General features: G+C 48.1%; 11 protein-coding genes across 14 annotated transcripts in view; 6 read left to right on the top strand and 5 right to left on the bottom strand.

Moving 5' to 3' along the window:
• The window catches only part of heatr5a (HEAT repeat containing 5a), a 14,931-nt gene extending 6,594 nt beyond the window's left edge, over positions 1–8,337 (top strand). Inside the window, exons 20-41 of the mRNA XM_068751718.1 lie at positions 330–499; positions 2,414–2,440; positions 2,764–2,908; positions 2,977–3,159; positions 3,247–3,486; positions 3,558–3,736; positions 3,815–3,883; positions 3,955–4,134; positions 4,202–4,415; positions 4,511–4,615; positions 4,687–4,821; positions 4,914–5,041; positions 5,177–5,324; positions 5,436–5,609; positions 5,714–5,815; positions 5,935–6,018; positions 6,194–6,343; positions 6,439–6,584; positions 6,715–6,822; positions 6,943–7,045; positions 7,280–7,433; positions 7,565–8,337. Of these exons, the coding sequence (XP_068607819.1) occupies positions 330–499; positions 2,414–2,440; positions 2,764–2,908; positions 2,977–3,159; positions 3,247–3,486; positions 3,558–3,736; positions 3,815–3,883; positions 3,955–4,134; positions 4,202–4,415; positions 4,511–4,615; positions 4,687–4,821; positions 4,914–5,041; positions 5,177–5,324; positions 5,436–5,609; positions 5,714–5,815; positions 5,935–6,018; positions 6,194–6,343; positions 6,439–6,584; positions 6,715–6,822; positions 6,943–7,045; positions 7,280–7,433; positions 7,565–7,724 (3,104 nt within the window). The 3' untranslated portion in view covers positions 7,725–8,337. The remainder of the gene's footprint in view (positions 1–329; positions 500–2,413; positions 2,441–2,763; positions 2,909–2,976; positions 3,160–3,246; positions 3,487–3,557; positions 3,737–3,814; positions 3,884–3,954; positions 4,135–4,201; positions 4,416–4,510; positions 4,616–4,686; positions 4,822–4,913; positions 5,042–5,176; positions 5,325–5,435; positions 5,610–5,713; positions 5,816–5,934; positions 6,019–6,193; positions 6,344–6,438; positions 6,585–6,714; positions 6,823–6,942; positions 7,046–7,279; positions 7,434–7,564) is intronic.
• Positions 8,338–9,232: 895 nt separating this feature from the next.
• Positions 9,233–26,471, top strand: hectd1 (HECT domain containing 1). Of its 2 annotated transcripts, none has more exons than XM_068752332.1 (44): positions 9,233–9,389; positions 12,097–12,260; positions 12,445–12,594; positions 12,681–12,915; positions 13,039–13,266; positions 13,344–13,622; positions 13,696–13,966; positions 14,046–14,122; positions 14,219–14,317; positions 14,400–14,514; positions 14,737–14,911; positions 14,989–15,127; positions 15,210–15,380; positions 15,462–15,684; positions 15,796–16,059; positions 16,701–16,912; positions 17,001–17,147; positions 17,232–17,326; positions 17,505–17,610; positions 17,699–17,833; positions 17,920–18,059; positions 18,188–18,400; positions 18,476–18,586; positions 18,690–18,856; positions 18,984–19,160; positions 20,226–21,029; positions 21,414–21,635; positions 21,767–21,900; positions 21,994–22,150; positions 22,241–22,311; positions 22,394–22,545; positions 22,623–22,677; positions 22,769–22,997; positions 23,077–23,159; positions 23,242–23,369; positions 23,441–23,642; positions 23,732–23,869; positions 23,970–24,442; positions 24,531–24,689; positions 24,776–24,854; positions 24,952–25,045; positions 25,156–25,306; positions 25,391–25,535; positions 25,661–26,471. In XM_068752332.1, exons 3-44 carry the CDS (start codon positions 12,455–12,457, stop codon positions 25,796–25,798), a joined length of 7,533 nt encoding a protein of 2,510 aa, XP_068608433.1. In that variant the 5' UTR covers positions 9,233–9,389; positions 12,097–12,260; positions 12,445–12,454; the 3' UTR covers positions 25,799–26,471. The 2 variants fall into 2 exon arrangements, with proteins under 2 accessions (XP_068608433.1, XP_068608432.1); XM_068752331.1 differs by having other exon boundaries at positions 20,076–21,029.
• Positions 26,472–26,603: 132 nt separating this feature from the next.
• On the bottom strand, positions 26,604–27,422 carry ap4s1 (adaptor related protein complex 4 subunit sigma 1). The gene is made up of 5 exons (XM_068752334.1): positions 27,282–27,422; positions 27,112–27,198; positions 26,958–27,026; positions 26,858–26,869; positions 26,604–26,774 (listed from the first exon to the last, which is right to left on the bottom strand). Exons 1-5 carry the CDS (start codon positions 27,417–27,419, stop codon positions 26,649–26,651), a joined length of 432 nt encoding a protein of 143 aa, XP_068608435.1. The 5' UTR covers positions 27,420–27,422; the 3' UTR covers positions 26,604–26,648.
• Positions 27,423–28,330: 908 nt separating this feature from the next.
• On the top strand, positions 28,331–37,854 carry strn3 (striatin, calmodulin binding protein 3). The gene is made up of 16 exons (XM_068752333.1): positions 28,331–28,807; positions 32,178–32,281; positions 32,456–32,529; positions 32,775–32,853; positions 33,002–33,163; positions 33,249–33,387; positions 33,468–33,603; positions 33,668–33,807; positions 33,886–34,064; positions 34,341–34,388; positions 34,507–34,628; positions 34,724–34,891; positions 34,995–35,135; positions 35,260–35,367; positions 35,463–35,549; positions 35,653–37,854. The coding sequence occupies exons 1-16, from the start codon at positions 28,532–28,534 to the stop codon at positions 35,820–35,822; spliced, it is 2,133 nt and encodes a 710-aa protein (XP_068608434.1). The 5' UTR covers positions 28,331–28,531; the 3' UTR covers positions 35,823–37,854.
• A 446-nt stretch (positions 37,855–38,300) lies between these two features.
• On the bottom strand, positions 38,301–40,906 carry ccdc65 (coiled-coil domain containing 65). The gene is made up of 7 exons (XM_068752173.1): positions 40,772–40,906; positions 40,338–40,660; positions 39,979–40,129; positions 39,766–39,912; positions 38,797–39,015; positions 38,601–38,723; positions 38,301–38,507 (listed from the first exon to the last, which is right to left on the bottom strand). The coding sequence occupies exons 1-7, from the start codon at positions 40,904–40,906 to the stop codon at positions 38,301–38,303; spliced, it is 1,305 nt and encodes a 434-aa protein (XP_068608274.1).
• A 1,468-nt stretch (positions 40,907–42,374) lies between these two features.
• coch (coagulation factor C homolog, cochlin (Limulus polyphemus)) lies at positions 42,375–47,121 on the bottom strand. Its single transcript, XM_068752172.1, has 14 exons — positions 47,088–47,121; positions 46,819–46,863; positions 46,371–46,527; positions 45,654–45,787; positions 45,425–45,478; positions 44,925–44,981; positions 44,480–44,627; positions 44,272–44,375; positions 43,967–44,193; positions 43,768–43,882; positions 43,331–43,474; positions 43,102–43,258; positions 42,647–42,741; positions 42,375–42,549 (listed from the first exon to the last, which is right to left on the bottom strand). Exons 1-14 carry the CDS (start codon positions 47,119–47,121, stop codon positions 42,377–42,379), a joined length of 1,644 nt encoding a protein of 547 aa, XP_068608273.1. The 3' UTR covers positions 42,375–42,376.
• Positions 47,122–51,837: 4,716 nt separating this feature from the next.
• Positions 51,838–66,143, bottom strand: scfd1 (sec1 family domain containing 1). 2 transcript variants are annotated; one of them, XM_068751587.1, is made up of 25 exons: positions 66,099–66,143; positions 65,259–65,329; positions 64,931–65,019; positions 64,615–64,705; positions 64,350–64,472; positions 64,163–64,250; positions 63,968–64,057; positions 63,723–63,778; positions 63,541–63,626; positions 63,360–63,459; positions 61,635–61,774; positions 61,409–61,499; positions 60,833–60,906; positions 60,030–60,111; positions 59,628–59,724; positions 59,459–59,529; positions 56,919–56,998; positions 56,738–56,800; positions 56,074–56,149; positions 54,920–54,973; positions 53,241–53,293; positions 53,133–53,166; positions 52,894–52,959; positions 52,750–52,818; positions 51,838–52,001 (listed from the first exon to the last, which is right to left on the bottom strand). In XM_068751587.1, exons 1-25 carry the CDS (start codon positions 66,127–66,129, stop codon positions 51,978–51,980), a joined length of 1,899 nt encoding a protein of 632 aa, XP_068607688.1. In that variant the 5' UTR covers positions 66,130–66,143; the 3' UTR covers positions 51,838–51,977. The 2 variants fall into 2 exon arrangements, with proteins under 2 accessions (XP_068607688.1, XP_068607689.1); XM_068751588.1 differs by lacking the exon at positions 54,920–54,973.
• A 406-nt stretch (positions 66,144–66,549) lies between these two features.
• On the bottom strand, positions 66,550–71,687 carry g2e3 (G2/M-phase specific E3 ubiquitin protein ligase). Its single transcript, XM_068752224.1, has 16 exons — positions 71,630–71,687; positions 71,371–71,468; positions 71,070–71,171; positions 70,805–70,929; positions 70,389–70,557; positions 70,012–70,118; positions 69,779–69,895; positions 69,460–69,584; positions 69,249–69,339; positions 68,881–69,051; positions 68,647–68,801; positions 68,328–68,512; positions 68,043–68,215; positions 67,752–67,791; positions 67,488–67,659; positions 66,550–67,397 (listed from the first exon to the last, which is right to left on the bottom strand). The coding sequence occupies exons 1-16, from the start codon at positions 71,685–71,687 to the stop codon at positions 67,111–67,113; spliced, it is 2,175 nt and encodes a 724-aa protein (XP_068608325.1). The 3' UTR covers positions 66,550–67,110.
• A 6,422-nt stretch (positions 71,688–78,109) lies between these two features.
• Positions 78,110–87,456, top strand: ehd4 (EH-domain containing 4). 2 transcript variants are annotated; one of them, XM_068751653.1, is made up of 9 exons: positions 78,110–78,339; positions 80,323–80,499; positions 81,220–81,317; positions 83,643–83,809; positions 83,894–84,027; positions 84,114–84,225; positions 84,522–84,686; positions 85,448–85,950; positions 86,792–87,456. In XM_068751653.1, exons 1-9 carry the CDS (start codon positions 78,110–78,112, stop codon positions 86,859–86,861), a joined length of 1,656 nt encoding a protein of 551 aa, XP_068607754.1. In that variant the 3' UTR covers positions 86,862–87,456. The 2 variants fall into 2 exon arrangements, with proteins under 2 accessions (XP_068607754.1, XP_068607753.1); XM_068751652.1 differs by having other exon boundaries at positions 85,448–87,456.
• A 1,001-nt stretch (positions 87,457–88,457) lies between these two features.
• On the top strand, positions 88,458–119,222 carry sptbn5 (spectrin, beta, non-erythrocytic 5). The gene is made up of 79 exons (XM_068751900.1): positions 88,458–88,571; positions 88,743–88,910; positions 89,286–89,402; positions 89,593–89,750; positions 89,824–90,052; positions 91,412–91,498; positions 91,586–91,693; positions 91,784–91,868; positions 91,947–92,080; positions 92,222–92,442; positions 92,615–92,753; positions 92,826–92,960; positions 93,073–93,161; positions 93,253–93,406; positions 93,476–93,679; positions 93,846–94,052; positions 94,138–94,288; positions 94,645–94,781; positions 94,924–95,133; positions 95,238–95,390; positions 95,486–95,616; positions 95,711–95,962; positions 96,128–96,203; positions 96,311–96,522; positions 105,151–105,400; positions 105,476–105,615; positions 105,700–105,799; positions 105,870–106,040; positions 106,142–106,306; positions 106,496–106,585; positions 106,666–106,802; positions 106,903–107,089; positions 107,178–107,287; positions 107,392–107,482; positions 107,610–107,726; positions 107,877–108,034; positions 108,120–108,252; positions 108,365–108,510; positions 108,611–108,725; positions 108,817–108,927; positions 109,082–109,261; positions 109,343–109,546; positions 109,628–109,777; positions 109,852–109,956; positions 110,072–110,248; positions 110,317–110,472; positions 110,630–110,821; positions 110,894–110,989; positions 111,054–111,175; positions 111,238–111,352; positions 111,421–111,534; positions 111,649–111,770; positions 111,931–112,093; positions 112,285–112,473; positions 112,636–112,713; positions 112,804–112,976; positions 113,076–113,166; positions 113,236–113,382; positions 113,476–113,613; positions 113,759–113,926; positions 114,008–114,096; positions 114,184–114,370; positions 114,497–114,565; positions 114,649–114,792; positions 114,854–115,050; positions 115,160–115,364; positions 115,468–115,647; positions 115,721–115,870; positions 115,960–116,177; positions 116,259–116,448; positions 116,515–116,691; positions 116,801–116,908; positions 116,983–117,909; positions 117,993–118,061; positions 118,167–118,250; positions 118,470–118,561; positions 118,654–118,770; positions 118,834–119,042; positions 119,086–119,222. The coding sequence occupies exons 1-79, from the start codon at positions 88,458–88,460 to the stop codon at positions 119,220–119,222; spliced, it is 12,321 nt and encodes a 4,106-aa protein (XP_068608001.1).
• Positions 119,223–125,542: 6,320 nt separating this feature from the next.
• foxg1a (forkhead box G1a) lies at positions 125,543–127,104 on the top strand. Its single transcript, XM_068752231.1, has one exon. The coding sequence runs from the start codon at positions 125,788–125,790 to the stop codon at positions 127,102–127,104; it is 1,317 nt and encodes a 438-aa protein (XP_068608332.1). The 5' UTR covers positions 125,543–125,787.
• Positions 127,105–136,210: the final 9,106 nt, after the last annotated feature.

Genomic DNA, 136,210 nt, shown 5'->3' with positions numbered 1-136,210 from the left:
GTGTGTGTGTGTTTCAGGTGAAGGTGCAGCGGTGACGTGTGTGTCGTGTGTCGTGTGTGTGTGTTTCAGGTGAAGGTGCAGCGGTGACGTGTGTGTCGTGTGTCGTGTGTGTGTGTTTCAGGTGAAGGTGCAGCGGTGACGTGTGTGTCGTGTGTCGTGTGTGTGTGTTTCAGGTGAAGGTGCAGCGGTGACGTGTGTGTCGTGTGTCGTGTGTGTGTGTTTCAGGTGAAGGTGCAGCGGTGACGTGTGTGTCGTGTGTCGTGTGTGTGTGTTTCAGGTGAAGGTGCAGCGGTGACGTGTGTGTCGTGTGTCGTGTGTGTGTGTTTCAGGTGAAGGTGCAGCGGTGTCCGGGCTGCGCTCCAGCTGTCTGGTGGGGTGCGGGGCGATGCAGGCCGGTCCGGACTGCCTGGTTCAGGCCAAAGCCATTTCCTGTCTTCAGCAGCTGCACATGTTCTCGCCGCCGCACGTCAACCTGGCCGGTCTGGTTCCTGCACTCTGCGTGAGCTCACCTGTCCTCGCTATCTGTGTTTAGCATCACTCGTTAGGGTAAAGTCTGAAGCGCATACCTGATGAATATACTGGGTCCGTCTGCAAGTGATGCATATTCAGACCTTATCAAAAATCCAACAATGGAAAAAGAAAAACGATACAAAGATTATAAAAATCAATTAACAGTAATATTACGGAAGCAAAAAAAGGCCCATTATGATCTGCTATTGCAAAAATACAAAAATAATATTAAGGGTACGTGGATGGTGATAAACAAATTAATAGAAAATAAAAAAGAGATCACTTTTCCAACAAATACTGACAACAAAAAGGATATTGCCAATGCTTTTAATAAATTCTTTGTTGATGTGGGTCCCAATTTAGCTAAACAATTACCAAAAACAATAATATTAAGTTACATATAACCAATAATAGTAATACAATGTTTTTGCATGGAGTATGTGAAAGCGATGTGTTACAGGTAGTTTGTAAATTTAAAAACAAAAGGTCAGCAGATTGTCATGGAATAGACATGAGTCTCATTAAGGAAGTCATTCACTCTATTGTTGAACCACTAACTTATATTTGCAACAAATCATTTCTGAGTGGTATTGTTCCTGAGCAAATGAAAATAGCCAAAGTAATATACAAAAGTGGCAATAAACAATTAGTGTCCAACTACAGACCTATCTCACTTTTACCTCAGTTCTCAAAAATATTGGAAAAATTGTTCGAAATTAGACTTGATGCATTCATTGATAAGTACAATATTTTAAACGACCATCAACATGGGTTTAGGAGAAATCGCTCAACTTCATTGGCAGTAATGGAATATGTAGAAAATGTCGCAAAAGCCGTTGACCAAAAATTAAATACAGTGGCCGTGTTTGTTGACCTGAGCAAGGCATTTGATACAATCGATCATGATTATCTGTTAAAAAAATGTGAATATTATGGTCTTCGTGGTAAAACAAATCAATGGCTACAGAGTTATTTAAATAACAGACTTCAATATGTAACAGTTAATAATGTTGATTCTCAACTCGAGACAGTAGTTTGTGGAGTACCCCAAGGCTCAGTCCTGGGACCGAAACTATTTACCCTTTATCTAAATGATATTTTTTTGGTATCAACCCTGTTGAAAGTTATGTTTGCGGATGATACAAATTTTTTCTGTTCTGGAAAAGATTTGGTTGAATTATTGCAAGTGGTGGAAAAAGAATTTGTTTTGATTAAAAAGTGGTTTGAATGAAAACAAAACCAAATTCATGATTTTCTCAGGAAATAGAAATTCTGACATTGTAAAATTATATTTAAATGGAGTAGAAATTGAAAGAGTGTATGAAACAAAATTCCTAGGTGTAATAATAGACAGTAAACTCAGTTGGAAACCACATGTAGAATATATTAAACGCAAAGTGTCAAAATCTATCACCATACTTTACAAAACAAGAGACATATTAAACAAAACAGCTTTGTTCATGATATATTGTTCTTTGGTTGTACCCTACCTATCATATTGTGCAGAAATATGGGGGAGCGCACGTAAAACATTAATAGGTTCATTAGGAAAATTACAAAAAAAGGCTATTAGAATAATCAATAAAGTAGGATATTTTGAATCAACCAATAATTTATTTATACAAAATAAAACATTAAAATTAGTTGATATTGTGACAATTAAAATATTGGTGATTCTTCATAGAGTGAAAAATAACAATATCCCAAAGTGTATAAATGACTTCTTCAAATTAAGGGAAACCCGCTATAATCTAAGAGGTAAGTTGTATTTATTAATTTTTTTGTCTCAATCTGACAACCAAAATAAATAAATAAAAATAAATAAATCATCAAATCATCATCAAGACAAGGCTGAACATCTGGCAGGCAGTGTGTGATTTTGACCCAGTCTTATGTCTTGCAGGAGATCTTGTTGGATTATTCCACATTGGTACGTTCTCTGCCGCTTGTCTTCTCCTCGTCCGTCTCTTTCTCTGGTTTTCTGTTGGTGTGGAGCTTTATAACAGCTTCCTGTCACTAATCTGTGGCTTAATGCACTAAATCTAAACGTTTTAATTCGCTGTGGCAGACGGCTAGAAGACGGCGTTAGCATCACACTCCCATCCCTGCTGCCTGTCATTGTTGTGTTGACTCCTGATTGGCTCATCAGCATGTGATGGCAACACCTTTCAGACCACACTGAGGGATTTCCTTCTAACAGCATTAGCTAGCGACCCTTTGACCCTTTGCCCCCCCAATGTGTTTGGGCCCCAGGCGAACATCTGCAGTGCCTACCTGTGTCTGCGCCGTGCCGTGGTGGCGTGTTTGCGGCAGCTCGTCCAGCGGGAGGCCATGGAGGTGTCTCAACACGCCGTGACTCTGGTCAAAGAGCTGCCGAGACGGGACAACGCCCAGCTGGGTGAGACTCCATCGGTATCATCGTTGTCCAGATTCCAGTCGTGACTCCTCCCCTTCCGCGCTGTTCAGATGTCACCATTAAAGAAGTGGGTCTGGAAGGAGCTCTGTTCACTCTGCTGGATCGGGAGTCGGATCCGGGTCTGAGGAGGGACATCCAGGAGACTCTGGTGCACATGATGGCGTCCAGCGCCACCGGCAGGAAGCTGGGACACTGGCTCAAACTCTGCAAGGACGTCCTGTCTGCGACCACCGGTGGGTCGACCCCGGCGGACCTTTTCACGGTTTGTGATTGAAGTCGGTGAAGGTCTCCTTGAGCCCGATGACGTTTTGACTCTGCAGACTGTCTCGCGCCGGTCGAAGCGAGGCAGGAGGACGAAGACTCTGAATCCGCCCGAGAAGACGACTCCTCTGCCTTCAGAGCGCGGCCCGAGTCCGGTGGGCCCTTCACGGCGCTGCGCTGGTCCACACGCCGCTTTGCCATGGAGTGCGTGTGTCGCATCGTAGCTCAGTGCGAGACCGCGGACCCGGCTCACTTCAATATGGCGCTGGCTCAGGAGCGGCGCCTGCAGGAGTCGACCGGTAAGACCTCCTCGGTGGCCGCACGCGCTCATTTACCGGACCTCCCTGACGTGTCACCTGACCCTCCCCAGACTTCCTTGTCCTTCATCTGGCTGACCTGGTCCGCATGGCGTTCATGGCGGCGACGGACCACAGCGACCAGCTGCGGCTGGCGGGGCTCCAGACTCTGCTGGTGATCATCAGACACTTCTCAGAGATCCCTGAACCGGAGTTCCCCGGTCATGTGATCCTGGAGCAGTACCAGGCCAACGTAAGGAGCGGGAATATCGCCGTCCGTCCGTCCATCCGTCCGCCTGTCTGTGGTCTTAACCAGCGTGGATCCGTTTAGGTCGGGGCTGCTCTCAGACCAGCCTTCGCTGCCGACGCTCCTCCCGATGTCACCGCTAAGGCCTGCCAGGTGACCAATCAGCCGCCACGCAGTCGTCTCGCCGTGAGTATTGATCTCTAACCGTCCGGACTCGCCCCCAGGTGTGCAGCGCCTGGATAGCCAGCGGTGTCGTCAGTGACCTCCGCGATCTGCGTCGTGTTCATCAGCTCCTGGCCTCCTCATTGGCTAAAGTCCAGGCCGGGGGACACGCGTCCAGCCGGCTGTACAACGAGGCCATCGCTACCATGGAGACGCTGGCGGTTCTTAAAGCCTGGGCCGAGGTGGATGCACACGAGTCTCAGTGATTGGTATCTCTTGTGTTTTAAATCCCTGCTCCTCGTCTTCCAGGTCTACATCGTAGCTGTTCAGAGGAGCAAAGGGAAGGAGCTGTCGGCCTCCTCTCAGGTCGGCGACGACCCGGGCTCTGACTCCAGAGGCGCTGATCTCCTGCAGCTGGTCCAATCAGATCTGCCCAGGCTGAGCCGTCTGTGGTTGGCGGCGCTGCAGGACTACGGCGTGCTGACCCTCCCACAGGAATACGCAGCACAATTACCTGCAGCAGGTAGGAGTCGAGCAGGACGGAGGACAGACGGGGATCCTGGCTGTTTAATACTTGTTGATCTTCAGGGCAAGTTCGTCCTCCTCTTCCTCCTGCAGGAGGCTCTTTCTACACCGCGGAGACGGTGAAATGGGCCAGAGCTCATTACTCCTCCTCCTGGGCGCCCATCCTCCACGCCACCTCCCTTTGGCTCCACAGCGCCGGTCAGTGCTCCTCCTCCATTTGTAAGAAGTAGAGACGCACCGTGAGAGGCTGATGAGACTGGGTGTTGTAGGGTTTGTGATACCAGACGACGCACCTGCCAACCTGTCCAGACCGGCCACGCCCACCTCCATGGGACACACAGGTGGTGTGGGTGGAGCCAAGAGTCCAGAGGACATCAACACAGACAGGCTGCATCTCATACTAGGTAGGAAATACGTTTTGGTGCCGTTAAACCGTTAACATCTGTGATTTAATTTTTGGTCGTTTTGTTATATTTGTCCCGTATTCCTCCGTCAGGAATCAGCGTGGAGTTCCTGTGTTCTCCACACTCTCAGAACCAGATGGAGAACATCACTTCCTGTCTGCAGGCACTGCAGGTGCTGTTGGACGTCTCCTGGCCTCGGGCCAAGATCGGAAACGACCAGGTCAGACTCAGCTGGACCTCAAAGCAGACCCCGGTTCAGACCGGGTTCCAGGCCGGATATTCAAACCGGAGTCAGGCCACAATCTAATGAATCTGTTCTGCCTGCCTGCCTGCCTGCCTGTCTGTCTGCCTGCAGGCTCTGAGTGGGGAGCTGCTTAGCATTCTCCATAGGCTGATGGTGACCAGAGAGGCGGAGTCTGTTCAGCTCGCCGTCTTGGATTTACTACGACAGATTGTGTCGGCTGCTCAGGAGCACGTCAGGGAGAAACGCCACAGTGCTGAGGGTGAGCACGGGCACACACACACACACACACACACACACACACACGCTCAAGCTGTACTTTGTTGGGCAGAGCCAAAATACTTTATTGTCGTTAAACTTCGTTGTTCGACAGTGGATGACGGCGCAGCGGAGAAGGAGACACTACCAGAGTTCGGCGAGGGGCGGGACACCGGCGGTTTGATACCAGGACGCTCGCTGGTTTTCGGAGCGCTGGAGCTCATTCTCTGCGTTCTGGTCCGGAAACTCCCACAGCTCAGCCCCAAACTGGCCGGAACCAGCCCAACCGGTAAGGAGAGGGGAGACGGGGGGTACAGGGAGGGCTTCGAGGATGAGTTTATTTTTGAAAGGAAATGTTCTTTTGTGCGTGTGTGTGTGTGCGCGTGCGTTCAGGTCCTGGAGGTTCCGTCTGGAGTCTAACCGACAGCGACTGTCAGCTGGTGGGGTCCGCTCTGTTTGTCCTCTCTGAGCTGCCGTCCGTCTGTTCGCCCGAAGGTTAGCGCTTCAAAGCTTTGCGCGCTAAGGCCAATATTAACATGTTAGCACTAGCATTAGCAGGTTAGCGGATGGAATTTAAGTAGTACTCCGTGTATGACTGGTTGTCTGTCCTCCAGGCAGCGTGTCCATCCTCCCCACTGTCCTCTACCTGCTGCTCGGAGTTCTTCGAGAACTGGTCCACAAGCCCAGCACACACACTGGTACCAACAAAAACAAATGTCTGAAGCCATCAGAACAAATGCTCTTTTAAATGTAGTGAATTTAAAAATACGACCCTCTGAGGAGTACAGATAGAAATACTCTAGCAAAGCCTGCGAGTCCCAACTCACCCTTTTTTCCCAGGTGCCCCGGCAGCGGGCTCAGTGAACGCCGCAGGTCTGGCGTCGGTTCTCCAGGCGGCTCTTCACGCTCTGAAGTCCGTTGTGATGTCTCCGATGAGCCGGCAGGAGAAGAGCAGGGGAGGCTGGAACCTGCTGTTGAGATCGGCGCTGAATACCCTGCTGGGATTCTGGGACTCCGGTACCGGTCCATTTTCCTGAAGTCTCAGTTAATGTGACGAACCCGGTTCCTGAGGAAGAGGAGGAAGGGTATTTATTGGTTGATGTGAATGGCGTTTTCAGCGGATTGTGTCGTGGACCGGGCCAACCTGCTCACGGCTCTGACCGTCTTCCTGCTGTCCGCTGGGCCGGATGTTTGTACCGTGGAGCCGCTGCATTCGCTCTGCCTGCAGCGCTTCACCGCCAGCGTGGACGCCAAGGACCCGCTGGTCAGTCCCCGTTTAAAAAGCTAGAGGGAAGGGCGGAGAGTTGGACCCACAAACACACCGATGAGATGGTTGGAAGCTTTCATGCTTGGTAAACTGAAGGTTTCTTCAGCAACGCTTCTCTCTGTCGCAGGTCGTGAGTCGCTGTCTTCAGCTGCTGACGTCGGTGTTTCAGGCTCAGACCGCCGTGGCCGTCCCGTACATCCAGGCGCTCGGGCCGCCGCTCATTCGCTTCCTCCAGGTACTGAACTGTAAGGTTTTTGCCACTTAATAAACTGGTGACTGGTGAATTTAGGATCTAAATAAAATGCTAGACAGTAAAAGTCATTTCTTATTTTGAAACTTCTCTCTTCTTCCTCAGAAGGCTGAGCGGAGCGCTCCTCGGAGTCCAGAGGAGCTGGCGGGAGTCCTGGAGGGAGTCCGAGCCACGGAGGCTCTAATCCAGGCTGCAGACGAGTCACAGCGTGAGTCCAGTCAGCAGCTGCACCGAAGCAGACATTGGACGCTTCAATTCCTGTTTGTTTGTTGTTGTTTTTACATTTATATCATTATGATGCAATGTTATAGAGCGCTGATCAATAAATAACTAAAACACATTCAAACATCAATGATTTTAAAACATCCTTTCACTTCTGCTGCGTGTTATCGGAGTAGATGGCGCCGTTATGTCACGCTCGCTCTTTGTGAACGACCCTCAGGGCCTCTGCTGATGGCCGCCTTGTTGCCCCTCCTCATCTCCTTCCTCCTGGATGAAAATGCTCTGGGCTCAGCGCCCGCGGCGTCCCGCTCCCTCCACGAGGCGGCGCTGAAAGATCTGATGCGTCTTGGTCCTCAGCACTCGGCTGTCTTCAGGTAACGCATGCTGCACAGCTAGCATTAATAACCTGTTCATAAGGGTGTAATAAATGGTTAATAACAGTGAATTATTAGCAATTTATATTTGCTGAATCCTGTTTCTATATTTGTTTAAATGTCTTCATCAGGTCTCTCATCATGTCGTCTCCTCACCTGAAGGCTCGTCTGGAAGCTGCCGTCAAAGGAAACCAGGAGAGTCTGAGCAGCAAAGCTAGCAGCGCTAACGGCGCCGCCCGCGGCAGCGCCAAGTCCTCCCCCAGCATCACTCTGAAAACCAACTTCCTGTGAGATGACTCGCTACGACGGCGACGGAGGTGAACGCAACCGATACGACGCTGCTTTCACCGTCACCTGAGAAAAATGTGATTGGCTGCGCGTCACTAAATCTCCCATAATCAATAACCTGTCAATCAGAATGTGGACCTGAACAAAATGTCAGCTGTTGGCACAATGACGATCCATTTGTTCTTGTTTTATTGAAATAAGCTGAGCGCTTGTCTGTTTGTCTATATTTACGAGACTTTCGAACAAAATAAAAAATAAACAGAACAGATAAAAACATAGAAACTAAAATAAGTACAGTACAACTACCGTAACAGTGCTTAAGAAGTAAATTCAATATTTAAATTGCAGCAATAAATATATTTAACTGCAGTGAAACCTGTAGACGAAGCTGAAGCAATGTAATCTTGTACGGGTTTATACCCTCTAAAAGTCAATGTTCTTGTGAGGTTGAACAAAACGCGAAATATTTACCTGCAATAAAGTCTAATAAGCAGGTGAGCTGTGTGCTCGCAGCCGTTTCTCTCCTCACACACCCCGGCTACACCTGTGAGCTCACCTGGCCCGGAGCTCTGACGTGTACAGGTGTTACCTGAATGAGTGACTTAACATGTTTTATAATGAGTCAATAAAACTCTTTTCTTTAGCTTCAGTCTCCATTTTTATTGGTCTTCACTCCATGGGACTAAATGCTAACAAGCTAACGGGCTCAGAGGACAATGGTATAGAGATGCTAGTGAAAGTTTATTAGTCTTTATAAATATATCTATATATGATTTGTGTAATTAGTCATTCTAAATATGTACGTATTTGAGATGTCTTTTTTCCTCTGTATTGTTATAAGATGTGAATCATTTTGAACGGGAAGGAACATGCTTCCCATGACATCAGCTGCGTCACCCCCAAATACTACCTTTATTTGGGTTTAGAAGGGATGACGCGTGATTAAGTCGGTAATTTGATTCCAAAATATACTAGAATAATTCTAGAAGCTAGAATGTACCCGATAGTTCATATTCAAACTGAATGATGATCAGAAAAGTTGTTAGACATGTCTGCGTCACTGACTCACGAAATATACTTCTTAAAGTGAGTAAATCCTGTAAACATCATCATTGTGTATTTATATGTTCTAATGTATTTGCACTATTTGACATATTAATTTTAAAATGCTTGTAAAAATCTAATATTTGGCAACTCTGCTTGATTAATTATAACCAGGATTCCTTTATTTTTACTTTCAGATGAGACCGATATGTACATTTCTTAATTTTATGTCTAGAATTTATATTATATTCTACACCATTTCTACATGAATAGCACAAACAGGAATGTACAACTGGATTCACATGTAAAGCGTAAATAAAATGATGAGATGATATTAAAAATAAGAATGAGAAACAATTTATAAATAAAATAAAAGGTTGTGTAATTTTGTCCGAGCTCAGGTTTTGTTCCTGAACGCACTGGCAGCACTCGGATCAGCTCTCCATTTCAGTCCGGTCTGTAGTTTATTAGCACGCAGTTCAGTCTGACATTTCTGTTCTAAAGAAATGGGAACGCCTTGATCACCCGGCATCGATTATTGATACAATGATTCAATATTCAACGGGATCTTGAAGATTTTAAATCATACCTCTGATCATCGCCCCTGTGCCGATAATACAAAAGGTGAGTGGGTCATCCCTCAGGTAAAAGTGAGCACGTGACGGTGTCGCTCATGGTGTTTTCCCAAGGCTACGTCGCGGCCTTTCGGCTCGACCAGAACTCGAGTCCCCCGGTTCAAGTTGTAGTTCTAAGGCCGCAAATGCAGTATGCTCGCTAAACAGACATTGACGCAGCACTTGAAATAAACATGCCGGAGCAACTATTTGTTGCGTGTCCAGGTAGCTTAGCAGCGAACGTTTGTATCTGTATAAAAGCTGTTTATGACAGAAACCCGTGGTCGCCGCTGCTAAAGCTACCATTAGCCTTCAGCGTAGTTAGCACGGTGCTAGCCGGCCAATATTAACCGGGTATCGTGACTCGTAATCAGTTTCTGTGCTGGATAAATAAAAGAACACCTAACATTGTTTAAACGTGCTATGTGTTTAAGGGATTGTTATAAAGTTAGAGTTTGTTTCACAGGCTGACACCATCGCAGTTGCTAATTAGCGTTACGTTAGCAAATCTTCCACAAATGATGCTAACAGCTAACGCTTACTAATTGCTAGCAACCCAGTAACTTGACCACAAATCCCAGTGTACCCAGGATGAATTAGGGGGCTTAATGTCGCAATAGTGTCTCTGCTATATCCGTTTATGAAACGAGGCTCGTTATGGCAGGGCCAGATGATGAAACTCGGGGTCACACTGCTATCTTTGTCCGATGTGGTTGAACCAAGTCATTTCTAGTCACTCGTCAAAGCTGCCAGTGGCCGAGCTTTCGTCGTTCTTGAAGTTTGAAGACTCAAACAAAGGAGGTTTCTTCAAACTGGATGGTGAAGAAAAGAAATGTTGGGTGCCAGAACTGTGTATTATTATTATTATTAGCGTGTAACTTTATAAAGTTGGCTCCCTCGCCATATGGTCTATGCATTAGCTGAACATTCTCGAGCATTTTGTCATATTACAGTCTTGCTAAGCTGCTGAATTACACGTCATAATTGATCTGGATTTTAATACTGTTTTACATCAGTTTTATGTCGCTCAGGCAATCAAAGAGGGAATTCTGGGTGTTGGGAATGTGTTTGTTCTTTTAGATTATGTCAGTGTCTGAAAATTGTGTTAGATACTCAATTCTAAGTCTATGTTCTTAAAAATGAGTAACGGGCATAGGTTTACAGATGATTAAATCGGTAGAGATGCCAGCTCATCGCGGGGCCACATGGAAGACAAACACCCACTCACACCTACGTAAGGTGGGAGGAAGCCGGAGAACACGGAGAGAACATACAACCTCCACGCGGGAAGGAATCGAACCCGGAAGCTTCTTTCTGTGAGGCAACAGCGCTAACTGCTGTGCCACCGTTTCACCCCGAGTCCAGCTGTAAAGTCAGACTCCGAGGACTCGACCTCATTCACCTCTATTTGTATTGTGTATTTGCTGGCGTCTGACTTGAATTGTGTTGTTGTAGGACCACAGCTGCTCCTGCCTTCAGTACACTGTTAGAGGTGAAGAATAAACTAAGTGTGTGTCGTACTTATATTTGTTGGCACAGGACACTTTCAAGAGTTAAAGGAGGGGCAGTCTGGACACTGGCGAGTTGTGATGATTAATCTGTGAGGTTCTGTCCCACACAGCGTGTGTCCCTGTGGCTAGCAGACAGCTGACCACTCTATTCTAATCAGCTGGGCGTGGACCAGCTGATTAGAATAGAGTGATCATGCTGTATCCCTGCAGCCTGCGACACTACAGGGATACAAAGACACCCCTCAAGATCACCGCCAAACGGTTTCCTTGGAAAACTAGTTCTAATACCAAATATTACTCGCTTACTTTTCCGGGAGCTTCGATTAGATGATAGAGACTATATTTTAGAAATTTTGTGAATGGCTTAACAAGAATCTACAATTTCTGCAACGTCCAACCATTTTTCTATCCATCAAACTTTATTTTTAGAGGGAATACGAGAGACGCACCATCTGTGATGCTTCCTCAGTTTCGTAACTAACTGTACCTGTTTACATTTATAGATGATTACTTTATTGGGAATTCCAGGTAATTCAGCAGCTTTTACGTAGAGCGCGGGAGACAAAAACAAACAGGAAACGGGCAGGTTCTAGAAGAAAACACCCCTCCCTATAACACATAATTATAAAAAGATAAAATGCAGTGTCTCAAACAAAACGCTTCTGATTTCAGAGGATTGATTTGTGCTGCAGGTTTTAGGTTTGTAGGCTGCTGCTTTGATCTGTCTTTACCTCCATGCAAAGCTCTTCAGTGGTTTTATCTGGCCGCCGCCTCAGCGATCCTCCGGCCTCTGACTGTCAACTCGGGTTTTCATACCAACGTCTCTGATTTGCATGCTGGCTGATTTGATTCCACAGTAGAAGCGTTGCAGCTCAGAATGTCTCCCACCTGTCAGACTAAAGACAGGGCATAGAAGCTTTGTGGTTCAGACACGCTGCTGTGGTGGTTGAAGGGAAAGCCACGACAAGGTTAAGTCTCAGTGAATCGTGTTTGTCTGTGGTGGAATTAGCATTAGCCAGCTGGCATTGTGTGTTTTAGTGTTTTAGGCAGTCGAACCCAACCTCTGGTTACCTGTGCCAGTCAGGTACAGTTGGTTCAACGGTCTGCGCTTTGTTTACTTAATGGGAGCGCCACCGTGCTAATTATTTCATATTAAACCTCATGTCTGTAAAGTTAGTAAGTGTTGTTGTTGTTGTGTTGTTGTAGTAAGTGACTACATGTCCCAGCATCCCCTTTGAGAGCAAGAAACTTCCTCCTGGTCCGTGTCCCCCCCCCCGTCCATCTGGTTGGTTGGATGAGTTCCAAACAGCGACTCCACATTGAGCAGTGATTGGGCGCTGAGCCAGACCGGGCAGCCAACGGGGAGCCAGGTGAGAGGTCAAGCGATGTCAGACCATCACCTGCACACAGGATAGATCGGTGTAATACAGATAAACTGCGGTTGTGGCGCTCTGGACCGGATTCATTAGACGCTCAGATCCACGTCTGGAGTTTAGGAGCAGTACGTTCTCAAGCCACTGAAGCTAAATTCTGCCATGTTGTTCCTGTCTGTAGGCTAGCCATCATGGCGGATGTGGACCCAGACACCTTGCTGGAGTGGCTGCAGATGGGTCAGGGCGATGAACGCGACATGCAGCTCATTGCCCTGGAGCAGCTCTGCATGCTCCTTCTGATGTCCGACAACGTCGACCGGTGCTTTGAGACGTGAGTCTTGAGCTTCGTCGCTCATGGATGCTGAGCTTGACAAAGAAGGTTGTCCTGACTGTCTCCTCCTCGTGTCCTCCTTTCAGCTGTCCTCCTCGGACGTTCCTCCCAGCGCTCTGTAAGATCTTCCTGGATGAGAGCGCTCCCGATAATGTGCTGGAGGTCACAGCCAGAGCCATCACCTATTACCTGGATGTGTCGGCGGAATGCACCCGGAGGATTGTGGGGGTGGACGGAGCCATCAAGGCGCTGTGCAACCGCCTGGTGGTGGTGGAGCTCAACAACCGGGCCAGCAGAGACCTGGCTGAGCAGTGTGTCAAGGTAGGAGGCGGCGGCAGCTGACCTGAGATCTGCAGCAAATGCCACCTGATCCTGATTAAGTGTTCGATATGGAGTCTTATTTAGCATCTTTCAGTGTTTTCTACGGATGTGTTTGTCGTCCAGGTGCTGGAGCTGATCTGCACCAGGGAGTCCGGTGCTGTGTTCGAGGCCGGCGGTCTGAACTGTGTGCTGAGTTTCATCCGAGACAGCGGACATCTCGTTCATAAAGACACCCTGCACTCGGCGATGGCCGTCGTGTCCCGACTCTGCAGCAAGATGGAGCCTCAGGACTCGTCTTTAGAGACGTGCGTTGAGTCTCTGTCCAGCCTCCTCAAGCACGAAGACCACCAGGTAACCGCAGAGGAGTTGTCCCGCTGGTTTATCAGCAGTCCATTTCTCAGGAGGACTCACCGCTGTCTGTCCCTCAGGTCTCCGACGGTGCTCTACGCTGCTTCGCCTCATTGGCCGACAGGTTCACCCGCCGTGGCGTGGACCCGGCCCCTTTAGCTAAACACGGCCTGACAGAAGAGTTGCTGTCTCGCATGGCTGCCGCCGGCGGGACTGTTTCGGGCCCCGCCTCCTGCAAGCCTGGGCGGACCTCGACGGGCGGCGCCCCCTCAGCCCCGGACTCCAAAGTCAGTAACCAGGTGTCGACCATCGTCAGCCTGCTGTCCACGCTGTGCAGAGGCTCCCCGCTCGTCACGCATGTAGGTCGGCACGCCTGAAACGCAGCTCTCGTCCAAGTACAGTCCTGTCTGATTGGATCTCTCCCGCCTTTAGGACCTGTTGCGTTCGGCGCTGCCCGACTCGATGGAGTCTGCCCTGCGAGGAGACGAGCGCTGCGTGCTGGACACGATGCGGTTGGTTGACCTCCTCCTAGTGCTTCTGTTCGAGGGACGAAAGGCGCTGCCCAAATCCACCGCCGGTTCGACAGGCCGGATCCCCGGCCTGCGGCGCCTGGACAGTTCCGGGGAGAGGTCCCACCGACAGCTGATCGACTGTATCCGAAGCAAAGACACGGATGCATTGATCGACGCCATCGACACCGGCGGTGAGGGAAAGACCTGGACCTGCAGCCACAGAAGGCTTTAGAGTCCGAGTCTCTTCCAACTCGCTGCTTTCTGTTGTAGCTTTCGAGGTGAACTTCATGGATGATGTCGGACAGACGCTGCTCAACTGGGCTTCAGCTTTCGGCACGCAGGAAATGGTAAGAAATGGAGATCCTACTTTAGAACACGGAGTGAAACATGTCTGACGTCAGTTGTTAGTTCTGGTCAAGACTAACTGCTTGTCGTTGCTCCAGGTGGAGTTTTTATGTGAGAGGGGGGCGGACGTCAACAGAGGTCAAAGGTCATCTTCCCTACACTACGCTGCCTGTTTTGGACGCCCGCAAGTAGCCAAGGTAACGAGGCCGCTGAGCCAACAGCAAAGATATGCGTTTCTGTTTTCTTGGCTCTGGACTGAACATTTGTGCGTGTTTTTAGACTCTGCTGCGTCACGGAGCCAATCCTGACCTCCGAGATGAGGACGGGAAAACTCCTCTGGACAAAGCCAGGGAGAGGGGACACAGTGAGGTGGTGGCCATACTGCAGTCTCCTGGTAGGGACCCCATTGATGCCGAGGCTTCCCCATTTAAAACATCCCATTATTGTGAACTCGGCACATCTGTTTCTGATCTCTTATCATGGCGATCACCCCGATCAATAGCTCACTTTCACGGTGAATAAAGTCCGGGTGATCTGCCGAGAGGAAACGCTTGCACATAGAGAGGCCGTTTTCATGCTACTGCAGCTCGGACCCGTGTGTTTGTGTGTGCTGCAGGGGACTGGATGTGTCCTGTGAATAAAGGTGATGACAAGAAGAAGAAAGACGTGAACAAAGAGGAGGAGGAGGGCAGCGAGCCCAAAGGAGACCCGGAAATGGCCCCCATCTACCTGAGGAGACTCCTGCCTGTTTTTGCACAAACCTTTCAGCAAACCATGCTGCCTTCTATTCGGTAACAAAACAGACGAGATGAGACGGAACAACTGAAGGGTGTTACTTTCAGTGTTACTGAACGATTTGGGTTTTCAGGAAAGCCAGTCTGGCCCTGATCAGGAAGATGGTTCACTACAGCAGTGAAGTCCTGTTGAAGGAGGTGTGTGATAGTGAAACGGGGCACAACCTTCCCACTGTGCTGGTGGAGATCACCGCTACTGTGCTCGACCAGGAGGTACAAACGCACACATCCAGCAATCAGTGAAGCTTTCAGGCTCTTTGAAAAAATTAGAGTTTTACGTGACTCTTGGTCTCAGGACGACGACGACGGTCACCTCCTGGCTCTGCAGATCATCAGAGATCTGGTGGATAAAGGCGGCGACGTTTTCCTCGACCAGCTTGCTCGATTGGGAGTCATCAGCAAGGTATCCACTCTGGCCGGACCGGCGTCTGACGACGAGAACGAGGATGAAGCCAAACCTGAAAAGGTAAGGTCTCTGTTTGTACGAACCCGAGACGTTTAAGAAGCTCATTTCTGTCAGTAGTAGTCATCACGGTGCCGCTTGCAGGAGGAAGAGGTCCAGGAGGATGCGAGAGAGGTCCAGCAGGGGAAGCCCTACCACTGGAAGGACTGGTCCATCATCAGAGGGAGGGACTGTCTCTACATCTGGTCAGACGCTGCTGCGCTGGAGCTCTCCAACGGCTCCAACGGCTGGTTCCGGTTCATCCTGGATGGGAAGCTGGCCACCATGTATTCCAGCGGGAGTCCTGAGGGGGGGTCGGACAGCTCGGGTACAAATGATCTGCGGACATGCGGTATCTTTATTCATCCCTGGTTTCTCTCGTTGACCAGACTTGCGTGCTCTCCTGGTCCCTCCTACTGCCCCGCCCTCCCCCGTACAGAATCTCGCAGCGAGTTCCTGGAGAAGCTGCAACGAGCGCGGAGTCAGGTGAAACCTGTGACAGCCAGTCAGCCCATCCTGTCCAGCGTGGGCCCCACCAAGCTCACAGTGGGCAACTGGTCCCTCACCTGTTTGAAGGAGGGAGAGATTGCCATCCACAATTCAGACGGCCAGCAGGCCACCATCCTGAAAGAAGACCTCCCGGGCTTTGTGTTTGAGTCCAACCGCGGAACCAAGCACTCTTTCACCGCCGAGACCTCACTGGGTGTGTCTCAGTATCCGCCAGCAGCTCCACATCGCTTCTCGCTGCAGTTACAGCACATCAGCACAAACTCAGAAAACGATGGAAAGTTTAGTTTGAATTCACACCAGAAGTGGCGCCACAGCAGCACGCAAGCTACTGTCAGTTCACGTCATTTGTGTATGATCTGGCATGACGACACGGCACAACTGAACAGAGAAGTGCGTGTTCTAGCAACAAATGCACCGAGCTAAAGTTGGAGTAAAATAGAAATGAACATTTCTAGATCTGTTTCAGGGAAAGAAGAGAATCAGTTTGCGCACAAATTAAATTTCTAGCCTCTTTTCCTCCCTCCCTCCCTTTCTGCAGAGGAGTTGGAGAGGGAATGCGTGCACAAAGTTCTGTTTGTCCTTGTGAAATCCAGAAATCCATCTGAAAACAGCAATGGTTGGATAAGAGAGCGAACATGGCAGCATAAAACTAACTCACTGCAAGACAGAGAAACGGCATGTATCTGTTAACACAACCCAGCTGGAAGAAATCTGTTCTACCGTAACAGATCCTTAAGGAACCCCACAAGGCTTTCCCAAGACGGTCTCTGCAGAATTCAGACGGTAGTTCATCAGAACCGGTAGTCTGACGTTTGCTGTCATGTCGTTGTGTAGGCTCCGAGTTTGTGACGGGTTGGACGGGAAAGCGAGGCAGGAAGCTGAAATCGAAGCTGGAGAAGACGAAGCAGAAGGTGAAGAGCATGGCGAGGGAGCTGTACGACGATCACTTCAAAGCTGTGGAGAGCATGCCCAGGGGCGTGGTGGTCACCCTGAGGAACATCTCCACACAGCTGGAGTCCGCCTGGGAGCTGCACACACACCGGCAGGTATGTCGCGCGCACACGGACCAATCGGAGGCCTCACCTCTGGTGTGACTTTCTGGATGATGGATGATTTCTGCCTCGGTGTGCTCAGTGTATTGAAGGAGAGAACACATGGAGGGACCTGATGAAAACCGCTCTGGAGAACCTGATCGTCGTTTTGAAAGACGAAAACACAATTTCTCCGTACGAGATGTGCAGCAGTGGCCTGGTGCAGGCGTTGTTCACCGTCCTGAATAATGTGAGGGGTTGTTGTCCGGGTCACGATGAGACGCTTTTAAGATTCATTCTGAAGTCTGACGTTCTTCCTTCTGTCTGTCTGCAGAGTGTGGAACTGGACCTGACTCATGATTGTAAGCCTTTAATGGAGAGGATCAATGTCTTTAAGGCGGCTTTCAGTGAGAATGAAGACGATGAGAGGTAACGGCAAATCGTTTAAATGGGTGTTCAGTTCAGTCTGGCCACGCCCTCTTCACATGTGATTGGTCAGCTGTGATGCTGAAGCATAAATGACGCAATGAAATGTCTTCCACTGCGAACAAATGACTGACGGTGTGTGTGTGTGTGTGTGTGTGTGTGTGTGTGTGTGTGTCTGCAGCCGACCAGCTGTTGCCTTAATCCGTAAACTGATCGCTGTCCTGGAGTCAATCGAGCGTCTACCTCTGCACCTGTACGACACTCCAGGGTCCTCATACAACCTGCAGGCGAGTCGACGTGCCGTCAAGGCGGTGTCGCCGCGGTGTCGGTTTGCTCCGAGAGGCAGATTGGATGAAGTGCATTTATACCCATCAGATCTTGACAAGGAGGTTGCGGTTCCGTTTGGAGCGAGCGCCAGGTGAAACGGCGCTGATCGACAGGACGGGCCGCATGTTAAAGATGGAGCCGCTTGCTACTGTGGAGTCTCTGGAGCAGTATCTGCTGAAGATGGTGCGGGCACGCGGCGCACAAGCACCGCCTTCATTTAGCGTGAAGCGGAGATTGTTTTTAAGCTGCTCCCTCTCGTCGTACTCCAGGTGGCCAAGCAGTGGTACGACTTTGAGCGCTCGTCGTTCGTCTTTGTGAGGAAGCTGAGGGAAGGACAGACCTTCACGTTTAGACACCAACACAACTTTGATGAGAATGGAATCGTCTACTGGGTCGGAACCAATGCCAAGTAAGTTAAAGCGGATCAATTAAATTAGTCGGGTGAAGTTTGTTGTATTTTGGGATTAAGTATGTTTTGAATTGTTAGTTTAAAAGAGTATTTTGGATCAAATGTAATCAATTTTCTGCTTCACTCAGGACGGCCTATGAGTGGGTAAATCCTGCTGCCTATGGCCTGGTGGTGGTGACATCATCGGAGGGGCGGAACCTTCCATACGGGAGGTTGGAGGACATCCTGAGTCGGGATAGCTCCGCCCTCAACTGCCACACCAATGACGACAAGAACGCCTGCTTTGCTGTTGACCTCGGCCTCTGGGTCATTCCCTCAGCATACACGCTAAGACACGCCAGGTAGTGAAAACAAGCGCACCCAGGATACAAACAAATCAAATGCGCTGAATGAAACGAAATGTGTTTTCCTCTCAGGGGTTACGGTCGCTCCGCCTTGAGGAACTGGGTGTTTCAGGTGTCGAAGGACGGGCAGATCTGGACAACCCTCCACACCCACGTAGACGACTGCAGCCTTAACGAACCCGGGTACGACGCGGGGCCGTTAATTATCTGCACGAAGGGGCTGGCGTGAACTTTGACACGTACAGAAACCCGTTTAATGGATGACGTCTAACTCTGTGTCCTTCAGGTCGACGGCCACGTGGCCTCTGGACCCATCCAAAGACGAGAAGCAGGGGTGGAGACACATCAGGATCAAACAGATGGGGAAGAACGCCAGCGGTCAGACCCACTACTTGTCCCTGTCCGGACTTGAGCTGTACGGCACTGTCATCGCCGTTTGTGAGGACCAGCTGGGTAAGGCCGCCGTGGGACCTCTGATTACTCCGCTGGCGCCCAGAAGAACATTTCTACATTTTCTGACTTGTCTTTTTGTGCTTTGTCGACTTGGTTGAGTGATAAAATCCTTCATGTCCCTCCTCAGGTAGAGCTGTGAAGGAGGCGGAGGCGAACCTTCGTCGCCAGCGCCGCTTGTTTCGTTCCCAGGTGATGAAGTACATTGTCCCGGGGGCGCGGGTGGTCCGGGGCATTGACTGGAAATGGCGCGACCAGGATGGCAACCTGGCCGGAGAGGGAACCGTCACCGGCGAGGCCCACAACGGTGAGGAATGAGCAGTGATGAGATGTTTCTGGTTGATCCTCCAGCTTCAGTGGACGATGGACTGTTCTTTATGTCCCACTGGACTGTGGGAAGATGTTTCATTCCAAGATCTGGATGTGAGAAGCTGCATTTACCGACTTTGAAATGCTAAAATGTATTTTTCTCCACGCTAAAACACCCCAGTTGGTAAATTCTCTGAAGCGGAAGAGGTCATAAAGATAAAGATAGATAAAGGTTCCGATTTGTGTCCGCGTTCAGGTATTAACCAACGCCCCCCCCCCCCCCCCCCGCCTGCCTCTTGCTCGTCTTACTGTCCCTGCGTTTTAATCTAAGCCAGATGATTTGCCTTCGGGGCCGAATGCATGGAGGAGCTCTGTTGAATGGAGATTGTCATTGCGTCTCAGATGGGATCGTCCCTTCGTGCCCGTTTTCTGCTTCGATTGTCATTTTCTGTGATTCTGTATTTCTCTCTCTTGTCGCTCCGCCTGGACCGTAATATTTTATTATTACGTTAGAATCGGTCTTCAATATTTCGATTGCAATAATTTTGATATTGACTGTAAAAGTAACAGATTACTAAGTTCCAAGATTCTAAAGTACATTTCGGAACATGCAATATTATTGTAAGTATTAATTACTGCCATAGTATACTATATATATATATATATATATATATATATATATATATACTAGTTATTTATAGATTATTATAATGTATAGAAGCAGCATTTGTTGATTGCCAAGCCTTAGTTTTAATTGTTTAATTGTTGCTCCAGTTTGCACGCAGTGATCCGGTCCAGTGTGGAGCTGCTTCTCTGCTGTCTGTCTTCCTCTCTCTCTCTCTCTCTCTCTCTCTCTCTGCCGGGTCTCTGACATCCATCCGTCCGTCTCCCTCCTATCTTTCTGTCCATCCAGGCTGGATTGATGTAACCTGGGATGCTGGCGGCTCTAACTCTTACCGTATGGGTGCTGAAGGGAAGTTTGACCTCAAGCTTGCTCCAGGGTACGACCCTGAGTCGGCTGCCACAGCGCCGTCACCCAAACCTGTCTCATCCACTGTTTCAGGCCCCGCCTCTTCCACGGTGGGACCCTCTGTGATGCCAGCGGCCGGCAGCGGCACCACCTCCTCGTCCTCGTCCTCCTTGCAGCAGCAGTCGTGGAGCAGCCTGATGAAAAATAACTGTCCGGACAAGGGCGGGGCCATGTCGTTGGGAGGGGCCGGCTCCTCCAGCAGGAAGGGCAGCAGCAGCTCCGTCTGCAGCGCCGCCTCTTCCTCAGACATCAGCCTGAGCTCCTCCACCATGGGGCTGCGGCTGGAGAGGCGGGCCGAGGGGCTGCTGCTCGACCAGGGCTCCGGCGTGGGCGTAGTAACGGGGGGCGGGGTCGGCTCTGACGGACAGCAGCGGGAGCCGATTGTTGTGCTGTCTTCCGTGGTGGAGGGCGGGTCCGGCTCGGCGTCGAGCTCCGGCACGCTCACCGCCGGCCCCGGTGACGAAGCCAGGAACAAGGACTCGTCCACGGCGACCATCGATCCGGCCACGGCGGTCTCCATGGGGCTGGTGAGCGTGAGCTCCCCCGACGTTAGCTCGGTGTCGGAGTCCTCCAGCAAGGACACGCCTTCCCAGAGGCCCCTGTGCTCGGCGGCTAACGCCCGACTGTCCGTCAGCTCCCTGCTCGCCGCCGGCGCTCCCATGAGCTCCAGCGCCAGCGTGCCCAACCTGTCGTCCCGCGAGGCCAGCCTCATGGAGTCCTTCGTCCGCCGTGCGCCCAACATGTCACGGACCAACGCCACCAACAACATGAATCTCAGCCGCAGCAGCAGCGACAACAACACCAACACGTTGGGCCGGAACGTCCTGAGTACCGCCAGTGAGTAACGCAGTATTACTATATACTGATACTGCTGCAGCAGTAACGCAGCTCGATGAGAGTCCCCTCAGCAGGCTCCTGTGTCTGTGTAGATCCTCGCTCACAGGATCTTAGAGTCCGTTAGGGTTAGGGTTCTGCTACTTCACTCATCTGGAACCTGTTGGAGAACATTGACCTTTTTGTAGAGTCATGTTCCATGTTTGGTTCCTCTCCGCTTCTCATCTTCTGGCCGGTGTAGATATGGACCGATAGGCTGACTCAGAACATTCACACCGTTTTACTGTAACGTGCTGTCGGTGCAAAACATCCACAGTTCAACCAATCAGGAGCTTAACCAGCTTCACCCGCTCCAAACTAAACGGCCTTTTGTTTGTCTGTTTGCAGCTTCTCCTCTCATGGGCGCTCAGAGCTTTCCTAACCTCACCACCACCGGCACCACCTCCACCGTCACCATGTCAACCTCCATAGTAACCAGCAGCAACAACGTAGCAACGGCAACCACAGGTCTGTCCGTGGGACAGTTACTAAACAACACCCTGACGACCAGCCTGACGTCCACGTCCAGTGAGAGTGACACGGGTCAGGAGGCGGAGTTCTCTCTCTATGGTGATGTCACACACACACACTCGTGTCCGATCGTCTTTATTTCAGGTGTCCCCTCAGTGTGTAAAAGTATTTTTAAACCAGCTGCTGTATGAACGAACATTTACGTTACGTTTGCGCTCCGCATCCCGTAGACTTCCTGGACAGCTGCCGCGCCAACACGCTCTTGGCGGAGCTTGACGACGAGGAAGACCTCCCAGAGGCCGACGACGACGACGACGAGAATGAAGACGACAATCAGGAGGACCAGGAGTACGAGGAGGTCCTGGTAAGAGACGGGCTTACTGGCCGGTTAAATAATACCGGTGGTGAGAGTACCAGGAAGGGATGTCAAAGCGTGTGTGGCTGTTTGTGACTGCAGGAGGAGGAGGAGTACGAGACCAAAGGAGGACGCAGGAGGACCTGGGATGATGATTTTGTCTTGAAGAGACAGTTCTCTGCTCTGGTCCCCGCCTTTGACCCGCGACCGGGAAGAACTAACGTCCAGCAGACCACGGACCTGGAGATCCCTGCACCGGGTACGCACACACACACACGCGCACACACATACCCTGTGTGCTAGTGTTTCATTTCCAAAGTAATCTAAAGACTTTTATTTCTCCTGTCAGGAACTCCTCATTCGGAGGTTCAGGAGGAGGTGGAGTGCACGCCGTCCCCTCACCTCTCCCTCACCCTGAAGGTAGGAGGAACCCAACGAGGGTCTGAGATCATGGCGGCCGGGACGCTATTCTGCTGGTACCGAGCTGCTTGTGTGCGTTTAGGTGGCGGGGCTGGGTACGGCGCGGGAGGTGGAGCTTCCTCTGTCCAACTACAAGTCCACCATCTTCTACTACGTCCAGCGGCTGCTGCAGCTGTCCTGCAACGGCGCCGTGAAGACGGACAAGCTGCGACGCATCTGGGAGCCCACGTACACGTAAGGGGACAGCGGGCGTCTCCGTCCGATGCCATCCCGTCCTCGGATGCTTGACCTCTGGCCTTTCTGCCCCGCAGGATCATGTACAGAGAACTGAAGGACTCAGACAAAGAGAAGGAGAACGGGAAGACGGTGAGTCGCACCGGCGTCGCAGGAACACGCCTGAAGGACGCCGATTTAAATCTGCAACCCTCCTCTGACCTCCTTCACTCTCCTCCTCTAGGACTTGTGTGAACACAGCGTCGGTGTGGGGAGTCGGCCCGGCGGCCTGAGCCCGAGCTCGGTGTCAGCCAATCAGAGCAGCGAGATTCTGGGCGTAGCCAGGGAGGTGGCACAGGCGAAAGCAGGCTGCAGCCAGAGCGCCTGCGGGGTGGAGGACGTCCTGCAGCTGCTGCGCATCCTCTACATCATCGGAGGAGACTCCACCTCCAACGCACGCACTCTGCAGGAGGGTACGGCGACACACACACACACAGGTGACGCACACCCCGGCGGGGTCTTCCGTGCATCATTTGTGTTGCGTTTGTGCAGATTTTGACGAGCTGCAATTCAATGCGTCTCCAGAGGAGTTCACCAGCAAGAAGATCACAACGAAGATTCTGCAGCAGATCGAGGTCAGTTCTGTCCAGACGATCAATCGGCTGCTTGATCGGTTGTAGATCAGGAGAACGTGGCCTGACTTTCCGTGTTTTCCAGGAGCCTCTCGCGCTGGCTAGCGGCGCTCTGCCCGACTGGTGTGAACAGCTCACCTCCAAGTGTCCCTTCCTCATCCCCTTTGAGACGCGACAGCTCTACTTCACCTGCACGGCGTTCGGAGCGTCCAGGTGAGTCTGATGCCGACTCCACTCTGAGAGGACGCGAGACGAACCGATGCTCCTGACACCGGTGTCTCCAGGGCGATCGTGTGGCTCCAGAACCGGCGGGAGGCAACCATGGAACGCTCCAGGCCGTCCAACACGGTGCGGCGCGACGACCCTGGGGAGTTCAGAGTGGGCCGGCTCAAACACGAGCGAGTCAAAGTCCCCCGAGGAGAAGCCATGATGGAATGGGCGGAGTCGGTAATGCAGCTCCACTCTGACAGGAAGTCTGTGCTGGAGGTGAGAGACTGCCGTGATCTGTCCATCCTTCAGCGACAAGCTCTCGGAGCGTCTTTCTGAGATGTCTCTCTGTCTGTCTCTGTGTCCAGGTGGAGTTCCAGGGCGAGGAGGGGACTGGTCTCGGCCCGACTCTGGAGTTCTACGCTCTAGTGGCTGCAGAGTTTCAGAGGACGTCTCTGGGCATCTGGCTGTGTGACGACGACTTCCCCGACGACGAGTCCCGACAGGCGAGAGGCGAAACCTTCCCCTTCGGTCGATGTTTCTGTGCTTTTACGTTTAAGTCATTGATCGCTGTCCCGGGATCTTTCCCGGACCTCTGTGCTTCAGGTGGACCTGGGCGGCGGTCTGAAGCCTCCTGGTTTTTACGTGCAGCGCTCCTGCGGTCTGTTCCCGGCACCGTTCCCTCAGGACAGCGAGGAGCTGGAGCGCATCACCAAGCTCTTCCACTTCCTGGGCGTCTTCCTGGCCAAGTGCATCCAGGACAACCGTCTGGTGGACCTGCCCATCTCTCAGCCGGTCTTCAAGCTGCTCTGCATGGGGGACATCAAGTCCAACATGAGCAAACTGCTGTACCAGTCCCGCAGCTCGCCGCAGGGTCACGACCCCGAGCGGCCCCACCTGCAGCCCTTCCTCCTGTTGTCCGAGGCCTCCACCGAGGAGAGCCAGGAGACGTACTCCGTAGGCAGCTTCGATGAGGACTCCAAGTCTGAGTTCATCATGGACCCCCCGAAACCCAAACCACCGGCCTGGTATCACGGCATCCTCACCTGGGACGACTTCCAGCTGGTCAACCCACACAGGTAAACGGTCGGCGCCAACCCTGCGAACCATCAACACCTTTGTTTTTAGTGTAGCAGCTAAGATGTCGTTTCTGTCCTCCTCCTTCAGGGCTCGTTTCCTGAAGGAGGTGAAGGAGCTGGCGGTGAAGAGGAGGCACATCCTGGCCAGTAAGAGCTTCACCGAAGACGAGAAGAACACCCGGCTGCAGGATCTGATGCTGAGGAACCCGCTGGGCTCCGGACCCCCCCTCAGCATCGATGACCTCGGGTAAACTGGTCCCATTGTCCACATGCAAGCAGAAGTAGCCTGGCTGCCAATCGTCCGTCTGATCCACGCCTCCGTCTGTCCTCCAGGTTGAACTTCCAGTTCTGTCCGTCGTCGAAGGTTCACGGCTTCTCGGCGGTGGATCTCAAACCGAACGGAGATGACGAGGTCAAAACAACAAAACGCTGAGTCACTGAAAGCGTTTGTGTGTGCTCAGCTGGTCCAGATGATGGACGACTATGTGTGTGTGTGTGTGTGCGTTTAGATGGTGACGATGGAGAATGCAGAGGAGTACGTAGAGTTGATGTTTGACTTGTGCATGCACACCGGCATCCAGAAACAGATGGAGGCCTTCAGAGGTAAACACAGGAACATTTTCACACCCGTGATCTGAACACGAGCTGCAGCCAGAGGGCGCTAGAGCAGGAACCGTGCTGACCTCGCTCCTCCTCCTCTTCCTCCTCCTCAGAGGGTTTTAATCAAGTGTTTCCAATGGAGAAGTTGAGTTCTTTCAGCCACAAGGAGGTTCAGATGATCCTCTGTGGAAACCAATCACCTTCCTGGACTGCTGATGACATCGTCAGCTACACCGAACCAAAGCTGGGCTACACCAGAGACAGGTACGTAATGATGATGATGAAGACGGTATTCCTCCCGGTGATTTTCCCAGTTGGAACCACTCTGACATCTCGCCTCTCCCTCAGTCCCGGCTTCCTGCGCTTCGTCAGAGTTTTGTGCGGGATGTCGTCGGATGAGAGGAAAGCGTTCCTACAGTTCACCACCGGCTGCTCCACGCTGCCCCCCGGAGGCCTCGCCAACCTGCACCCCCGCCTCACCATAGTCAGGAAGGTAAACTCGCACCTTTTAAAGTGCATCCTCCTCCAGTCCTGTTAAAACCCTACGCTCCAGCCAAAAGGATGTTTTTGAATCATGAAAGGAATGTGTGAATCTGATTGGCTGCTGCCTCCCCTCAGGTGGACGCCACCGACTCCAGTTACCCGTCAGTCAACACCTGCGTTCACTACCTGAAGCTTCCTGAATATTCATCCGAGGACATCATGCGTGAGCGTCTGTTAGCTGCCACCATGGAGAAGGGCTTCCACCTCAACTGACCGCCGCCGCCACACTGAGCATGCTCCCCGAGTCCGTCTCACCGTGTGATTGACAGGTCAGCCAGCCCATCCGAACGGCCGACGGACGCGACTGACTGACTGACCGCTGGAGGATGTGGAAGATTAATGTTGCAGATTAAAGTAAAAGCTTGCATCCTTAACCTGCATCCTCCGTCGCTGTCTGGGAGGAGGTGTGTGTGTGTGTGTGTGTGTGTGTGTGTAGGGGAGGAGGAGGAGGAGGAGGAGGAGGAGGAGGTGGTGGTGTGTGTACAAACCCTCCTCCCATCTGTCCTCAGTTTAGTGCCTGGTTTGACTTGTAGCTTCTGCTTTCAGTTCCTCAGTCTTCAACATCACGCTTCTTCTCCTCTTCCTCCTCCCTCTTTATTTTAAATTGCTTTTTATTTTGTTTCTGTGTGCGCGAGCGACAGTTTTTGGGTTGTTTCTGGCCAGATGTTGCGGTCGGCGTGCATTTGGTGTTGCTTTACGAAGAAGCTGTCGAGACAGAAACACTGGTTGTGTGTAAGGCACGTCAGAAGCTCTGCTCCCTTGTATTTTCTTTGTATATTATAAACATTTATTTAACTCAAGTTGCAGTTTGAGGTAAACAGATATTTTGAAATGTGTATGCTCCCCCCAAAAAATTCATTAAAATGTTTGCAAAGTATGAAATAAATAGTCCTGTGGTTTGTGAGGAAACTGGACAGCAGCTCACTGTAGCTACATGCTAACGGCTATCATTCATGTCAGCAGTGATCCCGACAATTATGGGATGTTTGAATTCGTTTACACAATTCAGGTTCAACTTCCTCGTGTCAGTTCTTAAACGGTCTATGACATCACTTCCTGTATGTCAGTCAGTCATCTTATCAAGAGCGGTGAGCGGCGCTAGGACGCGGCTCTTGTTTGTCTCCACGATGTGGCCGTTCTGGATCATCTCGTCCAGGATGACGTGAACCCGGTCCAGGTTGAACATGATCTGATGGTGACGCGGGGGGGTCAAAGAAACTTCATCTACGTCAGACAGGAAGTACAGATGACGCCGGAGTGATTAAAGGATACGTCCAGTTCACTCTGTCGGGAGACAAACGGGAATCAGAATGAAAAATGACGTAATCTGATCAAGGGAATCAGTTTCAGGCTGAAGCTCTCCTGAACTCACCACTCGACTGAAGTATTTATCCAAAACCTCTACGAAGTTATGAACTAGTTCGTAGATGGAGAGCTCGTTCTGTGGAGACAACGCGAGGTTCAACTTCAGCTGTCGTACAACGCTCTGGAGCAGCTGAAACCTGCCGCTCAGGTGTGTCGCTCACCTCACTGTCTGTCACGCCGACCACGATGTAGAGAGCAGCGTACTGACGGTACACGAGTTTAAAGTCCTTATACTCCACAAAGGAACACTGGACACAAGTTGACAGCACAAACACTGGGTTTATAGTTTGAGATCGATTACCAAACTCTTGTCTTCTCCGGGAAGGGTCACCTGGTCCTTCTTGCGGCTCAGGCAGCAGCGGACCACGTCGGCCTCCAGCGCCGCTCTCCTGCTGAGCTCCACAGGTTGGTAATACCTGGACAGTCTGGTCTGGCCCTGCCGGTTCACCATCAGCAGGAACTTGATCATCCTCCGATCTGAGACGAGCAAGGCATGAACAAGACGGCCTGTCATCAGCACAAATATAATCAGCAAACGCCTGTCTGGCATCTACTCTTATTGCTTCAAAGACGTTCTTGCCTGAGGCAAAAGCAGGAGCTCAGAGGTTTTGTTTCATCTTGACATTTACTTCTGACACCTGTTTTGAGCCAATACAGGTGTACTGTATTATTTACAAGTAAGGATGCTAAATATATTGTGTGATGGCGGAAATACTCAAATATTTCAGTACCACAAGACAGTACATTCCTGCTGGATTACACTTGTGTATCTCATTTGAATACCCTTACGCACTCTCCATTGTTTACAACTTCAATTGCGGAATTTACAGTGTCTAAGGAGATCCTAAAGGCAGCACACTGTACGTACGTACACACGTCACAACTACGACCGTCAATTAACGATGTTTTAATAAATCATACGTCTTTTGTACGACAGGTATTTAAACGGCGCAAATGTTTCTTGAACTCACCGAGAACTGTTAGCTTGTAGCTAACTGAGCCCCATCGCATGATTGGCGCATGCTCAGTGATTCTGGTGCCTTAAAGTGCAAACCGGAAATAAGAATTTTAAAGACGCCCACATTTCAGATCGTTGTGGCGCTAATAGGATATCTGTATTTTGTTTTAAATGTTGTAGATGATGTTCTTATAGATTATATTAAACATTTTATTGTCATAATAAACAACATAGGTAATCATTTATTCATAGAATGAATATGAATGTGAATCATGAACCAAGACGGGGAATCTACATTTTCCGAGTGCCTAAAATGTTACATGATATACTGCGATGACAGGAAAACGAGGATTTATCTTTCCCGTCATGCAACGCGAATGCGTTCTCGCTCCATGAACATCGTATCCAGTGAGAAACAGAGGATAGTAATGGCGGCCGGGTAGCTCCACACGTAAACACCGCGTCTGCAATCATTCGCACTCACCGCAGCCCCGTAGGGGCAACCAGCGTCACATAGCGCGGCGGAGCTATAGACGGATTCAAGGGGGGCACGAGAATTATTCAGCGCAACGTTACTGTCTGGGACTTTCCTTCTACTTTTCTAAAAAAAAAAAAAAAAAAACATGGACGAGCGCCCCGGCGGAGGAGGGGTTGGAACGGGAGACCCACGACAGCCTCCGCCGCCGCAGCAGCAGCAGCAGCAGCAGCAGGGCAGCAACATCAGCGCTAATCCCCCGATCGGAGGTGGCGGTGGAGTCATGGTGCCCCACCAACAGGACGAACTTCCCCGGCCGCAGCAGCAGTACACTATCCCGGGTATTCTACACTACATCCAGCACGAATGGGCCAGGTTCGAGATGGAGAGGGCACACTGGGAAGTGGAGAGGGCCGAGCTCCAGGTTAGCCATTTAGCATTGCATTAAATACAGGCTAGCGCAAGCTAGGAAGCACAACAACCGGTGGACAGTCCAGTATAATTTAAACCAAGTTGTGGTTGTTAAACAAAACAAAAATGCCACGTACTATTTTCTCTGTGACGTTCCACTTGACAACTATCGTGGCCCGAATTGACGTTCACAGCCGAACAAATGTTTCTAACTTGGCTAGCTAAGCTGTAAAGCTAACAGGTCAGCGCTCGGTTGTTAGCTGTTAGCATCGCCGTGCTGTCAAAGGGGAACTCGGCATTTAGCATTCGCCGTTAGCTTCCCTCTGCTCGCATGCGACTCTGTAATTGAAGCCTCCGTCGCGGACGCTTCGTGAAGGAGTGGATCCAGGTGTAGCCGTGTTATTAGCCGATGTTGCCCACTCAACAGCCGGGCCCGAGCTGCTGAATGTCAAATAGAATAGAATAGCACTTTATTGTCATTACACACGGTGATGTAATGACATTAAACAGGATCTGCACTGTGCAAAAATCAAGTAAAGCTATCATTGTACGACATATGTTTATGTCTAGTTGTGGTTTTTAAAAATAAAATGACACTTAATCATATTAACAGTTAATGGGCTACTATTAAAATATTCTAGATCACGCCTGTGAACTAAACTGAAGCTCCCAGACTGCCTCAAAAACAAACACTCTATCATGTTTTTGTTATGATGATAAACTCATAAATCTTCTTAGACAACGTCAGAATTATTTTAACCTCATCATTTTGACAAACATAGTCGTCTCTGTCAGCCCCGATTGAGTAAAAACTAAACTTGTCATGTCTGGATGTTGTGGATTCCGGTTTTCGACACATGAAGAGAAAGATGATATTAAAACAAGTCGGTTTTACGTGGTGAGGCTCATCCGACTGTCCGGTGGACATTCGGCTGTAGTTTCTCTACGACTGTGTGAAGTACTTAAATGTGGGGCAGGTCACGTCTTTGTCATAACACACCCTGCAGCAGTGTGAGGCGAGGTCTAGGCGCACTCTGTGTTTGCTCTGACTTGTTGCGTTGTGACACTGGATGCCTGAAGCATGACGCTGGCAGATTCTGATGAGAGTCAAACGTACCAGCGGCTGCTGAATTGAGCCGACCAAAAGGGCAAATGTTTCAACGGTCCTCCCCGTGAACGTCTGTCATTCCCGGGAAACTCTGGAAGGGCTTCGATACGCCACCGAAACGCTGCCGTCCCGCCGACAGTTCTTGAACCAGTTTCTAACGTTCCTGAGTCCCTCAGGGAGAGCCCAGGAGCCGGCGATGCTTCACAGTAGAGCTCTCATCCGAAAATCAGGTTGTTTAACTGTATGAGAAGTTTAAGATCCGTCCTGTCGGAGCGCCGCAGGAAGCAGCAGCAGATGGGTTTTACAGTCCGGGCTTGTTAAACCAACCCGAGCCGTAAAATATTGATGCTGAATCTGTATTTGCTGCCATCGGGGAGAGCTGCAGGAGGAAGAGGTGCTGCTTACCTGGCTAGCTTAGCATGTCACCTGCGCTCATGCAATAATGTGGCTAAACAGAGTTTTACCAAAGGTCTGTACAACACCTGCAATGATGTGGTTCAAAGAGTATTTGACTGGGAAAACGCTGCAAACGGTGCGACTGTTTGGTTAAAGCTTTAATGGGAGGTGTGTCAGAGTGTGATTTGTTTCTTTTATCTTGTGTGTGCGTTTAGTTACGCCAAATCTTTACGAGTTGTTTTGTCTTTCAACATCTCGAATTTCCCACATTTTATTCTGCTTTCAAACAAAAAAATGTAAAAGATACACCTTGTGTTATGAAAGGCGATGAAATACCAGAACCCCCAGCGCTAAAAGGAAACCTCCCGGATGAACCGAATTGCTCTCCATGCCAACTAAATGATCCCAGGATCCAGAGATCAGCCTCTGACATCACTGGGGTGGAATTCTGCCCCCCCATTCATTGCAGATCTGATTTAGTGAGGCCACATGTTAGGGTTTGGGAGTGTGAACGGTTCTCCTTAGGTCCCACCCACAGCCTCTAAGTGGGGTTCTGATCCAGAACGCCACAGGACTTTAACGTTTCTCCTTTTGAGCTGAAAAGATCTCCAGATGTTAAACTGAGGTTGCATTGGAAGAGGTGCTGTGTTTCAATCCCTTGAACAACCAAAATCTAGATTTTAACCAGACCTGGAGCCGAGGGGGTCAAAGGTCACCGTGTTTACCTTGACAGGAGTCTGTCTGCCCTTGGGTCAGTGCTTGGGGGGGACTTCCTAACGGCGTCCTGGCCCACTGGGCCCTGCTCTGACAGCCCGATCCCAGCTGTACGCTAAAAGTAGACGGCCTGAAATAATTTCACACACACACACACACGCACACAGGCCGAGGTTCAACTGTCTGTCAGTCACAAAAATAAATAAGACAGGATTAAGCAACAAATCAATTTCATTATTGATTTACACCTACTGAGTGGTGTGTGTGTGTGTGTGTGTTGTTGATGAACCCCCACCCCTGAATCGGGCAGCCTTGTAAATCTGGGTCAGTGATCTCACTTCTTCATCGCCACCATCACTGCGCTCTGACCTCACTACAACTCCCCGAGGAGCGCTTGATTCCATTTCAGCAGGTGCTTTAGACGGGTGGGGAGGTGTGACTTCTGTCTTCCGTCCGTTGGCTTGGATGCCCTTTGGCTTTGAAGCTGTAGCGTGACCTGAAACGTAGCGCTCGTCCCGTGTTGTGTTAAAAAGACAGTGTAGCTCGTAGCATCTTTGTTGCTAGGCTAGGTTGTTATTAGCTGATTGGCCGGAGGTGCCTGTTAGCCCAGGGTAGCTCACAGGAGCTCGTATGACGTGTTTACCTTCACGTCAGAAATAGCTGACTCGCTGCTTCCTACTTACCAATCAGCCGAATCACCGTGGCAACGGAGCGGGACAAGAGGACTGCACAGAAAATGGGTGGAAACCGGTTCTTCTGCCGTTTTATCTGCCTCTCTGGGATGGACCTTTCGGATTCTGTGTCGTCACGGTGACCCGTACTAAAGGAACTCATGACCCCAGTTTGCCCATGAACCCCCCCCCCCCCCTGTTGCCATAGGCATCCTGACAGAGATTGTGTGTGTGTGTGTGTGTGTATAAATAGATGTCAGCCCTCATCAGTGTTGGGTTTCAGCAGCAGCTGCTCACAGACAAATGAGCATTGAGACAGGTGTGTGTCCCCCTTCCTGCCATTGGGGGAGGAGTGGGGGACACCAAGAAATGCACATCTGGAGATGAAGCACTTGGTTCATAAGTCGTGTGGTTGATGTGTGTCGGCGTCCCTCTTGTGTTGCTTGCGTCTTCCGGTCTGGTTTGATGACTCTGATCTGTGTCTGTGTTTCCAGGCGAGGATAGCGTTCCTGCAGGGCGAGAGGAAAGGGCAGGAGAACCTGAAGAACGACCTGGTTCGAAGAATAAAAATGTTAGAATATGCTTTAAAACAGGAAAGGTAAGAACTGCCGTCGTCTCCGACTTCATCATGATGAAGATAGAGATTCATTTCCTCATCTCATGTTGTACACAATGAAAACTGCAGTAAGTAGTTGCACAGTATCCTGTAATAGTTTATCAATTTGATGTAAAATTGTCATTAAAGTTTTGTTTTGTTGTGATTTTTCATCAGAGCAAAATACCACAAATTAAAATATGGAACGGAGTTAAATCAAGGAGAGATGAAGATGCCAAGCTTCGAAACAGGTGGGTGACGCAGACCGCTCGTCTCCCACCCTCCTGCTCCGCAGCATCCGGCTCATCCGTTCCGTTGCTGCTCTGAAACGGGATTAATGGGATAATGTTTTTACTGAGACGGATTCTGTCAACTACGACTTTCAGGAAGCTTTTTCACATGGCAGAGAAATGTCTCGAAGTCTGAATGCTTGCTATTCAGTGTTGACACATCTGTGTCTGTGTGTGTGTGTGTGTGTGTGTGTGCTGTCCTTCAGACACCAAAGACTCAGACGTCTCTCCTGTTCCAGCCAACAGTCAGCTCACCTGGAAACAGGGAAGACAACTACTCAGACAGTAAGAAGACTCGATGTCTGATGACTGTCCAAAAGAAGATTTTATTTCTCTATTTTAAGCTACACTTGAACTTAGAATCTTTTTGCGTGGCCAGACAAAAGGACACTGGTAACGGTGGTGGTGTGTGTGTGTGTGTGCGTGTTTCCAGGTACCTTCAGGAAGTAGGATACACGGACACCATCCTGGACGTTCGCACTCAGAGGGTTCGCTCTCTGCTCGGCCTGTCGGGATCCGAGCAGAACGGTTCTGTGGAGAACAAGAACCTGCAGCACCTGATCAACGGAACGGAGCGCTGCAAGGACGACAAGAGGTAGACGCACCTGGTTGCCGAGTGGAGGGGGGGGGGGGTCAGAGGTCACTCGCTGGTCGTAACTTTTGTGTGTTTTTGTGTCCAGGAGTCCGGGAGACGTTCTGGAGACGTTCAACTTCTTGGAAAACGCAGAGGACAGTGATGAGGAAGAGGACGAGGAAGGAGACCTGATGGATGACATCAACACTGACAAACACCACAGAGCCAAGAAACACAAAGCCAAGGTACCCCCCCCCCCTCCATCTGTTCCCTCCTTCCTGTCCTCATCCATCCGTCCCCGACTCGCCTCTGTTTCCTCCTCCAGATGGGCAACGAGGGCTTGGCGTCGGAGGACGACGCCGACACGGAGGAGGCGCTGAAAGAGTTTGACTTTCTGGTGACGGCGGAGGATGGAGAGGGAGCGGGCGAGGCTCGGAGTTCTGGAGACGGGACAGAGTGGGGTAAGGCAGGCGGACCGCCGGGACGTTCGCTAAACTGCTGTTCATTCCACCTGCCTCTTTGTAGCAGAGCCTCTTCCGTTTCCTCCCGGCGGCGGGAAGTCCTTCCTCCTGGGGGGCTCAGACGACGTGTTGGAGAGCGTGCTGGGTTTGGGCGACCTCGCTGACCTCACGGTTGCCAACGACGAAACAGACTACAGCTACGACGTAAGACACGGCCCGAAAGCCACGGCTGGGCTCGGAACGCTCCGTCCATTAATCCCTCTGTCCACGTATCCACCGCAGCTGCCGTCCAATAAAGAGTCTTCCTTCAGGAAGACGTGGAACCCCAAATACACGCTGCGGAGCCACTTCGATGGCGTTCGAGCGCTGGCCTTCCATCCTGTCGAGCCGTGTCTGGTCACGGTGTCCGAGGACCACACCCTCAAACTGTGGAACCTCACCAAGACCGTCCCCGCCAAAAAGTAAGCGCTGAGCTGGGAGACGGGCCAGATCAGGGAGATCCTCCCCGTCTGAGCAGAGAACGCCATCCACCTCCACGGAACCTCGCCGTGTCACGGCAGCCTCTTTTAGCATTAGCATCTCATTTTTATCTCTGGCACTTTCTGATCCGAGCCTCAAACACTGATGGATCAGAGTTCTACCCATAATCCTCCACTGCAGCGCCCTCTCACGGTTTTGTGCTCAGTCTGACATTTTTTTTTTCTGCCTTTTCGTTGCTTTTTTTTTTTTTTTTTTAGAAGTGCCTCGTTTGATGTCGAGCCCGTCTACACATTCAGAGCCCATGTGTACGTATCTACACACACACCACACACACACACACACACACAGTAATAACGAGCACATTGATCGGTGCTGCTGTAGATGCTTGTCGGGTACATTAGCTCTCGCCTTCCTGCTCCCCAGCGGTCCAGTGTTGTCGTTGGCGATGACCTCCAGCGGTGAGCAGTGTTTCAGTGGGGGCATCGACTCAACCATCCAGTGGTGGAACATCCCCAGCTCCAATGTGGACCCTTACGATACCTACGGTACCCCAACACACGCACACAAACTCGCAACGATTCTCCAAAACGTCTTTGCTTTCTAAAAAAAATGTCCTCTCTCCCACCTCCTGTCCAATCAGATGCCGGCGTCCTGGCGGGGTCGTGGCTGGGCCACAGCGATGCCGTGTGGGGCTTGGCTTACAGCGGCATCAAAAACCGCCTCCTGTCCTGCTCGGCCGACGGAACGGTCAAACTGTGGAACCCGTCGGAGAAGAACCCCTGCATCAGCACTTTTAATACAAACAAGAGTGAGGACGGGAGAGCAGTGGCGTAGCGCCATCTAGAGGATGCATCGGGAACAGCATCACATCGATCCTGTGTGTGTGTGTGTGTGTGTGTGTGTGTGTGCAGAACACGGCGTCCCCACGGCGGTGGACTTCAACGGTTGCGACCCCGCCCACATGGTGGTGTCGTTTAACAGCGGAGACGTGGTGGTGTACGATCTGGAGACTTGCAAGAGTGCGCTGGTTCTGAAGGGGCAGGGAGAAGGCAGTAAGTGATCAGTAGTTGATTATAAACATCGTAATCTTCCATATTTTGATCTGCCCTCATCCGTTCTTTGTTTTTTTTGTCTGTTCTCCCATCCCCTCTTGGTTCCCCTCATTGATCCGCTCAGCTCTTCCGGAGTCCAATCACATCAACAAGGTGGTGAGCCACCCCACGCTGCCCGTCACCATCACCGCTCACGAAGACCGACACATCAAGTTCTACGATAACAAATCCGGTGAGTCAAAGCGGCTCCCCAAAGTCGGGTACCCTCCTGTGTGCGCTGTAAAGATGTGTCTCCCTGCATGTTGGTACCTGTCTGTCTGTGTGCAGGTAAAGTGACCCATGCTATGGTGGCTCACCTGGATGCCGTCACCAGTCTGGCTGTGGATCCTAACGGGATCTACCTGATGTCTGGCAGTGAGTCTCTTTTTAAACCCAACACCATCTCTGACGCTCGATCGTCGCTTCCTCTTCGCAGCCCTTTCTCCGCCTCCTCTTATTCTCTCCATCCTCCCCTCAGGTCACGACTGCTCTCTGCGTCTGTGGAACCTCGACAGTAAGACGTGCGTCCAGGAGATCACAGCTCACAGGAAAAAGAGCGAGGAGGCCATCTATGACGTGGCCTTCCACCCATCCAAGGCCTACATCGCCTCCGCCGGAGCCGACGCCCTCGCCAGGGTCTACGTGTAGACCGGGGAGGAGGAGGAGAAGCACCCCGGGGCAAGAGAGATGGATGGAGGGGGAGAGAGAGAGACATTAACAGTACTCAGGTCTGTTCGGGTCTCTGGACACAGAATATATAGTATTGAAAGACTGGATGCGACTCCATCAGATGACTGAACACGCACACGGGTGAAGAGGTGGCTCTGTGTGTGTCTCTGACTGATTGAAAGAGGATCAGCAGCAGAAACACAAACGTCATGGAAACGTTTAAACCCCGCAGGTCGTCACTGAGAAGCTCACCTGTCCTGTGATGTCATCGCCCTCATCTGCAGAGTCCTGAACATAGCTCTGATGACACTACTCAAGCTCCGCCCCCACGGAGAGCAGAAACAGAGCAGACAGACTTCAGGGAAAAATCCCCCAAATGTTGTGTGTTTTTGTTGTCTGAGATACCCACTTGAGTTCCATTTGACTCATAATTCCTAATATTTGCAAATCTTTCATAAATCTCCTTGCTCCATTTTGGAGAAACGTACCGGGGGGATTTTTCCTTTCAAGTCTCAATCTCCACTGTTCCTAACGGAGGAACCGAACGTGTGATGTTTTAACCTTCATTGTTTTATCATATTGAAGTTTTTATAGACTAAAGAAGATTTTGTTTTTCAGAAGGTAAATTCGAGCATTGGTAAGAAAGCCAACATTAGCTGCAGATTTTATTTTTTTTCTAAATCAGGTAAAAATTCAGATTCGGGCTCTCTGATGAAAAAGAAGCTGATTGGTTAATCCACCCCCGCCACAGCCCCTGGTGGCCCAATCAGAGCGCTGCGTTTTAACCGCTGAGGTTACAGGTCCAGTATTCAGACTTTGGGAGTTGGTTACATGTGGATGTGAAATAAATCTAGTTTTTATAATCGTTTTTATAAACGTCTTTGTTAACGGCATTAAGGAGAATTCTGGTTCCTCATTCCCGACTAGTCCTCTATTTACAATGCTCATCGTCCCTCCCGCTCTTCTATTTCCTGTTTCCTGTCACATGGTGGTTCTCGAACTGCATCACCGTCCCTTTACATACGTAAAGGATTTTGTGAGAAAATCTAGGTAATTTCAGTGGGGATTTGGCCAAATGGAGAGGAGGAGGAGAAGGAGCTGCTGATGAGCTCCAAGCAAAGGGTATACTGTAATTGAATCCTTAACATGCTGCCTTCAGGTAGCGTGGAACATTATACCTCCATTCAGGCAGCTTCACTCTGGGCGTGACGTAATGACCCATGTCACCTGAACACACCTGGGCAGTTTTACAAGGTTCTTTATTCCTCCCCATCTTTTTTTAAATGACTGAAATTTCTCCTTAGTTATAATTTCTACAACTGATTTAAACGTTTCCTCTGTTCAGTACTATATGACATATTTATTTATCAGGAGTAAATAAGGTATGAGGCACGAATGCTGCTAAAATCTAATTTTATAGCAGGAAATGACTGATGTGTTGTGAAATTAAATTCTTGTGATGAACCAGAGTCCTCTAAAAAATAAAGCCAAATCCTGCTGAAATGGAATCTCACCAAACTGTAACTGTAGCAGCGATGATGCGATGATGACTTCAGAATATTTCAAAATCTTGTCCTTAAAATAAAAAACCTGTTTCAGAAACGGACCAATTGGGAACCTCCTGCAGCTCAGGCTTGGACAACAAAGCTGCCACCTGATTGGCTGAGCTTTTCTGAGGCGGGGACATTTGTTTCTGGTTTAATTTAATATTTTTACTGAAGGGATCTGACTCCTGATTGATCACAACTAACACATTTTTATTTCTATGTTCACTCACGCTTCGACTTCTTATGTAACTAAAGACTTTGAGTAATGCATGATTAATACAATAAAAGTATTTTTTCTAGTCTTCTGAGAAAGTTGATAAAAACAGTTCTGGTCAGTTTGCGAGTTTTGTAAGTTTTTTTTTTTATTCATAAAGTTATGAAACTGCAGATTTGAAAGATTGTACCACAAAGCAGAATACAACTGTATATAAAATGTCTATAAGAACTATTAAATGGTGTACCTGTACAGAAGCTGCTGCTCCGCTTGTTTTGTATGAACAAAATGTTCTGTTTGTCACCCAACAGGAAGTGTACCTCCAAAATAAAAGTTAAGGCAGGAGTTCAATTCCCCAATGGCAAACTAAAGAGATTACTATTATCTTCATTTTAAGCCCGTTTTAACTGTGTTATAGAAACATATTTAAATTCAACCAGGCAAACACCTTTTACTGAATACTGGGTTTTATTTTTAAACACAGACCTGCTTGCAGGGGTCACTGCGAGTTACTTCACATTTATGTATTTGAACAATGCTTCCCATGCCCCATATTATATTGAACCTTCCTTATAACAATGACAATAACAATGTCAATACTTAAACTAAACTTAACCACCATGTTTGAACTAGCATGAACATTGCTGTCGTTGACGGCGTGAACAGCCTCAACGATGGTGTCGTGTTGTCCCACGGTCAGCGTTTTGGGCGGGGCTTTGTCCCACGGATCAGCATTTTGGGCGGGGTGTTGGGGCTGGCCGCCAGGTGTTGACGGAGCTGAAGTTTCAGCTCCTTGTTCTCGCTCCTCAGATCATCTCTGTGTTTCTTTAGCCCTTCCAGCTGCAGCGCCGCCCAGTTGAGGCGCCGCGTCAACGGCCGCAGCTCTGCAAACTCTGATGCTTCCTACAAAGAGACATGGAGGTCGGCGAGTACAGACGGGCATGTTTCCTCTTTCTGTATCTGTCCTCACGTCCACACAAAGAATCTAAATCTCACCGCTTCTGGTTCCTCAACCTCCGGCCCGGTGGACTCCGGTCTCTGCTCCTCTGGAGGGAAGACCAACCCACACTTGACCTCCAGCTTGCGGCAGATTTCCATGCGACGTAAAACCCTCTCGCCCTGGATAGCACGGAGTGAAGCGATGAACGAGAGCAAGCACAGATGTGGATACGCTCGGCGTGAGATACTTCACCTTGGCAGAAGTCGCATGCAGCTTCTCTATAGCCTTGTTGCCGTGGACGACGAGGTCGGTGAGCTGTTTCTTGGCCGCTGCCTTAGACTGTTTGAGGTTCTTCCGAAGCTCGCTAGTCTTTTGCTTCACTTGAGCTATTGCTTCTTTCATTTCCTGCTCCTTCAGCTGGTGTTCTGCCCGAGCGGATTGATTCAGCTCCTTCTGCTTCCTGATTAAACCCTGAGAGGAAAGAAACGATAAACTTGAACCGGCTGGGCAGACGAGTGTCTTGTTTGTCTTACTTGATGAAGACAAGTCCAACATTCACGCGCACCATTTCCCGACGGAAACGTCTCTCTGCTACATTTGATGAGCATCAGAAGAAGGTAGCCTGGTCTGTTGAATTGCATTTTCTCTTGCATTGCGTGGAAGCAGGATGCACCATGGGAAGGGAACTACCGAGGCGTTCCAGACCATGTACATGGAAAAGCTATTCCCTTTGGCAGTGGCCCTTTTAATGCACCCTGCCACAAAACAAGAAGGGCTCAGGAGGTCTTGGCTTGGCTTTCAGCTTCCCCGGATCTCAATCCACTTCAGCAGCTGTGGGACATCCTGGAGACAGTCCTGGAGACAGTCCGATCCATGGAGGCCCTACCTTGCAACATCTTGGTGTCGGGTACCGTACCACAGCTCACCCTCAGAGGCCAGTGGAGTCCATTTTAACTGATTATTGAATCCATAAATGTGTTTTAATATAGTATTAACATTTCATATTTTTTCCTGACCTCATTCTGGATCAGACCCAGAAAGACATTTTTCTTCTTGACACGAGTTGAGATTTTTTGAAAAAGCCTCAATGGGGAAATCCAGATTTGTTTTGGTATCCAGATCGCTTTTTTCAACGAGATCCATCCAGCAGTTTTTATATAATCCTGCTAACAAACAATCAGACAAATGGCGTCCCCATGGCCGGGGGGGGTAGCTACTGACCTGCAGTTGCTCCACCCTCTTTGCGTCTGCATCAAGCTCTTGAGCGGACTGCTCTGCTCCAAGCACCTCTTTGTCCATCGTCTCACTCTCCTCCTTCGTCTCACTCTCCTCCATAGTCTCACTCTCCTCCAGACTCAGTTTAGCCATCTGTCCACAGAGAGGGGGGGCATCAACACACCTGGGAACACCTGAACTGGTTTGCTTTATACGCACCATGTCATCGTGAGTCACGTTGTGTGCTGTGATGATGTCTTTGTATAGTTTGTGGGTCGCCGTCATCTCGTCTTGGTGGTGCTGATCCAACATGAACTTTGCGTCCTCCAGCACGGCTCGCCGCTGCTCCATGTTGGTTGACATCTGATCCCTGACGCAACATTCACACAAGAGCGATTATGGATCAGCGTGCAGCGAAACCAGCCCTGACTTCACCTCGAACACAGGAAGTGACACAAGTCTGATGATCTCGCTGCACTGTTACAGTGTGAAGTGAAAAATCGAATTAGTCAAACATCAAAAATCTCATTTTCATCCATGCACAGGTAACGTTTCTCAGGTGAGACCGGTAGACTGACCTCTCAGAGCTTAACGTGGCGACGAGCTTCTGCAAGACGTTTCTCCGCTGCTGCTGCAGTGACGTCACCCGCCTGGCGTGCTGAGCCCGTAGACGCTCCGCGTTCTGCAGGTAACGCTGCCGCCCGCGGCGCAACCAAACAGAGCGAAGATTTACCTGTATGACGCTGTCCAGGTGATCGACCTCCCTCTCGAAGGTCTGCTTGGCCACGATGACTTCATTACGCAGCTTCTCGTCTCGAGTCTGAAGGAGGATGGACCTCCATCCTTCATTCACCTTCCGCATGTTCACCGCGGCCTCCCGCTCCTCCTTCTGCAGTTTGTCCTAAAGGAGGCGCGAACAATAAATATTCTTCGTGTTGTTCTGAGTCTCTATTTATAATAACATGAAATCATGTTAAACTTCCGGTTCCTTGGAGTCGGGGGGGGGGGTTACCTGCATAAACCGAGTGAACGCCTCCTCTCGCTTCTTGACGTTCTCCTCCGGAGTTGTCTTCTGCAGAGGGAGTTTCTCCTCCTCCCTCCTACCTCCTCCTTCACCTCTTCCAGCTGCCTTGGCTTTCTTCGGCATGATCCTTCCTCTTCCTCTTCCTCTCACGAACGTTTGTTGATAATCTGACTTTGAAACACCCGGATAAAAATGAAAGTTATTCCGTTTCCGCATTCATTTCATTTTGCGTTGTTTAGAGACGTTTACCGTCTCTAAGTTTACCGTCTCTAAGCAACGGCTCGTGACACCGCCTCTCTCCAATGCCTATCCAATGACAGGACTAGACGTGACGCCAACTCGAAATCTGATTGGTTATCCCAATTGTCTGTTTCCGGTCACTTACAGCGGAAGAGGCGGCTGAAAGTTTTTTTTTATTACTTTATTAACGACATGAGTAAAGACAAACTCACAGCACGGATCTCATCCTTCGACATGACACAAAAACATTCATTCAGTAATTGCAATAGCATGACAAACGCTGCTTAATTTCCCATGTAAACACCAGATGGCGCCACTTCCCTTTCCAACGAACAAACAACCAAATAATGTAAATGCAACTTTATTGATAGGCACAAGAAATACATGTAATAATAAATACAGAAAAGGATATTATGTTCCATTTCATATCGACATGGCGTTGAAGATTTAATGACAGTCACAGATCTGTACGCCAGAAATTGGATTTATAGTTTTATTATTTATGAACGCTGTCATTAATAATAAAAAGAAAACCAACCTTTTGTTGTTGTTATGTCTCAAAACTACAGGATTCTGACAAAAGGCTGTTCCATCAAAAACTGAAAATGTATTTAACATTTCTCTGTTTAGAATTATTCTCTTCTTTGTTGTCTTTGCAAGTTTTGTTTAAATGGATCACTTACTTGATGCCTGGATGTTCAGCGCTGTATAAATTATTTTATTTACAGAGACAAAAAAAAAAATCAGATTAAAAAAAAGTTCTCCACCACAGTCTTCATCAGCTTGTCAAAGAACCACACGGGTAATTTAACTTTGTAAATCAACCCTCAACTTTTAGATTCCATTTATTTCAAGTCAATTCAACGTTTATAAAAAATAATCTAATCTATATTCCAACATTAAAAAATAAACATTTACATTTATAACCCAGGAGGAGAAGATAAAATGAAATGCACATGAAGGATGAGCCCCCCCCCCCCCCATTTGTCTGAAAGCACAGCAAGCAAATCTGGTTTATAAGTAAGTAATCGTAATATTTACGTTTTTCCCATAATGAAAGTAAACATTAAAATCGTTTCTTTTTCTCTGTCAGCAGTTTTTCCTCCTGGATCAATCAGGCTTTCTGAGCTGAATGATTTGGGTTTTGCTGACCGTTGATTGGATCAGAATAAGTTATTTGTCTTTTATACACTATACACAAGTGTTATTGGATTGTGTACAGTTTAAATACAACGCCGCCCTCGTATTTGAAATGCCTTCTTGAGGGTTTGGACCTGGTTTGAACAGAACCGATTAAGCAGAGCGAGTCACTTCTGGACCTCTTGGGTGTAGAATATAGACGTAAGAGCCCGTCTAGTTGTTTGCCGCAAAGTCTCGGCAGATGCCTCGGACCAGCGACGGGATGAAGTCGGTCAGGCCGCTGAATTCTCTGGTGAAGAAGGTGTGACTGTCCTTTGGCTCAGAGGACATCGATTCAAGGTCATGCCTGGGCGCCCAGGCCACGCCCACTGAGTAAATGAAGATGCCTGGTGATTGGTGGATGAGAAAAACATGAACAAACTATGATGCAGATTTAACAACAAACCAAATGCAGATACATTTTCTTTATCTTTGATACCACACCTTCTTTTTGTGCGGCCGCTGCCGGAGTGGTGACGTCATCGTATGATTGGCCGTCTGTCACAATAATCAGGAAGTTGCGACCTGGTCCTGTCTTCCTGTTGGTGGAAAACGTTCAGGCGAGGTGACGTCAGAAATCTTTGTTAGCAGGATTACAGAAAAACTGCTGGAAGGATCCGGATGAATAAAAATCTGAAGATGGGTCTTGGTCTAACTTTGATCCCATCAAATATTGAGAGTGATCCGGATTCCCATCTGGATACAAAAACATCTGGATTTCACACTTACTTATAATGGAGGCTTTAAAAAAAATAAAAATCCCATTTTATGCTGGAAATATTTTATTACATTCTCGTTTTGGGCGACAATTTCTTTTAGGATTTCAGCATTTGAATTCATTTAAGAAGCACTACTTCTTCTCCCAACAAAAGAATCAGGCGACTCAGGTGTGCCGTTACCTGAACAGGCGCTTGGTGGCGTAAGTGATGGCCTCTCCGGTGGCCGTTCCTCCATTCATGTAGGAGATCCTCCTCAGAGCGTTGATGGCGTTGTCTTTGTTGGCGTGATCCATCATGCCGAACTCCAGCCTCTGTTCGTAGGTGAACTGCACCGCACCTGGATGGGCGGCAGGTAGTCGGTCAGCCGGTTAGTTTGTCCATCAATCAATCGATCAGGTGAGATACCGACCGATGTGAGCTCCCACGTCAGAGATTTCAAAGCTTCTGGCGATCCCAGCCAGGAACTCCAGGACCTGTCGGAAGCTGTCGACGCCGACGCTGGACGAGCCGTCGATGAGGAAGCCGATGTTTACCGAGTTGTAGCAGGTTTTACCTGAAAACAGATTCCAGGTGGTGACAAAGCCTTTGATCCCGTTTCATCCAGGCGGCGATCTCTTCACAAAAGTCTGTTCATTTTAAAGCTATGGACAGAACAGACTTCTTTATGGGGGGTAGATGGAATAATATAATGTAGCAACGGAGGCCATTTTTGCAGTTCTAACCTTATCTTTGTGATATTTTTGGGCTGTTCGTTTCTTAATGCTGCTGCTGGTTTTAAGTATTGATGCTAACCTATGCTAACCAGTCACTGGCTGTACAACAACACAAAGGTCTGGGGGGTCTTACTGCAGAGCAGATGGTCCAGCGAGCAGAGCTTCCTGGTGAACGGTTTCACGTGTTTGGTGGTGGCGAACCAGCTGGAGATGGAATAATTGAAGAAACCATTATCTCGACACACCGCCTGCAGGAGGAGGACAAAAGCTTGGAGCTTTCAGTCGACACTAAATGTTTCATCAGGAATCAGCAACGAGAATGAAGTGCCGACCTTCTTCACGAAGTTCTTGTCGTGCACCATGGCGAGCTCCTCGGGTGAGGGTTTGGCCACAGACACCATGAAGACGTTGATGCCGGACTCTTTAGCCAGCATGGCCCCCTGATCCATGTTGTCGGATGGCCAGCCGTCGACCAGGACCACCATCACCCTGGGGTGTCCCCGCCTCCCCCCTCTCTCCTGCGTGAAGAAGGTATCGGCCGTGTGCATGATGGCCTTACCTGCAGCAGAAAGAAGAAAGCGGTCCAATAGACGTCTGACCGGGAGTCACGGCGTGTGTGTGTGTGTGTGTGTTTTACCTATGTTGGCGTCTCCGCCCAGGAATGCTAGCTCCTTGATAGCAAACAGAAGCTCTTTAGGCTGAGTGTAGTTTGTCAGAGAGAACTCTGTCTTGGGAGAACCACTGCACACGCACACACACGCACACACACACAGACACATACACACGAGTATCCTGAGTAAGTTCTATTCTCCTAAGATGTGTGTGTGTGTGTTGTGGACCCGGACCTGGCCTGGACCAGACCTATGTGAGGTCCGGTTTGTCCAACTCTCAGCATGGCGACCAGTTTAGTGACAAAGTTTTTCTGCAGGTTGAAACGGCGCTGCCCGATGTTGTTGCTGCTGTCGATCACCATGGCGATGTCTATCTGACAGTCTGCACACACACACACGCACACGTGTCACTGCAGCGTCAGTGTGGAACAGATTTGTTTTTTTATTACAAAAAGAGATTCCGACCGGATTGAAATCACAATTATGTCCCAGAGAGACTCGTTCCAAGAACTTTTTCATGAATTTGGTTTCTGGAAATTATCTCCTGATCCCTTCAGCCAATTCCTACTTTGGGAACCCGGTACCAAAACACAGAGGGGAATTATTTGTCCCCCCCCCCCGCAGCTGGAGAAGAAAGCCGTTCTTGGTTGTACTCCGGCACAAAACACTTTTAAGGTACCTTTGTTTCCACCTGTCAGAGCTTTCTTCACTGACGGCTTCTTCAGAGTTTTATTGGCTGCAGCAACAAAAACAAACCCAGGTCAGTGTTTCTGCTCCAAGCATCACATTCAGGCTGAGTCCGGAAGATCCGGCAGCAGGAAGCGCCTGATCATTTACCTCTCAGCTGGAACCACAGAAATAAATCTGATATTCACATAACAAGAGAGTCTCAGATGGATCCGTCCACACTGAAAACATTCGCATGGTGAACTCTGTGTTCGTTATTTTCTGCATCGCTGGCGGAAAATCTTCCCGCGGACATTTAGGGGCTTTTAATCTAAAACGTCTTGTCCACATTTGGAAACAAACAGCATTTGCATTGAAATCAAAAGCAGCAAATCAGAAGACGAGAAGGAGTCTTATTAATATAGGATCAATTATAAAACTGAAATCTGAACTGATGAATTCATCATTAAGAAAAAAAACTGCTTGGAACATAAATGAATGTCTTTTATTCACCTTGCTTTTCAGTGGTATTGGTGCCGGTCAACTCCAGGGGAACACTGATTGGCTCTGGCAACACACGCACACACACGGTGTTTAATGCTGTTTTTCTATTGTAATAATTAATCTGTCCACTAGGGGGGGGGGCAGAAGAGCTTCAGTGTGCAATAGTCTGTTAATAATCTAGTAGATACATCTCTAGTTTATCGTTATTATTATTAATGTGTGAAATAGCACCACCTACTGGTGAGGTCAAAGGAGGAGGTCCAGCTGGACAGGCTCCGTGATTGGACGCCGTTGGTGTTGGACGCGACGTACTGATGACGTCCTGGCTGCTTGTGAACCATGACGGCGCCTCCAGACGCACCGAGCAGCCCTCTGCAGAACCGGGACGCACCGGAACACAAACGGAAAACCTCCATCAGGTTCTGAGGGCGGAGTCTCGTTAGTTATCACTCCTGACCCAAATCGTAAAACGTAAACAACATCGGTGAGAAACGAAACTGTCCTCATGACCCGAATGAATGAATGAATCCAGCTTGATCCAATTCGTTTGATCGGAATCAGATTGTTGGGCAGGGAGGACGGATTCTCTTTAAACGGGAAGCCGCGTTTCAGAATCAGACTTCAGAGGAAAACATGAAGGAGCTGCAGTTCCTCGGGGAGCAGGGCCGGGATCGGGGGCCGTTCAGGGTCGACAGCTTAATCCCTCAGTCCTGCACATTCCTTCATGGCGTTGGCGTTTTGTCAGGGTTCAGCAGAGGGCAGGACTCCTGCTGCTCGCCATTATGCCATATCTGCTCCTCCTGACTCCAACCTAACCGGCTACCAACCTCCATCCAACCTGTCCCACGACCCCCCCGATGTCAGCCAATCAGCATTGAGGGCTCCCGTTGCGGTAGTTGTGTTGGACGGCGAGAGAATGTGACGCTGGGGGAATAAAGAGAAGGCGGCGCCCCACCTGTGGATGGCAGCTCCGCAGACGGAGGAGATGGAGGCGTACATTCCTGTTCCAAACACAGACCACCTCTGCTGGGCACAGTCTGGGGGACACAGCACCACCGTCCCGGTCTCCGTCAGGTCCACGCCACGCGACCCGCAGGCCAGCGGCTGCGGGACTGAGCCAAGAGGGAAATCAAGAATCAATAATGAGAGACTGCTTTCATCAAAGGGAGGAGAAGAGGAGGACGAGCAGGAGAAACTATGAACCCAGGAAAAAAATCTAACAGAAGTTCAAGTAGACAGAAACGTGTGATCAGCTGTAAGTGGCGTATGACATCACCCAAAGGAACTCCTCCCCCACGTTCTCTGGTGTTTGGAACGTTTGTTACCGGACCCTGAAGCAGCTCTGCAGCCACAACTAAGACTCTGATTGGACTGAAACAAAGACAGGGAGATGCAGGACTGACCGCTGGATACCGAAGCAAACGGCGAGCAGATCAGGAGCAGAAGGCCTGAAACGACACAGAGCGATCCTTTAAGGAGCTGACAGAGGACCACGCCCACAGGGTTTACCTTAACGTAGCAAAAGATCAAACAAGTAGAACTACTGCGTCCATCAGGCGTAATAACGCTCTGTGTGTCTGCAGACGATGCAGACGCAGACGCAGACGCAGACGCAGCATTTTATGTGTCGTGCAATGTTCAGTTAGGATGACAGAAAGAACGAGAAACGTACCTGTGAGAGGCAGCAGGGCAGATTCTCGAGACATTTCTGCACCTGAAACACAAACTGAGCTCAGATTACTGAGTGATGAATAAAACTACCAGTCAGTAAGCAGTAAACACACACGAAACAACCAGTAAATGACCTATTAAACCACCCGTAGCTCAGTAAACCAGACATCCACTCTGTAAACTATTGATGTAAAATAGTCAGTAAACAGGAAGCACTTCAGACGACATTCAAATAACAAGGCAACAATCTAACCCGTGGATTGTTAACCACAACCAACCAATCACCAGTCAGTTCAGCCCAATAAGCCAGCCTGTAAACCAGTCTGTAGTCAGCCATCAAGCTTTTCTTCACTAAAGTGTTCAGTAAACCAGGTAAACAAATGAACCAGTTAGCAAATCAATTACAACCAGTTAGTCAATGAGGACAGCATGAAACTGCATCTAAACGTGCTGGTCAGTGAGCAGCATGTAAACACGAATCTACCAGTGGTCCTACAGTAAGCAAACAAACAGCGCTAGCGAGCCGACATGTCAACGAAGCAGCCAGCAATCAGCTTCAGGAAAAATAAAACAGTCACCAAGTCAATCTTATTTTAACTCGAGACCTGGCAGTGAGTAAGGCAACCTGTTTGGATTAAATTAATGAGTTAAAAAAAAAATCATCCAGCCAGTCAGGATTTTGTCCAGCAAAGCCTTACTGCCTGTTTCTTCAGCAGATGTCTCAGGAAAACCAGTCAGAGTTTATTCCCTGGAAGCAGCAGACGGTGAGCTGATGATGCCGAGCCCGGAGTCAGCCCTTAAATAAGATCTGTCACACACACACACACACACACACACACACCTTACAGACTGTTCTGACATCACAGAAGGTGGGAGGGACTTACTGACAGGTCAACCTGGGTGAGAGAGAGAATGAATAGAAGAAAAGTTTTATGATGATGATCATCCTCTTTGCGGATGACACAAATATATTCTATAGTAGTGACAATTATAAGGAGCTTGTAAATACTGTGAACAAGGAACTAAATGCAATAAAGAAGTGGATGCACACAAATAAATTATCTTTAAATATTAATAACACTAAAGTAATGATGTTTAGTCGTCTAAAAATGGATTCACAACTGCAAATAACTATCAAAGGTATCCCACTTGAAAGGGTAAACGAGATAAAATTTTGGGGTGTTATTATTGATAACAAATTGTCATGGAAACCTCACGTCAGACAAATAAAAACTAAGATCTCAAAAAGTCTCTCAATAATGAACAAAGTAAAACCATACCTAGATGTGAATGCTCTCCGTACCTTATACTGCACTCTGGTACTTCCATACTTTACATACTGCATTGAAGTGTGGGGGAATACTTATCAGAACACAATGAATCCATTATGCATATTACAGAAACGAGCAGTACGGATCATTCACAAGGTCGGATTTCGGGATCATACTCATAACTTATTTATTCAGTCAAAGTTGCTTAAATTTATGGATCTGGTGAAATACAACACTCTAGTAGTTCTGTTAAAGGCATTTAACAAATCATTACCAATTAATCTACAATGTTATTTTTACTGTTCGAACTGCAACTCATGATCTGAGAGGATTTGGAGTTTTTAAACTACCTCAAGTTCGAACCACACACAAAAGCTTTTGTTTGTCTGCACGTGGGGTTAAACTTTGGAACAGTCTGGATACACACCACAAGCAATGTCAAAGTATTCATCAGTTTAAGCGAGTATATAGACATCTGGTTTACTCACAATATTCAAACAGAGGGTCATGAAGGTAAACCTGTTACTTGTATCAGTGCTTATTGTTTCCATTGCCATTGTTGGTATATGTTTATTACCATTGCTGATATTTGTTTATTATTAATGCTTGCATGACTGTTTAAACAGTCATCTGTTAACAGTGGTAACACCATAATGAATATATATATATATATATGTATATTATTTTATAATTTAACTAATTTCATCCGATGTTTTGTTGTATTTTTCAAAATCATACAGTGATTATAGTTGTTGTTTATATGATTTGAAGTTTGAAATAGAGGAAATTGTTATGTTTATATATTATGATAAATAGGGGTGGGATTAAATAAGTTTTCTTCTTCCCACCCCCTTTCAGGCTGAATTGACATATTATTTATTGTTTAAATGTGGCGCAGTTTGTTTTGTTTTGTTTGCTTTTGTCATTGCCTGAAATAAATAAATACCTAAAAAATACCTAACCTAACCTAATGTTTATTTAGAATCTATATCGACATGTTGATGTTCCCTGACCGTTACGCCGTTTCCATGACAACGGCACATGAACCTTTAGTCGCATTCATCAGTAGTTTGATCTTTCTTCCAGATCTGTTTGTCCTCCTGATGCCTCGTCTTTAACAGACACACAAACGTGCATGACTTGGAGAGGCGATCAATAAGGGGACAGGAATCAATTCTCTCTTTTTTTTTTGCTTCTCTTTATTCTTTTTCCAGATTTTATTAAATTCCTCTCGTCCGTTCAGGACAGAAATCAGGCCGCTGTCACGTGAAATGGTTGATTTTAAATTCCGTCAGTTTTCGTGGTTCAGCATCTGGATCGGGGCGCTCAGTGTTCGGAACTCTGGGAATTCAGGCCTCCAAGTTCAATTCTACGGATCTTTGGCAACAACACCCGGAGACAGACAGTAGAATGGGAGCACTTTTGTTTTGAAAGCCTGTTTTGGAGACGGGATGAAGTCCCCCAGAAGGAACTTGGCACAGACAGAACCACTGTGAAGATGGTTTGGGAATGTCATCAGCGTTCCTGAACATCACGAGGGACAAAACCTTGGAGGGGACCCACAAGAGAAGGGCCACACTTCACATCTGTCTGGATGTGCTCTGGACAAACAGCGGACCAGGACCTGCATCGGGACGCCCCAGGGAGGAGTTCTAGGACTTGGACAGAAAGTACGTCTGGACTACTTTGCCTGGCCGGTCGCCATGGCAACCTCGATGGGGATAAGCGTCTCAATTTGACACGTTAGAGTGATGTTCAGCGCTCCGGGTCAGCTCAGTAATACGACCCCCTCAGAGAGGACCTCACCTGCGCACAGGTAAACCACCAGGCCAGACTGCAGCAGGCAGGAATTCAGGTTGGCATGCAGCCGGTAAAATGAGAAGGGCGAAGACGTCTTGGGAAAGAATGTTCAAGTGAATCTTTGACTGGAACCGGAGCGGAATCCAGGATCCGGACAGGCTAATGTACCCAAAGGAAATGATCCTTATCAAAATAAAGGCTGTTCCTTTTGGACCTTACTGCACTCGGAGGAACAGCGGAGGAATGTCCTTGAAGGCCTCACCTAGCTAAACGCAGCCGCGTCGTCTGAATTCATGGAGACGATGCCACGTTGAACTTTGAAGCTTTATTGATCGTGCTCCCTGGCTTCAGCTTATTTGCTGCTGGCCGCGTATCACTATTTTCACATAATGACAAACATGATTCTTTTGTTTTCACTGTTCACTAATCGGTTGGTTTGAACAAATAAACAGCTGAATCAGTGACATGACTTTATGCAGAGAAGAGGAGTCGGGATGATTGCGCTTCTCTGGAATCACAGTTGATGGTAAATTAATCAAAGATGGCATCCTGTCATATGAGCGCTATTAGACTCAAACTTAGGAATGCCATTTGTTTCGACATCTGAAGGGCAAAGTAAAACGAAGCCATCCCTCTGTTGTCACGCTATCCAGAGGCTAAGACCACAAAGGCAGCTAGCATGCTCACCGCAGCCATGGCAACAGCATCCGGGCCAAAGTCATGAAGCCAACGCTAATGCCCCTGGGGACAGCAGGTCTACTTAGTCCCTCCCATAGGGCGGCTCCCAATTATTGGTCCGAGCCAATCAGGGCGCTTCAGTCTGAGACTAAAGATTAAACTACTCGATTTAGAAACCCAGAGAGAATGCTCAGCCACAGAGGGGAAAGGTAAAGAGGATAGGAGGAACAGACAGATGTGAGAAATGAGGACCGACCTGGAGGAAATGATAAAAATCAGGAGGATCATAAACAGAGTCTCCTCTCAGCCGCATTGGAGCCGGTCCTGACAGGGTGTACTCGGTAGCACGCACACACAGATTATAATGCCACAGTGACTTAATCCTCACACTGATTCTGTGTCTGGAGGACCATGGCAGCAGGAACCGGGCTGCCTCCAACTTGATGGATGAGGTGTAAACTTTCCAGTCGGAGGAAGAGAACGGCGCTTTGTGAATTCAATGAGGTGACAGCCGAACACCATGATGCATCGTACGAGCGTCCACACGGCGTCCACACAGCGACCCGGGACAAAGACGCTTTCAAAGTCACTTTGTAGAATGTATTTTCCTGTCGGTACGGATTCCTACAAGTGACATTTCCAAACCCACAACTGACGGGGTTAAATTAGGACGGACCGCTCTGCTTGACCTTCAGCAAATACCTCAATCAATCTCACTTCTGATTAAATGTCTCTGATCGGCTTCTGGCTCTCAAGAGGATGAACAGAATTTAAACTTGTACAATAGATTATAATTGTGTTCCTGCCCATCCTGAAGGTCTGTCCGACACCAGGAGGGTTCCAGGACGGACTCAAAGCCCGTTCTGATTCTGCTCCGATGGGTTTACAGGTCTCTGGCTGACGCAAAAGCAACAAGACAATAAATCAGCTGACGGCTAAATCATCGGTGAGACAGACGGAACCAGAGATGAGCCCCCCCCCCCAAAAAAAGGCGTGACGCCATTGACACGGTTTAGCTTTATTACCGCTGAGAGGAAGAGATGGGAATGGCAACAAAAGACAGGAAGTGTTTAGACCATTTAGGGAACACAACTGGAATCGAGGGAGACGAGTCCACGCCGTCGGCGTCCGGGTCGCCTTCGTCACTTTTGGCCGAGTTGGGCGAGCTGTGAAGGGACGGCAGCAGGAGAAGTATTCTAGTGAGTGCACGGAAAGCAGTGGTTCCCAAACAGCCACTGTCCTCAGTAACGACCCATAACAGCGCTCATGACCCCAAGGACCCCCCCCCCCCCCCCCCGGTGCGTTTGGGTGATGTCAAGGAACGTTTCTTCTTCTGCAGGGGCGTCTGCACCGAACGGGTCTCTGATTCTGCAGGATTGTGACCTGGAAAATACCTCTGGAAATGTTTTTGCAGGCCTGAGAGCGGAACTCTGGCGTGCAGGATGGCCGGGGCCTGCAGCGCGTTGACTCCGACCACGGATTCCATGAGTCTATATCCCCCCCCAGAGTTCATGCAAACGATGTCATCTCATCCGCCAGCTGTGGAAAGGTGCGCGCCGTAGCCCCGCCTCTGCACCGTTAACTGATCATTTCGCTGAGGTATGTAGGTTTCATCAGAAAGTAGTTATTGGAAGAAATGTGGGCAAGTCCATTAGCCTCTTCCTCCAGGAAGATTCTGATCTCATCCCACAATTCAAACAAGCTGGATAAAACCATCAGGGCTCGCTGTGAAACTAAACAGCTGTTCTGATCCGAGCCCGTGTCCCTGCGATGGGTCTCGTTCTGAAGCAGGCCCGCCTGTAGGTCTGTAGACACACCCACGTATGGCCATGCCTGTTATGACTCCGCCCACCCGCCAGTTTGGGAACCACTGCCCTGAACTATCATCACACACACGCAGTCGTGGCTTCTCACCTGTTTGATGAACTGAGCGGCGTTGAAGAGTTCGCTGCACCCGTAAATGACTTTCTTCCCCTGTTTGAACTGGAGACACAAAGTTAGCTTGACGAGTTTCCCGCCGAAGGACGGGCGAGGGACACTGAAGCCCCGTTACAGTACCTTGGTGTAATCGACCAGGTTCTGGTACTCGATGTAGTTTCCTCCCCCCACCACAAACACGATGGCCTGAAACAAACAGAGCAGCAACCTCATGAATGAAGGAAGAGGACAGGATAAAGGTTTTAGTTCTGCTCCACTGGTCAACAAGGAGCCAGGAAACCATTTACGAGCAAAGACACGACAGAAGAAGCCTCCAGGCTGGCGAACGATTGATTGGGTTCTTCAAACCAGAAACTCACCTCCTGGAACGGGTTCTTGTTCCTGGGAATAGAGCTGAAGAAGAGGAAGAGGCACATGAATCAAACCGAGTCGTTACCAAGTCAAGCTTTGCGAGCAGGACGTCGTACCTCTCGCTGCCTCGCAGCATCTTCGGGTCAAAGTATCTGTAGTCGTCCGTTTCCTGGAAAATCAGAGGGAATTGTTTGACGGCTCGGAGGACAATCCTCCACACCGAACTCATTTGGGCCTCGCTCGTAAAAACTTTACACACGCTGTTTACCACAAATAACACGCAGCTGCCATGAATCCGACTCGTTAAAGTTAACAAAGGCTTTTTCGACGCGACACCAAAGTTGTTTCTCCATCTTTGGTGAAAACACAACGTACACAAAGGAACGGCAGTAAAGTAAAACGAGACTAATTCCTCACACATGTGGAGCGTTCTCGTGCTAAAGGGGAATAAATACCACGTTACGTCTTGCATAGCGAACCGCTAACTTTTCATTTTGTTGTAGACACTGCCCAAAAAACGCTCAGAGTTCGTCTCCCCGCATGCTGAGACCCTAATTGTCCCTTTCCTTGACAAGACGAGATGGACGGAGCCCAAACCCAAAGCTTCTTAGACACACAACGCTTCATTTGAAGGATTGGAATCGGCTCGGCTTGTTTAGTTGTGAAACCCGGAGGGCGGCGGATGAACTGAACGGTAATGAATGGCTTTGCGTGAAACGTTCATCACCAACAGAGGCTCTGGGATGGAAATGCTGACTCATCTGGAACAGCTGCTTTTAGGCGTCTCCATTGGGAAAGAGTTTAAACGCAGGTGAACGATCCGTCTCAGCGGAGGCATGTGGCCTCCAAACTCGCTGATTTATGTTTTCTAACTCGACTGTTGAGATGGTAAAGAGGTTAGCTTAGCTTAGCACAAGGCCTGGAGGGAGGGGACTAAGCCAAGCTAAAACAACCACATCATAAAGATGCTGATCTTGTATTTTAATACCGTCTATGACCAGACTTCTTTCAGCATTGAAACACACACACACACACTGCAGACATTCTGATAGAGAGAATGTGCTCTTCCATTTCTTTCATCTTCATCCCAGTCCTGTATTCCCTCTCCTCCCCCGTCCTCCCCCCCGTTTCCCTCTTTCAGGTTGACAACAACGGGATCTTTGTTGGTCGTTGTAACTTCAGACGCTGAGAATCCTGCGGTGCTTTCAGGGTCGGACTCCATGAGACGAGGAGCTGAATCAAAAACCCTTTAGCTCGTTCATCATCATCATCGCTGACCGGTGCACGTGTGAGGTCGGTCACGTGTGTGTCTGCAATCTGATCTGTTCCACGTCCTCCTCGCTCGCAGGAGTTCATTTGATTTCCTAGGAAGCGGTTGTCAATCATGAAAAAATCGGCTTCATCCTCCTCCGTTCTCTTCCTGCGACGCGAGTCTGACATCTAAAGCACCCAAGCCTGATAAATCTCTGTCCTATGTTATCCCAAAAAAATCTGAGAGGCTTTTAGAGATTTATGAAGACAGTTGGAACCGACTGAGTCAGACAGGAAGTGAGACAGTCTCGCAGGTGGCTGCTTTGAGTTGAAAGATAACAACTCATCTATGCTTCAACTGTGTTTTTGTTTTCTCTGAAAAGGCAATCGAGCCTAAATTTCTTGAGATGCCTTCTAATAGAACCTAGAAGGATGAAATCAGATTTTCAGGAACTTTTTTTGGGGGGGTGGGGCCTTCCCATCGAGCGGAACAAACCTAATAACAAAATGTTTTGTGGTTCATCTTTGGCTTTTAGAAACTCACGGGGTTGGACTTCATCTCCATCAGGTTGTCCAGGATCCGAGTGACGGGAAGATTCTGGAATAAGAAGGGAAACGTTTTACGTTCCGTAAAAGCAGCCGGTCGATAGAAAAGATAAACGTTCGGTATTAAATGCTTCGTTTATGTCTTTAAAGCCACAGTAATCCTTAAAACCATACTTTGGCAACGCTTTTAGCAACATTCTGTCATAAATTGATGAAATGAAGAGATCGATTCAAACTTCCTTTCACGGTTATAAATTAGAAATCATGATATCTGCAGATTTGAGCCTTGGTCTCAGTTTTATCGGTGAAACCCCGAACGCGCCTCTTCTGTTCACGGCTTCATCGAGCACAATCAACAGCGTTGATCTTCAGACATTTTGCTTGGCTCTCGTTCTTGGGTGTAAAGTTGTTTGTTTTTTGTTTCTATTGGAACGCCGAGCGTGGAAGAAGTCTGTAAATATCCTCCATGGCAGCAGTTCCATCCAAACAGACTGTAATGTTCTGGCGGCTCTGAAGAGCATCACGGTCCGACTGCATGAAGAAACCAGACACCCCCCTCCTCGGTGCCAGCTTCGCCCTGAAACACCTCATCATCATCATCATCCTCCTTGTTGTCATCATCATCGCTGCTCTCCAGCAGCAAACACCCCGCCACATTAGGGACGCTCCATTTAGTGTCATGCCAGGCGCAAAACGGGCCTAGTGAGGCATTCTGGTGGCGATTTAAAAAAAAGACTGCTGTTATCCCGCGACAGAAAACACCACGATGGATCAGAACCAGCCGAAGGAAAGACAGGAAGAAGAGAGAAAATGGAGAAATGTCAAATAAATCATGTGGAAGGAGACGGAAGGCGGATCGCAGGCCTTTCTTCTCCGGCAGCAGCTTGGAACAATCGAGATAAAATAAAAGGCAGGTTTGGGATTCACCGGACCCGTCGGGCCACCAAGGCTTGGTTCCAGAAGAGATTCTGGATCATTCTAGAGTAGCCTCGCTTGAATCCCGAGTGGAGTCTGAATCTACATCCTAATTGCAGGAGATCAAAGCAGCTAATCGGTCTCTACGAAGACGGCGGTCACTAAGAGGTTAAACGAGAAGACTTTGCATGATGCCTTGAGTCGAGGTGATTTTGGACCAGAACGCGTTTGACTCACGTGCTGCTTGAGCACCAGGTTCTTCACCCCCTCCATGACGAACTGGGAGCCGGTATTCATCACTCTGGAAAACAGTCTGAGGAGGAGTGAGGGGGGGCAAGGAGGAGAGAGGAGAGGAGGACAGGGTTAGGCTGGTGGCCCTGCTACTACTGAAGCTAACGCCGTGCTAGTGCTAACACAGCTGCAGTCCCACAGTGACTTTTAGTCATTGAGACTTTAGAACAGACGTGACTTCACGGCCGTTTGGCGTCTTCGTCTGGCGCCGTTTTTTCGCTTCTTCTAAATGAACACAAAATGTTTATTGATCGCTCGCAAACCACTTAAAGGAGCAAGCCGCAAAGTTATCGGCTTTATCGGTCACGATTTTGTCAATGACTGAGAAGTGCTGATTGCCGATACAATGAAAGGTGTTTCCGATACGTGATCTTGCCTCGTTGATATTAATGGGGTTTACAGAATATGAAAAACAGCTGTTTATGCAATTTAACAAGCTCTCGCCTCGAGAAATGGCCGTAAAATGGAATTAACACTCGTACAGACATGATCTGACCACGGTTCTATGCGGGGTTCAATACTGGGAAGTGGGATCACAGCACTTCACATTGTGCTTCAATGACATGAGCGCTATTAGACCCGTTTTAAGAACATCACCATGTGGCCTTACCCCATGGGTTTGACGCCGCTGTTGCCGTAGTTTGCCGGGGGGGTGGCCATTTTGGTAAAAGCCCTGCAAAAGATGAAAATTAAACGGTACCAGACGAGCACACGGTGATAAAACGATGAGGCAGATGTGAAACAAAACAAAGACACACGATCCAACGCCGAGGCAAATACAGCCGCCTTACTTCCACTGCTTGATGTAGTTGAGAGGTGAAAGGTCACAGCCTGTGTCCAGCAGAGCCGTCTTGTACTGATCCAAATCCAACTGAAACACACACAGAACCATTGCACAAACATGAGACTTTGATCCAGGCCGACACTAGAGGTGCGCGACCTCCCCTGGATCACGATCCGGATCGCACTGCCAGACTCAGTTTCTGACTTCACTGCAATGGAAAATATTTCAGTAGAAAACAGACGAGTCAGAAAAGGCCTGAAGCTCGTAAGGTGTCGGCTCAGGCTAACGCCGCACGGCCAACAAGGGGGCGAGTCTCAGACGGACGAGGCCGGACTTTCATTGGAGCGGTTTAGCAGCAATATTGATGAATAGCTATAATTCATGCTTTCAAATGTTGGCGTCGCGTTTAATGACCACTGAAGCATGCTGGTAAAATTATTTCTGCAGATGAACTCTCTGCCAAGCTGCAACTGGAGATCCCAGTTTGGACGCCGCTCACTGACTGCTCTAGAGGCCTTGGGGGGGGGGGGGGGGGTGTTAAGGGCAAGTTCTCTGGTCTGGACTAATTCAGCCAAAATATGCTAATAATTGCTAACATCAACAGAACCCGACATAAAGGATACGAGCCACTTTCTGGCAAAGCAAACCCGATCCAGATCCCTTTTCATCGACTCTGATCGGGTCTAGTCAGCTTCTTTTGAGATCGTGAGCGGGGCGGATCGAAGATAACACCCCTCATGAAGCCTGTCCACAAAGTTTGTGGATACTGAGGAGCACAAAGTGGTTTTGAGGACATGGCTCAAGGCATCTGTCGAAACCATTTCTCTGGACTGCCAATCCACAGCTGGTGATGTCAGAGCCCACGGTGCAGTTTCAATGCGAGTGTCAGCGGAGAAGCCTGGCTGGGATGATGGGAAAAACTGGGAACTGTCATCTGAGACTCCAAGTGAATTTTCGTATGGTCGTGTTTGTCCAACGACACAAATCCCAGGAGGAATTTTTGAAATGGTTTAAAGTCGACAGTGTTTAACTCCCTCTTAATAGTTACGCTGCACATAAACAAAGCCCAAAGAAAGCAAGTGTTGCTGCGACTGAGACGTTGCTATGCCAACAGCACCGCTGGGCTGGCCAGGATTTTAAAACTAATATTCTTTCTAGTATCTGATGATATGCAGGTGGATGAAATAATTCCTCGCTGAAGAAATGAAATTAGACAGTATTCTCATTAATGACATCACCAGCAGCGAGTCCCGGGACTCTGATCCGTCCTGGCTGTCAGTGCCATTTATGCACAAGGGACAGCAGCTTCACTTGATTTGTTCATTAAATTGACTGACGAGTTAATAATCTTAATCGCCTGGCCTGAGATATTCACAACATCATTCTCGCGGATCCACAATCTTGCAGTGTGAATGGGACTTTGCACACAGGTAGAAAGGCAACTCCTTTAATGAAAGACACAGGCTTGTCGGGTTCAGATGAACTGCTGCAGCTCTTTGCTTCACAGAAGAATGAGGAGCTTCGTTTGTGAATTCCTCAGTTCGTTTACTTTCCTCAGCGACTCGGTTTCGTTCGTGGAAGCAAACCGCAGGAGGACCGGAGAGAGTCCCCCCCCCCCCCCCAGAGTTGCAGTGTTACATTTTAACAACACCGGACAACGGAAGGGCAACAAAGCGAGACACAACCTCATGTCACTTCTGATCCAGGCCAGCAACCACACAGCACCCCCAATAAAACGCCTTCAACTTTAACACTACTTGTCTCAGATTTATGAGAGGAGGCCGTCAAATAAAACCCCCAAAACAATTTAATGCAATATATGACAGAGCCGTCCACGTGCTAGCATACGCTAGCCACAGGACCCTTTGTGGAGCTCTTGTGATGTAAATAAAGCTTGCTGCGTTGTCCCTCGCTCTGACCCTAACTTTCTGAAACATCATTCACTGATGAGGCTCAACTTTAGAACAATAGGGACCTGAAAGCCAAGCGGTGATGGTTTTCGTTAGACTGGCGCAGGGGCGGTTGAGTGACTCACGCTGGCCAGCCGAGAGCCAATAAAAGGCTTCTGAAGGCAGCTGGTTGAAATCCAACAGCAGCGGTTTGGAAACTGGGATGTTTTTGGAGCTGCAAAGTGGTACTGGAGCACACGCGAAATGAAACACCTCCCTTCGACTGGAAACTGTCTGGATGTTGTTGCTGTTGACTACAATTGTTGTTTTTCTCAAAGTGCCAAACTTCTCTCGCACATATTATTAATAACATTTATCCCGTCCCCGTCAAAGGAATCGTTGTCGGCTTGCAGAGTTTCTACGAGAAGACTCTCTGAAACATTTCTGATTTCCCAAAGCAGGAGGTGAAGTTTGGGGGATTGATGCTGTGAGTTCAAAATATTTCTACCTTCATAATAGAAGCAGGCTCAACCGTTGATTTTTCATTTTGATTCAGATGTAAAAAACTATTGTTAATGATTTCAGATTGAGAACATCATGACAGCTACCGTTTGTCCCATTGGTCGGTCGGTCAGCGTTTATGTCCCGGGTGTATTACCTCGGAGGGAGCCTGCGGAGCGGTGATGTAGTGGATGAGGAACAGCCTCATTTTGTCTTCCGGGGTCCCAGCTTGCAATCAAAAACAAAGGTGAGTTTTTCTCATTATCTGGTGCTGTTGTTGATGCTTTTCAGTGTGCGTGTGTGTGTGTGTGTGCGCGCGTCCATACCATCTGGGTCACTGATGATGTCGAGCAGGGATTTGTCTAAAGTCGACTTGCTCATCAGTTTCTCTTCATACTCAAAGTAAACATCCAGCTTTCGACTCTGCAGTAAAAGAGCACAGAGTAGTTTGTCACCTCAGCGCGTACTACTACTAATAATACTGCATATACTAATACTGTGTGTACTTAATAACCTTACGCCAATGTTAAATGTATTATAGCTGTAATAAACCGGGCTGTTTTCCTGTTGCGTTAAGCTCAAACCGACGCCGAGATGAAATAGTCTCCTCTGGCTCTGTCGTCGAGGTGAAGACGATGTTGGGTTCGTGACGAAGAGGAAAGCCCCTGAGGCCTAACCGTCCTTTAAAGGTACGGCGAGTGTAATAAAGGAGCGGCCTGGCTGGCTACCTTGATGTGGTCCAGGACGGCCGTGGCGACGTTGGTGTGCAGGTCGATCAGTCGTTTCTTCTCCAGCAGCTCGGGCAGAGAGCTGTGGGCGGAGTTACAAGGAGATCAAACAGAGACCTTGAAGTCCGCCAGCTTGTTGTCAAAGACTCGGATCACTCTACTGACAGCCTGTCACGCTACATCATTCTGCAGCTGCTTGTTTCTCCCAAGAACGTCCCTGTGGATGACAACGCACCGCTAAAACGACCCTTTGACCCCGACCAACAGAGTGTTGTGGCCTCACACAAGTTCATGGTTTTGCCCCCCCGAGACACTGATCACAACCAAAAATCTAATCCGATGTTCCTGTGGAGTTCATGGAAATTCATTTAGGAAATATGCTAACATGCAACCAAAGATTTCCACCACATGTGTGTGTGTGTGTGTGTGTGTGTGTGGGGGGGGGGGGGGGGGGGGGAATGGTGTCTCTCTCGTCGAATTTCATCCTCACCAAGTTAAGCACCCAAATGGTTTGTTCTAAAGAACCATCTAATCCCGCGGGACGGCTCACTGCTAGCCACGTAGCTGGAAATCTTTTAAAGTAAACTAAAAGGTGAATTAAGCTGCGAGGACAGTGGGAATTTAAAGGCGTGGCCCCAACCCTCCTCCGTCCTGAACGGCCACGTTGAACGCGCCGCACCGATGATGGCTTTCTAAATGCAGCCCCTTGTCTTGACGGGCTGAGACAAGCTCAGATGGGCGCGAGGACAAACGGGACGTTACCGCCCAACACCGTCAGCGCCGTATGGTGAGGAGTTCATCACCTGACAGCCGAGGTGAGCTTGGCCGTGTTGTCCGACAGCATGCTGATGGCTCCTTCATCTTCTCCTTCTAAACCCTTCAGACAAACAACGATAAGGACGATAAGACATCATGTTGAACAAACCCCTTGGCAGCTTGGGGATGGTCCCAAGTGACCCGAAGGCACAGTAGTAGACGCCACCTTGATGAGCCAGCGTTGGGAGGGTCAAGCTAGCATTTGACTCGGAGAACTACTCCCTCACCGTTTTCATGTGTAAAGGATTCGAGAAGATTTGGGAAGTTGGCGACCATGGCAACAGCGGAGGCTCTGAAGCATTTGTTTCATCTCTCAATAAATGAGAAACTTGAACATTTACTCAGTGCAGCTCGTCAAACTTTCTCAGAGACCTGCGTATGACCTTCATCTAACAGGACTCAGGATTCAGATATGAACTTTGTACACAGTCCCCCAAGACTTGGCACGCCTTAAAGACTTGGGTGTGACCACAGGGTTTGGCCTCAAGTGACTTGTACGATTCAGACGAAGCCCACTCGGGCGTGACCTCCGACTTGGACTCGAGCTTCCGTTTGTTTCTCACCATGATGCTCTTCAGGCGTTTCACTTCATCCTCCTGGGCTCTGTAAGTGTCTAACTCCTCCTGGACCGACTCCGCCACCTCTGGAAATGGACTGGAACACACAACCGCACAGAAAACAGATTCACGCTTCAAACTCCAAACTTTTTAAATAATAGAGGATGAAAGGTTTTGTCAGACCCGTCATCGAACTAGAGCAATAACTCATTGCTCCCTGCGTCCTACCGACCTGCCCTTGTGTTTCTGCCAGAACTTGTCTGCGGCCGTCAGGTCGTAAGTCTTTCTGTTCTTCTTCTTCGGCCTGGCGCCGGCGGGAGATGGCTCCGCCCCTGCCCCCTCCTCCATCGCCACCCTGTTCAGCTGAAAGTCCTAGTGGACGAGAAGAAGCTCATTTCATTCGGACTTGTTTCGCCAAACGTCTCTTCCCCCGCCCCCTACCTGTAAAGAACTCGTTATAAATCCACAAATGATTTCATTGTCTTCATCACGGCCACTTTTTCCTTCCTCAAATGCTTTTGGGAATCTCGTTAACCCTAAATCATCTCTGAACTGTTTTTAAATGCAACGAACACAAAGTGAAACCACCAAGAAAAACCAAACCCGTCACCCTCGGCCGTCAGAACCTTCGGCTCCGAGTGCCCTGAACTCCCAGAGGTGATTCTGAGTCACTTCCAGAGTCAGCAAACAAAGCCTGGAAAGTTCTGTTGTGTTGAAGATTTATACGGTCTGAAGCTCAGAACCAGAGACGGCCTCTCAGACGGCCCATTACTACGACCAGCACCACGGGCCGGGAACAAAGTGCTAGTTTCACAGCTCATAATGTTGATGTCGCCCTCGGCGGACCAGACGGGAGGCTTAGGGTCCAGATCCTGTCTCCCTCTGGGTGGCAGGTTGGATTACACCCTGAACTTTTTAGAAGGAAAGGGAGGGGCGAGACAGAGAGAGGGACGCCATTTGGACCGGAGCTGGAGCTGGAGGACAAATCGGAGGGCTTTCTACAGCAACCGAAAAACAGAAAGACATGAACTCATCGGTTTTCAGAGTAAATCCGGCGTGCCACTTTCTAGACTCTGGTTGAGTGACGAGGTCCGAAAACAAAGGATGCTTCATAAGAACCAGGAGGAGTGGGAACGATGAAGGGATGAAGTCACGGCTGAAGGAATGTGCTGCCGACTGGTCCAAAGAAAGCCAATCAGCTTCTTAGGACCCAAGTCTTCAACTGCATCGCGTCTGTCTTTAATGTCCTGCATGGCAATTCTTTACTGTATTTCTTTACTGTCCATTACGGAGTTTCTTTACTGTCCTTCACGGCATTTCTTTACCGAGTTTCTTTACGGCGTTTCTTTACTGTACTCATCTGTGTTTTTACCACTTAATCCCACTCTGACTCAGGCTGTAAAATCACCAGCTGAATTTTCCTCTCATAAAAGAAAATTAGCCTACGAGACAAAGGATTTGTTCAGAGCGGCGTTTTCTCGCTGTAGTTGCCAACGTTTGGTCTGCTGGTGCCAGTAGGTATGCGTGTGTGTCTGCGTGTGTGTGTGCGCTGATGACATGTTATATAACACATCCATGTAACTCGACGCTCCACCGCTGTCATGATTATCCCGAGCACCTCATCTTGGCATGAGTTCAGGTGTGTGAGTGGGAGGGGTCTGCCCTCTCGCCACAAACAGAAGCCAGCTTTTTTGTTTGACGCAAACGTCCTCGTCTCACCTCTCGTCTTCCTCACACACAGCTTCACACTAATCTGCGTCTTTTCTCATTCTGAAGTTTCTTGTGGCTCACGCAGCTCTTATAAGAAAGGATTTGATCTTTTCAACATGAAACTGCATATTTGTGCATTTTAAGATTTAATTCTGCAGGAAGAACCACTGAGATTAGAGTCTGGAGCCACGGGCAGGAAGTCAGACACTGTTGAGAGTCAATCTGAGACAGGCGACTGACAGCTCACCAGGACATCGTGGATCAGCGCCTGATAGGTCCAGGTGTGGTGGAGGGGTGTGGCCATATCCACGTTACGATCTGCCAGGACGAACAGCGGTCTCTGGAAACTGGAGAGGACACAAGGTGGATGATGTTAACACATACAGAGAGAGAACTGCTTTCTGGGAGGTGGGACTTTTGTCGGGTACCTGAACTGTCCGGAGGCCATGTTGTCTCCAGAGAAGAGACTGTTTCTGGCGTCCCGCAGGTTCTCACGGAGTTTTTTGTCCAACTTCTACAACACACAGAAACACAAACGACAAATACTTCTGATGCTAAAATAAGGTTTCTGCTGGGAGTTGAGAGGAACTCTGTGCAAAGTTGACTTTACCACAGCGACCATCTCTGCTGCGTTTCCACGGGGACAGCGAATGATTGGCACCGCACCTGACAAAACAACAACACATTCTAAGAAACACATCCTAATTAATTATTGCCAAATTAAATTGAAATAATAACACCCGTGCCACACCATCCCAAAAAACTACTTGAAGTAAATGACATTTAAATTCTTCTGAAGTGAACATCGCCATCTACAGGACACAAACAGATTTCAGAGCCGCGGTTCGAACTCACCCAGAGTGACGAAGAAGCAGAACAGACTGTCCACGATGTTGTCCATGATGGCTTCCATGTCTGTGTCCTGGATGTCCGCTCTGTTGATGGCTGCAGGTGAGACATGCAGAAAACATTTCAGTTCGAGGCAGCTGGAATTCTTTAACCATGAGTCACTGGGATCACTGTGTGTGTGTGCGTGTGTGTGTTACTTACCGCGGTATGATATGAGCTCCTTGTTTTGATGGCAGAGGACAAACATGTCATCTTCCAGAGTGATGAAGTTCAGGTACTGGTCAAAGACCTGAGACACACACACACAGACGCACAACAGGGCAGATCTTTATGCAACACCGCCACCGCCGACACACTCGGGGCATTTGTTTGACGGAGAAATGGTAACCTTGGTGACTTGTGCGACAGCGTTAGCAGCCAGGGCGGCGCTGGCGATGTCCTCCAGTTTACTTCTACTGATGGCAGAGATGAAGTTCAGAAAATAGGATTCATACAGCTGGTTCCTCAGGTCCTACACACACACACACACACACACTAAATTTTAGAACTCTAACATGTTTCATCTGCTGCTGTTGATCATCCATTTGGACCAGAGAGCCATAAACTAACATGATCTGTCTCACTGCTTCCTGAGTGTGTGTGTGTGTGTGTACCTGACATATCCTGTCGATGTTCTCCTCTGTGGGCATGATAAAGTAGATGGCTGGAACATCTGGGATCGGATCTCTGTCTGAGTGAAGCAAACTACAACAAGGACAGACCGATGTAAAGCGGTGTTTAAATGACGATGGAGATTCCAACGTATTTGATGAACGGAAAAACAGACGCAAGTTGGTGTACAGCTTTCACACATTAAAAGGAGGAAATATCCTAAACGTAAAATATAGTTTGCCTCTGAAAGGCGGAGAGTAAAAATACTTAATTCCACAGGAGGGTTAGGATATATGCAGCCTTTGAAGTGTCTCTTACAGGTGCAAGGTGATGCCCATGTCCCGCAACTCTTTGACCGACAGCAGAGGGGAGATGATGTCTTGACCAAACCGGTCATATATCAACACCTACAAACACACACACACACACACAAGATGAAGATGAGAGGAAACAGGAATCGTCCACACCATTTGGATGGTCGAAATCACAAACAGACAGTAAACAGCAGACATTGTCGGTTCCCACAGAACAAAAACATTCCAGCAACCAGCAAAGTTTGTGACAACCAAAATGTTTATTTAGTTTTAAATCTTAAAAACTGTTGCCTATGTGTGTTGCAGTGTTTGTGTGCGTGTGTGTGTGTTACCTTCCATACGGGCTCAGCGGCTGTGTTTTTCAGCGGAGAACCGTTGAAGTTGAGCATTCGCTTCAGAGCAACTGCACGAAGAAACACACAAAGACTGTTCACAGCCAGAGGGAAACGGACTGGGGGTCCGTTTCATATTCCGACTGCGGCGCTACGAGGGTCTCCGTGTCCATCGTGTTGATATTACATTTCATTAAAGAGTGACTCTGCAAACAACCTCTGGAGTCTGTGACCTCAGATCGGAACCTACCTGTCTTATAGGTAGGTTCTGATCTGAGGTCATACCTGAGAATACCTGAGAATAAAGAGAAGCCCCAAAGTGGAGTACTTTAAGTACTTTAGTGGAAGATGAAAACTTACAAAAAATATATTCAGATGATTAATTTATTCTGTACAAATTGTCGTCACGAACAACAGAGCAGGTGATAATCAGTTCAGCGTCCGGTCTGTGTTAGTTTACCAAAGTGAAAACGCACATATCCTTTATTATATTATTATTATTATAACATAAGGCTAGCTTCGCCTAGCTAACACTGACGTCAGGATGCTAGCGCGGCAGAAAGCTACAGAGCCGATCGGCCGATTATATCTCAGGTTAAACTCTTAACAACCAGGTTAGTTTATGATTCTGGAGAAAACTAGTTTATGTAAGGGTGCTTTAATGAAACGGAAACCTGTTTATCAGCTCAATTAGCAGCTACTTTGAGACGCAGATCGATTAATTAGCCGCTGACAGTCGTGAATAAATCTATTTTGTTAACCTCGATGTCAGAAAACATCTTTCAGATCGTCTGTCTGCCGCTACAAATCATTCTGCGAAAAGAAAGTCGGTTTTCAAACCTGTTTGCTTCTCCCGAATGGACGCCGCCATGTTTGATGTTGTTGTTGGTGACGTAGCGTCTGATGACGTGGCAACAGCCGGACGTCAGCTTCCCGCCAAAGAGTGGAAGAAAGGGAAGAGGTCTCACTAAGCGGCCGTTTCCAAGGACCGACATAGAAACAAAGCTGTCAGACACTGGGAATAGTGTTACCGCGATAAGTAACTTTCAGATTACAGATTACACTTTTTGTTCAGATGTTTTGAATGTTTGTGAGAAACTGAAGGTATTTATTTTACATTTTAAGATAAATAAAATAGAATTAGTCTGCAAAAGCATTTTTCTGAGCATGAAAACTGGGTTGATTTTTAGCAAATGTGCTTTGGGTTTATGGACATAATTTGGTGCTATGAGTGACGTTCAGTCAGGAAAACCTCAAGGAATCAGGACAAAAAAAGGCTGTATTTCTTCCATATTTATGAACCATAAAAAGGAAATAGAATAGAAATAGAAATACTGGATCTGCAAAAAGAGCACAAACATGCAGCAAAGAGGAAAGAGAGAGAAATCACATAAATAAAGTGACAGGAAACCGTTTCATATTCATTCGCATTAGGTTCACATCAATCAGAATTGACTGCATTTGTTCAGGTTCATAGTCGAGCTAAACGGGTCTGTAGCAGCAGCAGTATCGGTGCTATATATTTGTACCCACTCTTCTCACAATGTAATGTATTTTTCATGTGAACGCATAATCAGCATCATAAACAAGAAAGGGACAGAAACCTCAGCGTCGATCTGTGCACAACATGAATAAACATTAAAAGCTATATTCAGCACCATCATTTCAAACTACAAATCTGAACTGGACGTTAGCTGGACTGAGATGGTGGATGACATAAAAAACAAGCCCATAGCATCGCACCAGCCCGGCCCGAGTAATCCACGTTTGTCACTGCGTATTTAAGCATCAAAAACAAAAGGAATGCTTCACAGACGGCGGTCAGTAGCAGGAACCTGCAGAACCTCCGTGGCTACGCTGGCTGGAGGTGCACGTGGTGACTGATGGCCTGCTCCATGGAGCTTTTAAAAGCCTGGTAGGTGGAGGTTACAGGCAGGAGGAGGTGTTTGGAGGAGGATTCCCTCTGAGGGAAGAGCCCCTCTTCATTCCACACCTCCATTCCCGGTCTGACTGTTTCCCTCTCTCCTTTGGAGTGGAGGAAGGAAATGGAGGGTTGAGGGAGGAGGCCGGTGGCTGGGAGCTCCTCGACTCCTGCGGCAAAACGAAGGAGGTCCTGAAGGGAAATGGAGCTCCTCCCAACTGAGGAGGCGAAAGGAGGACTTTTATTATCAATCAATAAAAACTATTGTTGGCTCTATTTTGGTTTGATGGTCAGTGCACTTCCTGTACCTTCACACTCGAGCAGGAATTGTCTCCAGAACTTGATGACGGGGGTTTCTTTGTCCAATCTGTCCTCCTGCTGGGAGAAGTTGATGGTGAAGAGCTGACTGATGGTCTGAGCTGAGAGGTGAGCCGACGGCGAGCAGAAAGCGCCGTAGAACACCGACGGGTAGAGCTGCACCTGGATCAGATGAAAGGACGGACGCTGTAAGACACGCCCGGTGACGGAGAGTCCCGTCTCACACGAGGGACATAAAAGCAAACGTAAATCACCTGATCAAAGACGCCCAATGTCTGCAGACCCTCCCGAAACCTGGAGGAGGAGTCGGTACAGTTAGCATCATCCCTCAACACAGAATCGCACATCGACAGTAACAAAACACGCAGACGGTGTCTCCAGAAAGCCTGTTGCTGCTAATGTTATCAACTAGTTATTGATTAGTTATTACTAGTTATCAACTAGTAAACTACCTCATTGGCCTGTAAACGAGGTACTTGATAACTATTACCTCATTGGAGGAGTTAACTACTACCTCATTGGAGGAATAACTTCAAGGACTCTACCTCTGCAGCGGCAGCTGCATCCTGGTAATCAGAGTGAAGTTGACCAGATTCTCCACCAGAGCATCGCTCTCTTCGAGGCTGCTGATTGGTTGGTTGCAGCCGGCCAGCTCCAGGTACGTCCTGCTGGCCGCCGCGAGCCGCTTCAGCTCAGCTAAGGTCCGCGCCGCCGCAATCTAAACCAACCAATCGGCGTTGTACCTTCAATTCCAAGAATTCAGAAGTAGCGGTGAATGCAGCCTGTGCGCTTTGGACACGGCAACGAAGGCAGACGCCTTCCTGACTCACCCGGGTGACTTGACGCGTTAGCAGCTTGCTGGGGGTCATGTGTGCAGCAGTGAGCGGCTGGTTGGGCGGGTAGTTAAACAGACACTGGTAGAGAGCCGGAGAGAAGAAGCTGATCGGCGGGCTGCCGTGAACCAGAGAGAGAGCCAATAGGCATCCGGCGTCAAAGTACAGGTCCTGACGGAGAGCTGGAATCAGAGCGCGTCAGCAGCTTGAGTATTGTTTCAGTAGTTTTACTGCAATAGTGGATCTGAATACTTCCTCCAGAGCCTGACACATTGTGAAATATACGCAACAACGTATGTGGGTGAAGACACCTCACCCTGGGAGTCCAGCGCCAAGTTTTTGGATCCATCCGGACCCTCAAACAACACTGAGTCTTGGATGTGCTGCACCAGCAGCTTCAGGAAGCACTTCCTGGCTGTGTCGCCGTCCTGCAGGCTGCCGGGCAGCGTGCTCCATTGGCTGTCTTTAAACCTGATCACAGATGCCAGGCGATGAAACGTCTCGCTTTGATTTCAGCAACCAAGCAACTGGAAGTTCCTCGACTACCCACCTGACGGAAAGTGTGCGTGTGGGGTCGAAGTCGGCCCTCCTCACCAGTTCCACGCCGGCAGCCAGAACCTGATCCCGGTTCACCTCCACTTGGGCGCTGAGGGGGCGGAGCTGAAGAGCCAGCGCCTGCAGGAGCTCCTCAGATGAGGTAACGACTACAGGCAATGACGGCCTGAGGTAGAGAGAGCTTCATCGTAAACGAGCAGAAGAGACCTGTAATCTATTTGTGTCCCGCGAGCCCACATACAAGTATGTCCTGAACGGGGACGGAATATTAGCAAAAATCACGAGTTGAGTCTCAACCCCATTTCCATGTGAGTAAAGGGAAATGAAGAAATCCGTTTCTAACAAACTATCTGGTCCGTTTACCTCTTGGAGCTGATGTGGGAGTGGATGGAGGACAGGTGGCGTTTCGACAGCAGAGTCCTCCGACCCGCCTCAGGTGAGGCAACCAGGGAGGCTGAGGAAGACAGCACAGGCACGACAACGTCTTTAAGCAGCAAAGCCATTGAAATACTCCAAATAGCAGCTACAACTCAAAAGGATGTATGTTCACAGATTGCGTCAGAAGGCCTCAGACCTTTCCCATCAGTGGCCTGTGTGCAGTCGCCGCAGGCCCAGTCGCTGGTGTCCAGCTTCAGCCCCGAACACTTCCTGTGGGTTCCTCTGGAGCCACACAGGCGGCACCGAATCACCTCAAACCAACTGAAACAGACAGACGTCCATCACAGCTGATGATGATGATTCTTCATGACAGGAAATCTCATTTCCTTAAATGATGCGGAAAGAGATGCTGAAGTGCAACTCGTGGTTGTAATAAACATGCCAGCCTCTAGGTGGTACTGGCAGCGCTTACTAAACAGCTGATTGTGTCATGTCAGATCGATCAAAAGCCACACCCAGTTTTGGCGGTGCGTGCGCGTCCTTCGTCACAGAGGCAGGTGAGAGCGTCACAGCAGCTGTAAACCTCCAGCAGCTCGGAATACGCATTTTCCTCCATTTCCCATGAGGCATCTCTGGAGAGGAGCAATTAGATACCACGCGGCGAATGAGAGAGCAACAGTTTTCATTATGTTCGGTTCTTTTTGTCAGCGGTGATCTTTTTTTAAGCATCGTTTTGAGCTGGGCTTACCTCTCTGGGATGTATATTCCCATCCGGAGCATCTCTTCCTGGAAGTTCTCCTTGTTATTACACAGAGTACATCTGAAGAAGAAGAGGCCGGCGCTGTGGGCCTGACGCTAGCACACAAACCCGACACACCTGAATTAGAGGATCATTTGTCCCCGGCATCTTATAATAAAAGTTACATTTATTTAGCAGCTAAAAGCAGAACAAAAAAATACAACCGCAATGCTCACATGTCGTGACGCACACACACTTCCCCTGGAAACAATAACTTATCCTTATCACACACACACACTTTGAGGGTCCACAGTCTGTGGATCATCCACAGGAACCAGGACATCATCCCAGAAATTTGAACAGAAATGACCAACAACAGCCACTACCTGCACACAGTCCCTGTGGAACCAGCTGGCTTGGCAGGACGGACACTTGAGGATGGAGAAGCAGAGGATGGGCTCGATGGGGTCCAGACAGACGGAGCAGGACTGAGGCAGACTCAGGTCAGCACTCGCGCTGCGAGTCTGAGACGGACTGTGATCCAAGCAGAACGACCTGCACACAGAGACGGAGGGCGGGCCACGTTCTGAAACAGCTGAAGCATTCAGAGAGAAGAACACATCTGGCAAATGACGAAAAAGACCCTGTAAAGGTGGATAAATAAGTATGGTTGCGCTGGGAGACTGAACACGCTCACCGTGAAACCTTGACATGCTCAATGTGTCTGCCATTATTTTGTATTAATCTTAAACAGCTGTATTTTTGTCTGTTACAATGAGCCTGAAGTGCAGTCTCTACTCACGGGAACATTCCGGTAAACTGGGAGATGAATTCCAGTTTCCTCCCACAGGGGAAGTGGACCATCCTCCTGCAGTTTCTGACGTTGCATCCGACACACGCCCCCTTCCTCTTACAGCCGGAGCACGTCTGAAAGACACGCGCAGCGCACATATGGAACACACGAAGCCCATGCCAGGGAAGACGCACTGTAAACGCACCGATGGTGAACGCAGCTAAAGCTCAAGAAGAGGACGTCACAGTTTGGAAACCAGAACACAAACGCTCACCAGCCGAGCTGACCGGCGAATCTCCCGTTTGATGTCATCCACCAGGAAACCGAAGACGCCCTCATCCTCCCCCCCTCGCTGGTAAACTCCACATGACGTCAGCTGAAACGCACAACAGAAGCTTACATGACAAACTCCATCGCCACACAGATGTAGGTCGACCCCCATGTTAATGACCCCAAATTAGGAGAGGGGGAGAAAACAGGTTACTGTGGAATTACAAACGCAGGGTTCTTCTGTAAAAAAATACAAAAATCACCCTGATTTTATTTACCTTTTAAGAATACACAAACAAACTTACCAAGCAGAAGTAGTGGACTGAGATGTTGTGCTCTTTGAGTGTGACTCTTTCCCCAAATATGGCCGGATCATCATCGCTGAGCCTGCAGAGGTCACAGCCTAAACAAAGACACACACACTTTCATTACAACTGCATATTTATTCAAACTCAAAAGTCCACGTATTAACATGCAAAAATAAAACATTCCCTCATTTGTACTTGACTGAGAAAAATGTGATCTAAAAGCAGCAAGAATGATAGATCGCTATCGATCACTCACAGTCCTCTCTGTCACTGCTGCCCGCAGTGACCTGCGGCGTCCTCGACTTTTTCTTCATAACTGTGACCCTGCAGCAAGACAGCCATGAGGTCAGAGGTCAAACTCCACCGAGCTTTTATCAGACGCCTGCTGCTCCAGTTCATTCATTCATTCCTCAGCATTTTGTCCTCACATTGTAGATAAGAACCAAAACTATTTCATTAAGTCAGGAGACAGGCAACTATGAGTTTCTCTGTTGATATAATGTAAGTGTGTAATAAATATCAATAATTGATAACAAGTAATGTTTAATAGATGATATATAAAATAGATAAAAGGACAAATACACGGCCTATTCACTTTAGACATGTGAAAATCTCTACTAAATAAAGCGTAAAAATATTGCACAGTTTAAAATGTATAAAACAGTGAGGATCTGCGACATTATTGTGTGCTAAGCTACTTTTATTCTAACCAGTAATATGAACTGATGAAAGTGAAATAAATATGCTATTTTTTTACGTGTATACAAATAATGTGCGACAAAACATTGTATAGAACAGAAATATACAGACATATGTGCTCAATAGGGACATTTTGAAGGCTGGTAAAATTCAAATGTACGGAAAACAAAACAAAAGCCCAATCTATAACCGGAAAAGACAACAAAACGACGTTAAAGTAAAAATCTACTTTACATTCAGTGACGCCGAACATCAGACGGCAATCATTTGATCTCCGTTGTTGGATTTAATGCTGCTGAACGTGTTCACTTTCGATCCACGTCATCAACTTTTAAATCTCCCTTTTTCAAAACAAAAATACGTCATTTCCGCTTTGGCTTCTTCTTTGTCGCTTTCTGGGCGTCTCCTGCTTTTGCGCCCCCTAAAGGGCACCGGGGGGAACTGGTTCCCTGTCATTGGAGAATCGCATCGGAAAAAGCTGTTTTAACTTTAATGTGTTATCCTTTATATATCCACATCTATTATATATTGAACATAATAACAATGTATGCGTGTTATTGTATGGTGGGCATCTATCAACGTGTTGTGTTTAAATGTGATTTGCAGAGGTGCGAGCAGCGGACCTGATGGAAAATGAAAAATAATCATTAACTCCTAATGTGCAGAACACACCTATATTTATTCCCCAGGAAATTTAACCCCCGAATCCCTGGACCCAAAATACGTTTAGCTATTTGTCTGGCTGCATGTAAATGTATGTAATTTATGTCAAAGTACGGGTTAGTCATTTAGGAAAATACACTTTCTTTCTTTCCACCCTTAACGCTCTCAGGGGATCAAGATATCAAATTCCAACCCACCCCGGGCCAGCTCTAGGCATAGGCAAACTAGGCGGTTGCCTAGGGCGCCACCTGCTGGAGGGGGCGCCACTCCAAGCCTCGAAAAAAAATAAGATATTGAAAAAAAAAAAGAAAATAAAGTAATAATAGTTATAATTTATAGCCCCAACGGGCACCCTTTCCTCATGCTCTGCCTTGAAAATAAAAAACAAACAAATACAGAAAAAACTAGAAAACGACAATCAAAGATTGCAGACCCTCGCCTCCAAAAGACTGTTGGATCTTGTGAGACAGTAAACAGGGCTTCCGGATCAGAGGGGTCAAACCTGCTCTAGCTTGCTGCTCCGGAACGTACTACAAGAGTCCTTCTGGACTCTTTTTCCCATCATGCCATTTGTGTCCCTCCCTCTTAAAGTGGCAGTTTACAGCAGAGGCACAATTCCAGATGTAAAAATAATTCTAGAATCTGGATCCAGATCCGGATCAACGCCATTCTCGGGGAGGACCGAGCCACGGACAGAACCTTGCTTGTGTAAAAAATTCAAGTCATCATTCTCGATGACTTAACATTGCAGTCAATTGGAGCTTCAACATTTGTTCTTCAATATCTCGGTTGATTATTGACCAATGTTTATGGGATTTGAGACAATCATGTAGGGTGGGGACTTCTACCTCACCACTGAATTTCATCAGATTGGCTCCTGATTGCAGACATTATTGAGATTGAACATGGATCAGAGGTGGAGAGCGGAGACGGGAGCCAGGAAGCATGCACCAGCTGGAAAATCTCGAGCGCCACACATCAGGCTATACTAATAAGAAAGAGAAGAAGAAGTGGAACAAGAAATTGTTCCCTTTTTCTAAATAGATAAACAAAAAGCAACCATTCGTCTCCAAGTGCCATTGTGCTTAGGGTGTGTTTTACTGAGTGCTGAGACCTCGGTTGAGCAGACACCATCAAGCACTTGTTAGAGTTAATTTGCTTATTTTCAATTGTTTAATGTAACTGTTAGGTGCAGAACAGTCCCATCTGGTGGGCAGCGATGTTTGCGCCCTGAAGGTATTGTGATGTCACTGGGTCAAGAGGTGGAGCTACGAAGGTGATAAATAAACATGTTCCGTAAACGGAACGGGGTTGGTTTTGAGCAGCGCGCCAGACCAGTCGGTCATGGCTGCGAGAGAAAAATAATCTTTGACTCTCCCTGATTCATTTCGATGCGTTTGAAAATTAATATCACAATGTTAGAGACTTTATCCCTAACAGCACTGCCAGAAGCTTCTCAGATAATGGCAGCACTATAAATATAAGGGCCGCACTGCAAGTTTCCATGTCAGCACTCCATTGTCCTGTGCCATAGCTTCTGCCATGACCGAGGGCCCGCGGTTATGTGTGTATGGATGGGCTTTACGTTAATTGTCCCTAAAATGACAGCGGCATTGAATTAATATTAGCAACTGCATGTGAAAAGCTCCAAAGAAACAAGACAAGAGCACTTGTGGAAAAGGACATTATGAAATAAAAAAGTGTACTTTGTAAAAGCTTTTTTTATGTTATAAAATCTTGGAAAATTAATTTAAAAAATCAATCTTTTAAAAAGTATGACATTGTTAAAATAATCATTATGAAATACTTAATAAATAATTAAAGAATAAAAATATGTTTCATAATATGACCTTATTTTTCAATTTAATGCCAATATTATATATTTGTCTGTCATTTATCAAAATTATGTTTTTATTTAATTTTGAATCTTTTGGGCTTCCATAATTTATCAACATCTATTAATACAGCCAGGCGGTCGCGCGAACTTGATGACGTAACGCGTACGCAACCCTTACGCATCCCAATGGAAAGATTTCATTGGCTGAGCCACATAGCAACCAGAGTCCATAGCAACGAAAAAAGTAGATAGTTGCTATGGACTGGTTGCTCTGGCTTTCCATTGGCGGAAAAAAGTAAGTAGTTGCTATGGACTCTGGTTGCTGTGGCTTTCCATTGGCTGAGCCACAGCAACCAGAGTCCATAGCAACTTCTTACTTTTTTCAGCCAATGGAAAGCCAGAGCAGCCAGTCCATAGCAACGGAAACAAGGAAGTAGTCGCAACTCAACGCAGCGGCTATTCTCAATAAATAAACAACTAGTTATACTAGTTTCAAAACCTTATATTTGAAAAATAGTTAATAAAAATCAAGGACTTACCAACTGCACGACCTAAAATGGCGGACACAAAACAACAAAGTCGTACCAAACGTATTTTTATCAACGACGTCTTCCAGACACATCGCTAAGGTAAATAAACAAACAGCTTTGTGATGTTGTGCTACATTCGCTAGCGGCTAGCTCACACTACATTAACGTGACAGTTTTTATTGACGTGTGGTTCCGGATGGAAGGACCGAGCAGGCCGAAGCGGAGCCGCCGTCCTCCCCTCCAGGCGAAACCGCTTTTCACGTAGTGGGAACTTCGTCGGCGTCCACCAGTGGTGATGAAGAAAGCTTCATGTTGGAACGGCATCCGGTGAGTCCGACGGGAAATCGCTGACAGTCGTAGAGAAATGGCGTCAGAATGATGACGACAGAAAATTAACGAGACTAAAATGCTGCGTTTTGTAGTCACCAACTCGGGACTGGCCGTGTACAACATCTCGGAGAAATGCACACAACGCGAGATTGAAGAAGCAACGTGGGCAGTCACAGGTGAGACCGAGCACTGGATGGACGTAACGAGCTAAGCCCATTATTATTGCCTTGATGCCTTCTTCCTTCTGCCATCAGCCCTTCATGCAGCGATGGAGAACTACAAGGTCTCGAACAAAGAAGAGATTACCTATTTGGGCTGTGTTCTTGACAAATACCTGTCTGGCGATAGTATGGCAACTAAGGTGATCAAAAAAGTCAATCAAAGAACAAGATTTTTGGGCAGAATGTCTGCTTTTGTCAACAAAAGTGCTCTCCGGACGCTTGCTGGAGCCCTCGTTCAGCCCCTCTTTGACTATGCTAGCACCTCCTGGTATTCAAACATCAAAATGTCCCTGAAAACCAGGCTCCAAACCTCTCAAAACAAACTGATTCGGCTACTCCTCAATCTGGGGCCCATGACCCTCCTTCTTCCGGGACATTTTGCTAGCCTAAAATGGCTCAGGGTAGAAGACAGGGTTAAACAACTCAAAATGGGATTGGCATTTAAAATAGTCAATGCAGCTCTGCCCTCAGTCCCCTCAATCCCTGCATACCTGAATAAACACCTCCACAGATTTAGTGACACCCACAGCCACAACTCTAGAGGGAGCTCAAACAACAACCTGATTACCCCCTCCTACAGGACCAACATGGGTAAATCATCTTTTTACAATACTGCCACCCCAGGGTGGAACGGTTTGACTCCTGCCCTCAAAACATGCACCTCTTTGGCCTCCTTCAAAACGGCCCTAAAAATACACCTTTCAGGGGGACAGAAATGGAGATAGTCATCATGACTCTCTCCGGATCAACCCCCCCCCCCCTTTTTGTCCACCTACGTTGCACATATTAAGTGTCTTGGTAATTTATGTAATATATTGCCATTCATTGTCGTTTTGCATCTGTGGAGTGATTTATTTTAAATTTATTGTTAGTTTGCATCTGTGGTGTAAAATGTAAAATTATTTTTATTTTTCTAATGTTATTTTACATCAATGGAGTAATTTAATATTAGTTTTATTTGTATTGTTAAAAGTCGATGATTTATGTACTAAGGACTTTCAACGGAAACAAGACCGCAAGGGCTTTTTAGAAATGCTCCTCTTAGACAGGATGTTTGACTGTACTTGTACCGTAATACGTGCTACTGTGTGACTGTACTTGTACTGTAATACATGCTACTGTGTGACTGTACTTGTACTCTAACATTCTATCTAATAAATATATTCATCATTCATCATCATCACGGGAAAATGTTTGTCCTGGTCTCCACTGTGATGGGACACGAATGGCATGATGGGTAAAAGAGTCCAGAAGGAGTCTTGTAGTACGTTTCGGAGCAGCAAGCTCGAGCAGGTTTGGCCCCTCTGATCCGGAAGCCCTGTTTACTGTCTCACAAGATCCAATAGTCTATTGGAGGCGGGGTCTGCAATCTCTGATTGTCGTTTTCTAGTTTATATATAATTTATATTTTCCGTGTGTGGGGGGGGGGGGGGGCGCAAAATCATAATCTCGCCTAGGGCACCAAAATGGCTCTGCGCCCCGCAGAGTACATCATGATATCACCGTTTAGGTAATGTTGGTTGAATATTCGTGGATAGATGTCAGTCACACTAAAAATCAGTCGTGAAAGACTTCTTCAGGAGGGGATATTCGTTTAAAGTTTCTCTCTCAGCAGCAACACACGCGGAAGAGTTTAATATGAACTGATAAACTAACATAGCTGCACAGTTTGTGCTGATCTATGCTGTGATAGCAGTCTTCAGCCACTGAGGGGAGCCACAGACAGACGGTGGCTAATGTAGACGCCCGGAATGACCCGCAGCTAGAAACAACAGGATTATTTATTTAGGAAAACAAACCCAACCAAAGAGAAACAGAGATTTCATGTCTCTGTATCGGAAACATTCTAGTTTATTGCGCACCTTTTCTGCTGTGCAATGAAACAACGAAACTCCTTTCAACCATTTTTAAACGCTGACATTAATTTTTTTCACCACTTAGATCAGCTATCTAAATTCACAATACTTCTTCAAGATTCAAGATTCAAGATACTTTATTATCATTATTTGAACATAATAAAATCGTGAGAAGGCCCACGGCTTAAGGCACACATCATAACATAACATTCTTCTTCGTGTGTTAAGAATGGTTAAAACAAAAATAATCCGTGCTTCACTTTCATAATTGACCTCATTATGGATCTATTGCATACCAGGCGCGCGTGTTTGTGCGTGCGCGCTTTCATGCTGCGTCACAGGGGAAGGGCGGTGCCCCCAGGTAGACTCTCCAGCAGCGGTGACGAGTCTCACACAGAGGGGGTCAGTGTGTCCAGAGCGGCGGAGACGCTCAGGTGCCAAAAACAAACGCACCGAGAGACGCGCACAGAGGCTTGCGCCCAGCCCGCAGGAGGAGCAGGGAAACAACCGGAACGTTAGGAAACACCGAAACAGGGAAGTAGGGCTTGCGCGCGTCCGTTTCTGAGGTGGAACTAAAGCCTCCCTCCCTCGGTCAACAGCATGTTCGGCTGGATGAAGCAGGAGCAAGGCGCACGCAACAAGGAGGGCGAGATGTACCAGACGGTAACGGAGGGGCTGCAGGCGCTCTACACCAAGAAGCTGCTGCCGCTGGAGGAGACCTACCTCTTCCACGACTTCCACTCCCCGGCCCTGGAGCCGGCCGACTTCCAGAGCAAGCCCATGGTGCTGCTGGTCGGCCAGTACTCCACCGGGAAAACCACCTTCATCAGGTACGAGGTGTGCTAGAGAAGCGCGTGCGTCTCACCTGCGTCAGGTGAAAGACTACTGAGACAGGCGGGGCGAATCACCAGACGTGGTTTGTCTCTTTATTATTCAGGGTCCTGATTAATATTTAACCTTGAGAGGAGTCCTCTGTTTCCTATGATGACGTCATCAGCCTTCTTCCATTTATCGTGACCCGTTTTCTTATTCTGGTTTGCCGTGTCCGTGTTTCTTTGCTTTTCACACGTGCTTCCACCTCAGCACCAGCTCTTTCCACTCTGCAGATCTGATGATGTCATCAGTGGCGGCCCAGAGGTCAGGGGTTGTCTGGGCGGTTCAGGCCGAGCTGTGGGGGGGGGGGGGTTGTGAAGCTTTCTCTCAGGTTAGTTGATCCCTGGAGCAACATCCTCCCCTTTGACCCCAAATCGTCACCATAGAAACCAGGACGATCCACGTCTTGTGGATGACGAGGCAGGCGGAGTTTGTGGCTGATGAGAGGATTATGGGTACTGTAGTCCATCGTGTCAGACGACTCTGATACTTCCTGTGTTGTTACCCTGGCCGAAGGGGAGGCGAGGGTATTGCAATTGGGTCCGTCTGTTTGTCTGTCCGAGCGCATAACTCAAAAACAATAACCCAATCGACTTGAAATCTTTACACAAGCAAGATTCTGTCCGTGGATCAATCCTCCCCGAGAATGGCGTTTATCCGGATCTGGATCCAGATTCTAGAATTTTTTAAATGATTCTTTAACATTGCAAGATAGGACACTTGGAGGCGAGGGTCTGCACTCTCTGATTGTCTCTTGTCTTATTATGGCCGACTCCCACGTGAAGCGCGAAGGGCAGACGCAGAGGCGCCGAAACATTTTAAAATGAAACGAGAACAGACTTCTTGGCTGCTTTGAATTCCTGTGTTTGTATATTTTTATTGTTGTGATGTCATACATGCAGCCCTGAGGCTTCGCCCAACTCAACATTTAAAAGTTCCTCTCATAGGAATGAAGGAGTCCTGACCTTTAAACCCTGGAGGTCAGCGTGTTGTCACGAGGTAAAGTGCTGACAGTGAAACCGGAAGCTGTGTGCTCACTACCAGAGATGCTGTATACTTCCTGATTACGGCGACATCATATCCTGTTTTTGCTGCTGAGGGTCGTCCACTTGGACTGAATGAAGCCTCGGCTGATGAAACGCGCTACGCTCTGGCAGTGCTCTCTCCTCGCCGTTTTGTTCACGGATGGCTCCTCCTTCGTCTTCGGAGGGAGTCTGGTTTCGCCTCCTGCTCGCCGTGTCTTTGTTTTGACACGCTCGGCCTCAGGCCTGAGGGCGACAGTTAGTGTAATCCTGATGGATTACTGACAGAACAGAAAACCTGTGACCCGCCGGGTCCGACGGCGGGCTGCGACGGCCTCGCTGCGGATCCGTGGTAAACGCTGCTCAACCTGCTGAACCGCCATCCGGCTGGTGAAACTTTTAGCTTCCATTTTCCAGACAAAAAACCAGCTGATTGTACTGAGAGCCTCATCTCATGTCAGCAGACTGTGTGTGTGTGTGCGTGCGTGCGCGTGTCACCACACGGTTTCCCGACTTTGTAACTGGAGCTCCCGTGCCGGTTGTTCACGGCGTTCCCTTCATCCCCGTGTCGATCAGACGCTCAGTGGAAACACGTGGACTGATTTCGGGCAGAGTCCGTGCGTGGAGACGTTGTGTGCCGGGTCGCCGGCCGTCTCTGAGGTTACACTTCCAGCGCCGTGCGTCCTCTGTTTGATGGGTGCGATAACAGGAAAGCAGAGGACAGAGGCTCGTTGCAGCCGCTTTCATCGCTTCCTTCCTTTCTCACTTTTCTCGGACCAGGAATGCCGTGCGACCTTGACAAGGTCGTTGTTAAGGCGAACGGACAGGCGGACACCGACGACTGCAGCTTTCCTCTCAGGAATGCGACACGGGGGAGACGGGCTGGTGGCTAAGTGTGTCTTCCTGTGGTCCCATCAGGTACCTGTTGGAGCAGGATTTCCCCGGGATGCGGATCGGTCCAGAACCGACCACCGACAGCTTCATCGCGGTGATGTACGGCGAGAACGAGGGTGTTGTCCCCGGCAACGCTCTGGTGGTGGACCCCAAGAAACCTTTCAGGAAGCTGAATGCGTTTGGGAACTCGTTCCTCAACAGGTACACACACACCTACACACACACACACACACACACACTCCTGTCACTGCTTTCCTCCAAACATCCACTATCTGGGAAATGACCCCTTACTGACGTGTAAACACACACTCCAACGCACACACACACACACACTCCAACACACACACTCACACACTCCAACACACGCACATCGTTGGCTGCGGACTCCTCAGACCTGACAGTTCAATCTGAGGGTTTAAATTTAAACGTATTTCCTCTGTCCAGAAATATTTGTAGGCGTGGCAGCAAGGAAATGGACCCTCAAAGTGTGTGTGTGTGCGTGTGTGTGAGATAAGGAACTAAAATAAGTTATTGTTTCCAGGGGAAGTGTGTGTGCTTCACTACATGTTGGCATAGCGGTTGTATTTTTTGTTCTGCTTTTAGCTGCTAAATAAACGTAACTTTTATTCTAAGATGCCGGGGACAACACACACACACGCCATGCACACGCACACACACACACACACACACACACACACACACACGAGTTGTTGTCTTCTCATCGATGATGAAGACGAATGATAACTGATAATTAAACTTAAACTCACCTCTGTCCAACAATCCGGATCCTTCCTGCCTGAAACAATGGAGGGATAAAACTCGCAGCGGCAGCAGCAGCCAGGGCGATTTTCAGGAGATACCGGGATTGTTTCCAGGTCTAAATGTTGTGCCCATGATTTCCTTCTCTGTGTGTTCGTTCAGGTTCATCTGCTCCCAGATGCCCAATCAGGTCCTTCAGAGCATCAGCATCATCGACACCCCTGGAATCCTGTCTGGAGAGAAGCAGCGAATCAGCAGAGGTAAACGCGTCCGCGCATGTTAACGCTAGCATGCTAGTAAGGACGCGAGTAAAGCCTCTGCCAGGCAGGACAGAGAGTCCCATCAGTGGACGCTCAGGACATGGTTTAGTCCTCTGTTCTCTCACTTCTCACTTCTCGTCTGGCTCCGTTTCCCCAGAGGAAGCGCCGCTGGGCTTCTGCTGCACAGTTTAAAAATGCAGATCTGAAACTGATGGGGGACGTCCTGCGTGACCCGACGACCAGGGGTCCTTACTAAAGGCCGATTAGTCGAGACAAGCTTAGTTTAGCCCTCAGCTTTGTCTGCAGGACCTCATGGTTCTGCTGGTATAAATCGTATGAACTACTTCCTGCTGCTTTTGTAAGGACAGCCTGGATTAAAATCCTCATCTGGATGGGTGGAGGGTTGGGGGTGGGGGGGCATGCAGGACCACAGGAAGCGGCGGCTGGGGCGTTCCGGCCATCTGGAAGCATTTAGCGCTTCTCGGCTCCTCCCAAAGACGTTGGACGGGCCAACTGTGACCCAACACACACGGAGGCCGGCTGACGTCTGCAGCTCTGACAGGTTCTCATCAGATCACAGCTACTGATCCGGCTCCGATCAGCTTCAGGACTCGTCCCTGTTATTGATTATCACTTTCATTTTGTGAACCGGTCACTTTCTCCTCTCTTCCATCAACATGCGTTTTTTCTTTGCTTCTTTGGCCACTTATCTTTTCCCAGTCGAACTCTGTGCGTGTGTATTCCAAGACGTAAATACAGTAAGTCAGAAGAGGAAGTATTATTGTTTCAGTGAAGCTGTTTCCTTTTCAACAGGAAGGGGAACGTCGTTCCTGTAATAGAAGGAGCAGCTCCTTTCTGATTCCTCCGAAGGAGGGGAGATTTATCAATCGGCCTGTCGGGGGGGGGGGGGGGGGGGGGGCATGTTCAGCCGGAACCGCTCTCGTCGGTGCTCGGGACAGTATTTACCGCTCATCCAATCGCATCCAGCCTCCTGGGACAAACCTGAAGCTGTGAAGCTAAACATGAAGCTAAAGCATTAATGTTTCATGAATTAAGACACCAAGAACAATGTAGAACCTTCTGGTGCCGATCCAGATCACCATGTGGACGGTGTAGATCCGGTTAGGAGGGGGACGAGCTGCTTGGGGGAGGTCTGTGCTCTCTGAGGGCTTTTCTAGTTCCACCTTGAATCCTTTGTGGGATTTAAACAGTGACCTGTAATCAGTCTAAAACGCCGTCTCAGCGTTTCCACTGTTATTACTGATGAGTCAGCGAAAACGAGAATAGCTAGATATTCATGCGTAAAGACCGACTGACACATTTAATTCACTTTGATGGAGACAAACAAACAATTAAAATCACTGTCTGTTCGTCCTGGAGTGGAAACAACGGCAGCTTTGTGCTGCGTTGTGTCCACAAAGGCTGTCTGCCGCCCGCGGCCGCGCTCGTGTTGTGAGTGTGGACAGGGTGCGTTCAGGTTGAAATCTGATGCGGGAGGTTGAGCCGGTCTTCTGTTGCCATAGTGACACACGTCGAAGCGTTACACCTTCAGAGATATTTGCAGGAGAGTTGATGGACGTTTTCACGCCGTCGCGCGGTGAAGTCCTTCAGGTGAGAAGCGTTCACCTGGTTGCAAGGTTCCCGGTACGCTGGTTGTGGTGTGTGCGTGCATGCACACTCAGACAGGTGTGTGTGTGCGTGCGTGTGTGTTAGGGTGTGTAAGTAGGACATTTTAAAGGTCAAAGTTAAGAGTTGGTCAAACAGAACTACAGCAGAGGCTGAATTCTACACTTCCTCCGTAGAAGTGGAAGACGTGACATTAATACAAATGAAGACATTTATTCTGGCGGTGTCTCTCAATTTTGCTTTAGTTTTTTTCTCTCTGGCTCCGCCCCCATGCATATACGATTAAAGTTTTTCCATTTCACTTGTTCCGTGGCTGGTCGTTCACATTGTGATCCGGGTCACATGATCTGGCACAAAGCGGCAGATTGAAGCAGGAAGTGATCTAACGGCACAAAATCCCTCTGTCTTCTATTTGAGAAACTGTAAGTTGATTCTTGTTCTGGTTAAATCTTGATTCCAGTTCAGAGCGCAGTCACCCAGTTTAAGAGGAACCACACCCAGACACACACACACACCCAATGACATGAAAAGTTACTTTCAGAATCTTCAGTCGGGTCATATTCGCCAAGTTTTTGTTGTTTACGATAAAACTAGAAAAGTACTCTCTACTTTTGTGACTGAAATGATAAATTCTCCACTCGGATCTTATAATCGGATGAGAATGATAATCCTGACGGCGGCGCTCCTGTGCGTCTGCAGGCTACGACTTCGCGGAGGTCCTGCGTTGGTTCGGGGAGCGCGTGGACCGGATCATTTTGCTGTTTGACGCCCACAAACTGGACATCTCTGACGAGTTCTCCGAGGCCATCAGAGCCTTCAGAGGACAAGACGACAAGATCAGGGTCGTCCTCAACAAGGCCGACCAGGTAGGGGCCCCGCGGGGCGAGGGCCGGCAGGCGGGCGTCACCAGGAACACAAACTAACCTTCTCTTCTGTGCTGGTGTTCTCAGGTGGACACGCAACAGCTGATGCGGGTGTATGGCGCCCTCATGTGGTCGCTGGGGAAGGTGATCAACACTCCGGAGGTGGTGAGGGTTTATCTGGGATCCTTCTGGGCCAAGCCTCTGCAGAACACCGAGAACAGGTCAGGACAGTCCGTCGTTCCTTCCAACCAATGGAGGTGCGTTTCTGTCGTTCATTCACGAGCGCATCCCTCCGTTTTCTCCTCAGGCGTCTGTTTGAGGCGGAGTCTCAAGACCTCTTCAGGGACATCCAGAGTCTTCCCCGAAACGCAGCCCTCCGTAAACTCAACGACCTCATCAAGAGAGCGAGGCTGGCCAAGGTGAGGCAGGGAAACCTGGTTTAAACTCCAGAAGGTTTTTGTTTGGTCCTGGAATTCTGGGAATATCTTGGAATGTTTGGTTGCATCATGGTCAGGAAATTGGATCCCTTTCCGGAGAATGGAGGTGGATACCACAGCTTTGGTTCCTGGAGCTCCTCCATCTCTGAGGGTTTCTTTCAGGGTTCACCCTGCCACCCGTACACTCCGTCTCCTGGTCTTCATCCTGATTATCAGCAGTAAATCTTTTCTATTGGTCGGTTGATGTTTCTCTGCCCCTCCTCTGGCGCCTCCTGCAGGTGCACGCTTACATCATCAGCTACCTGAAGAAGGAGATGCCGTCTCTTTTTGGGCGGGAGAAGAAGAAGGAGGAGCTGCTCGCGAGGCTGCCGGAGATCTACGCCATCCTGCAGCGGGAGCACCACATCAGCCCCGGGGACTTCCCCAGCGTCACCAAGATGCAGGTACGGAAACAGACAGGAAGTGACATCACAAATGCATAACAGCAGCTGCGCCGTTTTTCTCCGGCTCTCTGGAAAACAAGCTGGGCGCAAACGACACTGTGTTATGTGTGTCTACACACACACACACACGCAAACTCCCTCACACACTCTGCAGCTGTACTAATGCTGCACCGCAGGGGTGTGTGTGTGTGTGTGTGTGTGTGTGTGTGTGTGTGTGTGTGTGCGTGTGTGTGTGTGTGCGTGTGTGTGTGTGTGTGTTTAACTCGGCAACGCTTGTGTTTATTGGCTCAGTGGGAGATGGCATATTTCACATTTTTTGGTGCCTTGGTGAGATGCAGACTCTGAAGACACACACCAAGGCCAGCGTTGTGTAACATCTGGATCCTCCTGCAGACTCGTGCTTTGTTCTGGGTCAGAGGTCAGCAGGAAGTACCGAGTCCAGCTGTAGAAAGCAGGATGTGGAATGTTTTGCTGCAGATCCCAGCCAATCGTCTTCGTTCACCCGTCGCCTTCTTCTAAGCTGATGGTTTTAGCTTCATTCCGTGTTATTCAGTCTGCTTGTGGTCTGAGCTTTATCACCCCCTATAGGTAACCGATAGGAACTGCAACAAAATGGCATTCTTTAAAAATGAAAAAGAGACAAGAAAACCAGTGTAAACCTCGCTTGATAAAGGCATCACCTAATTAGAGTGACGTTGGTGTTCCTGGATATGCTTCCACAACGGGTTCAACAGAGGCTTTGCTTCTACCCCTTCCTGCAGGACATGTTGCAACACTACGACTTCAGCAAGTTCCCGTCTCTGAAGATGAAGCTCATCGAGTCGGTGGATAAGATGCTAGCCACAAAGATAGCGGTCCTGATGACCATGATCCGGGAAGAGGAGTCCAAGCAGCCGCCTCCGATGGTGTCTGGCGGCGCCTTCGAGGGCTCCCAGGACGGGCCCTTTGGTCACGGCTACGGCGAGGGCATCAGTGCCGGGGCCGATGCCGAGGACTGGATCGTCAGCCGTGAAAAGCCCCAATATGACGAGATCTTCTACATGCTGATGCCTGTCAATGGTAAGATCACCGGCGTCAATGCCAAGAAGGAGATGATGAACTCGCGGCTGCCCAACTCCGTGCTGGGAAAGATCTGGAAGCTTGCCGACTGCGACCACGACGGAATGCTAGATGACCAGGAGTTTGCACTCGCCCAGCACCTCATCAAGATCAAACTGGAGGGCTACGAGCTGCCCACCGACCTGCCCCACCACCTAGTGCCTCCGTCCCACCGTAAGAACCCCCTGGCAGATACCCTGTACAACCACAGTGAGGACTAGAGCGCTAACGGGCCGCCGAGCCCAGAACAAGGCCCATCAGCTCAATGTTTGTGCTGCTGAGGCTCAGGAGAACCGATCAGCAAACTGACAGCGTTGCTACACAAGAGGAGCTCATCATCATGGCGACCTTCATCTCTCATGAACTCAACCAAATATAAAGAAACAGCTGGAGGAAAAGCAGCAACCTCAGAACGTTGGGCTTATATTTTATATACGTTGCTTTCAGCAGCTTCATATTTTACTGATTCTGATTTGAGTGGGACATTTTATTTTGGAAGGGGATCTTTTTCTTTGTTACACGTCTGTGTGTCGGAATGCCGGTCTGTGGCCGACACGGGAACACCGAGGATAAAAGATCTTTTCAAAGGTTCTGAAAAAAACCTGATGGAGTTGTTTTTTTGTTTCCTTTTACAAAAACTAAATTCTACATCGACATTTACTTTTAACCAAAACGGCTTTAAATCCGTGTCCTGGAGCAGGAAGCGGTTCCTTGCCGTGTTGTGGATGCGAGTGCAGAACCAGAACAAGTGGTGACCGGAGGTCAAAGGTCAAGGTTCACACAAGCGGCGATGGCGGTGGAAACGGACGGAGGCCAGAATCGCGTTCCCGTCAGTTTCCTCACATTGTAAACGGTGACCTTTGACCCCTGCTGGCCACATACTTGACTTGAACCACAGCCTGCAAGGACAGGATGTTAAAGCGAGAACTGACTTCCTGCACGGTCCAAAGAAGACATGAATCAGTTATGTCAGATAAAACTAGAATAATACCCAAAACAGCAACGAGCTGCCGGCCGCTGTCGACATCGACATCGACATCGGCGCCGCTTGTCCTTCCTTTGGCTTCTAAATACTGAACAAGTGAGAAAAGGAGCCGCGAATGTGCCTTTAAAGAGCTGCTGGTCACGCCTTCCTGCGATGACACGCTAACACGTTGGCGCCGCTTCGTTCAAAGCCTTTCGGGTTTAACCAAATGGATTCTGGGTGAATTTGTTGGGAAGGTTTTCACAGCAGTGCCTTTTCGTCTCAGCACGTCTCGGACGGATGCGTTTGGACGGCCCGTTTCTACGACGGCGCCGGAATCGTCCTGGAGGATTCGACGGCTGGGGACGCTTCCGTTCGGCGCCTTTAGGTTGCAAAGAAAGATACAAAAGGAAGTAACCCGGTCAAACTCTTGCACTTTCTTGAAAGGGAACGTCTGCGTTCTTTATTTGAAGTCCAAACGGCACCGGTGAATCCTGGACGGAGCTTTTAATAGTCGGTCCGGTCCGACGGCGGGAAGCTCCAAAAGCATCTTCATGCATCCGAATGTAACGGTTTTTATTTTTGTGATTGTTGACGTGTTTTGCTTGGTTGTTCTAATGCACCGGCGGACGGGCCGCTACTGTTCTGATGGTGTTCAACCGAGGTTCTGATCCAGTCAGCAGATGTGAGAGACCAATAAAAAGTTATCCAAGACGTTTCGTCGGGGTGTCGTGGTTATTTACCCATCCAGGTGTCCACGCTGTCCTCACCTCCTCCCGCAGAGGTCTTACCTCAGGTGTGACCTCGGCATCGACCCGATCACCTGGTGCGGATCGATTCGGCTGCTTTCCTGAAGGGGACAATAAACGGGTCAGCTTCTGTGTGAATGTGGACTTTGAGTCCATCTGATTTACTGCATGAGCGGCGCCGTTCACCTGATGGCAGGTGCAGAGGTCACATTGGTCGCAGACTGCAGACGACCCGGTCGGACCAGAGGACAAGAAGGTAAGAACTACTTCAGAACTTCAAATCGCTCCAGCAGCTTCTCTGCCGTTTGTTTGATTCTTTCCTGTTGTGTCCGGAGGCGGCGTTCAGAGATCCATCAGAATTTGTCGGTCCAGATTTATAATCCCCGAGTTTATTTTGGTCCGGGGTGAATGGCCGTCTTTATTTCCTGTTGGCGTGGTGAGAAAATGGAACTAGAACGTGCTGGTTCTGGTCCAGGACCGGCAGGCGAGCCTTTAAAAGGCTTTAAACAAACACTTTTAAATAAAGTTTACAATTCTTCTATATTTTTATCAGGAGATTCAAATCACTAGGATAGATTATGAGTTGATTATGATGAATGTGATCTAAAATTGTACTTAGAATATTCCTCTGGAATTCTACTACATTGAAGTACAAATTAAAAACTCAGATAAGCTACACAGGAATTTTTACGGCCGTGTCTTATTGGCGGTGTTGCCACACCTGTCAGCATAAAACAAATCACATTACACCTGCTGACCAATCAGGTGACGGCACATGTTCGTCCGCAGAACGTGATGTTTCTGCTCCCCAGAGGATGAACCCCTCCAACCCCCTTTCACTGTTCATTAATATCGATTGTATAAAAAGATACATGCTTGTCTACTGTTTACATTTAGTTTTTCAATTCTGGAGAAAATGTGATTTGTAATTTGTTTTAACTGTTCTTCCAGCCAATCAGGATGGAGGGCGGAGAGGATGGGGCGGGGCGAGTCAGAGAGCTGCAGGAGCAGAGGATGGAGGTACAGAAGAAGACCTTCACCAAGTGGATGAACAGCGTCTTCATCAAGAACGGGGTGAGACGGGAAGTTTGGAGGATGATGTCATGAATGGTTGTGAAACTTCCTTTCATAGAATCGGAACCAGAATCCACTTGATTGGTATTGGGTTTAATCCAATTTAAAGGTGCCGTTTGGCCTATATTTCAGCCAATACCAATCATCTATCCGCCCTTCTGCATCCTGCAGGAGAGGGTGGAGCTGACGGACGTTTACACTGAGCTGAAAACTGGCGTGACTCTGGTTCGTCTCCTGGAGCTCATCTCCAGGGAAACGCTGCCCCCGCCCAGCCGACGGAAGCTGAGAGTCCACTGCCTGGAGAACAACAGCATCGCCATTAACTTCCTGAAAAGCAAAGTAACTCGCCTGTCGCTCACAAAATAAGAACAAAAGATTTTCTATCATGTCCCCCCCCCCCCCCACTAACCTTCTACATGTGCTGGATTATTCATCTTGACTTTGGCTCCCCCTTGCGTTGTTGTTTATGCATTACAGCTGATATAGTTGGCATAGATCTTAAACAGAGAATTAACTTTTCCACAGAACAGCAGCTCTTCTGTGAGATCGGACAACGCTAACGGCTAACCTATTTTCCTGAATTCAAATCTCCTTTATTTTGAAAATCTAAATAATCATTCCAGAGGGTCTGTGAAGACGTTATCGGTCCTCACTCAGTGACCTTTGACCTGTGGGATGAACTCAAAATGACCCAATCCTTGTCTCTCCTCTCAGATTCGAGTGGATCTGATTGGTCCGGAGAATGTGGTCGATGGGGACCGGACCCTGATCCTGGGTCTGTTGTGGATCATCATCCTTAGGTTCCAGATTGGACCAATCAACCTGGAGGAGGTAATAAACCAGTGTAACCTGGAGTAAGATTATCAATAACCTCTTCTTCCTCTTGTCTTTCATCACATCCCTTCATCTTGTTTTCTTTCCTCCTGACTTCTTCTTTCTTTTCTCACTCCCTGTTCCCTTTTGTGCTTTCCTTTACTTTGTTGTCTCTTCCTGCACTTTAATGCCATGACCTTCTCATCAGGCAGTGGGCGGAGCCAGTATGGCTCATCGCACGGCGAAGGAGGCGCTGCTGATCTGGTGTCAGAGGAAAACGTCAGGTTACCACGGCGTCGATGTGCAAGACTTCTCGTCCAGCTGGAGGAGCGGACTGGCCTTCAACGCCCTCATCCATGCACACCGGTAAAACACACACACACACCCACCCATCCATCCATCCATCCATCCATCCATCCAACCCCTACGTTCTTCCCAGACCTGACCTTTTTGACTACCGCCGTCTCCGTGGCGATGACCCCTGTCGTAACCTGGAGCATGCCTTCTCCGTGGCGGACCAGGAGTTCGGGATCATGCAGCTGCTGGAGGTGGAGGACATGGTCGTCCCCCACCCCGATGAGAAGTCAATCATGACCTACGTGTCCCTGTACTACCACTACTTCTCCAAAATGAAGCAGGGGCAGACCATCCAGAAGAGACTCGCTAAGGTCTGAACCAACACTAGGGGGCAGTTCTGGGGATGGTGAGGTTGGGATTGGAGGGGAAGAGGAGTGAAAGCCAGGTTTGAAGGTGGAGTTCATCTACAGTTCTCACTGTGAACGCCTCCGCCTCCTGCTGGCTGCTTTAGGAACTGCAGGTGCTCCACCCCTGATTGAAACTCACATTATCCATGTAAATGTGGAAAACAAAGGCTTCCTTTGGCTCCTCTGGCAAATCCCTGCCACTCGGTGACTGTCCCTACTTCACAAACAGCTTCCGACTCCTGGCAGTGTGGATTACCGCCGGATTAGCTTCAGGCCTAACAGGAAGTCAGCTGTTTGTAAAACCACAACACACAGAACCCTGCAGACTGTTTGCACTAGACCAGAAACAGCTGCTGTAAAAGTTCATGAAACAAATCTACGATTCAAACTAATACGAGCATCGTATTATATTTTATTTAGATTTGTGGGATTAATAGTGATGAAGTTTCATGTTAGTGCGGCCTTTCTATCCTATGTCTATCCACAGTAGGCTGTGGGCGGGTCTGCAGACGCTAAACCAATTAGATCAGATCACACAGAGCCACTGCTCCAAACCTTGCACCCTTGAAGACGCACACGTTTACTGGCTGTTTGCGTGTGATCTGAGAAACAAGCGAGGAGGCAGGACAGGATGAAGCGTCCGAACTAAGAGTTCTGATTTGGCTGAGATGGAACCAAACCATCAAAGATTTAACGGTGGATTTACATCATCAGTGCTTCTTTTTGTAAGATAACAGCTGAGAGATCATTTTACCATCAGTCTGATGAAGCAGGTGTGTGATCGACTGTAGAGGCCAAAATCATTCCAAACATTCATGATGCATACTCACAAAAAGTCATAGATGGACATTGAAGATTTGATCAATACTGACCAGTGCTAGCAGCTGGATTGAAATGCAGATGACTTTGAGGTGTGTTTTTTGTACCTGTAGACATTTTCATCAGCTGCACTGCATGCTGTCCTGCAGTTTAATGTCAGTTTTACATATTTCATTTAGAGTTTATTGATTCATTTATACAGTTAGGAGCTATAGGCGTGTCAGTACAGTTAACAGTATGCTGATTGGGGGAAGTCTCGCTAGTCATTGGGTGAAGAGGCAGCACAGGAGAGAATTGTCCACCAGGTCCCGACAGGTTTGTGTTTCATCTCTATTTCATCCTGGCCTGTTGCCTAGAAACCTTCTAGGTTCATTAGATCACTGATAACTCAGTACCGAGGTCCCTCAGGGATCAATCTCTGTGCCACTACAATTGTCATTTTTGTCTGTGTGGGATGTTGAAACACAACCAACTGCTCCATTTTCCCAAAATGTTTCTCCTTAGATAGTCGGGATGCTGATGGAGCTGGACGGCATGAAGGTCCAGTATGAGAGACTGGTCTCAGATCTGCTTTGCTGGATCAAAACCAAGGCAAAATATTAGATGGATAATTCTATGTCAGAGAACAAACTAAAGAAAGCTGTGCTGATGGACTGATCGATTATTGTCTGATTGAAGGTGGTGCAGCTGAACGACAGACAATTTCCAAACTCCCTGCAGGAGATGCAGAAACTGATGATGGCTTTTAAAAACTACAGAACTGTGGAGAAACCTCCCAAATATCAGGTCCGACAATTTTCTTGCCTATACGCATGTAAAATCTCCTCCTTTTCAATTAAATGTAAATGATCCCGGGAACATTTTGTCTGCTTTTAGGCGCGTGGGGCAATTGAAGCTCATCTGTTCAGTCTGAAGACTCAGATGGCAACCAACAACCAATGGGTTTACAATCCACCAGAGGGTATTTAAAACACATACCAGTTAATATACACACTCCCATGGGAGGCATACAATAGATATTGTTGTTTTCTCTGTGAAGGTAAAACCCTGAGCGACATAGAGAAGAGTTGGACTCTGCTGGAAAAAGCTGAGAACGAACGAGAGCGAGCTTTGCAGGAGGCCCTCCTTCGTCTGGAGAACCTGGAGCAGCTCGCCCAGAACTTTGAAAGGAAGGTATCAAAAGAAATCTTCTTTTTCTTTTAACGGACAAGTAGCACCGAAATTCTAACAGTAGTGGCTTGTGAAACCTCTGAAAGCCAAGGATTTGAAGGCAACCACGTGCCAAATTCAACCTACAGTTTTCTTGTTTCTCAGGCAGCACTGAGGGAGGGGTATCTGGAGGACACACTGCGTTTGATTCGTAAGCAGGACGCCCGAAGTCCCTCCACCCTGGAGGAGGCCCAGGCAACCGGCCGGCGTCTGGAGGCCCTGGTCACTGACGCTCTTGCCAGGGAGCCACGCTTTGCTGCTCTGAGAGATATGGCTAAGACCATCGAGCTTGGAAAGTACCACAGCAAAGATCGGATCATCAAGAGGTGAGAGAAGGTACCACACATGGGTTGGAGTAACTGAGCTGTTATTTTAGTGAGGTCTGACAGATTAAGATGAGTAGATGTTCCAGACGTGAAAATAGAGTTGTGTCATCAGCATAGCGGCAGAGTTTCTCTTAAGGACAACACATTTAAATAACGTTTTTTTCTTTGTAAGGGAGGAGAACATTAGCCACCGATGGAAGGACCTACTGCGGCAGCTCCAACAGCTGAGGGGGCTGCTGGGAAATGTAATTGAAAATTTCAGCGTCCTGCGAGACATCGATCTCATCTGCCAAGAATTGAAAGAATTGCAGGTGAGTTTACGCCGAAGCTGCTAGCTATACTTTATATTATGTTGTTACATAAAGTCTCCTCTTCATCTCCAGTCCCAGGCCGGCTCCTCTGAACTGGGCAAACAGCTGACCGAGGTGGAGTCGCTCCTTCAGAAGCAGGATCTTCTGGAGGCTCAGATTTCAGCTCATGGCGAAACCATCATGGTCATCAGCAGCAGAGCTCTGAAGGCACTCATTATTGGACTAACATCTGTCAAACCTTTACTTAAATCTGCGTTTTATTTTTTGTCCCACATCCCAGTCAGGCCGTCTTCTAATCTTTCTTTGTCTTTGGTGTCAGGTGAAAGTGAGGGACAGTCAGCAGATCCTGAGCCGAGTGAGAGCTCTCGACGTTCAGTACAAATCTCTGGTTTCCCTGAGCAGCAGCAGGTTTCATTTCTGCCTTTATTTGATTTGTAGAAGCTGATGGAACTTAATCTGAACCAGAGATATGAATCTCTCCTCTCCTCTCCTCTCCCAGGAGGAGACATTTGGAGGCCCAGCTGATTTTGTTTGAGTTCTTCTACGACTGTGAGGAGCTGGAGGCGTGGCTCTATGAACGATGGCTGAGGCTGCAGACGGCGGTCCCGGGACGAGACCTCAGCCACATCCAACTGACCCAGAACAAACACAAGGTGGGCTGATGGGCACGACAACACACACACCTATTGATTCCCATATTGATTAGCTCTGCATTCTGTCAGGCTCTGGAGGCAGAGCTCCAGGGCCAGGACTCTCTGTTCCAGGGGGTTCTGACTCGAGGTCAGGAACTCCTGTCCAAACAGAGTCAGTCCAACCAGCGGTCCATACAGAAGTGGATCCGCACCCTGAAGAAGCAGTGGAGTCACCTGACCGATGATGTAATCGGACACCGCAACAGACTGCAGGCCAAAGCTGCCATAAAACAGGTAGATGAGGCTGATGATGTCACAACTAGGTTTTTTGGACCCTCCAATCAGACACCTTGATTGTATTCTGTGGCCCGTAAACCACAATAATCATTGCAGAGTTTTATTGGGATCGGGTCCGGGCTTTGTCTTCGTATAAGACGAGTGAAAGCGCAGCTCTCCTCAGTACTTTGCAGACGTGGCGGAGGCCAACTCCTGGTTGGACGACAGGAAGCTGCTGCTGGCCAGCCAGGATCATGGCAAGGACGAGTCGAGCACGGCAGTGTTGCTGCAGCGCCACCTGCGGTTGGAGAAAGACATGGCGGCCTACTCGTCGGAGATAAGGAGGCTTTCGGAGCAGGCGAGAAGTGCAGTGCAGCTGACGCCTCTCGCTGTGAGCGTGGAATGAAGTCATGCTTTGTGGTGCTGCAAGACAAACGGGAAAATGTAATCCAGATGTCGTCACTCAAACTGTGTAGGCGGAGCCTCAGCAGAGTACGATGGTCCAATACAGCGAATCCTCTGGCGACGAAGAGGATGTGGGGTCGTCGTTAAAAACCGGTGCCAGCGGTGGGAGTGGCTCTCGGAGCGATGAAAGCAAAGCCAAGATCCGCTTCAGATACAGCAGAGGTACCGTAGGTCTGCTCGGCTACACCGCAGTGCATGATGGGAAATGGGAATTTTTTCAATCTAATTAGTTCGATTCCTCGGGAGATTCGTTTTTGATGGAGACCAACAAATTGTCTTCATTCGAACTGAAAACTGAAAGGACATTTTCTGCTCATCAGTATTTGATGTTTAGCTTCTTGTTTTTGCTCTCAGATCCAATAAAAAAAATTAGTAAAACATTTAAAATTCTCCCTGCATGGAGATCACTGACTGTTTTAAACTTTGATTGCTTTGGAAAATATAGATCAGTCAAATAAAAATGTTAATAAAGACAAATGTGAAAACTGTGATGTAATCTGAGCCACGCTGATTTTCAGGTCAGTTTCCGTGGGATCGCAGTGAGATAGTCGCCATCATCAGCACCGGATCGGATGGAGACCGAGTCCTCGCCAGAGACAGCCGAGGAAACCAGCAACTCATCCCAAAAACATACCTGATCCTGCTGCCGGCCACTGTATGATCAGTAATTAATAACGTTTACATTACATCAGTGATGATCTTTGAATCAATTGATCATCAAGATGAGTCAATTTTGATCAACAGGACGTACAATCATTCAGTCCCAGTAAAAACCTCACCTTCTTCACGGTGTTCAGGCTCCTCCCCCCACACCTGCCTCCACCAGTCGTGTGGCAGAAAACCCAAACAGGAAGTTGAATCGTCCGCGGCGCAGCCGTTCCATGCGTCGCAGCACGACTGAGATTCAGACGACATGGCCTCCAGATCCACAGTACCAGAGAGAGACTGTAGAGGGCACGCAGGCCAGCCTGGACCAGGACTACACCTACCTTTACAACCTGCTCAAGGTGATGGGGGCATTGTGGGGAATGTAGTTTTTTAAACCAGTGAGATTATTTAGAAGAGCTTCTGTGAAAATAAAGTTTTCTCTTCGTTTTGTTTTTTTTTTTAGTCAAAGATGCGGAGTCTGGAGGAGATGCTGTGTCTGCATCGGTTCTGTAACAGCTGCCAGGAGTTTGAGTCGTGGATGGAGGACAAGGAGAACATCCTGAAGACGTTCAGCTCAGACGCAGACAACCTGGGCGTGGTTCAAGCCCAATACGAAGTAACCATTCAACTCTGGGCGACTTCTCTGTTTCTTCTTTTAAATGTCGCCACAAGAAGTGACCCACAGTCCGGAAATCTTTCTGTCCATTCCAGAACTTCCTGACTGAGTTGGCGAGCGGGCATGGCCAGCTGGATGACATCATTAAAATGGCGACGGAGATGGCAAAGAGCCGACACAGTAAGCAAAGAGAAGTCGAGGCCAGACAGAGGACGGTTTCTAAGAGGTACAAACTATAACATAACATGATATCATGATTCTCTGATGAGCACTAACCCGGGGTTAATGAAAGCCCGGCCTCCCGTGCCCGGTGTCGGCAGGTGGAACCGGATCCAGCAGCTGAAGGATGAAAAAGGACAGGAGCTGCTGAGCACAGCGGACGTTCAGTCCTTCCTCCAGAGCTGCGAGGACACGAAAGCTCAGCTGCAGGGTCAGCTGTCCAGACTTGATGCTGTGGACGTGGGCTGCACCTCCTTCACCCTCCTGACCGAGGAGGACCTGGGCCTGGCTCGGCTCAAGGACATCCAGGCCTTGGAGAGCAAGATCGCCTACTTGAAGAGTGTTGCCAAGATGTATGGGGGCCTCATTAAATAAAATATCAAGATTACTTTTGTAATTAAAAGTGGTTCATTTGTTTAATTTATAATCATCCTCTATCCACTCTTGACCAAATTAAAAATTCACTGCTGAGGAATTTCCATGTCTTGCTGTCCACGATGTCATTTCCTGTGCTACAGGAAGAAAGACTGCAGCCCAGCAGAGCGTGCAGCCATCTTCGAGGAGGTTCGAGGCCTGGAAGCTCTGCTAAATCAGGTCTATGTTCAGTCCATCAACACAAAGGAACTAGATCAGCAGACTATGGAGCAGATTCCAAGCAGATCGTAGTGAACGTTCTGATTGCTCACTCTGTTTTGGACCAGTTAAAAGGTCAGGCCGCTGAGAGACAGCGCCGCCTGGAGGAGGCCCGAAGGCTGCAGAACTTCCAGCAGCAGGCCAAAGAGATGCATCGCTGGACCGGCTCAGTTCGGGAGCGCCTCCTGCAAGAGGAGGCGGCGAGTGATGTGGCCTCAGCGGTTGCCCTGCTGGAGCAACACCAGGATCTTCAGCTGGAGATGGAGGAGCAGAGGAGAAGGTAAAGAGAGTGTTGGGTCTAAAATGAATAAACCCAGAGAGGCCTTGCACCGAAGAGACGAAACGAGGCAAAACTGTAGATTATTAGATTTATTAAGACAGCTGTCAGCTGGGAGGGATGGAGAGACGCAAGTAGTTAGCTTCGTTCGGCTTCACCAACACACTCCACCTCCTCCTGGTCATCGCACAGTTTATAAGCGTTACGCATACACATGAATATCATGAGTAAGGTCAAGAAGAACAGAGTGGCTCTGTCCTAACTTCTACTGATTGGTGTGTTATTGATAAGCACCAGGCGAAGAATGATTTGACAAACATAGGCTACTGAAGACTCAGGAATACACTTTGTCTCCACTCAGGCTGCAGATAAGAATGTGTACGTGCGCAAATCACCCAGACATGAAGACTCCAACCTTGGGCAGATAGCTCTTCGAAACAATACGAAGCGTTCCCTTCTTCAGTCTAGTCAGCATATAACAGATCTCCGATTGTCACTAACTCAGCAGTTAGTCACATGGCAGAAGAAAACCGACACAGGGGGGGGTTTGAGCATTAAAGAGGATTATACACAGATGTTCTGAGAAATACACAAATATATGGAACGATCTGTTTAAGCAACTTCACATTTCCCCCCTGTTGTGGATTTGGAAGACATCCGTGAATACAACCAAATGGCTTCCCGTAAACACTTCATTAACAAATCAACAACAGTTTGTCCATTATCAGGATGTGGCGAAAACCTTCCAATAAGGAAAAATTCCACAACTCCCCTACCGCTTGGTAGCAAGAACCTCATGGTCTGACAATGGACCAAATCTGAAGTATTAAGGAAAAGACAGAGACGGTTAAACATCAGTGTCTGCGTGTACGTCAGGCACAACAGCATCATAGTCATCCACTTGGATGAGATTATACTGATACATCTGTGCAACAAACATACGTGAGATTAACCTCTTGGACATGGGGATTACACAACATGAACAGAAAACACAGAGGAATAAAAAATCCATACTATGGCAATGAAAGGGCCTAACATTTTAAGGAGAACCTGATGCCATGACCCTGAGAACAACCAGTCTAACCAGCCTCCTTCAACTTTGTCTTCCCGTGACATAGTGTCCCTTAGGTTTTTCATGGTGTGCATTACGTCTACAATAGTTTGGTTCTCGTTGGGAATATATGTGCAACAGTGTTCACCAATCATAGCACAAACACCTCCTTGTGGGGCTAAGGCCAAATCAACAGCCATTCTTGTTTGTAGGGCCATAAGACGGGTGGCCGTAATAACTTTATTCTGAGCTTCACTCATGATAATGGAAGCATTGACGAAACTTTGGAATCTGTAATCTATGGTTTCAAGTCGAAGGCCAATTTTTCCTACCCCTATGTTTGGGAAGAAAGCATGCGTAACTCGGTCTCCTGGAGACCAATACCTGTGTTGGTAGGGGACATTGCTACCCCAGATCGGATCATGTTCTTCAAAGGTAACAAAGCGCTTGGTCCTTCTAGGTGTAGGCAGGTTGGGATGTACTACGGCTGTGACAATGTAAGTATGGTCTGAAACTGCGACAGGTGTACATATGGCAGTGACGTTAGTTGGCAGTTGCAATGTTTACTGTCTACTGATGCAATGGGAGTGTTACCAGTTCCTGTCAAGTGAACACAAAGTGGAAAGCAATACGTGTCATCCCCAATGTCATTACAATGAGCTAAGTGTGTTTTGTCCAATGTTACTCCAAAACCTGTGATTGTGGCTTTTGTAAGTACAGATAAGCGTTTGTGGGTCAGAACTTTGGCTGGAGAAAAGGTTTCATTTACAGCATTCAAGGCATTCATGTAGGCGAAGGGTGTGGCATATAGGGCTGGTTGCCCCGTACGGTAGGTGAGACTGCTTTAGCTTGTTCCGCCACACTACAAAAGCTGAGATCACCCGCTTCACAAGGGAACTCAAATCAAAGGGACCCCGAGGGGTAGCGACAGTCTGAGGTTGGTGCACGGTGGAGTGATGCGTTTTCATTCACCAATCACTCTTTTCTTCTATCAGGAGTGTGTGTTGCGGGGTCGGTGGAGTGATGCGTTTTTATTCACCAATCACTCTTTTCTTTGATCAGGAGTGTGTGTTGAGGGGTCGGTGGAGTGATGCGTTTTTATTCACCAATCACCCTTTTCTTCTGGCACAGCTTCTTCGGTCAGGAGTGTGTGTTGAGGAGTCGACTGACAGGTTCTTCTATTAGACTATGGTGGCGTTCATCTATGGCCTACAGCAAGTGGTTACTAGCACGCACTGCTGGAGCAGCTAAAAATGTTTTCTAACAATGTTACTTGTCATCCAGCGAGGTTCTGAATCTGCGCAGTGTCGCTCGGGATCGGAGGTGTGATCTTTTGAGTGCGAGGGTTACTCACACGTTGCACCGGACACTGTGGTAGCACCTGCAGTGGGTGGCGTGCATCCCAGTTGCTCCTTCGGCGACCTTTTCAGCCGTGTGGGTCATCAGCTGAACTCGGAAGGAATCCCGCCACCGTTGGTGTTCCCAGGACTCGTCGGGTGTTCCTTACCCGCACAAAGTCTCTGGGTCCGATGTTCGGGCAGGTGCATCTGCTGCTGCTGCTGCTGCTGCTGCTGCTGCTGGACGACACAACCTGTCTTTGGTCTCTCAGTACCTGCGTCAGATTTATCATGCAGTATTGGGTCAGTGCATCATCACACAGTGTGCTTGGCCATAGGAACCAGTCCAGTGTCTGGAGGTCGTCCAACCACCACCTCACTTGTTGACGACAGATTATGCTGTGGGTTAGGGTTAGAAGGTAAACATTTAATCCAGGATAATTTCGTTCATCTGGCTTTCAGAGTGTGGGGTTGTTTCATTCTGCAGCGCCACCAGAATGCGTCTGGTAACTGCAGTGTGTCTTCATTTCCAACTTGAGTCTGTCACTGAGTTCTGAAAGTATTTTGTTAGCAACACACGAATCATTATTGAACCATTGTCAGAGAAAATCATCTTCTCCATCGCTGAAGCACTTTGTTTCTTTGTGCTTCAACCAAATTCGAAAGCAAGGTGAGCGTTCCACCAAGTCCATCATCAGATGCTGACAACGTCTCTGAGGTAGACGAGCACGTTAATGGAAAAGTCAATTGAAAAGTCAATGGAAAAGTCATTGGACGCGTCCGTCCAACATTATGTCATGCAATCAAAATTAAACACACATCAAAATCATATTTTTGTGTATATATATTCTTTTTGTTTTTTGGAACCAATGAGACTGAGAATAGCAACATCTCCTCCCCTTTGACACATGGTCCAACCCATGAGTCAACTGAATCTCTTCTCTGTGCAAAAGTAAAAGTAACCAATTAATGCACTTGAGAAATTGAGAAAGGAGGAACAAACAGGAAATAATAAACATCAAACAAAGACGGTGCTTTGAGATCCTTCAGAATGGGAGACACCATTCTCGTCAGGGGCGGACCAATCGTCCTCAAGGGCGCCCAGCGCGGGCCCCCAAATTCAGATTCCTTGCAAATACAGGTTGCTGAGGAGTCAGGCATACACAATTAAAAACAATCAATGGTCATAATAGAGTCTCTTTAAGGAATGTATTTTCAAAGGCTTCATCTCTGCTCAGGAACATAAGCTGTAGAATGCAATAAATGTGATGTCACTACATCATGAGTTGATGAAACCTGCTGTTTCATCGAGTCCATTAAAAAATCCCCATTGTTGTGCAGTGATCAGTTATACATGTACATCATGGCGCATGCGCGGAATGGCAACGCCATTGGAATCACAAAAGAAGAGTCATTTCAAAGAAGGCGTCATGAAATCTTGACCAAGCAAAAATTATCAGAACATAAATAAGAAATCAAAAACTCTGTGATAATCTAAAACATGTATCCTCAATAGTCTGTGTCCCTTTAACAGGCCTAGATAGAGGCTTGTGTGTCACAGCATCAGAATCAATTACACATAAAACATGAATCCCCTTCGTCAATAACAGAACAACAGGATGCTGTTCATAAGCTTTGTGTTTTAACGTGTATTGCTGCTGTTTGAGCTCATATCTCCTTGTATCATTAAGTTTAAACATCAGTTGAGCTGTGTGTGTGTTTGTGTTTGCATCTCACGTGAACCGGAGGGCGATCCGTCAGTCAGTCAATCCGAGCCAGCCACAGAGAAGGAGGGACCCCCGCCCCCTCATCCACGACACCGCTGTTGATCACCCCTTATCTGGCCTCTGTCCCTCAGTGGTTCCGGTCACTCCCTCATCCAGCGTCCCCTCTGTTCACAATTGAAGCCTCCGTCTGGTCATCGTTCCTCCACAGGATGAGAGCATGTTCTCTTTCTCATTCGTGACGATGTCTCCCACTGGACGTCCTCTCACGGGAGGCATGCTGCCTTGAGACATCGAGCGTTGCATGCTCTTTGGAGGAAAGTCTTTTTCTTCTTCTTCTTCTTTCTTCTTCTTTCTTCTTCTTAGCATGTTTGACGTGGTGCATTCAATCGGTCAGTCTGTCGTTAGCCCCACATATCATGCTCGAGTGAGCAGTGTGGGCTGGTGGGGGGGCATTGGACCCTCAGTGGAGTAGACCCTGAGGTGGACGATGAACTCTGGTCTGATGGTGATGGTGATTGATGTCTTCTGGTCGCGGACGGTGGGAGGAGGCACCCAACCCCCAGTGGCTGGAACAGAGTGACCCGCGGGGGCCAAACTCCAGTACAGTGGAGCAGTTTGTGGAGCAAAGGAAAACAATTAGTTCCTGCATATTGTATTATATCAATATTACATCAATCAAATTGAACCTCTGAGCTTAGCATGCTATCATCTTTTGTAACATAGACCTGAGACATGTTAAAGCGAAGGAAGCAAACAGTAGAAGAATAGCACTCATAACACTCACAGGAGTAATGGCTTCCAACAGAATACAATTTTTTTATTTTTTTTTATTTTAATGATTAAAGGCACAAAGACATCTGTGCCACTATCCCTCCTCTTGAGGCGTGGCAACGCCCACGGCAATATTGCTGCCCATATGTAGACAGATTTAGGCAGACGTGAATGTCCTAGTCGATGTCATTGCTATCAATGACCTGGTAGTGTATGTACCTTTTAAAAAAAAAAAAATTAGATTTATTTTCCCTATCTGTCCTTCACTCCATGATTATCTACTTGTTCTTTCCTACCTAGACATGCTGAATCGTGTGTTTTCCTTTACTTGGCGCCCTGCAGTAATGCGCCCAGTGTCCTATCTCACACTTTCCTTCCACCCCCTCCTCCGGCACCCCGACCTCTCTGTCTCGCTAAAACACTTCCTCTTTACCATCAAAAACATATCATTAGACTCCTCGTTATTTGTTTCACGCTACTCTCTCTTCATGTTTTGCCCGTGTAATAAATTCAGACAGAGTTAAGTTTAGCAAGGTGACAGAATGCTTCATCAGCCAGTGGCTGATTTCTGGGTTAAAGGTTTTGTTTTTGAGACGGAGCTCATTCTTTAATTGTTGCCGGTACGGACCGGCCTCATTATTAACATCATAAAGGGCACTGTTCTAGTCCTGCTCTGAAGTCATCAATAACATCATCAGACTTTGGCTTTGTTTGTCCTATTTTACTGTAGTTAAGTCTTTGTCTAAACACCTCTCTCTCTTGCATTTAGTCTGGGTTTGACTTTGGTTACGTGGGCGGACAACAACGGTGGGGCGCTACCTTTTTATTTATGCCCCTCCCGAGTGGAGGTGCAGATGGGTAAATTCCTCTTTTCTAATTTTGGTTTAGTAGAAAGGTTATTTATTCTTCAGCGTTTACTTATTCTATCTTAAATACCTTTCCTGCTATATAGAATTCCACACGTGACGTAACTCAGAGAGAATCCCCCTAATGGGGTGAAGTGCATCTCCCGAGATGCAATCTTCTAGAGCAAACCTTTGTTTGCTCCGGCTTCTCGCTCGGTGTCCTAACACAGAGTTGCATTCCGTTTTAGACCCTCCAGTCTGGTCACCACTAACCTTCATGAATGAGTTCACAAAGTCTTCCCCAGTGACGGTCTTGCGTTGACACCGTGAGGTTCCAGACCGTCCAGCCGTGCAGTGATCCCATGAGGACTCAGGCTGTTTTACTGTTACAACTTTGACTCATTCCGTTCATCCACATGAAACATTTATTCACAGACACGTACATACAGGGTTTTAAGTCTAGACTTTAACAACAACAACACACAGATCTGTATACTTTATTTCTTTCTTATATATCTATATATATATATATATTATAGTGCTGCACAATAGTACCGGTGGGGAAACGCCGCCGTTTCTGCGCGCCCCGACAGGACTGATGTTGATCCCTATCTGGGTTCAGAAACGGGAAACACACCGTTTCAGCGTGATGGAAAATACCTCATTCGCACGATAGGACTGCTGTTAATCCCTACCCGCCTGGTTAGGAACAGAGAAACATAACGTTCCGCGCGATAGGACCGCCGTCCCTACCCGCCTTCTCCGGGTGTCTCACCTTCAGGCAGGTCTGCTCTCTGGCTCAAATCCCGTCAACCCGATCCCCCAGGGACTGGCATGCGAAGGATTGGCCCCGGAAAAGGGTCTTAGTGAATTAGAGTGTGCACCCTCTAATCAATTCTTCCAAGCCAGCCCACCGCAGACGGGTGTATTGGATCCTGCCGACAACGCCAATTAATGTCAGGTTTGTGACACTGTAAAAGAGAGAAAATCAGAACCAAGCCCCAAAGATTCAACCCAATAACCATTTACTTGCAGTAAGAAACGAGACTAGTATTCTTTCTGTCAGCAAGGGAGAATGGAGCTGCATTCTAGCCGTGCCATCGACTCTCCCAGCAAGGGAGAGTGGCTGCTGCTAGCCTCGTCCTCGATTCTCCTTGGTCTGCAGCTTGTTCATTTCCTCTTCTTAGTCTCACACCAGTTTCCTCATCGCTCAACTCTCCCAGGGCCGCGCCCTTATCAGCTCCAACTCACCACCACACACACACCCAGCTGTTTTATTACTCCCAAGCAGTCCAACACAATATCTTTATACATTCATTCTGGTGCACCTCCATTCATGCTCAAACAATAAAAGCACGTTTTTGCAAATACAGTTTGATTTTTTAAAGACCGGTCCCTTAATTGATTTTTCCCAGACGTTTGATCCCTTTAATTATACCTAAAAACATTTAGTGTATTGAATTACTCCTAATAAGGCCCGTTAATTTACTCGTACCCAGACGTTTGATCCCGTTAATTTATACTTAAAAGTATTAATTATATTGAATTACTCCTAATAAGACCTTGTAATTCCTTAAACGTCTGGATTATTTATTTAGTAGCCTTGTAATTCCTTAAACGTCATTGGAAGTGTGTGGACATAATCATAGTAAATATAATATTTATTCACTGATCCACTGGAAGTGTGTGGACATAATCCCAGCAAATACAATATTTATTTACCGATCCCGTTAATTTACTCGTACCCAGACGTTTGATCCCGTTAATTTATACTTAAAAGTATTAATTATTTTGAATTACCCTAATAAGACCTTGTAATTCCTTAAACGTCTGGATTATTTATTTAGTAGCCATGGACTTACATATGGGCCTCTGCCCTTCCTGTTTGTGCACAGTCTCACACCACTTCCTGCTTTAATTTCACATACATAAACTTCCCTGTTTTTAAGTAAGTTGGAAAAAATGTTACGTATTAAATACCAGCAATACCTGTAGTCACCCGATGCAAGCCTGGTTCTTGGGACCCGTTGTCCAGGCGGGCAGCCGGCGCCGGAAGGGGGAGGCCCGTCCCCTTCAATGGGGAGACGCGGTGTCCTCAGTCCAGCGGCGGTCGTCCGTCCAGATGTGGGTCCCGGGTTTCAGCACCAATTAATGTTGGGTCTAAAATGAATAAACCCAGAGAGGCCTTGCACCGAAGAGACGAAACGAGGCAAAACTGTAGATTATTAGATTTATTAAGACAGCTGTCAGCTGGGAGGGATGGAGAGACGCAAGTAGTTAGCTTCGTTCGGCTTCACCAACACACTCCACCTCCTCCTGGTCATCGCACAGTTTATAAGCGTTACGCATACACATGAATATCATGAGTAAGGTCAAGAAGAACAGAGTGGCTCTGTCCTAACTTCTACTGATTGGTGTGTTATTGATAAGCACCAGGCGAAGAATGATTTGACAAACATAGGCTACTGAAGACTCAGGAATACACTTTGTCTCCACTCAGGCTGCAGATAAGAATGTGTACGTGCGCAAATCACCCAGACATGAAGACTCCAACCTTGGGCAGATAGCTCTTCGAAACAATACGAAGCGTTCCCTTCTTCAGTCTAGTCAGCATATAACAGATCTCCGATTGTCACTAACTCAGCAGTTAGTCACATGGCAGAAGAAAACCGACACAGGGGGGGGTTTGAGCATTAAAGAGGATTATACACAGATGTTCTGAGAAATACACAAATATATGGAACGATCTGTTTAAGCAACTTCACAGAGAGCCAAGTCCGACTTGGTGGCTCAATGTTTGGTGGACAGAAATCGTTCTTTATTCTGGGGAATACTAGAAACGTGATTTCCTGGTTGCCACGCAGACAGTCTCAGAATAACAAGCTTGTGTTTGTTCCCAGGTTGAAGGACATGGAGAACTTGGGCAAGTCTCTTCAGAAGAGTTCATTTAACGGAAAGACAGGGGACGTTGACATCCAAAAAACCCTGCATAACCTCAATACTGACTGGTCCAAGCTTGACAAGTTGTGGACCAGCAGGAAGAAGCATTTGGAGCAGGGGTTGGAGCTCCAGAGGCTAAACCAGGAAGGAGACCGAATCGAGGCGGCGCTGTCTGGACACGAAGCCCGACTAAGGATTGAAGACGTTGGGGTGAGTGCAGTTCGCTCTCATCTGCTTTCGTGGTTGGACCCTGATGTTCAGCAATGACCAAAGATATTGGTGCAGGACTCGGTGGACAGAGTCCACAGTCTGCTGGGCCGACAAGAGGAGCTGGAAGGACTCCTGAAAGCTTTGGACCAAAGAGTGGACCGGTTCATCCAACGCAGCCAGGAGCTCATCAAGCAAGGACACTACGCTGCTGAACAGTACGGCAATTCATGTCATTGATCAATTATATGCATGACGGTTCGATGAAAACACAAATATCTGTGCCTCAATGTCCTGTGAAGCATCAACAGGAGGAGCAGGAGCATCCCGGAGGCCAACAGGAAGTTGAAGGAGAGCAGCTGTCAGAGGAGGAATTTGCTACTGGCCTCAAAGAAATATCAGGTTCTTCTTCTTCGTCTTTGTCTTTGTCTTTGTCTTTGTCTTTCTTTCTAATGTTTCCTTTGTCTTGCAGGAGTTCCAGAGAGATTCAACTGAGCTCCTTCTCTGGATGGAGGAAAAGTTCAAGGTAGCCGAGGACGAGTCGTACCGCGACCCCGCCAACATCCTCCTGAAGCTGAAGCGACACGAAGCGGCTGAAAGTGAGATGAAGGCTAACCAAGTCTGGCTGGACAGACTGGTTCAGGTAAACGGCTGCTCACTGGTTCCCAGTTCCCAGTGATCAAGTTAAGGAGCAGATCTTCCACTGCTAGACCTTACTGAGCTCGTTCTGTTCTTTATCTTCAGTTGGGCCAGGAGATGCTTGCCGAAGACAACAACAACAGTCAGAGCATCACGAGGAAGTCTGCCCAGTTTAGCAGCCGCTGGAGGAGACTCCAGGACAAGATGGCCGACCGAGGCGACAAGTTGAGGCAGGCAGGACAGCAGGAGCAGCTGATGGAGCTACTGCAGGTAAGACGGAGCCCGACACGTCTGACGGTGAATGTCAAATGACTTTCAAAACACCTGCCCGTAAGCCCCTCCCCTTTCCATTAGGTGTGAGGTGAGTCCAGGTCCTTGTGTTACGCTGCACATACAGCCAGCTGTAAGCCTGCTCAGTTAAAACATGTCAAATGAACCAAGTCAATCTTCCCTCCTCAGGATGCCAAGTTGAAGATCGAGGCCATCCAATGGATGCTGAGCAATGCGGCCAAAGGTCATGACCTCCGCTCCAGCCGACAGCTTCTGAAGGTGAGCTCACCGGTGCTTAAATACGGGAGTCACTTTAATATCCACACAATACAGAGAGCAACTAGCCCGTGTCTTTACAGGAGCATCAGCAGGTGGAGCAGGAGGCCAAGGAGCTGGCGGAGAAGATCAACTCCATTGTCAGCAGGGCCAAACACCTTGCGTCCAATCATTTCGACTCCCAGAGGATCCTCCAGGAGACGGCCGCTTACCTCAGTCTGTGAGTCGACTTGCGACGCTGTCGTCCTCATCGTATTTGGTGCACAGACTCAAACTCTCGTCGTGTATCTTCATTCTTCTGGCCTTTGCTTCTACTGCAGGTTCAAGTCTCTCCAGAAGCCTCTGGATCGGCGGCGAGCTCACCTGGAGGCGTCTGTGCTGCTGTTTGGGTTTCATCATGACGTGGACCTGGAGCTCAGCTGGATCTTGGAACATCTCCCCGCCTCTGGATCGACGGGGTACGACAAGTCTCTGGCTGGAGCGGTCAGCCTCATGCAGAAACAAAAGGTACCGACCGGACGCCAGTTGATCTCTGGTGCTGAATAATTCTGCTGGTTGATGATGCAATGCTATGTGGGTGTCTGTTGTCATGTAGGAGTTACAGGCTGAAGTGAATGCCCATCGAAAACACCTGAAACACGTCCTTGAGAAGGGACGGAGCCTGGCAAATTCCTTCGAATCAGAAGCAGAGGACGTGCTACAGAGGTTCCCTTGCTTCTGTTTTTGGGGTCTAAAGTGCATTTCTTTCATTTGCATGTAATGATGATGATGAAAGCATCGAAAGAATGCTGTTTGTTTTTTCCCTGCAGGTGTAAGCACCTGAATGTGGAATGGGAGGAGCTAGAAGAGGCCTGCAATAGCAGAGCAGCTCACCTGAGCAAGGCCATCACCAGAGAACAGGTGAGAGGGAACACAGAGTGCAGCCATTGTAGTGTGCAGTGAAAAACACACTGCAGGTACCTCTCTAACGGATGTGATTTACTGGCCGGTACCAGTAGAACCTGCACTAATTCTTCTTTGTCCCCAGCTTCTGTTGGACTGTTCAGAACTGGAGTCCAGGCTGACGGAGACACTCACTCTGGTGAACACTGATGATTATGGAAAAGACCACCTGTCCACGCAGAGACTTGTAACCAAACACCAGGTACATCACACTCCGGACCGGACCAAGAGAAAACCAAAGAGGACCCGGGATCATGCCCTGTGGAACTCCTGCTCAAAGTTAAACTGATGTTTCTCCTGGATTTTTGCATCAATTGAGCCCCAACAAATATAGATGCTTTCTTTTTCAAAGGTGGTGGAGGGTCAGCTGGAGGTACTTCAGATGGAGGTGGAGGATTTGGGGGACAGTGTAGAGAAAGCGGTTCAGAACTGGAGCCTGGAGGAGCTCAGCAGGCCTTACAGCTGCCTCAGCAGCCTGAAGCAGCAGCTGCAGCACTGGGCTGCTCTCAGGTAAAGACTACTAGCGCCCTAGTTCTGACACTGCTGCTCCACCCACAAATGTATTTGTCCAACTGTGCGAGTGTTTTCCTATCAGGGGTCAGAGGTTAAAGGAAGTCCTCCAGCTTCACGAGTTCACACGGGAGGCGACAGAGTTGGAGGACTGGATGAACCAGCAGAGACAGACGGCTGAGTCTCAGGACCTGGGCAACGACTACCAACATGTTCAGGTTAAACCTTGTTAACTTGGATTATGTAGAGAGGATCTAATAAGAGAATGTCTCCATCACTATGGGATGGAAGATCACAGTTGTAAAGATGGAAGTGTGATGGATGTTTCAGCTGCTCTGCGGGAAGTTTGACGGTTTCCTGAAGCAGCTGGAGGTCGGAGAGGAGAGACTCCAGAGCTGCAGTGACCTGGCTGCTCGGCTGATCCGTGGCAAACATCCAAAGAGCCCCGCTGTCAGAGAGATCCAGCAGGAGCTCAGGTAAGCGAGAGCCTGCCGTGGGGTTAGCAAGTTACCCAGAAGAAAAGCATTCCTATCCAGAGCGTGAAGAACTTTTAGTTTGACTTCATTATTTTTGCAGTGCATTTTGGGAGGATTTAAAGGGTGTGGCCAGGGAGCGTCAGGGTCAGCTGCAGAAAGCCGAGGAATGTCACCACTTCTACCAAGACCTGACCGACGCACTGACTCTTATCCAGGTGCGACGTCTCTGAATACATCACATCCATTCGTGCAGATCTCCTCTCCATAGGTATGAGACGAATTTACGTCTTCTCTCCGTCTGTGTAGGAGAAACAGAAAAGTATTCCCGATGATGTGGCAAAGGATTTACAAGGACTGATATCACAGTTGAGGAAACATGAAGCTCTGCTCAATGAACTGGCTGCCGCGGAGCAACAGGTCGGGAAACGAAATGCATGTTGGTGTCAAAGCGCCGACAGTTGAGATACATTTGAGGGTTTATCGTGTGATTAATGACACAAGAAATCTGAGCACAAAATGTCCTGAATGTGTTAATATTTAGAGATGAACGTTGCGTTTTTATCCACGACAGATGCAGGAGCTGCTGGATGCCGTTGACTCCATCGTGGACATCCGCGTCCCTCATTTGAAGCTCCGCCTAGAGGAAGTGCAACAGGAATTGGTGGAGTGTTGGGAGGAGCTTCGCTGTAAGGCGGAGCAGAGGGGGGAGGAGCTTAAACTCACACACCAGAGATACCTGTTCCTCAATACGGTGAAGACAGGTGGCCAGATCGATTACTAACCGCCCGACTGTGCTTCCCAGATCTCACCTGTGTCTCTTGGTGCTCTTCAGGCACAGGATTATTTATTGTGGTGCAACCAGCTGATTAGTGCAATGGTTGCCAAGGAGACCATCAGCGACTTGGGGACCGCCGACCACCATCTGGCCCAGCACCAGCAGCTGTGGGCCGAGATGGAGGCCAGACAGGAAACTTACCAACAGGCTGTGGACATGGGCGAGGAGGTGCAGGCGCAGGACAGAACAAACAGGAAGGAGGTGAGTGGAAGTGATGTCCAACGTGTGTCTGAATGTCGTCCGGCATCAGAGGCGTAGGACCGGTTCAAGTTGTTCCTCCAGGTGCTGGAGAAGCTGGACGCTCTGCAGGCAGCGCGACGCAAACTGGAGGAGCAGTGGATCAAGAAGCGGACCTGGTTGAGAACTGTTCACCTGGAGCAGGTTTTCTACAGAGACGTTAGCAGCATGGATAAAACCTGCAGCTCGCAGGAGGTACGCACCGTCTTCGGGTCCGTCGAACGAGAAACGCCACAGTCGCCGTCTGATCAGAGGTCAAACTTCCACAGATCCTGTTGCAGAGCGGCATTCTGGGAAACACGGTCGATGAGGCGGGGGGTTTGATCAAACGCCACGAAGCCTTCGAGAAGCTTCTCAGTTCCCAGGAGGACAAGGTCTCTATATATTCTGTATATCTTCATAAAGGGGTGATATATTCTCATTTCAAATGTAACAAAGAATCTTAAAAGGCATTGTGGCATTCACCCTCCATGCATCTGTCTGGGACAGCTCTCCTCGGTGAAGGAGCTGGCGGAGAAGCTGAGCCGAGAAAAGGGCGGACACGTCCGAAGCAAACTGAGGACGCTCGTCCAACGACGCGATAGGATCAAGGAGCTGTCGGTCAAACGCAGGGAGGAGCTGGAGCTTTCCAGGATGCTGTGCATCGTCAACAGAGATGTTGAAGAGGTAATCTGTTCTGAGTGAATCGTGCTTTAGGCTCAGATGGTCTGTTGCTCATGATCGTCTGTCATCAGGCGGAGGAGTGGGTCTCTGAGCGGATGCAGAAGATGGCGGAGGACGGTAAAACCGACCTCAGCAACCTGCGGGCCAAGATGAAGCTTCTCCAGAAGCATCAGGCGTTTGAGGCCGAGATCCTGGCTCACAGCGAGATCATCAGCTTGGTGCTGCTGGTAAGATGAACTGATAGGAAATGACATCAGAAGAAATACAGAGACGTGAGGTTGGAGACAGAGAAAGGAGCTGTAGCGATGGAGATCGTTAAAACGAGATCATCTCTGAAACTTCATGGAGTCAGTTTTTATTTTGTTCTCTTCTCTTCAACCCAAGACTGGGGAGAAGCTGGTCTCCTCTCACCACCCAAGGTGCAAGGAGGTGAAGAGGAGCACAGCCACCCTCAAACTCCACTGGGGGGAGCTGAAGACGGCCATGGCAACCCGGGGGAAAGCTCTGGAAGATAACAGAGACTTCCTGGAGTTCCTGCAGAAGGTTGAAGAAGTGGAGACGTGGATCAGACACAAGGTTTGACGGACAGAAGGAGGAACGGATTGCGGATCTGCCGTGTGTAACCGCACCATCCGGTCTGCATTGCAGGAGGTGATGATCAATGTCGGCGATGTCGGAAAAGATTATGAACATGGAGTTCAGTTGCTGAAGAAACTCGGCGAGTTCCGGGGAACTGGAGACGCGGTGAGGAACCTGTAAATAAGACTCACGGGTTTGATGTCAATCATTCCGTGCGTCCTCTATCCAGGACATGACGGTGGACGACGCTCACATCACAGCCATCAACAGACGGGCGGCCAACCTGGAGACGAGGCAAAGCGCTGACGACCTGGTAACCGTGAGGAAGAGGAGGCAGCAACTCAACGACAGGTAACGGTTACCTTTAGTCGAACCTCTGGGCTGTGTCCTCGCGTTAAAACAATCTCTTCCAGGTGGAGCAGGTTTCATGGAGATCTGAACGAATACAGGAAAAAGCTGGAGAGGGCTTTGGTGGTCCACGCCCTCATCCGAGAGCTGGAGGAGGTGCGAGAGAGAGCCTACGAGAAGGTGAGTCTCCGCCTACCTTAAAACTGCACCTACAGGAGGATGTTGTCACCCCCCCCGTCTCTCTGTAGATGCTGCTGCTGCAGGGACAGGACTGTGGCTTCGATGTGGACAGCGTGGAGAACCTGATCAGACGCAATGAGGAAACCGAAAGAGAGGTCTGGGTCATCCAGGAGAGGTCAAAGGTGAATTGGAGAACGTGTCCCAGCATCCTCAGCGGCATTATCGTTGAACTCGTCTGCAGAGCACAGCTGGTGATCTGGTACAGATCTACCGCTCTCCCGCCGTGTTCCCCTTAGAACCTGGAGGAGGAGGTCTCCGATCACCTGAAGGCTCGATCAGTGATGAGCAACAACGTGAACGACAAACAGAGAGAGGTTCAGAAAACTCTGAAGTCTCTGGACACGGAGTTGAAACTCAGGTGAAGACGCTCTTTTATTGACTAATTGAAGATGAGTTTGGGCGACTGAAAGAATCCACGTGAATTTCAACGTCTTGTTAAGCTATAAGTCTCATCAGTCTGTCATTTGGCAGCACCTTGAGAATATGAGATGGACTCAGGTGAGATGCTGTTTGTTCAGGAAGGAGAAGCTGCAGGAGGCGCATCAGATGCAGCTTTTTAAAGCCAACCAGCGCCTCCTGCTGGAGTGGAGTTTGAAACAAAGCAGCGAGATGACGGAGAAAGGCCTTCCCAAGACCAGAGAGGAAGCCGATCGCCTCATCGTCGAGCATCAGGACTGGAAGGTGAGCGGATTCGCGTGTCGGACCAGATCGGCGACTCAGATTCGCCTTGTGGTCGGTTTGTCCTTTTTGACACAACGGAGGCTCCTGGTGATGGACCTTCTCTGTCGTAACAGAATTTCTTGATGCCTCCAAGTCATCTCATTCTCAGTTATTACATTCTACGTGTTTGATCAACGTTTAAATCTGTTCAGGCGGAGATCGACGCCCGTGCCGAGCGCATCGACTCTGTCCGGGACTTCGGTTTGGGTCTGATCCGGTCGGGTCACGGTTCAAAGGCGCAGATCCAGAAGGCCCTCGGTCAGCTGGAGGAAGCAAAAACCGGACTGGATCTGGCCTGGATGAACCGGAACATGATGCTGGAGCAAGCCAGAACCCTGCAGGTGATCCGTTCCTTTAAAGGGAAGATGGAATACATTCAAATTCTCCTATATGATGGGTGGAGGAGCAATAATGATTGGTGATGGGAGGATCGATCACATCTATTGATTATTTTTACATTATTTGTATTGACTATGTGTTAATGCTGCTTCTGAATCATGCAGGTCTTTGTGGGCCGGGTGGAGCAGTGTGAGGGCTGGCTCAGCAATAAGGAGGCCTTCCTATCCAATCAGGACTTGGGGGTAAGGCCCGCCTGCCCTTTACTTTGAGGCATTTTATAGCGATGCATGAGAATCCAGTTCAGCACCGGCGCCGGGCTTGTGTCGGTGCAGGGCTCGGTGATGGAGGTCGAGACCATGCAGAGAAAACAAATTCAATTCGAGGAGGCTCTGGAGGCGGAGGTGGACCAGCTGGAAGAGGTGGAGAAACTAGCCCAAATCCTGATCCAACAGAAGCATTATGACTCCGACAGCATCAGAATCAAGAATCAAGCACTCGCTGCCCGGTAACGAGATCCACCAACGTCCTCAGAGCCCCCCGCCAACTCCAAAGGAAGTGATTCCATTGTCCTTCCTGCTCCATCTCTGTCCTCTCCTCTGCTTAGGTGGAGCCAGCTCCAGCAGCGGACCAGGTGCCGACGCAAAGACCTGGGGCAGTCGCTGCAGCTGCAGCAGTTCCTGTCCAGCTACTACCAGGTACTGGACCGGACTTGACCGGACTGGACTGGGTTGATTGGCTCTCTTAGTCTGTGTGTATGTTTCCAGGTGTGCGTGTGGTTGAACGAGCGGAACGCTGTGGCGTTGGACGAGAGCTGGCTGGAACCCACCAACCTTCAGGCCAAAGAACTGAAACATCAAAGCTTCGAAGCCGAGCTCCTCGCCAACCGATACCGGGTGGACACGCTCATGCAGGTGGGGTGTGTGTGTGTGTGTTAGCTCTATTTAGTAGTTTAGCCAATATGTAGTTAAAGGCCATATGTTATGATCGGTGATGTCACTGTGCAGGAAGGAGAGAAGCTGCTGTCCGAGTCCTGCTCATCCGAGATCAAGGTTGGACCTCGGCTCAGAGAACTGATGGACACCTGGGAGGCTCTGATCCGCAACAGCAAGGAGAAGAAAGCTAGACTGCAAGAGGCCTACCAGGTGCATTTATTCTGTCTCCACAGTTATTAAACGCACCGGACTTTAGGTTGCTAAACTAAAGCCGGGAGCCGTCCATGAGCACGAGTTCAACAAATGACTCAACGAATCGGACTTCCACCACTTAGTGTTCTGCACTGTTGTTCAGGCGCTCCAGTTCCAGCGCTCCTTAGACGACATGGAGCAGTGTGTTGAGTCCGTGGAGCGGGATCTAGCCAGCGGGGACTGTGGAAGCGACTTGCCGTCTGTCAACAGGCTGCTAAAGGCCCTCCAGGGCCTGGAGGAGGAGGTTGACGGACACCGGGAGAGAATCCAGGTATATAAGACGGTTGTCTGTCCGTTTGAGGTCAACGTAGCACGCTATCTTGTTTATCTACAGTAACGTTCCATTTAACAGAGTCTGGTGGAAACGGCAGAGCGCTTCCACTGTCAAGGAAACTTCCTGGCTGAGGAGATCCAGACCAGAGTGACGCACACCATCAACAGGTCGGGCTATTGGACGGGCAGGACAGGACGGCTAATAGCAAACCACCGGTGCGTGGAGGTATTAACATCAGTGACGCCTTGATTCAGGTACAACAGTCTGTCGGAGCCACTGCAGAGCCGAAGGGACAGCTTGGAGGCCTGGCAGGTTTTGTTCCGGTTCTACCGGGACCTGGAGGAGGAGGTGGGCTGGCTGAGGGACAGAATGCCCTCCCTCGCTGCTAAAGACTGGGGGAGCTCCCGGAGCGGTACTCAGCAGCTGCTCCACAAGCATCAGGCAAGGGCCTGCTTCAATCACTACAGAACAGTGAAGGGGAAATAAACAACATGTGTAGATTAGAACCGTTTCATTTTGTTAATCCATTAACAAAACACATTTTATCCATATGATTCATCATTTCAGGCTGTGATGCAGAAGATCTCCAGCCGTACTCCATTGGTCCAGGCTGTTCAGGAGGCGGGGCATAGCCTGGTGAGGAGACGCAAACACTCTGGCATGCATGCTTAAATATGTTGGTTAAGACATTTACAGTCAATTTGTGACGATCCTTGCAGGTCAGAGGTCGACACTTTGCAGCTCAGGACATCCAGGAACGTCTGGAGGAGCTGAATAGTCTCCACGAGGAGGCGATGGTGGAAGCAGGGAGGAAGGAGAAACTGCTTCAGGAGGCTCTCACCATCTACACCTTCCTCGCTGAGGTAAGTTCATCCTGGTTGTGTACGTCTGTGCGATCATTTTTTGAATGAGCATTTGTCTCAGGTGTCTGAGCTGGAGTTGTGGTTGGAGGAACACTGGACAGGCTTGGAGTCTCAGGACTGCGGGAGGAGCGAGGAGGTGACGGAGGCTCTTCTAAGGAGACTGGACTCTGTGGACGTGGAACTGGAGAGCAAGAAGAAGACCGTGGAGAGGCTGCAGAAGAACGGAGCCTCACTGCAGCACTCCGGGCATCCCAAAAGGTACGTGAACACCTGTGGCGTCAGGAGGTCCTCCCTGACTGTTTGCTCTGCAGGACGACTCTAGTTTGAGTTGAACTTGTAGAATAGAGTATTCTGGTCTGTGTCTCAGCCACCTGGTCCCCGAGTCTCTCCCAAATGTCCTGGACCACTTTGAGAGACTCCTCCAACTCTCCTGCACTCGTCGCTTCGCCCTGGAAGACCAGCTCCACCTCTACAAGTATGAGAGAGAAGCTAAAGAACTGCAAACATGGTTGACCTCCAAGAAGGCTGTGATTGAGTCCAAGGACTGCGGACAAGACCTGGAGGATGTCGAGGTTAGTCTCGAAGGCATTTCTACATCTTGAGCACATGGACATAACTTTGCCTAGCGACCCCTCTTCATCTTCCTCTTGTTCCCCAAATGTCCTACTTCTGAAGGTCCTACAGAAGAAGTTAGAAGTTGTGGTGTCAGAGATATCCCTTCTGGGCAAGAGCCGGCTGAGTTCGGTGCAGCAGCTCGGGGCGGGCCTGCAGCAGGATAGCCAGGGACGAAGGAGGGACGACAGCCTGAGACGGCTCTGGGACGACCTGGAGACCAGCATCAGGTCCAGACAAAAGGTACAACAGAGCAAATACCTGATAGCCGGTAGAGAGGCTGGCATAGGTGACCGTCCGTCCCCGTGTTGTCCAGAGTCTACAGTCAGCCAAGGAAATCCATCAGTTTCATCACGATGTAGAAGAGCTGAAAAGCTGGATGGCCGAGAAGGAAGCTGTGCTGGACGCCGATGACCTGGACCTGCATGCCATTCAGACTCTGCTTAAACAACACCAAGCGCTGGAGGTACGAGACACAGGAAGTGGAAGGACCCCTGCATGACCTGCAAGACATCTGCAACACCTTTATCTGTCTCATCCACGTTTGACGTTTAGCGGGACCTGGTTCTGATCTCTGATGAGGTGAACAAGAGCCGGGAAGAGGGCCGGGCTCTGAGGGGGCGACATCCAGAGTCCAGGATCGCTGTGGCCCAGAGGCTGGAGGAGCTGGCGTCCTGCTGGTCCAACATAGAGGACAAGGCCTCCCGAGGACGAGCCAGACTGAGCCAGGCTGAAGACATGCAGAGATTCTTATCCCACTGGACTGAACTCGTGTAAGTCCTCATTCTGTGTATTTAAAGCTCGAGTAGAGTCGGTCTGTCTTCATGGAACTGGACGTCCGTCTTGCATCCCAGGGTCTGGTTGAGGGAGGTGCTGTCTCTGGTGCAAGTGGATTTGTCGGGCATGGAGAGAACTGACCTGGAGCAGCTCATTAAGAAGCACGACGAGTACCGAGTCCAGATCGACAGGCAGCTCAGCAAATCACAGGCTGTGAAAGAGGAAGGCGGGCACCTGATTGAGGAAGGGAACTTCATGTCCCCAGAAGTAAGACGCCCTCAGCAGGCATGGAATGAGAAAGGACAGCTTTAATATTTGCTGTCGTCCTCCTAGGTTGAAGGGCGTGTCTGTGAACTGGAGCAGCTGGAGGGACGGGTGCAGAAGGCGTGGGAGGAAACGAGGCTCCTCTATGAGGAGGAGCTGGACATTTCACTTCTCCAGAGGGAGCTGGAGCAGGCGGAGCGATGGCTGAGCTCCTACGAAGCCGCACTGATGTCCCAGGACTACGGGGTGGGTCCAAGAGACATTCTTTATGCTACAATAAGATAGCAACAGCTAAAAGAGACAAGAAAGGGAAGGAACAGGAAGACCGGACCAAAGGCTTTTTCTGTCCCTCCAGGAGTCTGTGTCTGATGTGATGGAGCTCCTGAAAAGGCAGGAGGACTTGGAGGCCATGATCCAGGCGCAGACGGACCGTTTTATCACACTGCAGAAGAAGACGACGCAGGTTGACTTTACGCGACAGGGACGGAGGTGGGGTTGTGATGTGGGTGTCCAATCCGGGTTTCTCTTTGTTCTCAGAGGGAAAAGAGACTGGGTCTTCATCAGAAGAACAACATGGATCCCGAGGAGGGAACAGCTCCTGCCAGAGTGTCCTCCTTGAGGAGGAAACTGTCCAATCCGAAGACCAGGTGGAGCGCCGTCTCTGGAGGAACCATAAATGGAGTCAACAGTGGCAGGACGATAGACGGGACAGCCAGATCCAACATGGCTGAGAAGAAAATCATTCTCTCACCATCTGCTCCTGACCCACCGAGGCCGTCCAGCCGACCTTCGACCTTTGATTTTGACTTGAGGAGAAGCTTCAGTCCTCCTGCTAGTCCCGCCTCCAGCCTGACTATAAGGCATGGGAGGAGTAGAACCAGCAACTCAGACATGACTTGTATCATGCCCTCAGCCTTGCCCAAACCACCATCACGCCCCCGAGACTCCGTTCCTCCAGCATCTAAAGAAACTCCAGCGGAAGACCACCGCCCCAGGTCCAAACCCCCCCTCCCTCCAAAGCCCCGTGCAGAGCGGACGTTCAGGCGTCATCTGGAAAGACCCACGACGCCACCTGTCTCACCTCCACGAATTAGAGCGCTTGCTGCTCCTACCGTACCCCCACCTCCACCAATCACAGAGGGAGCCTCTCCTGCTGGATCTCCACCTCCACCAATCACGGAGGGAGCCTCTCCTGCCGTACCCACACCTCCACCAATCACAGAGGGAGCCTCTCCTGCTGGATCTCCACCTCCACCAATCACAGAGGGAGCCTCTCCTGCCGTACCCGCACCTCCACTAATCACAGAGGGAGCCTCTCCTGCCGTACCCACACCTCCACCTGTCGCAGAGGGAGTCTCCGAATCACCTGACCTTGATACTCCAATGACGGAGCGACCTTCATCTCCTTCACAGTGTCAGACGTTACAGGTTCTGTCAAAGGAGGAATCAGACTCTGCTCTGGAGGTAAAAACTCAAATACAATTAAATGCTGTGACTTCATAACTGCTGAAATCTGATTGGATCTCCCACCCCTGTGCTAATGTTAGCTAGCTGCAGCACAACCAATCAAAATGGAGGGGACTCTGGAGATCAAACTGAAGCAAGGAGGAAACAAGGTGAGAAAGCTGATGTCCAAAATGATGATTACAAACTTTGACTCCAACATTGCTGAATGTGACACGTGTACTTTGTCTCAATGTGATTGGCTGCTGCTGTTGCAGGGGGTGGAGCACTGGGAGGAGGTGTTGGCTGTTCTGGAAGGAGAGACTCTCGTTCTGTTTAAAGACGCAGCAGCTGCTGCAGAGGTATGTAAAAAACTACAGAACTTTAACACAACACTGAGCAGGGAAGTGAGGAGTCAAATAGACACGCCCACTGCCCCGCCTTTACATTAGTGATCTCACACGGTCGCTCCGTTTCACGGGAATGAAACAAACTTCACCGTAATTCAATTTTAGAAATACATAACAGTTTATCAATGAAATTCCAACATGAAGTGCAAAGACCGGAACGTGTTTCCGCAGAAGAAGCCCAGGTGGCCCCCGATCAACGTGGCCGGGGCCGTCTGCAAGGAGAACCTTCTCTCCAGGAGGAAGGAGCACACGCTGAAACTGATGTGAGGCGCACAGCGCCACCACGCGCACGCATTTCGTACCTGTCTTTGTTGTTGTTGACGTTGTGCTTTTTGTTTGCGTGATGCCACCTCAGCATAGAGGACGGGAGTCAGTACGTGTTTGCAGCATCCAGCAGGAACCTCCAGCTGCTGTGGATGGAGAAGCTCCAGAACCGGCGTAAAGCCACGAGCAGCGACTCCGACGACTCAGGGTGCGAGCACGCACGCATGCACGCGCACACACACACACACACTAATATTAAACTGCTGTGCAGGAGAGCGTCATCCATCATGAGTCTGGAGAAATTGGCCGAACCGCCCGACAATTGGAATAAATCGCACGACAGGAGAACCGAGAGCCTGGAGCGACAGTTATCAGCAGAGGGACCGCCCCCTCCGAAACCCCCCCACACCTATTACGACAAACACCGCTACCCCCATGAGGGCGGGCTCAGTACTACAGGTGAGACATCAGCATCATCACGTTATACATGTGGACAACTGGCCTGACTGTTTTTGATTCTCAGACACAGGGAGCATTCAAAACCAGCCCCCCTCCGGCCAGCAGGACCCCCCCACTGTGACCCCCCAAGTGACAGATGACAGCGCAGGCAAAGAGAAGCAGAGGAGGAGCGTCTTCAGGAAGCTCTTCAATAAGAAATAGACTTTTACCGGTCAATTCTCCTGACTCCTCCCATCAGCCTTCCTCAACCCCGGTCACTCTTCCTCATCCCGGACAGGCAGGTTTTAGATCCGAAGTAAACGTTCTCTTAGAGTGTGAAGAGCTCTGCTCCAATTTCTGATCTCTATCGCTGAAAAAGTGATTTACAGCAAATGACACGACATCATTCATCTCAGTGCTGAAATGATGCTTCAACTTTTAGTGATTTCTTATTGATTCCGTTTTATTTTCTAATTGAACTCCATTTATTTGTTAATGAGCAGCAGATCCAAACAACTTCAGATCCATTCAATCGGATCAATCAGTCAGTCATTAAGATAATAAGTCAGATTAAGACTTGAGCGACGTCGGGAGTTTGAACGCTTTCAGTTTGGGAAATTAAAGTCAATTTGAGTCGTTCAGATGAACCGACTCCAGAAATTAGTGATGTCATTAATATGCCTCTGAATCTAATTTCATTTATTGATTGCTTTAAGTCTTCTACACTGTTTATGATGTAAATTATGAAACATGATTGAATTTGATTGATTGAACCGTGCTGAATAAATATTTCCACATTACATCATTGACTTCTTTATGCTCCTTTTTCTTTCTGTGCAAACCATCAATGTATTGATTGATTGATGAATGTGTAACTAACAGTAACAATTTTAAATGTACTGGCTTTGGCAGTACTTTTATAAAATTTAATGAGCATTTTTGAAACGTTTTATACAAAGTCAAGCTACATTCGTCTGCGTGGAAACGCTTTTCAGAGTATTATTAGCATTGTGTTAATGTGTATTTCCTCTTTCGGCCTCAGGATGTCGCTGTTGTTAAGGAAATGCGCCTCTTCTCGCCTGTGGAAACTCTCTATTTAAATCTGCGGCCTCCAGCTGGCAGATTGTCCAGCTCGAAAGTTTCTTTTCAGCGCTCGACATTGATTGAACCATTAACCCTGCAGCGACAACACAGCTAATGGTTCTCCTGCAGTAAATTCTCTCTGACCGTTTTCTGATCTTTATTTAATAATCCAACATCGTCTCTCCCTCTTCAATTGATGTTTTAAGTGGGAAAATCAATCCCGACCTGCAGGAATTGTAGCCGCAGAACAAAAATAAAAGACAATAACAAATATTTCACAGAAGTCACAAAACACTTTTTAAGATTTTATGACGAAGATTTAAACGAAAACATCGGAAAATTTATAAAACAAATGCTGTCGGATCATCAAAGCCAGATTAAAACTGATGCGTCATCTGTTTCGTTGTAATAGCTGGTGTTTAATTGTCACAATAAGACCTATAAATAAATAAAACGCTTTTTCGATTCAGAAGGCAGAATGAACGAAACGATTTAAAGCAAACCGGTACTTGAATAAATCCGACGTGATTCTGACCACTGGAGCATTTCCGTTTCTCCATTAATCTACATTTGAAACAACAATCATTTTATATTTCATGTGTTTTATTTCACATCTAATGGACAATAAATGTCTCGTTTCTCTTTGAACTAATATTGTTCGAGTTGATGTTTAGAACCTGAACCGTCACCTTCACCGCCGCCGTCGTTGGTTCTGTTTTGGTCCCTCCGGGCCCCCGTCTCATTCCTCCTTCAACATTCAGTTCACGGCGACAGAGAAAAAGAACCCAGCAGGTGATCCGGGGTTAAGATGTCTGGTTTCTGCTGCGGCTCAAACCCAGTACAACCAGTTCAATAACCAGTTTAATTCAGCAGCACATCTCTGAAGAGATCTTTGGAGAGGGAACCACGTTTTTATATTTAGATCGTTTTTGTTTTTTAAATCCTCTGGACTGACTGGAGGTCAGATCTCCTCAGACCGAATCCTTTTCTGAGTTTTTTTCCTGTGGGATTTCTTCGGGTTGAAAACTGAATAACATTTTGAAATATATAAAATGTTTTCGTATGTTTTTCTCCTTGAAATCCAAAAGGTTCTGTTCTGTACATCATCAAATATAAATATTTATTTTAATCGCCACAAAGCATCGACATATTTAAAGTATTTCTTTACGTTAATTTGGCGATTTTTAGATTGAGATTTTGTCTACAATCAAAGATGAATTACAAATAATAATATATTTAAATATGGATTCTGGTTTTATTTAGTGATATATAAATATTGTAAACAACAAGATATGTCAAAACAAAAGATCTCAACGAAAATACAAATAAATAATGAGACTGTTGCACCAGAATATTGAAATGAAATGAAGTTTATAGATTGTATTTTTGAATGTTCCTTTAATTCCGCCTCCATTTAATAATAATAATAATAATAATAATAATTATGATTTTTACTTTTTTGACCGACTCTTTCGTCAGTCTTGTGAGTGATGAGGAGGGGTACCTGTAGAACCCTGCCCACCCCCCAAACCAACCTCTCAGACAGAACATTGGAATCTCGAGGAGGACCTGCAGGGGCTTTTTAAGAAGCTCTGTTCTGCTATCACTGCTGAGTTCAGGTGATTAGAGGCCAGTCTTCCTCTTAGGTCTTTGGAACCAGTGGCCCCCCAAGAACCAACTGGTTGACAAGCAGCGCCCGGACCAGGGTGGGTCGGCTACTCAAACCGGCCGAGGGGAGAACATCCAGCTACAGATTAATCCGTGGAGGATCTGACACCATCAATGGGCGGTGGAGAGGATCTACAGAAGAAGAAGTCTTTCCAACACCAACGAGGAATAGCGCCCCCCATTGGCAGCTGTGGCCCGTCAGTGGGCTGGACTTGAGAAGACTTGCTCCTCCAGAACACATGACCTGAAGTGGATGTGAAGGCCTGGAGGGTAGATCTGGATTTGGGGATGAGATCCACGGGGATCATCGAGTTCCACTTGAACACAACGTCGTGGTTTTGAAGAACCCTGGTGGGTCTCCTGGATATGATGCCGAAAGACCTGAAGTACATGCTGAAGATGCAGCACAAGGATCAGCCCCTTTTCTGAACCTCAGGGATTGAAGGAAGCATGAAGGTGACCTCATGCTTCCTTCAATCCCTGATTAAACATGTTGATCACATTTGAATTACTTTCAACAAATCAATAAATCCACAGAGAACCAAGGAATGATTAATGAAATAGGGATTTGAGTTAGACTCAACAGAACCTGGACTGATTTTATGACCAGAATGCCGTTTGGACCGCCCATGAAACCACCTACTGGGTTTAGGTAAAAAAAAAAAAAGTAATAAAAAAATCACTTTAAATCAGCAATCCCAAACAGAATCCAGAACCAGAACCAGAAATAGAACCATAACCATAACATACAGAGACAGAACCAGAACCAGAACCAGAACCAGAACCAGAAAGAGGCGCTTCAGTTGATTCAGGTTCGTCTTTCTCCGAGGATTCTGCGCCGCCTCCCTCTCCTCCTCCTCCTCCTCCTCCTCATTTCTGTTTGCGTGCTGGAGATTCCTCTCTCTCTCTCACACACGCACACACACAGCAAGCAGCTACGTGCACGCCCTGATATACGGGGATCTGGTAACGGCGCGCTCACATCACCAGCTTCTGTGAGCAAACTAACAACATCAACAACAAACACGCAACGTGTTTAGTTCACCGAGTGTCACGGAGGAGTTGACAAAAAACAGTACGTCAAAATAAAAGCATGGCCAAGGGAGAAAATGCGCTCCAAAATAAATCCCTCTTCCTGATGCATCCAGGACGCGTTTTTACGCATTAAAACCAAACCGAGTGAAGTTTGTTTACTGAGGAAAACACAGAATCTTGTTGTTTTTCTATTCTTAGACTGGACCTATAGAGCAAGAGCGGGTTATCCAGAGGAGCTGCAGACTCACAGTTCGCTGCTGAAGGCCACGCGTGGGTCTGAAAGCCTGAGAAAAGCGTTCAGTGGGCTTTTCATTTTGGTACCGACCGACTCGTGTTTTTATATTACAGTTGGGTGTTATATTATTGCGCGAACTCCACAATAATAAAAATATGTCGCCACAAGACACATTTTTGTTAAAGATTGTTATAGAAAAATGACAATGACAAATCATCTCAGTTTGTGCCTCCGTGAGGTTCAGCGTCACGATGCGTAAAAACGGCTCCATGTGTCGTAGCTTCAGCTGCTGCTCCGGAATGAAGGTTTCCAGCGGTAGCGGGATTCATTTGGATCCACATACATCTTTATATATATATATGTTAAACTGAGCCAAGAAAAAAAAAGATTCTGCCTGTGATTGAAGGATTTTCAGCGTCACAAACTCGCCTCGATTAAAAAAAGTATTTTCTATTTCCTGTCACTGCTGCTGGATTGCAATGAAAACCCGAGATTTTAGAAGTCAAGACGTGTTAAATTAACTCTGCAGGAGTTTTCGGTTCCGCCTCTGAATCAGACAGTTTGATCTGGGACAGGCGAGACAAGCATTCACACACCAGCGACATTTTGTTATGAAAGTGCGTTAAATATTTTGCCTCCAAAGCGCACTTAAACGTGTTAAATGAACTGTTGCACCGTTGCGCGCTCGCGGACTGACAGATTCCGCTTCACGTGTTGCGCATTAAACAGCTCAATGCGGACTGACTTGTTGAAATCAAACGTTCACATATTTCTGCTTTGAACGTGGCGTGGAAGTTTTATTGTCTCGCAGATACAAAAGTGTTTGATCGGGAAAAAGGTATGTTGATACGACAGGAGCTACAAAACCATCAATATATGATGAATAAAACTCCCCTTGAGACGAGAAATAAAATCTTGTGTTTTCCACCTTGCTAAAAAAACAATTTCCTCAGGTTTTGTGGAGAAACATCCGCGCGTCGTTCCTCTGAGGCAGGAGAATAAAAGCCAACAAAGATCATTAATGGTCTGGTCTAGATTTAGTGTGGAAACAAAACCAGACAGTGGAGCAGAATTAATAAATACTGTAAACATAAGCTATGACGTCATCTACCAGTCTGGTATTTATTTAAGTTTTATTTCAAATACAAAATGTTTCAGTGCGTAAAGTTTGAGAGAAAATGTGTGGTTTAAAATGATCCGAAAATAATCCAAATATTAAACTGTCAACAATCTAAAAATAAATACTATATCGTGTGTCACGCAACCCAATCATTGAATATTGATCCGTTAGGTTAATAAATCGGCTGTAAATAAACGAACACGATGTCTCATCGCTGCAGCAGCGGCGGATGAGGGAGAAGCTGCTGCTGTCGGTGCTGGTCGAATTTGTAATATAAAGGTAAATAAATGAATGTTGGAAACATTTGTAACGATCCTTTACACGAGCGATGTTCCCTCACATATAAATCAAAAAGCACAGAAACGCATTTCGCGGTTTGAAGGGCGTAAACGCGTCTCCTCCGGCGGGTCTCCCTCCCGCCACCGTTTCAGTGTTTTATTCATTCACTTGTATGTTTCTGTGTTTTGGTCAGACATAACTACAAGGGTTCCCCGGAGCAGCAGACTGACAGAACACCGAGTGTACGTCTCCTGGCGCATAGGATTTACGCACATTTTACGCACGGAGAAACCCGCTGTGGAGAAACAGCCCGCAGCTCACAGTCTGGTGCGATCGGACACACACATCACCTCGGTGTGTCCTGACCGTGTCCGCGCGCCCTCCGGATGTGCGCTCCTCTGTTTACGTTCCCTCCGAGTCTGGATGCAAACAGTTAGGAAGACGCCGAAGGGGAAACTATTTGAGTGTAAATAAGAGGAGCGACGGGGATTTGGGTAAACGCATGCACGGTGTGTGTTTTCTAGGATTTAGTTTAGGTGGGGGAGAAAATGAGCGATGGGGGGGGGGGGGGGGGGGGGGGGGGGGGGGGGGTGATGGGGTTGAGGGTGTTTTCCCACGCTGCAAAAAGTGTCCGCATTTGGACGGATATTTGGGCGTGACAGCCGGATTGTTGTTGAGAAATGTCATAAATATGTCATAAAAATAAACGCGCACCCTTTACCTTGCATAAAATAACGTTCACAAATAAACTGTGTCAAAATAATAAAATTAAATGCTAGCTGACGCCCACACTTACAACATAAATCCACCCCCCCCCCCCCCCCACCCCCAAACGCTCGATTTCGAAAATAAAAACGAAATGTTTCTTTTCATTTTTGAAAAGACCCGTCCAGCTTTTCCTCCTCATTTTCATCCCTTATAGGATTTTTTAAAGCCTGATTAGATCGTTATAATACTCGTGAGGGTTGACATTTTTTGCAGCGTACACGCCATTGATTCGTGTGTGTGTTTCCGTGAGCGTCATGATTGGCTGAAAGCGCAGAGGCCGCCTTAATATTTAATAGTAATGTTCCCCTGGTTGGCTGAGGACTGGAAAGGTCCAACCAATGTTTTTCTACTTGCTTTAGCGGCTGCGGCTTCCTAATTAATTGCAGCTATCTGTCTCCTATCGATGTGTGTGTACATGTGAGTTGTGTGTGTGTGTTTCCCTTTCCCCCCTCAACCCGAACATGAAATAGTTTGTTGGGCTACTTTCTTTCTTCCTATCGTTCCCCCCTTCCTTCTTCCCGTCCTGGCTCGCATGCAGAGAGCGGACAGACCGAGACCCAGCTGCGCGCGTTGCCATTTCCCCCCCTCATTGCCCGGTGATGTTGGATATGGGAGAACGCAAAGAAGTGAAAATGATTCCTAAATCGTCGTTCAGTATAAACAGTTTGGTGCCCGAGGCCGTGCAAAGCGACAACAACAACCACCAGAACCAGAACCAGAACCAGACGCAGCATCACCACCTCCAGAACCACCACCGGTCCGGCGGCGCGGACGAAGCCGACTTGAAAGCTCCACTCTCGATCACGCAGCAGGACGGAAAAGCGGAGCCGAAAAATAACTCGAGTCAGGAGAGCTGCTCGGACGAGAAGGACAAGGAGGACAAGAAGGACGGGAAGGACGGTGACGGTGGACCGGGGGGGAAGGACGGAGAGAAGAAAAGCGGCAAGTACGAAAAGCCCCCGTTCAGTTATAACGCCCTGATCATGATGGCCATCCGGCAGAGTCCCGAGAAGCGGCTCACGCTGAACGGTATTTATGAATTCATTATGAAAAACTTCCCGTACTACCGGGAGAACAAGCAGGGATGGCAGAACTCCATCCGCCACAACCTCAGCCTGAATAAATGCTTCGTTAAGGTTCCGCGGCACTACGACGACCCGGGCAAGGGCAATTACTGGATGCTGGACCCCAGCAGCGACGACGTCTTCATCGGCGGCACCACCGGGAAGCTCCGGCGGCGCTCCACCACGTCCCGCGCTAAGTTGGCGTTCAAGCGGGGCGCCCGGTTGACCTCCGGGTTGACCTTCATGGACCGGGCGGGCTCCCTGTACTGGCCGATGTCCCCCTTCCTCTCCCTGCACCACCCGCGGGCCAGTAGCGCGCTGGGCTATAACGGAACCTCCTCGGGCTACCCGGGCCACCCCATGTCCTACAGCACCATGCTCACGCAGAACATGGGCAGCAACCACTCGTCGTTCCCGTCCCCCAACGGACTCAGCATGGACCGACTGGTCGGCGGGGATCTCCCGTACGCGACGCACCACCTGACGGCGGCGGCCCTGGCGGCCTCGGCGGTGCCCTGCGGCCTCTCTGTGCCTTGCTCCGGGGCCACTTACTCCCTGAACCCGTGCTCGGTCAACCTGCTGGCCGGGCAGACCAGTTACTTTTTCCCCCACGTCCCGCACCCATCCATGCCCACGCAGACCGGAGGCAGCAGCGGCGGCTCCTTGCAATCCGCCCGGGCTTCGGCCTCCAATTCCCCGCAGGGCCCCTCCTCCTCCTCGCTCTCCTGTGACTCTCTGAGGCCGACTCTCTCCGGCTCTCTGCCGGCCTTCTCTTCGGGACTTTCCGGGGGCCTCTCTGACTATTTTACACATCAAACGCACGGATCGACCTCCAACCCGCTCATACATTGACATCCCCAAACCCTTACCCTTAGCCTCAGCCTCACCCCTTCACCCCCCCCTCTCCTCCCCACTCACCCCTCCTCCGTGAAGGAGTGAAAATCTTAAGACGACTGGAACTGTATAGGTTAAACATTTTACACTGAACATACCTACATTGTAAAAAAACCCACACAATTATTATAAACTACTTACTCTAGAAAAAAGAAGAGAGACATAAAGCGCAAAACAAAGCGAACAGCAGAGACACAGAAAGCAGCCCTGACGCTCCCAGGTATTTTTAATTATATTCTTATTATTACTGCTTCTTCCTCCTCTCCTTCTCCCGCTTCTTCTTCTTTTGAAGCTTTCATTTCTGTGTACATAATGTCTGTTGCTGTAAGTGTCCGGGGTTTGTCTGTAGTTCTGTCAGTCAGCGACGTGCAATGTGATCTGAGCTAAAAAAAAATATTACAAAAACCCACACGAGAGAATAATGAGATCTTTTTATGTTTCTGCTGTTGGAAGAGGCATAACTTTGTTTTATAGAATGTGTATTTAATATAGGTTTATTTTTTCTAATTTTTGAGATTTCAAAAAGCTGATAAAATATCTCTACTCGCCGGTTTGACCCGCATGTCTGCAGTATTATCAGGAATCATGCGGGGCAGAGAAGAAGCGGCGCAGAATGTTTTTATTTGACAGAATTAACTATTTTCTTTATTTCCCCACACAGTAGTATGTTTGTTTTTAACGTGACTCTGGCTAATACCGTCAAAGTCATTTCTCCAAGTTTAAATATATTCTTTAGACCAAAGAATCGTTTTTCTAGAGTTAAAATTCAGCTAACACAAGTCTGCTGCAGAAGGAACTGAAAGATGAATGAATGAATGAGAGGTGAATGATGCCTCCTTCCCTGCAGAAAATGTCCATAACGAGATATTTATCGCAGTTTTTGGAACCTTTCTCTTTTCTTAAATTAGCAGAATTTTGAATGGAGTTTGGTGACGCCGAGCTGGAGCCCCCCCCCCCCCCATTCCCCCCACCCGCACCGTTTCAGAGCAAATGTTAATCTGCGTTTGTGTAAATTGGACTCCTGTTTGTGTAGAAAATTTAGAATTTGAACTCTGAATTCTGTGCGTAAATGTCGGCAAATGTCTGCTTGTAATTTGAATTTGGGATCTCCTTGTTTTTGAATAATGTAAAATCCCGTTTGTTTGACAGATGAAAAAAATGCCTCATTATCTAATCCTGCTTGGAATGATTGTCCTTTAACTGTCGTCTCTAAAACAATTTCCATGGTTGTGATACTATTGTGGTCTTATTCTTATTCCCGTGTTTGTCGCTTACAGAAGTTAAAAAAGAGAAAAAATGTTTTAATCGTAACAAATACAAATAAAAGAATAGGTTACATTCATAACTAACGCAAATCCTTTTGTCTTTTTTTTTCTCCCACACCTGCATCCGTGTTGTCAACGTTTTTATATACCTGAACACAACAAGAAAGAAAAGACACAGTTTGTATATAGATTTTATTTTTAAATATTCCTGAACTTTAACTTTTCAGAAGAAGGCTTCGTGTTTGTCTTTTTTCATTTAAAACCTGCGGTTCTATTTTTGAGGCTCTTTACGCACTGAAAGCTGATATCTTTACTGGTTTTCCTGGGACGCAAACATCAATTTAAATCCACTGAGGACACATTTGGTCGTGATTTAAACGTCCACAAACGTTTGAGTTTCATTTCCATGTGGGTGCGTTCTATTTGTGTCTCGGGGAGGTTTGGTCGATGTTGTTTACGCGTGCACAAGCGAATCTTACATCGCAGCTCGCTTATGCGTAAAGATGTTACACAAGGATTTACGCGCGTCTGAGTGGAAAAACTGTGTCAAATGATGCAACCAGAGGTCGCGTTCAGGCTGCTGAAGCCTGACGAGAGTTTGTGTCAAATATTCTCCTTTTGAAGAGCGAAACCTGAGGCGGGGCAAGCTGCGGCCTCACTGCGCTCTGCTGCGTCATTCTGTGCGTAAAATCTCAGAATATCAACAAATGTACAATTTTAACACCAGAACCTCTTTTTAATTGTGAACTTTCTCTGCTTTTTAAATATTTTGGGTTTAATTTTCCCCTCAGATTTTCAACTTTTGCTGCAGAAATATACATTTTACTTTTATTTTGAGCGTCTTTATTTTTGCAGCGTAATTGTCGATCATGTTTGCAGAAGATTTTTTGCTTTGCTCATTATTTACGGTTTAACAAAAGCTGAATTGCTTCCTTGTATTTGCAGATTTTGTGTCTTTCTGAGACCAAAGTCAGATTTTGGTGGCTGAAGCGGAGCGTTGGTGTTCTGGCTCCGGTCAGATGGTTCCGCTCCAGTTTGTTGTTTCTCCGATTTGTCATTTTTATCCGTGTTCGCCTTCAGGTGCTGCCGCGTCTGAGTGTCTTTATGCATGCCGCTTGTGTGCTTGATGTTTTTTGGCCCTTATCTGTCCTTTATTTCCGTTTCAGGCGCTTTTTTTTAATGGTTCCGTCCAATTTGAATGTTTTTGTTTATTAATTGAGATCCTCGTGACAAATGTATTTACTTGTTTATTTACTTACATCCATCCATACTGGTGCGGTTTTTTCTTTAACGATTGTGTTATTTTTTACAACTTTTTTCCTCATCATTTATTATTATTAAAAAGATATATTTTATTGACTCATTGGTTAAATCATTATCTTTTAAGTTTTTGAATTGAAATCCCACTCAGGTTTTTTTTAGATATTTGTTTCCTGTAGAAAATCAGATAATGTTAATTTTGATAGATATTCTCCTCCTTTGCTCCTCCTTTCGCTGAAGAACTGAAACCTGTATTAAAAATCATTTATGGCCCGCTCTGAGGGATTGAAGTTTTTTCTGCAGGTTTTGGTGAAAAGCTGTAAAATGATGTCTCCCTCGTGTTTCCGTTTGCAGAAATCCTCGAGAAAATCAGTAATATTTGGTTCAAACGTCGTTTCTTTGAGCAGAGCGCACTGAGGCTGCGCTCTGTCTGCTTCTTCTTGAGCAGAAGACATATAAACCTATGAAATGGTGTTTTTATACGCTATCTGACCTCCTCCTCTCTGCGCCCTCCGGTGTTTTTGAACAGGTCCTGAATATCCTCCTATAGACGCTGTAATAAAACCATTTCCTCTTCGGCTCGCTGACGCCTGTTTCTCCGTTTCTTAATTCAAATGTCTGTTTCGTGGCTCCGCTGCCTGCTTCGGTTTAATCCACGCGCAGAAGCCCGATCTGTCAATGACGGCGTTAAGATGACGCGGACAGCGCGGAGAGGCGGAAATGAAATGAATTCGTTCAATTTGATTGGCTTTTATTTATTTATTTGATGAGAGGATGGAGGTTTTGCATTTTGTTTGGGCTGAAATGCTTCGCATCATAATTTGAGAGTAAATAACGTCAGGCTGGAAGTTTCTGACCTGAATGTTTTGTGTAGAAACATCTTTGGTTGATGTCTGCAGGTCAGAATCAAACAAAGTCGTCTTTCTAGCTTCTGCATGAACCCTGATGACATCACACATTTCTGTTTCCTTTCATTAAATAAATGTATTGGATATCATTATTACGGGGCTGGTGGTGCTGGAGGTCAAAGGTCAAACATTGTGTGCCCTCATCGGGAAGCACAACAAGTCCTTTTGTACAATAATGACCATGTAAAGATGGTATTTGTGTGTCTGTGTGTGTCACCACAGTCACACGTGTCCAGATCGTCCTCTGCTGTTCCTTCAGGTTCAGCGCTGCTGTCGCTGATGTACCTGAAGGATCCGGTGGAGGTTCGCATCTCACTTTGTTTCCCATGATGCCCGGGGGTTCGTTTGGCGTGTTTTTTACAGGATACAGGTGGATTTTTAGGTGGATGTTTTAGATTTAAAAGGCCTTTCCTCACATTCACACGTGGAAATGACAGATAAGAGTGAAGTCGCTGCATGCCAAAGCAGGAAGTCAGAGAACAACTTGTCCAGGAGTCAACAGGCAAATTTTACTGATGAACGCCTGAGAAGAAGTCTGAAAGAAAAATATTCGTTATTATTAGTTTTAGCTCTAAAGAGAAAAAAAGAAAACACTAGAGGTGGAAAGATTTTCCTCCACAATTACAGAAAGTTTTCTGAAATCAAAGGTTCAAAAAAGCCGTTATTGGTGGTTAAAATTTTCATTTGATGCTGAGAAATAAAGTGAAACTGAGAACTAAGCCTGATTTTTAAATGAGAGAAATTAGTTCCAACAGTGACCAAAGATGCTCTAAAATCTGTTTCACAATTTTATATGTTAATTTCATTGCGTCAAATTTGAAAAAGAATAACAGTGATTTATTTATTTAATCCCAGAATAAATCAAACATGTTGAATTAGAATTTAATTTGAGACTAAAATAAAAAAATTGAATTAAGATTTTAACAATTTAGCACACGCTGACGTCAAGGAGCGTTATTTTAAATATATGAACCTTCAGATTTTCTGTAGGTCACTCCAAAGTATCAGTTCAAGAGTTTTGTGTCATGCAGAAAAATATTATTACAATTATTCAACGATAAAGCTGCACAAATCTGGATGAATTTAGTTCTGTAGTGAAAAATGATACATGGAAAAACTAGGAATATTTGAAAAATAAATAGTTGTAATAATAATAATAAAGACAATGTTATTTATAGTCATCGCTGAGATTTTTTAAAAGCGTAAAACAGAGGAAAAACATAAAACATATACTTCGCTGATGTGAAACTTTGAACGCATCACCAAATGTTTAAGTTGTGACATTTTAAAAATACAGAAAACCCAAACTGGTCTGAAGTTGGATTTAGAATTGAAAATCATTTGGCATCAGAAACCCAGAATAATTTTTATTTTATGACGCATCAAATCATTTTCAGAGGAAGTGACGTTTAGAAAATGTCATCAAATTTGATGATGAGACTTAAAAATATCAGTATCAGCCTCCAGATCAGCAAAACGCAGTTTCCAGTGGAGCTTTTCTGCCTCCTGAACTCAGCGGCAGCAAGCACGTTCTTTCTTATCGCCTGATCTCAGATCTGCTCGCTGGGATTCGTCCTCTGCAGGCGGTTTGTTGTCGCAGCCTGCAGCTGCTCTGAGAACAGTCGGCCCAAACAACAAAGACGGACTTTCAGCAGCAATTTGTTCGTTTCCTAAAAGAGAGCTGCGAGTTAAACGAGTCCCGCTGTAACGCAAGAAGCCGGCCTCACCCTTCCTCACCCTCCTCACCCCCCTCAGCCCCCAACAATGGAGCTGCCAGGGAACCCAATCTCTGTCAGCTCGATGCTATCTGTCCCATGTTAAATGGGGTGACCAGCAGTCAAAAGACAAAAGGAGCAACAGAAGGACATGGGGGGAGGAAGATGAGCTATCTTTCCCTCCTTCTTTTACTAAAGGAAAAGTGGTAATATGAAGTAATAACCCTGCAAAAAGTATTATTAAAGTTCCAGAAATAAAAGTACTCATGCAGAACAATCATTACGTTCTGTTATATATAAATAATTTACATTAATGACATCGTTTCTTTGATGGCAATGAAGGTGGAGGTAATTTACTTCATCGTTTATTAGATTATTTTGAAGTAGATTTATTAGATTGTGGTGTCTATTCGACAGACACAGAAAGAGCCATGATTTCCGCCGAAGAGTCGTCAATAAATAAATTGATAGATGATGCTTTCAGGCCTCTGGAGACAACTCGCATGATGGAATGCGACTGATGAGCCGTCTCGCGCTCTCCTGATGCAATGAGTGTGTTCATGTCGACAACAGTGTGTGTTCAACCACTATGGGATCAAATGAGCTGTTGTCAGGGGAAGTAAACTCCAGCCAATCAGCAGTGACCTGTGACATCAACAGTCCTTGCTGCATAGACTACAGATCCCATCAGGATGATCCTGGGAAGAAATAGCACAAAGTCCCAATCCATGTTTTGATGTTTCCAGCAACAAACTGCAAAAAGATCAATAAAGTTTTAATGAATTGAACCCATTTGATCACATGATCATGTTTGTCTTGAACTGGTTTCGTTGCTTTAAAGTTTAAACCATCTGTATTGGTCGATTTAACCTGCCGCTGTCAAGTGACCTGAGAGTGAAAAACAAAAGAGTGGAAGAAGAAGCAACAGTTTTTCAGACATGGATAAACTTTCTTTATCTTTATCTGACAATCTGCCAACAACAATGTATAACTCAGTAATAGTACATGAAGGAGCGAGTATTTTATGTAGTAGTACACAGAACCCACTTGTGTCTATTACACCAGAAGAGAAACCACAGAGCTGATAGTGGGCTTTCAAACATGCAACAGACTGCATGTGTGTTACTATGCCGGTGTGCGTGTGTGTGTGTGTGTGCGCGTGGGGGGGGGTCATGTGAATGAGACAGAAAACACTCGACGGGTCGTGAATAATCGTTCTAATGAGTGTGTAAAAGCAGGCGGCTCAGCGAGGGCCTGTCAGGTTAAACAAACTTACCAAATCCGATTGTCAAAGTGCAAAGTGGTGTCGTTTCAATTTGCTCCGACTCTTTCCTTCCTCCTTCTTACTTCCTTCCTCATCTTGAGCCGACCCCGCCCCCACCCCCCACATGCCCCGCCTCGCAGACTCGTTTCAGTGCTGCCAATTACAGGATATAATAATATTTTCTTAAACCCGGTGTGATCTTTGGTTCTGTTGTTTTAAGGAGCCCACTGATCTCTGTGCGCGCCGCTGCTCCACGAATCCACGAAGGCAGAACCAGCCGGTGAATCGGTGACCTTTTGACCCACAAATTTCAGATTTAGTAGCTAGCAGCAGTTAGCAGCTAACTCGGAAAAGAGGATCCGACTGGGAGACGAAATCACCTGGAAGAGAAATGATTGTTTTTGTCATGTTGTTTTGTTGTTGACAAAACGCAGCTCGACGCCCATGCGGAACGCCCACGCGGAACGCCCATGCGGAACGCCCATGCGGAACGCCCATGCGGAACGCCCACGCGGAACGCCCACGCGGATGCAGATGCTGCTGTGTTAAATTTCACTCATGTCAGACAATAATCAATAATTATTACTGAAGACACGGATCAGTTTGGGGGGGGGCTCTTACAAAGTCCCCTTGTAAGAAGGGCTTCAGAGATTAAAGGCTTAAGCCTGGACAGAGTGACCAGTGTAAGAATCAGATTAGGAAGGCCAAGTTATGACCGACTTAATTTAGGACCAGGCTTCGGCCCAGTTGTTGCAGTTGACCCCAGGTATCTAAAGCCACAGCACCTGCTCCGGTTCAGGATCTGGTTCCGGCTCTGCTCGACTTTTCCTTTCTGTTAGCCAATGGTACCACCTGGTTGTCATGGCAACAGATGACCATGCTACACATTCACTCTGCTCTCATCATCCATGTCATCAGTTCTAAAGTGGCAGCGGTACAATGTAGTGGGAACGCATCTTAATCTGGATCAGGCAGCTAAGGCTATATAACCCCAAATGCTATCGTAGCTAAAACTGTAGCGTGTAGCTAAAACTCACAAAGTGCTGCCGAAGATAAAGGAGGTGAACGATGCTAAGTGAAGCTAAACTACTGTTGACTGCTCCCAGTATCGGTGTCATCCGGGACCCAGTGCGCTGACATACTGGGACCAGCGCCAGCGCCGGGGAACACGCTGGCTTGAACAGCTGGTCTGTGGGAACAAGAGAAAAGACTAACAAAGAAACTGGTTTCTAGGATTCACTTTATATTTATTGACAGGAAGCAACACGGGATCGTCATCAGGCTAACGGGACAAAGCTCAAGCTGCTGAACGGATCTCATGTGTGTTCTGCCTTTTTGCTGGAGGGACGATCCTCGTTTCCCTTCCTGCTGATGCTTCTGATGACATCACTGAAGCGCCAGAAGCCGTTTCCAAACTGTTATGGATGCAGCAGCCAATATGTCCTCCCTGACTCCCCCAGGCTTTAACTTTAACTCCCTGACTCCCCCCAGCCTTTAACCCCCCCACCCACCTTGTCTCTCTTTGTGCGGTGGATTGGATTACGTTCAGTGTGCGATCAGGAACAAGGCGTCATGTCAGGGATTAAACTCCAGAACGAACACCCTTTAGCCGTTGCCCGGTTTTATCCAACGACGACCGGAAACACAGAGAAGACGGACAGACGGACAGCAAACGGACAGAACCATGAATGGACTGTCAAGTTTTATTTCTGTGGAAATCCCTGTAGCGCCTCCGCTAGCATCGCAGCTAGTTGCTTCCTGAGTCCATTCGTAATGACTTTTATTGTGCTCTCATCACATAATCCTGTTTGTTGTTGTTTGTACATGTTGTGTCGTCTTCTCAGCGCTTATCATTCCAGTTCTCCGCCTTCGGATCATCCCGGTCCCCCCTCAGGGACCGTCAATCTAATCTCATCTGAACCCTCGGTTTTTTGGGGACTGAGATGCTCTGTCTTCTCTCTTCCTCTTCACTTTCCTCCTCTACCTCTTCCCCTTCCTCCGTCTACCTCCCTGCCTTTCTGTCAGCCGGCGGAGAGGCGACAGCAAGTCTCCACACCGTAAACCGATCCGACTTGCAGAGAGCTCAAGGCAGAGCGGGAGAGGATTCCTGATATGGATCTACCTCAGAAACTCAGACAAACAAAGCCTCACCTGTTTTCACTGCCCTGCCTTGTCGCTCCGCCTTCGCCTCCACCGACTCCACCTCCACCGCCGCCGCTGCTGTTGCACGACTCCGAGCTGCACTTAGATTGGGCATTTTCTCTTGTTCCTGTTGGGGATTGAAGAAGCCTACACACACAGAAATACTTGTTAGGAGCTGTCAATAATTTCCTCAAATACCCCCCCCCCCCTTCCAAGCCTTCACTTGGTCTCACAGAAAGTTACCCCACTTACCCTCTTCCCTCCTGCATTTCAGGTATCCAAAATCCAGGCCCCCCCGGGCAGCTCCCAGACATAAAAGTTAGCAGTGAGGAGCCGAGTGTCCGATATCAGTTAATGTGAGATACAACTAATTAGTGCATTATCGGGCTCCCGCTCTCATCGGATCATCAATTGGAGCCACTCAAAGGTCGTTTATTATTTATCAGGCCGGGGGGAGGGGCAGGGAGGCGGCTGATGCTTTGGTTTGCTTATTCAACATATCAAGATTGG

This window comes from Brachionichthys hirsutus, chromosome 18, assembly GCF_040956055.1.
Source record: "Brachionichthys hirsutus isolate HB-005 chromosome 18, CSIRO-AGI_Bhir_v1, whole genome shotgun sequence".
Taxonomy (NCBI): domain Eukaryota; kingdom Metazoa; phylum Chordata; class Actinopteri; order Lophiiformes; family Brachionichthyidae; genus Brachionichthys; species Brachionichthys hirsutus.
Note: the sequence above shows the minus strand (reverse complement) of the source record. Positions and strands in the feature narration are given on the sequence as shown.

Bases quoted from the DNA above. Each gene is read 5' to 3' on its own strand.
- hectd1 (XM_068752331.1), top strand. From the start codon at position 12,455: ATGGCGGATGTGGACCCAGACACCTTGCTGGAGTGGCTGCAGATGGGT. The intron at 16,913-17,000 runs GTATGTCGCGCG...CGGTGTGCTCAG, and splicing joins AGCTGCACACACACCGGCAG to TGTATTGAAGGAGAGAACAC. The intron at 18,401-18,475 runs GTAGTGAAAACA...TTTTCCTCTCAG, and splicing joins TACACGCTAAGACACGCCAG to GGGTTACGGTCGCTCCGCCT.
- ap4s1 (XM_068752334.1), bottom strand. From the start codon at position 27,419: ATGATCAAGTTCCTGCTGATGGTGAACCGGCAGGGCCAGACCAGACTG. The intron at 27,199-27,281 runs GTGACCCTTCCC...ACTTGTGTCCAG, and splicing joins TGAGCCGCAAGAAGGACCAG to TGTTCCTTTGTGGAGTATAA. The intron at 27,027-27,111 runs GTGAGCGACACA...TTGTCTCCACAG, and splicing joins TCGGCGTGACAGACAGTGAG to AACGAGCTCTCCATCTACGA.
- strn3 (XM_068752333.1), top strand. From the start codon at position 28,532: ATGGACGAGCGCCCCGGCGGAGGAGGGGTTGGAACGGGAGACCCACGA. The intron at 28,808-32,177 runs GTTAGCCATTTA...CTGTGTTTCCAG, and splicing joins TGGAGAGGGCCGAGCTCCAG to GCGAGGATAGCGTTCCTGCA. The intron at 33,388-33,467 runs GTACCCCCCCCC...TTCCTCCTCCAG, and splicing joins CCAAGAAACACAAAGCCAAG to ATGGGCAACGAGGGCTTGGC.
- ccdc65 (XM_068752173.1), bottom strand. From the start codon at position 40,906: ATGCCGAAGAAAGCCAAGGCAGCTGGAAGAGGTGAAGGAGGAGGTAGG. The intron at 40,130-40,337 runs GTCAGTCTACCG...ATGTTGCGTCAG, and splicing joins GCCACGTTAAGCTCTGAGAG to GGATCAGATGTCAACCAACA. The intron at 38,508-38,600 runs GTGAGATTTAGA...GTCTCTTTGTAG, and splicing joins AGGTTGAGGAACCAGAAGCG to GAAGCATCAGAGTTTGCAGA.
- coch (XM_068752172.1), bottom strand. From the start codon at position 47,121: ATGTCTCGAGAATCTGCCCTGCTGCCTCTCACAG. The intron at 43,475-43,767 runs GTAAGACCCCCC...ATCTGTTTTCAG, and splicing joins GCTGGACCATCTGCTCTGCA to GTAAAACCTGCTACAACTCG. The intron at 43,259-43,330 runs GTCGGTATCTCA...CCGCCCATCCAG, and splicing joins TGACGTGGGAGCTCACATCG to GTGCGGTGCAGTTCACCTAC.
- scfd1 (XM_068751587.1), bottom strand. From the start codon at position 66,129: ATGGCGGCGTCCATTCGGGAGAAGCAAACAG. The intron at 61,500-61,634 runs GTCGGTAGGACG...TGTGTGTTCCAG, and splicing joins TGGCAGAAACACAAGGGCAG to TCCATTTCCAGAGGTGGCGG. The intron at 53,167-53,240 runs GTACGACGTCCT...CCTCTTCTTCAG, and splicing joins ATGCTGCGAGGCAGCGAGAG to CTCTATTCCCAGGAACAAGA.
- g2e3 (XM_068752224.1), bottom strand. From the start codon at position 71,687: ATGAAGAAAAAGTCGAGGACGCCGCAGGTCACTGCGGGCAGCAGTGAC. The intron at 68,802-68,880 runs GTGGGTAGTCGA...ATCTGTGATCAG, and splicing joins ACACGCACACTTTCCGTCAG to GTTTAAAGACAGCCAATGGA. The intron at 67,660-67,751 runs GTGATTTACGTT...CATCTGATCCAG, and splicing joins CATTGGGCGTCTTTGATCAG to GTGCAGCTCTACCCGTCGGT.
- ehd4 (XM_068751653.1), top strand. From the start codon at position 78,110: ATGTTCGGCTGGATGAAGCAGGAGCAAGGCGCACGCAACAAGGAGGGC. The intron at 84,028-84,113 runs GTCAGGACAGTC...TTTTCTCCTCAG, and splicing joins CTGCAGAACACCGAGAACAG to GCGTCTGTTTGAGGCGGAGT. The intron at 84,687-85,447 runs GTACGGAAACAG...CCCTTCCTGCAG, and splicing joins CCAGCGTCACCAAGATGCAG to GACATGTTGCAACACTACGA.
- sptbn5 (XM_068751900.1), top strand. From the start codon at position 88,458: ATGGAGGGCGGAGAGGATGGGGCGGGGCGAGTCAGAGAGCTGCAGGAG. The intron at 105,800-105,869 runs GTTCTTCTTCTT...TTTGTCTTGCAG, and splicing joins TGGCCTCAAAGAAATATCAG to GAGTTCCAGAGAGATTCAAC. The intron at 107,090-107,177 runs GTACCGACCGGA...GTTGTCATGTAG, and splicing joins GCCTCATGCAGAAACAAAAG to GAGTTACAGGCTGAAGTGAA.
- foxg1a (XM_068752231.1), top strand. From the start codon at position 125,788: ATGTTGGATATGGGAGAACGCAAAGAAGTGAAAATGATTCCTAAATCG.